We start from the raw sequence: 140,435 nt of genomic DNA, 5'->3' as shown, positions 1-140,435 counted from the left end.
TCCTAGACCCCTTCTGCAAGATGGCAGAAAGAACCTGCCTCACTGATGCTTCCTGTCTTTTTAGAGGCTTATACAAGCCCAGAAATGTTTCTACATCACTCTCTCCAGCTTCCATATGCAAAGTATTTCTAGGTAGAAAGTGGAAGGCCTGAGATAAGGAGCAAGGGCCCAGTAGAAATCACAGAAGCATGCCCTTGTAGCCTACTCTCCTTGGTTACCAGTGATGGCCCTTGAATTTCAGCTTGGCCACTTCCTGTTCAACCTCTCAGTGCCCCTGTTCTCTTAGTTGTTCCTGGGGCTACTGTTGATCTCTACCTACCAGTGTAGGTGTAGTGTAGGCTGTTGCATAGTCGAAAACTATCTAAACAGCCTGGCAAGAAGCCCTTGATGTACCTCGATGGTACGGGTGCCGTGCACTCTACATTGTGCTGCAGGAGCTTTCAAACGCAGGGTGGAAACATGTTCCAGAGCTCAGAGGTCTAACGTACAAAGCTTGGGGTGGGGGAGGGGGTGATATACAAATGTGTTGTGATCCTTGGGTCTCCTGCAAACATTCACAAAATACAGTGTGGGGCTGTTATCAAGCAGTCTGCCTCTGGGGAGAGCTGATCCTGCATGCAAACACATCCATGACCAATGAGGGGAGACCTTGGTTTAGTCACCCAGTACCATGGGTCCTAGCCTCACATTCTAGCAAGGACCATAGATAGGCCTTGTGTGGTAGAACCCAGAGTTCCCTAGCCCCTTGGCCTTTTATCTGATCTAGGATCTTACGGGAGACCTGGAACTCTAGGGGCTTTCCAGGCCTAGAGGCAGAGAAGGATACCTCCAGGCTATGGATACGGGGGTGAGGGGTTGGGGGAAAAGGGGTTGTTCATGTCCTGGGCTTGTAGCCGGGCTCTTAAAGTGTTTGTGTTTGAGCAGGGAAGACCTTGGGCCTGGAGCCAGAGAGCTGGGTACATCTCTGTCCTTGTGTCCTCTTGTGTAGAGTAGGGCGGCCACAGTGTTCACCTCACAGACCTGGCACACACCAAACATTCAGGAACTGGGTTTTCTCAGTGCTCCCTCCTGTCCCATCCATGAGCTAGCTCCCTGACCCTTGCTGTCTCTAGCCTGGGCAGGAGGAACACTGGAGGGCTATCAGGATGGAAGGGAAGGCTTGGGGATGGTGTCCAGACTGCCTGGAAGAAACCTACCTGCACTGCTGTCAGCTAACATCTGTGCACTCTGAGGCCGAGACGGTGGAGTGCCCATGGTGCCCATGTTCGGCTGTCTGTGCATGTGGGGCCGGGCATGCTGGGCCTGCTGCAGCTGCTGCAGCTGCTGCAGTTGTTGGAGCTGCTGGAGCTGCTGGAGTTGCTGCAGCTGCTGGAGCTTAGCCTTGCTGTGTTTTGCCATTCCTGGGGCTGAAAGGGCATAAGGAGAGTGAGCACCAGTGAGAGCTATAGGGGGACCCCTGGAGAAGAGGAGCCAGCTGAGGTGGGGTCCTCCACCTGCTGAGTCTGTGCCCCTTAGAAACTACATTCATCTACATGTCTACCTGCCTATCAGTCTGCCCGCCCACCCTCCCACCCACTCAGATTTACTGAGGACCAGAGCATGTCAGCCTTGTGTAGGGTCTGAGTGAGTTCTGGCTTGGACTTGTGTTTCAGGAAAGAGAAAGTAAGGAAGGCATAAGGCATGATGGGAAATTATCAGTCATCCATTTCTGGTGTGACCTGGAAGTGGGCCTTCAGGAGCCTGGTTGGTTGTTTGGAATTGGAATCAGATAACCACCCTTTGCTGAGTTTTGAGAAATCCATCGGGGCTTGGCTGTATTGTTACAGGGAACTGATAGGGAGATGAGGAAGTTCGGCTGTGAAGGTGTGAAGGCCAGCAAGAAAGGACGGGGCCACCACTGGGTGATTGGGCAAGGTCTGGTTGCTGCTCTCTACCAGAAAGCAGCCACCTGGCTTCAGGAGGAGAAAGAACATGCTTGGGGCCCAGTGGTCCAAGACATGCCCATACCAAGAGATAGACAACTGTCCTTTGTCACCCAAGCAAGAACCCAGAAGGAACTCAAGGCTGTCTGGATACTCACCATCTTTCCCTAGGATTCCGGGCAACCGTGTGTCCATCCGTCCCTTGTAGATGTGTCCATCAAGGCCCAAGATATCAACCTCATCGTGCTAGAGAGGGATATGCATGCCCATTATCTATCATTGCAACATCCTGAGTGTCCTCCAGGGAGGCCTGGACTGCAGACACTGTGAGCAAGCAGTGCTCAGAACCACCCTGCCTCCCCTCAGGCCCCCACCCCCACCCCATGCCTCACTCCCGGAAATGAGGCCTGAGGGCACATGCCTGTAATCCTGGCTCTTGGGAGACCGGCAGCAGGCTTCCCACTGACTTCAAGGCCAGTCTGGGAGGTATAGCTAGTACTAGTCCAGCCAGGACTGTAAATAGCAAGACTCACTCTCAAAACTGAAAGGCCCCTGCATGGAGTCTGATCTGAGTGCAGGGTGGAAGGAGGTGCCGTGGAGATCTGGGGCCTGTGGTGGAGGGTGATGGTGTAGTGCCTGGGAATCGGGTGGAAGGATGGCATGCTGCCCAGCAGAGAGACACACCTGTATATCCTAGCAACTCTGGGAGCCTGAGGCTGAAGGATCATGAGTTCAAGGCCTGCCTGAGCAACTTTGGGGAGGTAACTTGGCAGTAAAGAGGTTGCCTAGCAGCCCCTGGGACATCAAGAGAGAGGAGAAAGAGGGACCTCAAGGCAGAGGGCCAGCTGATGGGACTTTGGGTGGATTTCCAGAAGGGGCATGGCAGGGCTATCCTCGCCATGGCCCGTCAGACCTTCATGGCGATCTGGATCTCCTCCAGTGGAGACAGGTGCTGTGGGCGGTTTCGCCTGTAGGGGTAGGTGAGGGTGTGGCTGCCCCCACAGCGACGAGGTACAGTTGAGTAGGTGTAATCTGCTGTATCTGCTCCCCTGGGAAGTAGACAGACACAGGGAGTCATTGTGAGCCACCCAGGAATGTTACTGGGGACAGGTAGGCAAGCCTGAGGCTACACACAACACACACCGTGTGTGTGTGTGTGTGTGTGTGTGTGTGTGTGTGTGTGTGTGTGTACCACTTTCACACACACTCACACATACACTCTCACCCTCATTCCCAACCCCAGCCACCCCCGCCCCCCTGTAATGGACCCTGGGCAAGCAGAAGCCAAACTTGGTCGTCATCGGGGCCAGTGTGTTCCTGGACTCTGTCCTACCGTTTGTAGCATGGGTGGCTGAGGCACTGGGCGTTTAGCAGCTCTCGGATCATCTGGCTGCTGGCCTTCACAGAACCCCCGAAGTGGATCTGCACCTTTTCGATGTCCATCAGCATCTTGGAGTGCATGCTGCGCAGGCGCCCCACGCTCCTCTCCATCTGCGACAGATCCCCTCGAGGGAAACTGCTGCCCAGCTTCAGGCTGTGAGACCCAGACAGAAGGAAAGAGCTCAGCCCAGGACCAGACACGACCCCAGACGCTTTTCTCCTGGATCTTGTGTTGTTCACACTTGCTTTGGCTCCAGGCCCCTGTTGTACAGGAGCCGGGGTGAACTGAACTGGCCCTCGGGGGAATTGTTAGAGCCCCCTAGCCCTTGACTGAGGGCTGAGGGTCACCGGGTAACTCAGCACCTCTAAAAGACCCACCAGGGACCAGACTTGCTGGGGAAGGTTTTCCCTAACACAAAAGCCCCCTTCCCCAACAAAATAAATGCTTAAAATGTTTAAATGTTTAAACAAACAAAACAAAACAAATGCAAAACAAAAGCAACAACAACAACAAAAAAAAAAACCAAACACAAAACCTAAGAGGAAGTCAGTTTAGTATCCTTCATCCTGATCCTGGTCAGAGAGCTCTGGGTTACTCCCAGTGTGTACTCTGGGAGTCATCTCTGCCCCCTCCCCTCCCCTCCCCTCCCCTCCCCTCCCCTCCCCTCCCCTGCACCCCATCCCACTGTCCCATACTTTCTGCTCTGCTGTCGGATCTGTTCTAGTTCAAACACAGTGTAAGGCCGGACAGATCGGTGCCCTGGCATGCTCGGAATTATGGGGGTCATAGAGATGACTCTGGGCAGGGACAGAGAGAAGGGAAGGGGTGTGTGAGAGAGAAATCCCAGCCCTCAGCAATAGCAGCCACCCACTGCCATGCTCCTCGCTATTCAGTATGGGCCCCATAGGAAAGCCCAGGGACCAGGGACAGAAATGGACCCAGGACAAGAGGCGAGATGAGTAGATACGGGGAGATACACCCATGCTTCCATGCCTTCTCCCTGCCACCAGATGCTGTGGTTGAGGTGTGGCCACTCACTGTCCAGTCACAGTTGTCTCCAAGGGACGGTCACAGGACAAGCAGTGGAAATGAGCCAAAAGCTGCCTGTCAGGAATGGGACACAGCCAGTGAGATCCAGAGAGCTTGGCCCCCCTGCAGGACGGGTGGCAGATCCGGCCCTATTTCCTGGGAATCCACCTGGTGCTAACCATCCCTTGCAGGCACGCATTCTGGACCAGGAAGCCAGCTCGGTATCTTGTATGTGCCTCTGGTGTCCCCTGGTGGACATGTGTGGGATTTCCCTAGCCAGATTCCCAAGAATCATCTTGGAGGTCTCTCGGCCCCAGAAATCTAGTATTCTACCACAGTCTAACCCCAAGAGGCTTGCACCTCCTTTCTGACTTTCCCCACTATTATTTGAAGGATCTGGTCAAGTTATTCAGCTCTAAAATCAGGTGCAGTCCCTCCACCTGATTGACAGTTCTGGGAGGAATAGGCCATGCACTGCTCATCTGGGGCCGCCCAGCGTTCTCCACTGCCTTCAGGGCCTCACCTCCGCATGGCAGCTGCCTCATCTGCCTGGTAGAGTGGAGAGCGCTCTTTGAGCTGCTGCCGCAGTGATTTCCAGCGATCCTCCAGCATCTGCTTCAATGGGTCCAGCTCCAGGCGGTCCAGCTGGGGGATGGGCACTGGGTGAGCTCAAGGCAGGAGGTAGATGGGGGTGGGGAGTCTTATGCTTGAAGAGAGTGGCAATGCCCCAGTGGCAGGGCGAAGCATGGTCCAGCCCATCCTGCATCTTCTCCCACCCTCACCTTGCTGTCCATCTCTGCCAGGAGCTTGTCCAGAAGTTTCTGCCAGTCTTGCTCCTGTCCACTCATTTTGGCCACCAGCTCCTGCATCATGTGGTTGAGTTGCTCTGTGGTGGCATCAAACTGGATCCGGCTCACTTTGGATGCCAGAGCACTCTTGTCGGCTTTCTGCGTGAGAGAACAGCACGGGGTGGGAACGTTCCTCCAGCAGTCATGTCTCAGGCTGGCTTCACATCCCCCGCCCTCCCCACCCCAACTCCTCCCCCCATCCCCCCCCCCCCCCCCGCACTGACTAGGGAGGAGGCAGAGGCTCACCACGTCGATCTCCATCTCCAGGTGCTCTCTGTCGGCCTTTTCTTTCTCCAGCCTTTCTATCCCCTGATACAGCACCTGGAGGCCCACGGGACAGAGACAGTGAAGGGTCGGCAAGGCCGAGTGGCAGGGGTGGGCGGGGCGGAGGAGCCTCCTCTCCACCCCAGGTGCCCTGGGTTGCTCACTTCAATGTCTTTCTGCTTCTGCCGATGGTCCTCGATGAGATTGCTCGTAGTAATGTTGAGCTTCTCACAGTCGCCCTGGACTTGCAGGATGGCGCTCTGCACGTGGCCCAGCAGCTCCTCGTCCTACAGCGGTGACAGGGGAGCTTTTGGAGGCTGCTGGGGCAACCCAGAAAGCCGTCCCACAGTAGGCTGCCTTTGGAATTTAGAATGCAACCCAAGCCAGGTGTGGAGTGCCCGCCTGTAACCCACAAGCTCAGGAAGCTGAGATCGGAAGTCCCAGTAAAAATCTAGGCTACCACACAAGACCATAATAAATAAGACAAGGCCAGGAAGACGGCTCGTAAAGGTATTTGTTGCTAAGCCTGGTGACCTGACTTCAACCCCCAGGACGACCTTCATCATGGAAAGAAAGAGCTGACTCCTGCAAGCTGTCCTCTGACTCCTACAAGTGTGCCACGCAATGTGCATGTATGTACACGCACATGCACATTTGCACACACGCAAATAAACACGTATACGCTAAAAATCAAAACCATCACCCGACATGGACGCTCACTTCAAACCCCTTCTGGCTTTCTTCAGAGGCATCCATGACAACTGTGTCTCTTCTCTGGGTGTGGTCACCAATCCCCCCCCACATGTTGGTAGACTGGCATCAGTGGCCTTTGGAGTCATCAGAGAGGTGACATCAGAGAGGTGACTGAGGCTCACATGTCCTATGCTGTCCCATGATCCCCGAGAGGTGAGGTGTGGGCAACAATTTGAACCAAATCTAAATTCTTGCATCCAAGAACAAGATCTGGTGGTGACCCCCAGCCCGGCCCCAAGCCTTCCCTCCAGGGGATGTCTACAACGTGTTAGAAACACAGGCAACCAAGGGGCACTGTGTCTTGCAATTGTCCCTGCATCATGTAATAGGCACTGTGGCACCCTTGGGCAGCCAGTGCTGTCCCATCCGCTAAGCCCGCCCTTCCCATACACTCCGGTCTCTATGTTCAGCCACCTTGTGAGGGAGCCGGGCAGAGACTCACCTGGCTCTGCAGCTTGGCCTTCTTGGAGGGCCTGGAGGCCGCTAGGCCACTGACCATGTCCTGTAGCTGCTCGTAACGCTGTACCAGCAGGCTGACTTGGTGGCTCACATCCAGGCTGCAGGCTGGACAGGTGGCCTCAGGGTCAATCTGGCCAGGCACTAGGCCGGCTGTGGACTTGTGCGGGGTTATACTCATGGACAGCAGCGTGGAGGAGCTACTCAGCATGCTCTCAATGATGGTTCTGAGCTTGTCCAACTGCATCAGGACCGGCATGAAGGAGGGGTGGGGGGAGGCGGGTTAAGGTCATGTCTAACCAATGGTGTGGCATATTCTCCCTGTCCCCTGCTGTGAGATGGGCAGTCGCTGCCTCCTCAGAGTGTCACCGAGGGTGTTACACACACACACAGTTGATCTCTACCCAGCACACAGTTTTTCAAGTACCTTTGCTGCCAGCAGGCAGCATGAATGACAAAGCCCCTGTGGAGGGGGATGGAAGTTTTCTCCAGCCAATCCACTGGGCCAGTACTCACAGCTTCTGTAGCTAAATGGTACTCTCCCAGGGCTCTGATGATGCAAGGCTCTTGCAGCACGGGGTGTGAGCAGTGGGCTTGCATATCTGTCTCACCCAGGATGTAAACTCTAACAACAAAGGAATGTGAGAGGTGCAGACGAAGCTACAGGGATATCTCTGGGTCTGGAGGGGCCAAGTGCTTTCCAGGGAGAACTGTTCAGCCTGGCCCTCCTGTTTCCCTCTTCTTCTGATGGTCTTACTTGGTTACCACCCATGATTGTTGGTCCTGGGTGGCCAGCTGGATTCAAGAACAACCAAGACAGACCTAAGGATGCTGTCCGGCTTCCAAAAGGGTCATGCTCACGGCACACCATCCCCTTTCTAGTGGCCAGTGCTACCAGATACTCTTTCTAGAGCTTAGGGAAGGTGTTTGAGACTGCATGAGACCCACACAAGTTGCTAGAGGTCAGAAATAGAAAAGAGGTGTGTGCAGCTAGGAGAGATGTGGAGAAAAGGCACAGGTGAACAAAGTTAGCCTCAAGTAGTCAGGCAGAGGGAGTGGCCTGCCTCAGACAGCCCTACGCTGGGAGCTTGCTCTCCAGCCGCAGCCCAGTACTCAACACATTTCCCTTGTGTTCTGAGCTCACACGGTCAGCAGCTTACTAAGGGTGGATCCTGAGCTAAGGCCTGTGCAGGAGATGCCTGCTAGGGTTGAACGGGCATACTGTTCTCCAAGTTAAAACAATCCTCAGAAAAGCTAGGTGTCTCAGTAGAACCTTCAAGAATAAAAAGCAGGTCTCTGGGAAAATCAGGCCCAGGGGGACATTTCAGAAAGAACAGCCTAAGAAGGCATAAGTATGATGGGAGAAAGGCAGAAAGCCAAGAAGCCAGGAGCCAGAATGTGCAGGTGGTGCAGAAGGTGGGGCCTGCCAGAAAGGATGCAAAGGGTACTCAGAGCTTGGTATGGAGTGTTTACATGAGAGCCTGGATTCCATCCCAGCACTGCAGAAAGAAAAAACAAGCAAACAAACAAACATAAGATTGCAAAAGAGATGGGTGTGGGGCATGGGGTTTCTTTAAAAGTTCACTGTGGTCCTAGGAGGCCCTCAAAGGCTGCCAAGCTCAGATGTGCACTTTGGGCTGACAATTGTCCTGGCAGGTGACCTTTGTCTCTCTGAACCTCCTCCTGCCTGTAGAGGGATTTTAATCCAGCAACATGGTTGGATATCCAAAGATATGATCCAGCCATAATGCAGACATGCCCTGAATTACAGTGTGATTTGATCTGGCTGGAATACCCTTAGTATACACTTTTAATCTCTAACAATGAAGGTAAGGTTAGTTTGTAGAAGGAAGCAGCCATGTTTGAAAGTGAGGTCTAATTGAGGGGCAGACAAAGTGATGAATCAGAGAAAGATTTGACAGAATGAGTCAGAGATAGAATATGTCCAACTCATACGAAAACAGCACAGGAAAGGGAGGCTACTGAAGAGCAGAGAGAGAGACACAGAGAGAGGCAGAGGGAGAGACAAGTGTAAGGGGTAGGGCTGTTGCTAAGGTCTTGTTTCCCGATTGGTTCTTGATCTATCAATAAAGATGTCAGGGGCCAGTTGCTGGACAGAAAGAAAAAGGCAGGACTTCTGGGTCCCCAGAGGGAAGGTGAGGAGACACAGAGGAGAAAAGAGATTTTTCTACCATGTTTTGGAGAGACAAAAGGTGACCAGCCATGTGAAATCTCGGGCAGAGTGGCCATAGGCCGGTTCTCCAGGTGGAAGGTGAGGAGACACAGAGGAGAAAAGAGATTTTTCTACCATGTTTTGGAGAGACAAAAGGTGACCAGCCATGTGAAATCTCGGGCAGAGTGGCCATAGGCCGGTTCTCCAGGTGGAAGGTTAGGGTATTGGGAAGGGCACATTAGCCAAGGAAAGCTTAGAAAAGCCCAACAATTGAGACAATAAGGCAGGTTAAAATTGAACAACGTGTGTTTGTGTTTTTTATCTGAGGAGCTAATATTCTCTGGTCAAGGGCTGATAGTGTAGTCCATTCCCAGAGCTTAAAGCAGGGTAACAAAAACTACCCTCTACAGAGGTAGTATATGATATGTGGTGGGAGGTGTGTGTGTTTGTGTGTGTGTGTGTGTGTGTGTGTGTGTGTGAGTTTTACTAGCACAGTTTTACAGGGACAGCTAGACACAGGTGAAGACAGAATGAGCCAGAGAATAGGGAGCCAGAAGATTACAACAGATTGCCAAAGTTAGTATGAGGCCAGGTAGAGCAATTCAGTCAGGAGCAGAGAGAAGCTGGATTGAATCAGTCAGCTTGGAAGATTAGATTGTACAGAGGCTAGAAGCATCTAGGCCTAGGCCTAGGAATAGTTAGAACAGAGAAAGAACTGCTCTGGGCTCAGCCTATGCTGGGTATTTGCACATCTTGGGTAGGGCTCTTACCTTATTCCTTCATCTGAGGAGATAATACCAACATTTATACCTGCTCTTACAGGACAATTGGCTTAGAGTCATGAAGGAGCTTGGGTAAGGGGGAGGTTGAGAGTGTGACATGGTGAAAATACTGTCTGTCATGTAAGGCACTGGATTTGATCGCTCCAGCACCATGTGTTTCGGCACACAGAAAGCATATGATGGCCGATAGGCACAGGAGGTCTCAGCATCTCTAGTTACTGGGGAAATGCAAATCCAAGCCATAATACTACTTCCCACCCTGTCGCTTTCCAAAAGGAGAGAAGAGGGGCTGGAGAAATGGCCGAGCTGCCAAGAGCACTGGCTGCTGCTCTTACAGGGACTCAGGTTTGGCTCCCAGTGACCTTAACTCCAGCCCCAAAAGATCTGACACCTCCTTCTGAACTCCTGTACTCATTAGGTGCACAGGCCCACAACAAACACACACAACACACACACACACACACAAAGACACACAGCACACACATACAAAACAAACCACACACATGTACATACACAAACATACATGTGCATATACACTGCACACATACAACACACACACATGTACATATATAAACACACACAAATACACATATACATACACAAACACACACAGAACACACAGACAATACACATACATCCACATACAAAACATACACTTGTACATACAAACACACACAAATATATACATGCATACGCACATACATACACAAACATGCATACACACAACACACATGTACATACACAAACACAAAAATACACACATACATACATATACATAAACACGCACACCACACACACAGACACACACACACACACACACACACACACACACACACACACGGGCTCCGGTAATTAAGGACAAATGAATAAATCTTAAAAGAGAGAGGGGTTAAGTGTTGGTGAAGGAAAGAAGTGGAAACCAGCAACCGCCACCCCTTGCTGGCTGGGGTTTCATCTGGGAAAGTAGCCAGTGAGTTCATTCAATCACCACACCCTACAGAACCCTACTCCAAGATCCATGCCCAAGAGGAAAGGAGACGTACTCAAAGACACATGCACACGGATATTCACGGCAGCATGAGTCCTAGAAGCCGAAGAGGGGAGCAACCCAGCTGTCCACCTGATGGATGGAGATAGACCCTTCTATTGCCCACAGGATGGATTATTTTGAGTCACAATGAGAGTGGACGCCAGGGTTGGAAAGACAACTCAGTGGCTAAGAGCACTTACAGCTCCCCGAGGGGGAACCTGGGTTCAGCAGCCGCAGGATGGCTCACAGCCATTTATGACTCCAGTTCCAGGGGGACCCTTATGCCCTTTTATGGGACTCTGAGAGGACTCCATGCATGTGGTACACATAAAGTGAGGGCAAAAGACCGAAAACATACAATGAAATAAACGTATGAAATAAAAAACAAAGGGCTGAAGAGATGGCTCGGTGATTAAGAGCACATATTGCTTGCCCAGTGGATCTGAGCTTAGTCCCTGGCATCCACATCAGGGGGTCACTGGTAACTCCAGCTCCAGGAGCTCTGTGCCTGGGTACTCCCTGGGCAGCACACCCTCCCCTCACACATTCACACATTCACACATTACTAAAAAATAACTGTGGAACAAGGTTGACACCAAAGAGAAGCTAATGGGGAACAGGAAGGGTTCCTGGGGCCTCAGTCTCAGACAAAGAACCTCTGGCAACCCAGGAATACTGAGATCAGAAAAAGAGCGTCTTCTCCAGGGGAACCGTGCCAATACAAGTGGCCAGTCCTGAAAACATACATACAAGGAACACTACATGGAACGAGCAGGCTGCACTTTTATATTTACAAACACACACACACACACACACTCACATACACACACACACACGATGGAAGAAAAAGAGGTCACAATTTGAAAGAGAATAAGCTGGGGTGTATAGGAGGGCTTGAAGGGAAGAAAGGAAAGGAGGAAATGATGTAAAAAAAAACAAAATATGACTAAAAGGTGTTTTTGTTTGTTTTGCTCTTTTTTCGTTTTTGTTTGTTTGTTTGTTTGTTTGTTTGGAACATGGTTTCTCTGTGTAGCCCTGGCTGTCCTGGAACTCACTCTGTAGACCAGGCTGGCCTTGAACTCAGAGATCTGCCTGTCTCTGCCTCCCGAGTGCTGGAACTAAAGATGTGTTTTATAATGTATGAATTAAAGGAAATACACAACAGGAAGCAGGCAGTGGAGGAGCCTATGTCGCAGCTCCCTGCCCACCCCCCCACCCCCACATCATCGCCCTTGCCTTTGAACTTGCGACCTTGGACCCGGCTGAGCAGCAGCCAACCGCTCCGGCTATTTTGTAGTGCTTTGGGTGAGAAGTGCCCTCCGAGGACCATGCATTTGAACACTTGGTCTACAGTTGGTGTAGGCGGAAGTGGAATCTATGTAATCTGCAGCCTCCAGCTCGGACCAGACCTTCCTTGCCATGAAGCACTAATCTTCTCTAGGTTACTTTTGGTCATGGTAGTTTATCACAGCAACAGAAAAGTGACAAAGTGACTCCGCACACACACCCCATGGCTGGTCTCCAGGTTGGTGAGTGCTAGGCTGACAACCCTCTGCCCTGACCCTGGGAGGGAGGGGCCCTGGACCTTGGTCACAGACTGTTCACCTGATCCTGCAGGTAAAGAGAGGCCTCAGAGACAGAATTCTCCATGGAGGCCTTGCCTCGATCCTGGCTCTCTCTCAGTTCCATCAGCTCCTTCTCGATGTCAGACACCGTGACCCTGCAGTGTTCAAAGAACAGCTGGTTCCACCACTGCCCAGCACCTTTTGCTCAAAAAAAAAAAAAAAAAAAAAAAAAGAACATGAGGAGCCTCCGTCTAGGAATCCCAAATTTGGGGGGGTGGGGGTGGGTACTGTGGTGGGTTGTAGCCCAAGGAGGGACACTGGTGTTCCTCCCAGTCCTGGTACTGCCATTTTAGGAATGTTGGGGGTTTTCCACCAGATCTTGTAAAGACTAGGACAGCCTGAAGAGCCAGTACAATCCATACGGGAGACAGTGACCACTGCAGGACATGGGGAGGCAGAAGGCCGCCTCTACTGCCCGGACCGTAACCATGATGCCAGACAGGACCCCTGCTCTGGAGGAGGAGTGTCACCTGAGGATGCCCAGCTGCAAGCTCAGATGGCTAGGCTTCACTTCCTTCCCCGAAGAGGGGTCGATGTCCAGAAGCTTTTGTATCTTGTCCAGCTACAAGCACAGAGGAAGCCAAGCATCAGACAGGCCTGGGTGTTGGCTTCCCAAAGGGAGCTAGCTGTCTGGTTATTCAGCCCTCTTCTATGTCATGGATGAGGCAGTGGGTACCCAGCAGCCCCTTGCAATGGCCTCCATTGCTAGAGAGTCCCTAATAGGGCTCCAGACTGTTAACTGAGAACTGAGGAGGTTGACCCTCCCATACGCACTTTTGCCTTGTCCTGCCGAACTTCTCGGTTCAACGCCTTTAGGCTCTTCAGCTGCTCTGGCAGGTCCTGGGGCACAGTCTTTTTGACTATGGAATATGGAGGCTACTATCAGGGAGTGGGATTCCCATTGGGTTCCTCAACCTGTGTTTTACAGTCCCTCAATAATGAACTGAGCCCAGAGGTCAAGTCAATAGATTACTTGACCCTGTTTTCCCTGGTGACTGGACAAAGAGGTAGAAAAGGAGATGAGTGGTATCTGTCCACATGGTATTTGACTGCTGGGTATCTGCCTCTTGCTGCCTCTGGCATCTCTGCCTACAACTGAGCTGTGACTGAGCTTCATTCTGCAGTCCTACCCTCTCCCCCGACCCCATGCTATGCCCTCACCCTGTATGCTCTCACCCCTTCTACCCTGACAAAGGCCCAAAAGCCTGCTTCATGCCTCTCTCAAGTCTGCCCCAATCCTGTTGACTTGGTCTCACACTCTGCAATCTATACATCTGGCCTCCCCACAGGCTGCCGCCGCCTGTGGAGTCAGGTCTGGGTGGGAGTGTGCCCAAGGGAGAGAGCGTGAGTCTGCTTTCCATCTGCGGCAAAGGATACTCACCTATCATTGTAATCAGGTACTGGATTTTCTCGAAGTCAGTCTGGCCAGCCTGTTGATCGTCCAGCTCTTTCAACTGTTCTTTCAGTTCTAAATAAAGGGCAATGACCTCGCCTATCAGGCGAAATGTTTCCACCGCCATGGGGAAGCTCGGAGCCAGTTTCTCCAGTGACTCCTGCCGCTCTCGACGAGGAGTCTCGCTTACTGGTGAGAATTGCTGGATAACTTGTTCTGGGGCGGTTTGGTCAGCCAATCCAAGTTGGGTGACTGAGGCAGGTTTACTACTTAGATCCCAAGAGACCTGGGTATCTATTTCAACTTTCTGTACTTGTTCAGGATAATCCAACCCAGCCTGTTCTGGATCACATTGAACTTCGACTGTGGCTGTCTCGGGTTTTTGATCTGGGATCTGATGGACCACTTCGGGAAGTACATCTTGCCTGGCTTGGTCTTGTGTAGGGGGTAGCTCAGGAGGCTGATAAAACTGGGGTAACTGTGGTTGCTGAGATTCATCCTCTAGGGTTGGAAAGCGAAGGGCTATGCTCGGTGTTACGAAGTCTGGCTGAGTAGAAGTGGGTTGTCTGAAACCACGTGGAAGTGTACTAGATGGAAATTTACCGAGAGGAAACATACCAGGTTGAGTAAAACCAGGTGGATACGTACCAGGTGGGGCCAAGCTAGGCATGTATGCACCAGGCTGACCCAAACCCTGAGGGACTGTACCAGGCTCAGCCATCCCAGGCGGCATCATGTCAAACCCAGCTGTCCTAGGCTGTAGCAAACCAGTCTGATCAGCCTCAAGCTGCAACAAACCAGTCTGATCTGCCCCAAGCTGCAACAAACCAGTCTGATCTGCCCCAGGCTGCAGCAAACCAGTCTGATCTGCCTCGGGCTGCAGCAAACCAGTCTGATCTGCCTCAGGCTGCAGCAAATCAGTCTGATCTGCCCCAGGCTCCAGTAAGCCATGCTTTTCTTTCCTAGGCTTTGGTGAGCGATGCTGATCCAAGCTAGGCTGCAGTAATTCATGCTTTTCTTCCTCAGTCTGCAGAGACTCATGTTGATCCATGCCAGGCTGGACCAAACCAGATTCAACTGCACCTGGCTGCATCAGGCCATACTGAGTCACGATAGGCTGCTCCAGGCCACTCTGAATTGTACCAGGCTGCACCAGCCTCGGCTGAACAGTTTCAGTCTGCATTAAGCCACTCTGATCCATGATATGCTGTAGCAGGCCATGCTGAACTGTGACAGGCTGTACCATCCTAGTCTGAGCTAGCCCAGGCTGCAGCAGGCCATGCTGATCTGTGACAGGCTGCACTAGCCTAGGCTGCACTGCTCTGGGCTGCATGAAATTACGCTGAAGTTCAGAAGGTTCCACAAAACCATACTGGAACATCCTAGGTTGTACCAAGCCATGCTGGTCCATGCCAGGCTGAACAAAACCACTCTGGTCCACTATAGGCTGTGCCAAGCCAAACTTGCCTACACTAAGTGCTCCAGGTTGTGCCAAGCCAGGTTGTGCCAATCCCTGCCGAGCCTTGCCAGGTTGTGCCACACCCTGCTGGGCCATGCCAGGTTGTGCCAGTCCACGTTGGACTAAGCCACTCTCATCAGTACCAGGTTGTCCTAAATCATGACGACTTATTCCAGGTTGCATCCAACCAACTTGACCCACTCCAGGTTGCATCAAACTACGCTGACTGTCACTAGGTTGGAGTAAATCATGTGATACACTGGGCTGCACAAAACCATATTGATCAACTCTTGGCTGAACCAAACCATACTGACCTATACCAGGTTGGACCAAGCCAGGTAAATATGAACCAGGCTGCCCCCAACCACTAGGAAATGCACCAGGCTGGCCCAGGCCACGCTGACCCATACCTGGCTGCAACATACCAGGCTGAACTGCACCTGGTTGGCCCATGCCAGGCCGAACTGCACCTGGTTGGACCATGCCAGGCCGAACTGCACCTGGTTGGACCATGCCAGGCCGAACTGCACCTGGTTGGCCCATGCCAGGCCGAACTGCACCTGGTTGGCCCAGGCCAGGCCGAACTGCACCTGGTTGGCCCAGGCCAGGCCGAACTGCACCTGGTTGGCCCATGCCAGGCTGAACTGCACCTGGTTGGCCCATGCCAGGCCGAACTGCACCTGGTTGGCCCAGGCCAGGCCGAACTGCACCTGGTTGGCCCATGCCAGGCTGAACTGCACCTGGTTGGCCCATGCCAGGCTGAACTGCACCTGGTTGGCCCAGGCCAGGCCGAACTGCACCTGGTTGGACCATGCCAGGCTGAACTCCACCTGGTTGGACCATGCCAGGCTGAACTGCACCTGGTTGGCCCAGGCCAGGCCGAACTGCACCTGGTTGGACCATGCCAGGCTGAACTCCACCTGGTTGGACCATGCCAGGCTGAACTGCACCTGGTTGTGCCAGGCCAGGCTGATCTACACTAGGCTGCACTGAACTCCAGTCTGTACCAGGCTGTACCAGGCCACGCTGATCCATTCCAGGTTGAACCAAACCATCCTGACTTACACCAACCTGCATCAACCCAGGTGCATATGCACCTGGCTCTACCAGCCTGGGCTGAACTGCACCAGGTTGTCTCAGCTCCTGCTGACCCATTCTAAGTTGTCCTAAACCATGTTGATCTACACTAGGCTGTGCCCAACCGGGCTGATATGCTGCACCAGGCTGTACCCAGCCACGCTGATCTGTGCTTGGTTGAACCCAAACAGGCTGCCCTGTGTCCGGTTGTATTAGAACTTGCTGGCCTGCACCAAGTTGTGCCAAACTAGGTGGAAATGCACCAGGTTGAATCAACCTAGGCTGACCTGCACCAGGAGGCACCAAATGTTGGTCTGTGCCAGGCTGTTCCAAACCACCCCAATCTGTGCTAGGTTGTACCAAACCACGTTGATCAGCCCCTCGTTGTGGGACACTCCTCCGATCAACCCCTGGCTGTACTAAACCCTGCCTACCTGCCTCAGGCTGTACTAAATCTTGCTGACCTGCCCTAAACTGTGCCAGACCCTGCCGTTCTGCCTCAATGGGCACTGAACTACGTCTCTCTGCAGCAGCCTGCAATGAAGTCCGCCGTTCTGTCCCCACGGGCACTGAACTGCGCCTTTCTAAAGCAGCCCGTGCCACATCATGCTGCTCTACCCCAGGCTGTTCTGTACCAGGTTGTATGAATCGTGATGTTGAGCTGGACTGTCTAAAACCTTGTTGATCTGTACTAACTTGCATCAAGCCAAGTGACACCAAGCCACGTTGATCTGGAAGAGAAGGAGGGAATGCACGCTGATCTATGCCAGGCATTACCAATCCCTGCTGATCCACATGATGGGGAGTCAGTCCTTGCTGATCTGTGCCTAGTATCGGCAATCCATGCTGATCTATGCCAACTGGTATCAACCCTTGCTGAGCCATGGCCCACGGTCCCTGACCACTGTCACGCATAGCGGCCTGTTCCATACCATCTTGGTCCGTTCCAGGAAGCATTGTGCCTTGCTGATACGTGCTCAACGGAACTGTGCCAAGCTGGGCTGTACTCAGTTTTTCCAGTCCCCTGTCAGATCCTGATGGTGGCAGCACACCACTCTGAACTATATCAAGAGGTACCGCTCCCTGGTCGTACATTTCTGGGGGCATTACACCAAGCTGACCCGTAGTGAGAGGCATCACAGGGTATATTATTTCAGGCTGATCCATGCCAAGTGGTTCCAACCCGGGCATTCCACCACGTTGATCTCTGTCCTGTTGAGTCTGGCCAGGGAGTTGTTCATCTCTTCTTGCATATGTCTGGCGATCTGTCTCGGATATGACCTGGGATGGCTCACGGGCCATATCCCGAAATACAGTAGTAGATCTGCTCTGATCTCTGCTGGAGACCCTTTCAGGAGGTTGTCCTATACCACCAGTGGAATCCAGAGCCTGGTCAGCAGCCCTGGGAAACATTCCACTTGGAAGGCGGTCACTTGATGCAAATCTGTGCTTGCCAAATGTCACTATTGATGATTCTGAGCTCTGGGTAAAGAGAAAGAGGGGAAATTGGTTACGACCACTAAGAGGCTGAGTGGAAGGCTGTCTTGGGTACTTGACTGGAATGATTTAAGATCATTGCAGTAAAGAACCCCTGTGTGAGTGTGTGCACATGTGTTTGTTTGTGATTTTGTTATATTTGTGTGTGTCTATGTGTGTGAGAGACAGTGAGAGAGTGAGAGCAAGAGAGAGAGAAAAAGAGAGAGAGACAGAGAGAGAGAGACAGAGAGAGAGAGACAGAGAGACAGAGAGACAGAGAGATATGTTGGGGACAAACCTGAAACCTGGACCTTGCAAATGTTAGACAACTCCTCTACTAAGCCATATTCCCAGCCCTTGGTTTTACTTTTTATATTAAGGCAGGGGCTACATAAATTGTCTAGGCTAGTCTTGAACTCACTCTACAGCCTAGGCAAGCCTTCAACTTTTGATCTCTCTGCTTCAATAGTTTTTTTTTTTTTTTTTTTTTTTTGGTATTTGTTTTAAGACAGAGACTTGAATTCCCTATGCAGCTGACAATAACAAACTTCTGATCTTCCTGCCCCCACCTCTGGAGTGCTGAGATCACAATTACCCCACACACAGTTTATCTGTGCTAGGGGCTTGATCTCAGCGTTTTGTGCACACACAGCAAGTATCTTACCAGCTAAGCTAAGGCCTTAACCCCTGGATTCGCCTTTTATGACAACCCCCAAGATCAGCCTGAACTTATAACCTTCCATACGTACTATGTCCTTCCATATGGCTGCCCTCTGTCCCACTGCCTCGTACAAAGACCTCTGTGATGAAGTCTTTTCTGCAAGACCCAGGGGACTCTCCCTCAAGGTCCTTAACTTCATCAGACCTACAAAGTTCCTTTTGTCATTAAAAGGTAAGAATGGGGGGTGGGGTTAGCATAATGATGTAGATGTTCTTGGGGCTCTTGACTCATTACAGTGAGTATGGGCACATTGTATGAACTCCTAGAAAAATGGGCACAGCAGCTACAAAAGTTGTGGGGAAATAGAGTCCTAGGGGAGGTGGCACTGGCTTTACTGATGGGTGAACACAGCCAGGTTCTAGGAAAAATGTAACGTGACTAGGAATATATTCATTGAGGGATGCTTAGTTTGTAAAAACATGTCACCAAGCCTCATCTAAGTACAACCCATGGCACCCTTGTGACACACACACACACACAATGTAAGTGTAAGGAAGTATGTATTGTAATCCCAACCATAATAGTTGAAGGATTCCAGTGTCTCTCACAGTCTCAAAATACTTATCACATAGCTTTGCTCAAGATTGTGAAGCAGTTGATATGGGAATTAATTTTTCATAACCCCATAGCTCTTAGCAGTTTAGCTATCCCGTACAGCAGGAATGTCCTGCAGTCTGGGCAGGCTGACACCCTGCACACAGGCTCATCTTTGTCCTCCTCCAGTTTTGACTTCCAGGTTCTGTGGAGATTTGGAATTTGGATCTCTTAAGATTATGAGGGGCAGCCGGGTGGTGGTGGTGCACGCCTTTGATCCTAGCACTTGAGAGGCAGAGGCAGGCGGATTTCTGAGTTGGAGGCCAGCCTGGTCTACAGAGTGAGTTCCAGGACAGCCAGGACTATACAGAGAAACCCTGTCTCAAAAACAAAACCAAAAAAAAAAAAAGATTATGAGGGGCAAAATCATTTACTGGCTATTTCCCCTCTCTGTCTCTCTCTGTCTCTCTCTGTCTCTCTCTCTCTGTCGCTCTCTCTCTCTCTCTCTCTCTCTCTGTCTCTCTCTCTCTCTCTCTCTCTGCTGTGTGTGTGTGTTTGTGTGTGTGTGTCTGTGTGTGTGTGTGTTTGTGTGTGTGTGTCTGTGTGTGTGTGTCTGTGTATTTGTGTGTACACTTGTGGAGGCCGGAGGAAGTCATCATGGTGTGTCTTTCTCAGTCCTTCTCCTTGGTCTGTATGAGGCAGGCTTTCTAATAGAACTGTGAGCTCACAAGGTCAGCATGGATGGGTCAGCATGGATGGATGGCCAGAACACCCCAGCCAGCACACCCCCAAGATCCTCTTCCGTCTGCTTCTGAACCTGGGTTGCTGCATACACCTCTATGGCCAGCTTTATATGGATGCTGGGGACTAAACTCAGGTCTTTGCTGCTCTGCCTCCAAGCCTGCCCTGGATTTTTCTCCTTTTCTTCTTCTTCTTCCTGGCTCACAATAGGGATCTACAAAATAAGACTCTTGTCTTTTGCTTTAGCTTTATCTAGCCTGCCAGGCCACCAAAGCTTGGTGTATCTTGGGCATTTTTTTAAATTAAGATTTTATTATTTAGTTATTTTTGAGACAGGGTCTCACTATATAGTCATGGCTAGCCTCTGGAACTCTTGATATAGACCAGAGCAGTAACTACTGCCTACAAGGGTCATGTGAAAATTACCAGAGTTTGCCAAGGATGTAGAGACCATGTGTACCATCTCAAGATTGACAGATACACTAGCAGGGTCCTCTTGCTAGAGAGCTGTTTCCAGTTCTGGTTCCCCTGGTCCATAGGTGTTAAAGGATGAATACTTTTTAGGATAGACTATTAAAAAGGAAGTCTGGAAAGTTACAGAAGCAAAGGAAACCATCCCAGGGCATCATTTTTTACCCAGTGTGTTGGCAAAGATCAACAATGTAGGCGCTGGCTCGGGGTCTATGTGGGAGGAAACTGGAAGAAGAAATGATGTCTCTTCCTGCTTCTGTTTGGACCCTAAGCTGGGGCAGCACACAATAGTAACAGGTGGACAAAGCATAAAGTTGTCATTCCCAAACCCAGGAGTTTATCTGGGTCACTCACACCAATGTCATCTTGGAAAAATATTTAAAATATCCACAATACAGAATGTACAAAGTCAGTAGTAAAGGTTCCAAATACCAGAACGTGAGACAGTCATACATATGAGAGATGTTCTCTGGAATACCACCCAGTGCTGCTGCCCAGTGCCCGTTTGTTTGTTTACCCCTTTGGAGGCCCTCCAGCCATCACCAATCACTTGTTCTAGCTCTTCCCAGGTGACCATGGTGATTTCTTCACCACCCGGAACAAGATTCAACCTCCGACTTAATTGATCCTGTGAATAACAGAAACGATACAGACACACATGTATGTAAGCATGAATGCACATACACACCCTGCAGTGTGGGACCAACAGGACTGATTGGGTGCTACCAATAGCTGCAGCCTCAGGAAGACTCACTGGCTTTCAGCGACCAACCAGAGGTGCAGAACTGGCTATTGGGTCCTTTGTCTCACGTGGATTCTGGATACAGCCCTGAGCAAAGATGGCAAGGACTTGCTTACCCTTCTACCCAGAAGTGGTGGTACTTAGTGGCACAGTACATATACCCCCATCCCCAAAGGACACAGATATGCAGGGGCGGGAATTAGGACCAGGCCTAAGGAGAAGCCAGGCAGAAGAGAAGTCTTCTACCCCTCAGAACCCTTTCCCCACAGCTTCCTCACATTACCAGGTATTCTTCTCGGCTTTTAACTAGCTTCTCCAGTTCATTAAAACGTTGACAGAGTTCCTGGAAACAGAGTTTGGAAATGAACCATCACCTTAACACATGTGCGCGCGCGCACACACACACACACACACACACACACACATACATGTGCACATGCATGCACGCACACACACACACACGTGCACATACATGTGCATGTGCACACCCAACACATGCACACACGCACACACATGTACATGCACACACACATGCACATACACTGCCTTGGTCTAAAGGAGAAAAGGAAATGAGAAGCCTATGGGTCTTAGTGAAGGGATAGTTTCTGGTTCCTACTTTCTACCTAGTTTTACATGGCAAACAAAGCCAGATTCCTAGCTCTTTTCCTGGTCAACAGGAAGAGAGGATATTGTAATGATAGTAATCTGGTGTAGTGGGACCAGTCGGTGTTCATGTGGGGTGAGAATGCTGACCCTGGCTTCATTGCACACTACCCATTACCAAAAGCTTCCAGCTCTACAGCTCGAGACCCACCTTGTCTCTCTCCAAAAGCAAGTATTTCAGCAGCACCTGCTAGCCTGAGTCGTGGAAGGAGAGCCCTCAAGGGGCCCCAGCGAGTGCTCAGGACTTCAACTGTTCTTTACAGCTTGTGCTGACCTCTAGGATCTAAGATCGGATTCTAAACAGACCTTACAAACACAAAAGTTTGGAAAAGACCAGGCACGGTGTTGCACGCATGCTGATTACCACAGCCCTTGAGAGGTGGCTAGAAGGATCAAGAGGTCAAAGGTGAGCCTTGACTGCACAGTCAGTCAAGACAGCTAGACTACGAGGAGACCCTGTTTAAAAAAACCGAACAAATGAAACAACAGTAACAACAACAAACAGAAAACGAGGCCCACTTCCCAGAGCAAAAACCAGAGATGCAGGTTCCCTAGGCCTGTGTGAGGCTCAGACTGGGTTAAAAGTCAGAGATTTCCCCAGGGCTAGGCCTCCTTTGGCCTGTCTTGTATCCTTTTCTCTTTTGGTCCTCTCTCCATCCTTTTTTTTCTGATGGCCCCTCCTTCCTATAAGGCCACCTGTAACCGCTTGGCCTAATTTGTGTGAGAAGACCCCACCAGGGTGCTATCTGAAATGATTAGAAGACATGGTCTTGGAGGAAATGTGTCACTGAAGGTCAAGCCAGGCTCAGGGTCTCTCTCCTACTGCCTGCTGATCTGGTTGCCGAGCTCAGCTATTTCTCCTGCATCGTGTCTGCCTGTGTGCCGTCATACTCTTGACCAAGATAATGGACCAAACCTTTGAAACTGTAAGCCAGCCCCAATTTCTTTTATAAGAGTTGTCTTGGGAGCCGGGCGGTGGTGGTGCACGCCTTTAATCCCAGCACTTGGGAGGCAGAGGCAGGCGGATTTCTGAGTTCGAGGCCAGCCTGGTCTACTGAGTGAGTTCCAGGACAGCCAAAGGCTATACAGAGAAACCCTGTCTCAAAAAGACCAAAAAAAAAAAAAAAAAAAAAAAAAAAAAAAAAAAAAAAAAAGAGTTGTCTTGGTCATGGTATCTCCTCATAGCAATAGAACAGAAACTGCGTACTTTGCTTTGAGACAAGGTCTCCCTGTGGGGCACTGGTTAGCCAAGAACTGGCCATGTAGACCAGGTTGACCTCAAACTCACAGAGATCCTCCTGTCTCTGCCTCCCAAGTGTTAGGGTTAAAGGAACCACCACACCAGGATAGTCTCAATTTTTAAGGAAATTCACTTTAAGAATATTCTGCAATGTCGTCAGCTACCTTTTAAGTCAATTTAGGTTTTATAGGTATCTTGATAAGTTATTAATGGCTTCAGGAATCAGAGGATGGGCCTGGAGGGATGGCTCAGCAGGTAAGAGCCTGCTCTTGTGGAGGATCCTGGTAGGGTCTCCTGCACTCTAACGCCGGTTCTGGGGATCTGATGCCCCCTGCTGGAGTCTTCAGGCACTGCATGCATATGGGTGCTCAAACACACATACAAGCAAACATACACAAAACTAAACAAATCATTTTTTAAAAAATGAGGCAAGAGAGTAGAGACAAAGGATCAACCCACTTGTGAGGTGTGCTCCCTAGGGTGTCCTCACCTGCAGCTCAGGAGCCTGCTTCAGAATTTTCACATCTTCTATGAGGCCTTGGAGCACACTCGTGGACTGTAGGGTAGAGAAGGTAGGTGTGTGAAGCCAGACCTGGTACCCCTTGTGTTTTGGGTAGCTTAGGGCCTGAAGGGTAGCCCGGAGGAGCAGAGGCTTTGTAGGGTCAGTGTACCCACCTTGGTCGGGGTGAGAGTCTTTGAGGGTTTTAGTTGTATCATCTGGGTGGGAATCTCAACCATGGTCTCAGGTTGCTCCAGCATCTCCTCAGATTCATAGATCTTGGAGAACTTTGTTAGGGACATCTGCTTGCCCAGCAGAGCCATCTCCTCTTCTGACTTGGAGAACTCCTGGTCAGGGGTTACGGAGATATGCTGTATTTGTGTAACCATGCCCTGCATCTTGTTGTCCATAGTTTTAAGCTGTTTGGTGAGGTCCAGGACCTGGTTACCCAAGTCCTTCACCTGATTTTCCAACTCTTGCGGAGTCTGTGACAGCCTAGGCAGACTCCGGCGCTTCTCTTTGATGGTTGACACATGTGGGGCGCTGGAGGTGCCGTGGACCAGCTCGGCCGCGCGGCCAGTCTCAGGGGATGGGTAGTGGAAGTCGATAAGTACCTCTTGGAGGTTGAGGCTCTTGAGAATGGCCACTATCAATGTATGCAAGGCCGTAAAGTTCACCGCGCCCACCTCTGGAGTGCCAATTGCCAAGTCAGCCAGCTCCCGGAGGGAGACCCTGTTGGCCAACAGTGAGGGCGGCATCGTGTGCCCTGTTGGGAGGCGCAGAACCAGGGAAGAAGAGAGACGAGACCAAGCGCCTCCTCCCTCCCAGCAGGCTTATGGGGCCGGCAGGGGTCTCAGCAGGAAGCCTTGCTTGTGGGTTTGTGGCTTCCAAGCTGGAGCCCTGGGCTCCGCTCTCCTGGCTAGCCCGGCTCTCGGCCGGTGGACGTTTGGAACGAGGGCGCACGGTTTGCAGCAGGGTTGCTGAGGCGCGGGACTCCAGAGATTCTAAGAACATGCGCTTGGGCCAGCCCTTATTGGGACCAAAAAAACTACAGGAGAGGCTTTGACCACACCCCAAGGTGTCACCAGTTTTTCAGTAAAGCGCTTAATGAAAGGGATGATTAGGCCGGGCCAGAGCGTTTGCACTATGAACAGGTCAGTTGGGAGGAGAAGCTGCGGTGGCTTCTGTGGGTCCCCCCCCCCCAACCCCTCAACACAGAAAGCCAGCTCCACTAGTTCTTGTAGGCCACCAGAGACAAAATGATTCACGTCACGGCGACCTAAATTAAGGCAGGCAAGTCTAAAGGATGCGGTGTCTATGGCCAGTGGGGGTGGGTCCCCACTAGTGCCACTTAGAGGCAGTTTCCACATTATTTTGTTTACTCAAGAGGTGGGGAAGGGCCGGGCAGTGGTGGCGCACGCCTTTAATCCCAGCACTTAGGAGGCAGAGGCAGGCGGATTTCTGAGTTCGAGGCCAGCCTGGTCTACCGAGTGAGTTCCAGGACAGCCAGGACTACACAGAGAAACCCTGTCTGGAAAAACAAAACAAAACCAACCAAACAACCAAACAACAACAACAACAAAGAGGTGGGGAAGGCTTCCCTGACCCCATTTAGCTCAATTCAGGACTCTGGACTCTCAGCAGTGAGACATTTTTGAAGAAAACACTAAAAGTTGTCAAAGGGAACCTATCGTGGCTAATAGAGTTAAGAGTTGTAGTTTAGTCTGAATGGGCTCAGGGTTTTTGTTTTTAATTTACTTTATTTATATAAGAGTGTAGCTGTCTTTAGACACACCAGAAGAGGGCATCGGATCCCATTACAGATGGTTGTGAGCCACCATGTGGTTGCTGGGAATTGAACTCAGGACCTCTGGAAGAACAGTCAGTGCCCTTAACCACCGAGCCATCTCTCCAGCCCAATGGGCAGTTTTTAAAGGGACTTTCCAATACCTGGCAACAACAGGCCAAAAGGCCAGCGTCCTAATCCTCTGGGCATTTGCTCCTTGACCTTAGAACAGCAGTTCTCAATCTGTAGGTCGTGACCCCTTTGGGGTCACATATCAGATAGCTATCAGATATTTACACTGATTCATAACAGTAGTAAAATTAGTCATGAAGTAGCAACTAAGTAATTTTATGGTGATTGGGGGTCATCACCGGAGGGTCACAGCTAGAAAGGTTGAGAACCACTGTCTTAGAACCTAAAGCTGGGCTGCAGGTAAGCCTTGGGTTCAAACATTGGGCATCCATAGCCAGGCCAGTAAGCAGGCTTGCCTATTTTATTATTAACTTATTACTATTTTTTAAGAGGTTTCTCTGTGTAGCCCTGGCTGTCCTAGAATTCACTTTGTAGACCAGGCTGGTGGCATTGAATTCAGAGATCTACTTGGCTTTATCTTTGTTCGGTTTTGTCTTTTTTTTTTTAAATATTAGTGTTGTGTCTAAAATGTATGTGTATATGTGGACGCATGGGTGTGCACACAGAACCCAGAGGGCCCCGGATCCCCTAGAACTAGATGCAGATAACTACCATAGAGGTGCTGGGAACCAAACCCTGCCTTCCTGACAGTGGAGCCGCCTCCAGCTCCCTTCAAGTGTGGTCTTTACAGGATAGCAGTTTTTTTCTTTTTTTGGTTTTTCGAGACAGGGTTTCTCTGTGTAGCCCTGGCTGTCCTGGAGCTCACTCTGTAGACCAGGCTGGCCTTGAACTCAGAAATCCACCTGCCTCTGCCTCCCAAGTGCTGGGATTAAAGGCGTGCACCACCACTGCCAGGATTTTTTTCTTTTTAAAGATTTATTACACACACACACACACACACACACACACACACACACACACACACACACTGTAGCTGTCTTCAGACATACCAGAAGAGGGCATCGGATCCCATTACAGATGGTTGTGAGCCACCATGTGGTTGCTGAGAATTGAACTCAGGACCTCTGGAAGAGCAGTCAGTGCTCTTAACCCCTGAGCTATCTCTCTAGCCCTAAAATCCCTATTTTTGAAACCAGGGGGAAAAGGAAAATATTAGCTAAAAATGTCATTTTTAGAATTCAGAACCTCTATTTCATATCTAATTTTGTACCTGTGGATCAAACGTCAGTCTCATCTGTTGGAATCACTACCTTAAGACAGGGTCTCATAGGATCTGCAGTGTCAAACAGGCAAGGCTAAGTGTCTGTCAGCAGTTCCAGCCTGTCTGCCCTTCTGAGTGATAGAATTCCCAGTGTGTGCACCCATGCCAGTGATGCAATTCAGTTTGTTGTGCCTCTGTGCTAGGCACTTTACTGAGGTAACTCTCCAGGCAACAACTGCAGATGGACCTAGAAAGGACTAGTTATCTGTCTACCTTGACTAGTTAAGAACAGACTGATGCCCGGCGCACGCCTTTAATCCCAGCACTTGGGAGGACTACGCAGAGAAACCCTGTCTCAAAAAACAAAACAAAACAAAACAAACAAAAAAAAAAACCCACATCCAAGTCTCTTGAAATTGGGGGGAGATGGCGCAGAGGGTGAAGAGCACTTGCAATGCAAGCATGAGAAGCCTCAAAACCCATACTAAAGGCCAGGCGTGGCTACACATGCCTGAAACCCCAGCACTGGGGGCCCACAGGCCAGCCAGCCAGCCAGCCAGCCTAGCCAAAATGGCAAGCATTCGATTGGAGAACAAAGCAGACTGACAAGCACACCCCAACCCCTCATACTCTCCTTCTGTGTGAGAGGAGCTTCTCTTCAGCCCACTAGGTTACAGCTCTTTCTCTACCTCCAAGCTAATTATCTTAATGACCGAGTCCTTTGCTCAGTGTTCCCTATGTGGCCCATTAACAGAAGGCAACTTCTTTGTGAGCTTGAAAAGGCCAATGTGCACAAAGTCCTAATTGTGGGCTGGGAACTTTCCTCGTCATTAAGGGATAAGAGTGGAGGAAACTTCCCTGTAGTGAAATACAATTAATTATACAAAAACAAGACTCCTTCCTGTTTGGCAGAGCCCATCAGTAAGTCTACTTCCTTTCTGGAGATGGCCTTCCTCTCTCTGTCACCTGGCTTGAACTGGAGCAGGCTCAAAGGTCCAAGGAACTCTGCTATCTACAAGTCTGCAGTGCAGTCTCTTCAGCAACACCATGGCTCACAAGTCAGTTCCCCTCTTTAGGGGCTGGAGACAAGGCTCGGTGGTGGACCACTAGCCCAGCGTGCAGGAGGCCCTAGGTTCAATCTCTAGAACTGCCCAGAATCCCACAAACCACACATACAGATGTGCCCTCAGTGCTCAGGAAGGGAATGGAGGCCGTGGGAGACACATCTGTGGTCCACTGCAGCCGTGGATCCTGACCCCCGACTTGAACCCCCCGTTTCTTGCATAGTACTGTCAGGCTTTGTCGTGGTCTAGGAGGGAGCAAGGAGCCTAACAGTAGACTGAAGACACGAGTGAGACAAGAAACTTTTATTTGCAGCTTCCAAGTGACACAGTTCTGAGGGACAGGGTGCTACTCTCTCATCTGACTAGCTCAGTGAGGGCAGGCAGTTCAATGGCAGCAGGCACAGCAGTTTCTGAAAGAAAAGTGATTCTCTCTATAACAGACTTAGTTGACCTTGTCCAGGGAGAGGACACTGCATGCGTCAGTGCCAGGGCCACTCAGCTCCCTGACTAAGCTCAATGCCTCACCTGCCTTCCCAGAGCAGACACTAGTGAACAAACTGGCATGGGGACTGCTCAGGGACAGGAGGACTGTGTCATGTACCCAGTGGCAGTCGGGCTTCCTGCCTGTCTCACTGCATGATGTTAACCGTCTACAACTGGATGCCTGCTTCTTCAGCAGAACGTATTCCTAATCGGTACTGCATTCTGCCGATGGGGGAGGAAGGACTCGGCGGTGGCACACCTGCAGGCTGACACGCTGCTGTGTGTGTTGTCCTCTGCGGGTCGGGGCAGCTCCGAGCTAGTCATCCACCGTGATGTTCCGGAAAAGGTACGCCATGGACTCGCCATTGTGGATTCTTCGAATTGCCTCAGAAAGAATCAAGCTGATGTCCACAGTCTTTATCTTGGGACACTGTAGTTTCTGAAGCTCATGAGGGACAGTGTTTGTCACCACCACCTAATTACAAAGCAACAGAGAGGACACAGTCACTCAGGTGTGCCAGGCAGTGGCTGTGCAGAAAAGCATATCTAACATTTAATTTAATGCCCACGGCCCAAGTTCCAAAACAAAGCTTTTGCTCCAGAGGGGTTTCTGTAGTGGTGCTGGGGGCTGAACACTTCACACAGGCAAGGCGAGCGCACTACCACGGAGCAAATGCCAGTCTTGGTTTTCACTTTGAGGCAGGGTCTTGATATGTAACCTAGAATGGGGCTCAACTGTAACTTATCTCTCTATTGCTGGGATACAAGCATAAAATCACATCTGCTAAAGTACAGATTTCACAAGCTGAGCATCCACGCACGGCTCAGAACAGAAGTCCTGGGACTGCCGAGCCCCATTTAACACGTAACTATCGTCAGGGAAGAATTCAAGTACCAAATGTAACTCTACCATGGATATGAAGATCTGAAAGAAACCTCCACGTAAATCCCAATTCCTACACGTCCATCTGCCTAAGCAAGGCTCAAGCAAAACCAACATTCAGACAGGAGTGCGCCCTAGCCAGAGATCAGGTGCCTTAATACTGAGTCACCACAGCTGCAAAGCGGGCCTCGGGCTGACTGTCCTAAGCCCCTCAAGGAGACACACCTCATCAATGGGGGACTCCTCGATCAGACGGGGGGCTTCAGCAGACAGGATACCGTGCGTGGCCATAACATAGATCTTGTAAGCTCCCCTCTCTTTCAGGATCTCTGCGGCAGCAACGAAGCTCTCCACATCATCAATGATGTCATCCTGCAAGTAGGGGCAGGTTCGGCCACCCTCTCCCCAGGGACACATGTCCCTGTTCCCCTCCAACATGGTCAGCCTGTTAGAAACCATGGCCGGGAGCTGAGCACCCTGGGACTTGGAGCAATCGAGGCACTGTGTGGGGTAGTGTCGGCAGGAGCGGTGGGGCTCTCTAGTCCAGTGTGTCGCACACAGCAGCTGAAGCCCTCGGGATGGCCATCAGGGTAGCTTCCCTCCCTCACACTCCTCACACTCAAAGTAAGCATGCCACTTACTTTGTCCCAAGGGGAGCAGTGAGGGCGACCAGCAGCCCAGTGCAAAGCCAGGCTACACTGGGCCACCTGTCCCCACCCTGACAATGGGAGGACATAAGACAATGGGAAAGGCTTGTCTTATGGTTCTGAAATGTATGGATGATCAAGGGAGCTGGTCTGAGGGGATCCAGAGCCCCTAAGATGAAGACCATGGGAGGTCTTCCTGTGGGAGGTACCAGGCTTTTACATTTGTAGGCTATATGTTAATTTTGTCCATTTACATATTAAGTAAACCCCTCCCCCCTACTCTCTTAAAGGAGATTGAGTAAGGGGAGACAGGTGGATCCACCGAAATCCACCATCATGCTAAGACCCACACTGACTGAGCCAGCAGTGTCAGCTCTGCATGAACACGACATGCATGGCCATACCACTATAATTGCAATGCGTCCCCCGACGTCTCCGACAACTGTTATTGGTGGCTTCTCTTTGGCCATCATCACTGGGAAAACACATCACAAGACTGAGTTAGTTGGGTAACTGTGGCAAGCTACAGTATAGACTGAACAACCTCACACAGGTCCCTCCTAGACTGACTCTCTTAAGAGTCAGAGCTGGCTGGATCCAGCTGTTCACAGAAACACAAGGCAAGACAGAAAAGTCACTTTAAATTTTTTAGTAGCTACAGTAAGGAAGACTAGAAGGTAGGACTTGGAGGGAGGGAGAGGAGCTGCCCCTGAGGAGGACCTGCTTGCATTCCCAGAACCCACACTGAGGTTTACAAACACCTGTAACCCCAGCTGCGGGGGATTCTAGTCACTCTTCTGACCTCCAAGGGCACCAGGCACACATGTGGTGCACATACAGACGTATGACAAACATTCATGCACACAAAACTAAAAAATAAATAAGATCACACAAAAGGGCAAATTTGCTATTTTACTTTACGTAACATACTTAAAACTCTGCCACCTTGTCTATACCAGTCTGAGATGTATTGATGAGGCAGTCTATGCTCTATAACCAGTCTGAGATGTATTGATGAGGCAGTCTATGCTCTATAACCAGTCTGAGATGTATTGATGAGGCAGTCTATGCTCTATAACCAGTCCGAGATGTATTGATGAGGTAGTCTACGCTTGCATGGCAGCCATCACAATACGCAGTCACTCTCAACACCCACCTCTTCTCTCAGGTTGAGACTGGCCACATTTGAATGACTTCGATGGTCTGTGTCAGGGCCCGTCCAATCAAGGGTACTAGCCTCACTTTCTAATTTAAACACTGCAGCCTTAGTTTTAAATATTATCTGCTTTACATATTTCCCTGGAAATCAGGACTTGAAGATGTTACTACCAGATCACCATCTTCTCATTCACCCTAAAGTAGAGCGCTTCAGGACTGACCAAGCAGGAATCCACACTAAGGCAGCTGAGTGTAACTCAGGGACAGAGTGCTTGCCCAGCACGCTCAGTCTTGGGTTCCATTTCATGTACAACAAATCAACCGCAATGTGTCTATCATACTGGTAAATTGTCATGTGCCAACTGAACTCACTGAGAGGTGAGCTCTGGAAGCATGGTTGTCCCCCATCATACCATTTCAGATTCGAGAATGTTTGTATATACGTATGTATGTATGTATGTATGTATGTATGTATATATACATATATATATATTTTTTCTCCTAGGTCTAGGAATGAGCTACCCTGCTCAACTGTGTGACAGGGAGGAAGGAGACGCCTCCCCCTCCCCTCCCAAAGAAAACCCCAACAACAAAACCAGCTCAAGAACAGAGTGAGAACAGCTAGTGTGACCATCCGCAGAGGCCGCTTTTATCCATGGTATAAAACACATGCTGTGGGAAAGGGGGCGGGAAGCCACTATGGAGAGAAAGCTCAGTTTGAACTCTAGCTGACGCCTCAGCTTCGCTGTTTCTGCTGGACAATGTGAGCACCCACCTTAGTGATGTGAGCACCCACTGTGTGTTCTCTGTTCCTACTTGGATGCAACATCCATCCATCCGTCCGTTCATCCATCCGTCCATCTACCGCTATTTATTCTTTTACTTTGGCTTGCTTAACACATTCATGCACAACTGACAATGTGGCTATGAGAGATTGATCTCCAAGCAACAGCAAAGACCAACCAGGGCTGGGGACACAGCTCAGCTGGGAGCATGGCTGCCTAGCTTGCCTAAGACCTTTCCTTGGTTTGTTCCCCACCACCACATAAAACTGGGACATCAGCACCAACACCATCCTGATTCTAGTACTCGGGAGATGAGGCAGCAGATCAGAAGTGCAAAGTAATCTTCAGTTAGATAGCCAGTCCGAGGCCAGCCTCCCTCCAAACAACAAGCAATAGATACCCCCCCACACACACACACACACACAAAACACACACATACTTTCTGGTCCAACTTTAATATATATGTCTTTGTTTCACATTAGAATCAGGGTGATCTCTTGAATGTGGGCAGCCTGGCATGGTAACAGATGATAATCCTGGCACTCAAGAGGGGAAGGCAGGAGGACTGAAAATTTCAGGTCAGCCTGGGTACACATCAAGGCCTTGTCTCAACAGAACTCAGCTTCTAGTTTGCCCATGTGAAGTGGTGTTAACTTGTAGCTATGAGGGAGGACAAGTGTGCTTCAGTTCATAAGTCTGAGACCAGGTGGGCAGCACAGTAAGATGCCTCTTAAAAAGGGGTGTGGGGTTTGGGGGGTTGGAGAGAAGGAGCAATGGTGAAGAATGTTTGTTGCTCAATCATGAGTTTGGATCCAGCACCCACAGTGGATGGCTCACAAATGCCTATAACTTCAACTCCAAGGGATCTGTCACTGTTTTGGCCTCTGCAGGCACCTCTATACACACACACACACACACACACACACACACACACACACACACACTCAGTATCTCTTTCTCTCCACCCCCACTCCTCCCCACCCCTGAAAAAGAAAGCCAAGCATGGGTTGCATGCTAGTAATCCTGCCACTGGTTAGGGAAGCTGGAGCAGGAGAATCTCAAGCCCAGCTCAGACTGCAAAGCAAGACTGTCTCCAGCAGCAACAACAGAAAAGAGATGACCATCTGTCAGTAATAAGGACTTTCTAACCGAGTCAGGTGAGAATGATCCATAGAGGCTAAGTCTGAAGTAAGGTAGGTATTCACAGCACACTACTGATAAAAAGAAAAACAACCAAGAGAAAAAGGTTTTCCTCTTGCTCCACAGAACACTGGGGGGATAAGGCCTGTAGATTAGGGAACAGTCCTTGGGGGAGTCCTGAGTGAGAAACAACTGACTCATTTGCACACTCAGATACTTAGGAATAAAGAGGCTCAGACCCACAGCCCAGGCTCAGGTCCTACGAAGCACACAGCAGTGTTGGATCTGGAAACACTGTGGAGAGCAGGGCCCATCCAGACTTGTTACAGCCAAATTCAGTGTCCAACACCAAAAATATAAAACTATGAAATCCTCAAAAAGCAAAAAACCAAGGAAAGCTAAAAGCATATTACATACTCCTTTTATATAAAACCACGCAACACTAGAAATGGAAGTGAAGCCGTAGAGTTAGCACACAGAGAGAGAGAGAGTTTTTCTCCCCGCTAACCTCTGACCGTTTCTGGGGCAGATTTACTACCTTTTCTGTAACCACCTTATTAGGCCTCTCTGCTGTGTACAGCCTTGTCAGTGCCAGTGCATGTGGAAGGAAGCTATTTGCTCATCTGGAGTAAGGGCAGCAATTTAGTCAGAGACCAGGTCCAAAAGCTACCCCACTAAACCAAATGGTAAAGGTGCCCGATGGCTAAACCTAAAACCCACGGCACCTGCCAAAGAACCACCAAAGGCTTTGGGCTCCACACCATCCCATACAGCTGTGCACTGAAGCTACACGCTCACACTCACCAGCTGTCCTACTGTGCACGGAACTCTTCTTTTATGAATGGGGAGGCTGAGGCAACACTACTCAATTATTTAAAGATAGCTAAACAGCTCAAAGAGTCTATAATGTGCACCAAGGTGAATTCTTAGCCATTCACACCATTCAGAAGTAAAGGCAGAGAAAGTCTTACGGGGTAGCTCCAGGCCCGGGTGCACAGTGGCGTTCTTGACCATGGGGGGCGAGTGCCGACCGTCATCCATGTCCAGCTCTGTGCACTGAGCTTCTCCGTGGATCACAGCCAGCCCCAGGCGGAGTCTCTCAGCATAGGACTGAGCCCTGAGAAGAAGACAATGGTTGGCCTCGGTGACACTGACGGGAAGAATGCCCAGCCCAGGGCTCCACTCTAGTGACCACAAGACAAAACCGCATTCAGTCTTTGAGGGGGCACAAAGAACTATTTCTATAAACCAGGCCAGAAGATAAATGCCTCAAGGGATACTGTTGGATTCTGGATAATTTTGGGTTTCTCTCCCCAGTATTCCTTAAAGCTATTTCCAGAACTTTGTTCAAAACAATGTTTCAAAATCAGCGGCAGACTGGAGATATGGCTTAGTCAGTAGAGCCGTCATCTGGCGTGCCTGAGGTTGTGGGCCTGACTTCCAGCACTACATAAACAGGGCATAGTGACTCTCTTAATTGCAGCATTCCAGAGGTAGAGGCAGAAGGATTTCCAGGTCATCCTCAGCTATGAAGGGAGCCTGAAAACAGCCTGGGGTACACAAAGGGTGCACTGTCTGCAAAAAAAAACAAAAAACAAAAAACAAAAAACAAAACAAAACAAAACAAAAAAACCTAAATAATATCACTGCCTAAGTGTTCACAGTCACTGTTTCCCTGAAAACTTTAAGAATTCCAAACTGAGTGACACAGGGTGGGAGGCGCCCATGATGTCTAGGGCGCAGAGACGAAGCTGCTGAGTGGATCTGACAGACAGAAGAGGGATATGGAACCCAGAGCTCTCACTGGCCACATTACGACAGCCCCAGATTCCCAAGCTGATTCTGGCCGCAGCCGGATCAGGAACGCACGCCATATTTACCTCTTTGCAGCATCAGGAGATTTAGCTACAATGACTGCATTTCTGTAATTTGGAATCTAGATTTGGAGGAAAAATAAAAATACTGAAGCATTATTGAAAGTAAAAATAAAATAACCACCTAAATCTGGACACAGGTCTGAGACTTGTAGGAGTGTGCTGGCGTTCCTGAGGGCATGCCCTATTATCAGCTCATCTATGGAAAAGCTTGGCTACATCAGGATAACAGAAACGTCTCACGCTTCATCCTAGAACCACGAGCATAAAAGTGCTTAGAAGAAAATGTTCTTCACTTCTAACGTCTGAAACCGTGGCCCTCCATGTAACTAAAGGCTGAGCCTGTCTGGCCGTGGCGGGCACAGCCGCAGGGAAAGAGAGCTCGTGGGCAACTGCGCCTTTCGATACTGAGGTCTGATGCCAGGAAAACTAAATAGCATCTCTTTGAGGACATGGAGGTGGCCGCAGCTCCTCACTTCTTCCTGGATATACTGAAGCAGGAAAGGTGAGGCTCTAAGGTTGTCCACGGGAAAGCTGAAAAAGCCTTGTATTTCCTTTTGGTGAAGATCCATAGTGATAATGTGAGTTAGACCTGAAATTTTAAAACAAAAAATTACAAAGTTCTCCCCTACAAGTTAATGACCACAGTGGACGCAAACTAGGTGCTCGCCCCGCTCCCCTCAGAAGACTGAGGGTGGGCACTGCAAACTAGGAGCACAAACTCTGCTGTCAGGCCTCATAGCACAGCACGGAGTCCAGTGTCCAGGCTAATGCCAAGGAGCCAGGGATGAAGAACCATAGCTGACAGGGGCGTGCCTTTGGCACTGCCATCTGTGCAGTCAAGTGATGCCAGACAGAAGCCAAAGTCTGAACAAGGAGTAAATGTGATGTGGTAGTGGGGATAAAGCAGGAGGGCCTTCATCAAATACAAAATCAATCGCTAGAGAGTATGGCTACCTCCAAAAGGAACAGCAGCAAAGTAACAGAAGAAGAGGGACTCACAGCACAAGTGTAAGACACTGAGGCGTCCAGAGGAAAGATGGTGTGACAGCATCTCAGAGGAAAGGGACACTAGAAATACTGCAGGTATTCAAAGGTCACCAATCTGGCAGAGCAGAGAACCAGCATCTAACAGATGCCAGACAGGGGAAGCTCAGCCACTGTCTGATGCTAACTCACTGTCCATCTCACAGGTCACCACACACACCCTGCCCGCACACACACGCTGCCCGCAAGCACACGCTGCTCGCATGCATGCACACCCTGCTCTACACAGGACTAAAGCATGAACCGCTACACAGAAAAGCAGCACGAGCTGCAGAGGGAGAGTGAAGAAGCACTTCAGGGAAATTCTCATCAATTCATGCTCTGAACCATGCACCTAACTCAGGCAGACAGTTGGTCAGGCCTGACGTTCCAGGTCACAAGAACCACAAGCCTGTCACTAAAAATACAGATGACAAGATGACACAGAGAAACTCAACAAAAACAGATCAGAGAAGATGCTGAAGCAGGTCCTCTAGAGACAGAGTGACACCAAGAATGTCATTCCTCAGCACATACATACATACATACATCCCTTCTAAACAATGTAAAATGAAGCAAGATGTCTTTAGTGAACAGCAAGTAAACAAACAGCTCCCAAAGCAGACACTGAGGGGGAACCTGACCTGCGCTGGGGAGAGACTACATCTCACACAGGGACCCAGGGCCTCTGTTCACACTCACCAGCTTTTGCCAGCATGGATGCCAAGAGCTTGCACACAATGGAGCCCCTCTTCCTCATCTTGCTTTGCTTGCTGTAGGGGAAGTAGGGGATGACGCCGATGATATTCCTGGCACAGGCAGTCTTCAGTGCATACGCCATGATCAACAGCTCCATCACAGCCGTGTTCACGTCTCTAAAACAGTAAACATTTGTATCCTGGAGTGAAACCTACTGACTAACAACACTAACAACCAGTAAAGACCTTGCTTCAGCCACTTGGCAGGGAAAGTACAGCCGCTCCTCTTTTGGCTGGGCCAGCTACAGTTTCCAGATGTGGTCACTCAAACCCAGAGCAGTGACCCCTCACTTTGATCTTTGTCCCATCAGTAACTTGACACTTGCTGGCACGCAGCCAGGGGTGCAGATGCAGGCCAGAGCTGTCATTAACAGACAGTAGTTTGTCCTCCTGGGGAGAAGGTGGAAGGGAATGGGAGATCTTGTAACATCTCACAGCCCACCACCCCCATCCCTTCTTTGCCTGAAACATTCCTGACAGACAAGAGAAGGTAGCATGACCTGAAGGCTATCTCAGGAAGGCGGTCCCTGTGGGACAGATGAGTCTCTGTAGAGGTCATGGGGTGGATCTTTCCAGAAGACCTCGGGCTCTTGCCCCCACCTCTGGCAGATGCCCTTCATTCTCACATATCCTCTCCTCTGGGGGCACTAGGCTTTCCAGATGCAGTTCTAGGGCACACAAGTGGGAGTGAGGTCACCCACTTAAAGAAAAAGTGCAAACCACCATAACCCAGCATGACCAAATGAGGCCATTTAGTTTGCAAAGTAGTCAGCCCATTCTCCATTTCTTCCTCTCTGCCTCTGAGACAGGGGTCTTTCTACATCGCCCAGCAGAGCTGGAGCCCACTGCGGACCAGGCTGGCTGCCTGCCTCTCTTGAAGGCATTTTATCTGGGATTGAGCAGCTGCACGGACTTCCTCTTACAGTTTTACTCAACATAAAACGCACGAAACCCCCAACCTCCAAGTACTCTATCTAATATCTATACTAGAAATAAGACAGTCACAAAGTCAAGATACTAGTGAAAGCAAAGCAGTTTTTAACACACAGTTCTGTATCTGAGCAAGGCATGGTATGTACACTTTAATTCCAGCATTGGGAGGTGAGGCAAGTGATCTCTGTGAGTTCAAGGCCAGTCTGGTCTACATGAAGAGTCCTTGGACAACCAAGGATATGTGTTGAAACCCTGTTTCCAAAAAGAAAACTCCCAAAACAAACAAGCAAACAAGCAAATAAATAAATAAATAGAATAAAAAGAAGAAAACCTCCAATTCTTTGGCTTTGCATATATCTTTTTAATTTTTTTAATTAATCATTTAGTTTGTTTATGTTTCAAATGATATCCCCCTTCCCGGTTTCCCCTCCACAACCCCCCCATCCCACTCCCCCCCACCCCCCGCCTGTACGAGGGTGCTCCTCCGCCCACTTACCCACTCAAGAAAATATTCTTAGAGGTGGGTACAGAAAGGGGCACAGGGGCTGGAGAGATGGCTCAGCGGTTAAGAGAACTGACTGCTCTTCCAGAGGTCCTGAGTTCAATTCCCAGCACTCATATGACAGCTTACAACTGTCTATAACTTCAGTTCCATAGTTCAACTTTGTTACACATACAGGCAAAACACCAATTTATATAAAACATAAATAAATAAATTATAAAAAAAGAAAAGGACACAGACAGAAAAAACACAAAGATGGCTAACGTTCTGACTTAGCATAAGACAGTGTTGGGTCTTTTTTTTTTTTTTTTTTTTTTAAATCCCCAATAAAGAGATAGTCCTGTCTCTTTCCCATAGCCTGGGACTTTCTCCCTCACTAGATCTCCCATCAGCTTTTCAGGATGCAAAGTCTTATCAAATGAATACTTGGGACTGGAAATTGCCCAGCCTCCCAGCTTTGACCCTGGACTCAGTCACCTAGCTGACTACCTGTAACTTCCTGCGTTCCAAGACAAGCAGGTACCAACTAACAACCAAGAAAGAAGTGTAACTCCGGTGTCTCCCATCAGCTTTCAAGCACACCTCACATTGACAATGCGACCCTGTAACAACAATCTATTTCTTACATCTGTGATAACCACTATAGGACTCTTGATTTAAAAACATCTCTCTGGAAGCCAGTGTGGTGGCACATGTCTTTAATCCCAGCACTCTCTGGGATTAAATCCCGAGGCAGGCACATCTCTGTAAGTTCTAGGCCATCCTGGTCTACCCTGTCTCAAAAAAAAAAAAACAAAAAAACAAAAAACAAAAAACAAAAAACAAAACAAAACAAAACAAACACCATCTCTCTGTCCTAGCAGAAAGCTCAAGTGCAGTTTTCAACATACAAATCTCCAGAAGATCCAATGCCCTGTGTGGTCTGAGGGCACTTGTACACACACAATAATAAATCTGTCTCTCAGAGGGCAGGGATGACGGACTTGAGGGCTTATCTTACAACAACTGCAGTGCTCCCACTGGACCCTAGGTGAGTCCCTTCCTTGACAGTTACTTCTTTTCTCTGAGGTAAGCTGGAGCATTTGTCTTCTATTTCCACAGTGACAATGGCTGAGGTTGGCATACGTTGGCACACACTTGGGAATGCCCCATCTCAGGAGCAAGCCAGAACACACTGGGGTCACTCTTGCCATAGACACTTCTGCCAAGCAGCGGACATACATCAAGTAGCATGTCCCTCATGCAAAACCATACCTATACACTTGTGTTCTAAGTGCTATGCCACTCCCAATAGATGGCCACACTGGTGTACCCTGTGAGCCTGAATGTTAAGCTGGATGCACACACAGCACCTCAAGGACAGAAAGCAGGTAAGTGACATGAAGTCTAAGCCCAAACTCCACAGCAAATGTCACACACAACTTTAACCCTGTCAGCCTTGGGGTAAAACAAGCATTAATTAATTAAATTCCACTTGCCAACTTTGTGGTCTCACACCAGATCTCAACACCAAGAACACAAGTAGAGCTGGAGTTAATTTTGTAGATTTCAGAAGAGCAGCTATTCGTGTGTTATACACAACTGCCTGATGCCATGGGTTCTGCAGAGTCCGCTAAGTGAAATAACAAGCAACTTCTGAGAGATCCCGAGTTCAGGAATTACTGATTTCCTACATAAAGATTTTTACGTTCCAGTTTTTCCTCTTCCCAGTAATTTATACCAAAGAATTCAACACCCACAGTCAAGCATGGAGAGGCACACTTTTAATCCTAGCTCTTAGGAGGCAGAGGCAGGTCAATTTCTTTGAGTTTGAGAGCAGTCTAGTCTACATAGGGAGACCCAGGTTGCCAGGGCTATGGAGACCCTGTCTCAAAGACTAAACAAAAAGAATTCAGCCTCCTCTGGCCCTTAGCCTTTATTGGTCAGGAGAATGGAGCCTTTGTTATGCAGATGTATCCTCTGCAGAGGAAGCAGACAAACTGAACTCAGGCAGCTATTTTGTGGCTAGCTGGGTTTAGAGGACTTGGTGGGCAGCCTCTGCTTTGTTAAGAACGTGCCAAATTCCCCTTGCTCGCTCTTGTAGTCACTGTTTAAGTAGGACCAGCCTTGGAATCCGGCACAGTATACATATTAGTTGCTTGTTCCTGCACAGCACTGGGTCCCAGTGATGGCGTGGGACTCACTCCACTCCTATTCCAACTGACTATCTACAGCAATGACCCTCTGTGAATTCCACTTAGTTTTTTAAAATCTTTGTCTTGTGTGCGCATGTGTATGTATACACATATAGAGATCCCTTATGCAGGTGCCTACGACAGACTGCTGTCAGGCTTGATAGCTTTTCTCACTGAGCCATCCTGTCCTCTACATGGTATTTCTTAAAAAGATCATCTATTATTCATTTACTTTATGTATAAGAGTGTTTGGCTTGCATGTATGTATGTGCACCACAAGTGTGCCTGGTGACCATGGAGGTCAGAAGAGGGTGTCACATCCCCTAGAACTGAGTTATAGAGGGAAGTGGGTGGGGACCTAGCTCATGTCCTCTGCAGGAACAAGTCCTTTTACATGAGCTCTCTCCAGCCCCATGTATGCAGGCAGGGCAGGCCTCAGACTCGCTGTCCCCTTCCCTCCACATGCTAAGTGTTGGGATTACCGTGCCCAGCCCTTGACTGCAGGACACGCACATATGACAACACCTGTATACTCCACCTCCCACTTCTGTCAATTTAAAAGCCATAGAAAATGGGGCCGTGTGGGAAAAGTCTAAGAGTTCAGTCCCCAGGACCGTGTGACAGAGAAGGAAGCCCCAAGTCCAGAAGTTATTTTCCAACCTCACACATGTACTACGGTGGATGTGTGCAAATTTTAAAATGCACTTTAAGACATGGGGGTAGGGAAGATGCAGGTAATACCCGAAAGGGTTGGGTTTGTCTTGGCACTGCATAACAAAAACCAGAAAAAGAACTTAAGTCCCCAAACAAACTAAAGAAAGGGAAGACACATGTCTGTACCCATGCTCTTCAAGAACAAAGGGGTCCCTTCCAAGGGTAAGAGCAGTATACACAATTCTCATGACCTCTGGTTGTGGTGGGACATCCCTACACCTATTACCCAAAGTTGAGGCAGGAAGATGGAGAGCTTAAGGCTATCCTGGGCTACATTCAGAGACTCTGTGCTTAAAAAAAACAAAACCTGACTTGGGGTGGTGGTGGCACACGCCTTTGGAGCACTGGGAGGCAGATGCAGGTGGATCTCTGAGTTCAAGGCTAGCCTGGTCTACAGAGTGAGTTCCAGGACAGCCCAGACTACATAGAGAGACTTTGTCTTAAAAAATAGTCTCAACCCTCCCAGTCATGAAAACAAGACACTGACTTCCTTTCTAACAGACATGCTTGAATGGTCTCTAACCAGCAGGGAGGCTGCTCCTGGGCCACCCACAGTCTGTCCTACCTAAATCAACAGTCTCCAATCTTAGCTCCTCCCCTCAAGCCTCAGAGACAGATTCTGATAATCAATAGACATAACAAAGGTACCCAGGGGAGCTGCTCCAGGAGGCACAATCCTCACCCCCAAAGCGGGCAGAGGGTCTTTTCCTGGTGAAGGAAAACTAAAGCAAAGCAGAGGCTCAAACTCCTGCTTTGACTGAAGCCCAAGGCTTAGTCAGCACCACCAAGATTTCCCAGATTTGCCTTTCTAGGACACGGACCCTCCTGCCATCACAAAATCAGTCAGGGCAGCTAAGGGACTGCCACCTGGTCTTGTCTTTGGATTTAGTTAGACCTCTGTATTTTGAGGAGGATTAATCAAAAAGCTGGTACCCCTGGGACTAAAATGCCAGAGACTCTGTCCTTCTCCACTCTCAGACAAGGGTGACTGCCAAGGAACCAGGGTTTTCTGAAAATTGCTCTTATCTCTCAAGGAACTCTAGCATTGAGAGAAAAGAGATGGTAATGCTTTTTGCCAAAGGATAAACTGCAGAGGCCCCAGAGCAGCCATGTAGACCACCAAGGAAATAAAAGCCTCTCTAACCTCATGCTGTTTGAACAAGGGCCGAGTGAACGAACAAGATGCATGAACTTCTGAGGGAAGACATTTCTGGGGAGAGAAGTGTAAGAAAAGTAACAGCCGGGCGGTGGTGGCGCACGCCTTTAATCCCAGCAGAGGCAGAGGCAGAGGCAGGTGGATTTCTGAGTTCGAGGCCAGCCTGGTCTACAGAGTGAGTTCCAGGACAGCCAGAGCTATACAGAGAAACCCTGTCTCGAAAAAACAAAAAACAAAACAAAAAACAAAAAAACAAAGAAAAGTAAGAAATGAAGAACACACTTCTGGGTGGGCTATCACTAATTCTGTAAGGTTCAAAGTCAACTGTCAGGTGGGACAGGCAAAGGGGAGTTAGAACAGCAGACAATATTAGGTACATATACAAAATGCACACGGCAAGAGGCTTCCTTTAAAATGCACGGAACAGCATCAAAACCCAGGAATCAGAAAATCACAAGGCTGCACACAGAAAGGGACTCATCACATGCATCTGCACCATCCAGTGAGCCGGCTAAGGGCTTCCCACGCTTTAGGTGCCTGTCCAGTGCTAGAGGAGAAAACAAAAAGGCCTGCATAGGTCCTTTCTCATGGATTCCCAGCAAGCCCCTCGGATCCTCTCATATTCTGGACGGGACTAGGGACAGTGCAAGACCTTGTCCACAGGGTAAGTGTTCCACCACTGAGCCTTCTTTCTCACTCAAAAAAAAAAAAAAAAAGTTATTTTTATTTATATGCATTGGTGTTTTGCCTGCATCTGTGTGAAGGTGTTAGATCTCAGAGTTACAGAGAGTTGTGTGTAAGGGGAGGCTCTGATACTAACATCCCGGTCCCCAGTTGGTTCTTGATTTGTCAGTAAAGAAGGTTGGGGCGGGGGAGCAATTGCTGTGGAAGGTACAGGCAGGGGAGGAAAAAGGAGCCGCAGAGGAGGAGAGGGGGCTTTTCTGCCATGCTTGGGAGAAAGAAGAACTCAACAATCATGTAAGGCCTGGAGGGAGCGGGAGCTAGGGCCTGTGTCCTCCACTACACTAGGGTGGCCAAGGATGTTTGGCAGGGGCTAGGTGGGACTAGCCACTAAGTTTAAGGTAGGAGGAGAGACAGAGATAATAAATTGGCTAAGGGCATGCTTCTCCAGATGGGAGATTATCTGTGCCCAGCAATTGTGCCAAGAAGGCAAATTGTAAAATAGCAAGCTGTGTGTGTCTTCATCTTGGATTCAAGGGTGTCGGGAGTGGGCTGGCAGCTCGGCCAATCCCAGGCAAGGGCGGGTAAACGAAAGGGAAGCTGGGAGGGGCCAGAGCACAGTCTGATCCCAGGCAAAGGTGACAAGGATTTTAAAACTAAATACCACCAGGTGGTGGTGGCGGCGGCGGCGGTGCCGCACGCCTTTAATCCCAGCACTTGGGAGGCAGAGGCAGGCGGATTTCTGAGTTCGAGGCCAGCCTGGTCTACAGAGTGAGTTCCAGGACAGCCAAGGGCTACACAGAGAAACCCTGCCTCAAAAAAAACCAAAAAAAAAAAAAAACCCTAAATACTACAGTTCTGTGAGGAAACTTACAGTTCTTTGGAAAGTTAGTTATGCCAAATGATGGTTTGCTGGGGCACACAGGTGAAAGGATGAAAGACTGTTTTCCTGAAGCAGACACAGGTGAGAGGATGTTTGGATGAAGCAGACATGTGAAAGGACACATGATGAAGGAGTATCAATATGACTCCACAGACAGCGGGAGACCCTTGGTTTGCTCTGCCTCTCTATTCTTCGTTAAAGACACACATGTACTGGTGTGCCTTACACAGCACTGTTGAGTTCAACTTGTGATAAGCCTGCCATTGAGAGAAACTCACCCAAGAACTGCTCGTGAGGTTCCTGCAGCAGTTTGCAGCTTCTGCAGTCTCACCTCAGGCCAGCTGGTGAGCCTGGCGGTTTCTTTAGGGAACTACAGCTGCCAGGTGTTTGCTTGCTAGGACTGGACTGTAGCTGCTAAGTTGTATTTGGTGTTTGCTACAGGACTGAACTGCTGTCAAAGAAGACTGAGCTCGCTCCTAAAGAACTACTTGCTAAGCAGGTCCACTTCCCCATATCCTAATAACTTTTCTCTTCCACTGCCTCTGCTGGGTAGTGGGCTAGAGAAGTTGAAACTTTATTAAAAGTAGGTTGCAAAAACTTATCCCTACATTTGTGAGCTGCCATGTGGGTGCTGGGAATTGAATCTGGGTCCTCCTGGGAGAAGCAGTCAGTGCTCTTAACCGCTGAGCCATCTTTCCAACCTTCTCTCTTACTTTCACAGTGCATGTCAAAACCACTGAACAGGGCCAGTGAGCTGGCTCAGTGAATACAGACATTTGCTGCAAGTTCTGATAACTGACAGATCCACTCCTAAGACTCAGGTAAAACCAGCAGTAGAGAACTAACCTCTCTAGGTTGTTCTCTCCTCTCATGTGCATGACACATGAAAATCCACCTCCAATAAATAAATAAATGTAAAAGAAAAAACAAGGGCTTTTTTGTTTGTTTTCAAGACTAAAGTCTCACTATGTAGCCTTGGCTGGCCTGGAACTTGCTATGTAGTCTAGGCTGGCCTCAAATTCTCAAGAGTGTTAGGATTAACACTGTGTGTCATCATGCCTGGCATCTCTTGATTACCTGAGGCAAGTCTCAGTATTCTGCCCAGTCTGGCCTCCATCTGGGTCTGTACCCTAAGCAGACCTTGAACAAAGAGATCAGCCCTGGATTACCCGTCACGTGAAAAGACAGCCACTCACATCAGGAAATTTCCCAGAGGAAAATGAACACCTGGAATGGGGCCAAGTCTTACCTGGGTATTGTCTGTATAATGAAAATATCTTGGCCACGAACAGACTCTTTGATTTCAACTCTTGTTTCTAAAGAGGAAAAAAAAAAGTGCTACATTTTAAGAAAACAGTTCACGATACAGTAAACACACAACAGCTGGGATAAAACGGGGTCCAAACAGTCTCAGCTGGTGTAATGTAACTAAAACACCGATACACAGAGTCAGGCTGGGGTAAAAGACAAAACCAACAGAAGTGTCAAAAATTTCCAAAAGCTCTGTCAGCAAAATGAAGACATTTACAGACGGGGAGACAGGGTCTGTGGCAAAGAAAACTTGTGAGGCAAGGTCCTGCTATGTAAGCCTGGCTGACCTGTTTCTCCCCATGTAACCCAGGATGGGTTCACACTCAGGCGATCTTCCTGCCTCAGCCTTCCAAGTGCCGAGATCTCAGGCATGTCCCACCACACTAGGCTCTTCAATGTCTTTTTGCAACAAATAAAAGGAGCAGATGCCCGCGGTCCAAGGCTTTTCTAGATTATGACGTGGTATTAGCAGGACAGGCAGGCACTTCTTTTTTTTTTTTTTTTTTGGTTTTTCGAGACAGGGTTTCTCTGTGTAACCCTGGCTATCCTGGAACTCACTCTGTAGACCAGGCTGGCCTCGAACTCAGAAATCCGCCTGCCTCTGCCTCCCAAGTGCTGGGATCAAAGGCGTGTGCCACCACTGCCCGGCGCAGGCAGGCACTTCAAGTCTTCAGGCTATAATTAATTTTCCACACAACCTGGAGGGAAGCCAAACTGGGCCACTGACCCAGTATGACAACCTATACATTTAGATTTAAAAACACACACACACAGAGAACAATTTGAAGGGGATTTGCATGTGTGTGTGCACGCATGTGTGTTGCACATGTGAGTGTACACAGGAAGACGTGCCAGTGTGGGTGTGTATCTCAGTTTCACCTCATGCTCTGACACAGGTTCTTTCTCTCAGCTCATACTCCTTGGTGTTGGCGGGTGAGCCTCAGGGAGGCCGTGTATCTGCCCCTCCATCACTGAGGTTACAGATACAGTAGTCACTGTGACTTCTCTCTGTTTGGGTTCACCAAACAGAACCCAAGAGAAGAAAAAAACAAGCGTTCTACAGACCTCTCTTCTACTTGTTATCATAGGGTGTGTGTGTGTGTGTGTCCACAGGAAAAACAAGACAGAATCTAAAGAAAGGGAAGGACAAAGGAAGCATTCCTCTAATGCTTGAAGAAAACATTTCTGTGTTAAATTTGAGCGAGCACAGGCGCACACACGCGCGCACACACACACACACACACAAAACCTCGCATCTCAGCCCTCCAGTTATATGCAGAGTAGCAGAAACAATGAGACCCTGCTTAAATAAAACAGAGCCGACCCCCAAAGGTCCTCTGGGCTCCACATGTGCATGAACACAATGTACACCCATGCACAAGTAAAACAACAAAACTAGAGTTCTGTCTGCTTGTAAAAGTATGGCAGCTTTGGAGGCACAATGGTGCCACATGGCTCTAAGGCAGGACAAGTTCTAACTTCTAGTGGTGTCTAAGGAAACAAAGCAAAAGCATGCCTACCGTGGTAGCACACACCTTTAATCCCAGCACAGGGGAGGTGGAAGGCAGTCAGATCTCTGGGTTCAAGGCCAGCCTAGTCTACAGAGTTCCAGTAAAGCCAGGCCTACATAGGGTAAGCATGTCTCAATAAACCAAAACAGGCAAGCCATCAAGCTGGCACAATAATACACATGCCCACAATCCCAGGACAAGAGGCTAAAGGGGCTGGTTCAGCAAGATGGCACAGAGGGTGGCCTGACCTGAGCTGAGTTTGACCCCTTAAAGCCCAAAGGGTAGGAGAGAACCAGCTCCCATGTGGTATCAGATGCAGAAGCAGGTTTGAGGCCTGGATGGATTATACAGTGAATGCCTATCTTAAACAAACAAACAAACAAACAAACAAGTTAATAGAATAAGGAAATGGAGCCAGAAGTGGTGGAGCATGCTTGTAATCACAGCACCCAGACAACAAGGCCGGAGGATTCCGAGCTCAAGCCAGCCTAGGCTACATGAGACACTGCCGCAGCCACAGCAGCAACAATAACAACAAATCCTAAATTTAAAAAAATCAACTTTTAACTTACCTCCATTGGTCTCCTGATATACAACAGATTTCCCCAATTCAGCACCAAGGCGCCTATTACACAAACAAACAAACAAAAAAAGATGGTAAGAGCATACAACTAATTATCCCAGCATTCTGGAAGCTGAGGTAGGAGGACTGCTCTAAGGTGAAGGCCAGTCTGGGCTACATAGCAAGCAAGCCAGGACTACACAGCAAGACCAAACTTTAAAGGCATGGTGGTGCGGCACTGCGGTGGTGCATGCCCCCAGCACTCTGGAGGCGAGGCAGGAGGATCTCAGGGAGACTCTCCAGGTCTACAAAGCTTACTGAAAAATTAGCATAACAAGAAGGCAAAACCACTAATTCTCAAAGTGTCTTCCTCAACTAGAGCTCTCTCAAGGCAAGATCAGGTGTGATAAGTCTGGCCCAATATAGATAAGCTCAACTTTCAGGTTTAAAAGGACCGTTGGCCTAGACAAGAAAGACAAATAATCAGGGGTTAGAAATAGAAACCAGGGCTGGAGAGACAGCTCAGAGGTTAAGAGCACTAGCTGGTCTTCCAAAGGTCCAGAGTTCAATTTCCAGCACCCACTCGGTGGCTCACAACCATCTGCAATGGGTTCTGGTGCCCTCTTCTGGCCTTCAGGCATACATGCAGACAGAAAGTTGTATACATATAAATATTTAAAAAAAAAAAAAAAAAAAAAAAAAAAAAAAGGAAACCAGACAGCAGAGCTGTTTCACTAAACTTTTCTAAACCCACCTCAAAGTCCAACTTATAATAACAGAGGTGGCGCTAAGAACTTCTGAAATATGAAAATGACTTCAAATGCTCAGAGTCATGTATGCAGGAGTCCTGGTGCACACCTGGCCTGCTGGCATCAGAAAAGGCTAAGGCCAGAAAATCACACCATTTAGGGTCTGACCAGGGTCATAAGATCTTATCTCAGATAACCAAAGCTAATGATGGGTGTGGTGGCTCAGGACAGTGTTCCCGCGGCGGAGGGAGGCAGATCTCTAAGAGTTCACACCCAGTCCGCTTAGTAGTTCCAGGCCAGCAGGGGCTACAGTAAAGCCCTGTCTCATAAAAGAGAGGGTAAATGTTGCATTTTGTTATATATCACTAAAAAGCTTATTTTATAAAGGGCCCTTAAGGCTCTTTATATCAGGGATCTAGTTTTCTCCAAAGGAGAAAAGGGGCCTTTTAGTAGTCGGGTATTATCAGCGGGGCACCGGGAGGCCGTGCTGTGTTCTGCAGGATTCATCGCCATTATCTGCACCAAGTTCAGGCTCACACTCCCATCCCTGTCCCACAGAACTACCCACATTTTACAAGTAAGGTTAAAAAAAAAAAAAAAAATCACGTCCCTCACCCAGCGTCAGAGAGTCGGCAAAAACAGACAAGCCTGGGAAGACATCTCAGGGCCCCACGGTCCCCTGAAGTCAGTGGCTAACACATATACACGCACACACCCCTAAGCAAAATCTTTTTTTGGACAACTGATCCCACATACTTGTAATCATGGCTCTCCCCCGCCCACCCCGAAGTACTTCTGAGTTCCCCTCTCCCTGACCGTCCCACTCCTTCGGTCTGAGGATAGACCACATCGCCTGGGTCTAAGGACGGCTGGAAATGGCGATGGTCAGATACAGGGCAAGCGCAGGAAACCTCTCAAGGGTTAAGAGGACACCGCGGCCCTGGGACAGGGTTGGGGAGTCGGCCAGAAGCTTCTGCTCCCAGGTGCAAAGGTGGAGGTGGAGGTGGAGGTGGCAGGGCCACCCCGGGGACCACCCCGCTTACTCAGTGATGCGCTTGGCCAGCTCCGTGCAGGCGGCCGTGGAGTTGGCCGAGAACACTCGGTAGCCGGTGCGGGCGGCGTTCATGGCCGGCGAGGCGGCGGGCCGGGCCCGCGGGACGCGCAGCGCGGAGCACGCGGACAGCGGGGGCAGCAGCAGCAGCTTCCTGGGCATCCTCCGGCCCGAGGCGCGGCTACGGCGGTCCGCGCGGGGCCGAACGCGGGCGCAGCTGTGACGCCGACGGCGGCGACCCACGGGGTCGCAGAGGGACGAGCCGCGACACCGACGCGCCGCCCCCGCCTCCGCCCCCGGCTCGCAAGCAGCACTGCGGCCGCAGCAGCTGAGACGCCTCGGGACCCCGCACCAGGCCACGCCCCTCCGCGACACCGAGTCGTGCGGCTAGAGCGTCCGCCCCGGTCGCCATCTCGGAAAAGGGCAGGGAGGTGGGCATCCCCTCGAGAGCCTGTTCCAACAGGTGTGCCGCTGACTCGCGTGCTCGCCTGATTTTGAGTCTCCCAGGACATGCATTTTAAGTTCATTATTCTGGGAGGTGCAACCACGCTTAGTAGTGCTTCTAGACGTTTTTCAAATTTACTGCCAGAAGCTAAGATGTCCGCCCAGGAACCAGAGACGATCTAGCCTGGGGCCTCTATGATGAACACGCCTCCAGCGCTCCCTCTACGCTTGCGCAGGCTGAAATTTATTTGAAAAGGGAGAGCCAGTGCCTTTCGCTTGTTGCTGGCAGTTAAACTAAAATGCCCCGGAGCCTAGACATGAAGGCCTTCCCTAGCCGTTATCCTTGTGTCTGCACGTGAGGCAAGGTTGCGTTCCCGCCAGCTTTTGTTCTCAGTTCTCCATCACAGCGGCGCTCTCGCTCCCATCCATCCACCCCAACCCCAGCCAGCCGCTCTGGCCTCAGTATACCTTGTGAAAAATACAGATAGCGCGTGTTTTCATTTACCTTTGTGTAAATAGGCCTGGCAGAAATGAAGCCGATTTAAAGAGACATTTGAGTCAATCTCAAGACTGTTCGAAAAACGGACCCCAAAGAAATAAGGATTCCCCCACCCCAGGGACGTCATGCTGGGAGAAGGAAAAGGCTCCGGCCTGACGGGGAACCTGTCTCCCAGAAACAGCTTTCACCCAGCTCCAACCACTTGTCAGACCTTCAGGCTGAGGCTGAGGCTGAAGCCCACACAAGGGAGGCTCAGTGGTGGGCAGGCGGCTTAGGTGAGCAAATCCGAGCCTTCTGTTTAAATTTTAATCTCACTTCTGGACCCAGAGGTCAGACGTGGGGTTCTCTGGATTCTGTTGTTCCTCTTAGCGATGTGGCCTCGTTGAATAAATCTCCCTTTTTTGCTTTCCGTTTTTTTTTTTTTTTTTTTTTTTTTTTTTTTTTTTTTTTTTTTGTTTTTTTTTTGTTTTTTTTTTTTTTTTTTGGTTTTTTTTTTTTTTTTTTTTTTTTGGTTTTTTGGTTTTTTTCGAGACAGGGTTTCTCTGTGTAGCCCTGGCTGTCCTGGAACTCACTCAGTAGACCAGGCTGGCCTCGAACTCAGAAATCTGCCTGCCTCTGCCTCCCAAGTGCTGGGATTAAAGGTGTGCGCCACCACCGCCCGGCAACTCCCCCCAGCCCCCCAGACTCAGCGAGAGAGTCTCTATCTCACACGGGAGATAGAGACAGCGGGATTCGAACGGCTGCCCTCTGGCGGGCGGACGCTTAAGGCGTGTGCCACCGTTGGCTTGCTGTTGCTTTCCGTTTTCAATTCGGCTTTTAATTTCTTTAAATGCCTGTTGAGTGTTTAGTCGGCCTGTGTCTGTGCACCATGCATATGCAGTGCCCACAAAGGCCAGAAAAGGGTGTCAGATTCTCTGGAACTGTAATTTGGAGTCAGTCGTGAGCTGCTGCTGGGTGCTGGGAACCGAGCTTGGGTCATGTGGGTGGGGGGAGCAGCCAGTGCTCTTAAAGCCTGAGTCATCCCTCCAGTGCCCAAGTTGGCAATTTTAATCGACATATTGAGGAAGGTGGTCAGACCTGACTTGGGCACAGATTGTGACCGTCAAAGTTTATTACACTTGTTATCATGTCTCCTTCCAAATCAAGAATGTAGGCCCTAATCAGGGACCTCCAGTGGAGAAGGACGGATAAACTCTCTGGCCTCACCTCATAACCTGTTTCCTGTTATTCAAGGGCCACACACCAGGTACCACAGCACCAGGGCGAAGCTCCAATGTCTTGCAAGGATCACCAATTGCTGGTACATAACACATTCATGACCCTGGCAACCTGAATCTGGACCGTGACCCTGGTCAACTAGTCCTCGAATGTCTGCTCAATAAACTATCCCTGCCTGACTGAGATCAGTGTTTTGTGAGGCATTTCCTGACCTCCAACATGTTTGATCTCATGCTGTGATACATACCTGAGGAAAATAAAAGGAGAAATTATGTATTTAAGTTTCTGGTGGCGCTGGGCGCTGGGCGGTGGTGGCGCACGCCTTTCCCCTGTGTCCTGATAACCTGTCTTTTCTACCACCTCAGGTGGGTGGTGAGCTAGAAGGGAGGCTAAAGCATTTAAGAGCCCTTATTAAAAGTAGGTTTTGACAAACAATCTGAACAACAAGGGCTCCTGCCAATCTGTTCACCCACTCACAAGTCTCTGACTAGGCCTAGCAAGAGCTCCTTTTAGAGCCATCCAGAGTAATCACCCCTTGTCTCAGATCTCCAGCACTTACTGACTGGAACATCCCATACTGACTGGAGTATCTCATACTGATTGGAGCATCCCATACTGACTGGAGCATCCCATACTGACTGGAGCATCCCATACTGATGGGAGTATCCCATGGGGACTCAAATCTGTGCTGCTGACTGTGACACTTAAGCAGGTGTGAACCTTGCATTCCAGTCTCCACACATCAACCAGCATAAACTCTGCATATTCTGAACTCATTAGACCCCACCCTTTAGGTCCCCCCCATAACTATGGCTCTCCATTGCTTTTGGAATAAAAATTAACTTCCCTACGGAAAAGGCAAACCATTTGCCCTTACTCTCATGGCAAAATCTATATTCTGTGACCTCAAGGGGTGTGGGTCTCGCCGGGCAGTGGTGGCACACACCTTTAATCCCAGCACTGGGGAGGCAGAGGCAGGCGGATTTCTGAGTTTGAGGCCAGCCTGGTCTACAGAGTGAGTTCCAGGACGGCCAGGGCTATACAGAGAAACCCTGTCTCAAAAAAAAAAAAAAAAACAAAACAAAAACAAAAAACAAAAAACAAAAAAAAACCCAACAACAACAACAAAAAAAGGGGTGTGGGTCTCTCTACTAACGTGTAAGTAATTAGTTCTGTAGGTGACACCCACTCTGTGTCTTTTTTTCTTCTTCTTTGAGGAGGTGGGGGGGGGAGTCAAGAGTGGCCTATGTAACTGGGGATGGTCTTGAACTCTGATCCTCCTGCCTCCACATCCCACGTGCAGTGATTACAGGCCTGCATCACCACACCCAGGTTATGCTAGGCTGAGGATTGACTCCAGGGCTTGGTATGTACCAAGCACATACTCTACCAACAGGAGCCAAGTCCCCTATCTCCCCGCCCACTCTCCTCTTACCTTGTTGTAATAAAGTAATTTGGAAACCGGAGTCTTATCAGAGAAGGGCAAGGAGAGACTGCAGCAGGCAGGCTGTAGTGCAGGAGAGGGTTTCAGAGCATGTCCATGACATTTCTTTTCTTTGCTTGGGGAGCAAGGAAGTAGGTGCCCAAGAATCCAGTGAGTAGATGCCTCATCATCTCGCTCCTGACTGAAAAGTATTCCTGCCATCCTCCTTTTCCCTTACACAAGAGAAAGGGGAGACATGATCCAGATGACACTCGACATCCCATTAACAAAACTCCATCTAAGTCCTAGCTGTCCTGGAACTCTGTAGACCAGGCTGGCCTCAAACTCAGAAATCCACCTGCCTCTGCTTCCCAAGTGCTTGGATTAAAGGCGTGCGCCACCACTGCCTGACACAACTCCATCTTGATGCCAGTGGTGACGTACTCCTTTAGTCCTACCAGAGGCAGGAGGATCTCTGTGTTGGAGACCAGCCTGCTCTACAGAACAAGTTCCAGGAAAGCCAGAGGTACACACAGGAACACTGTCTTGAGAAACTAAACCAAATAAACAGAAACCAAAACACAAAACTCCATCCCAGGGTCAGCCTAGATCCAAAGGAAGAAATGCGGTTTCTTTCTTTTTTTTTTGGTTTTTTGAGACAGGGTTTCTCTGTATAGCCTTGGCTGTCCTGGAACTCACTCAGTAGACCAGGCTGGCCTCGAACTCAGAAATCCACCTGCCTCTGCCTCCCCAGTGCTGGGATTAAAGGTGTGTGCCACCACCACTCGGTGGCAGAAATGAGGTTTCTATGGTAGCTGCTCAGTTCCCCAGAAAAGAGAGCAGCTGGTCACCCTGGGATGCCCCCTACTGGTCACTAAGCTGCTCAGCACCAGGATAGGCCTTTCAAGGGCCCTAGAAGCCTCTGGCTGACTGGTGATTGTTGTCTCTGACTGGGCTCGTCCTCAAGTTCAGGGTTGAAGCCTGACCCCTAGACTACAGCTTTAGGGAGTGGTTGGGAATAGATGAAGTGGAGTCCCAACAAGGGGGCGTCACTGAAAAGAGGAAAAGACACCAGAGTGCCCTATTTCTTCCCAATGTGGGGACATAGTAAATAGACAGTTGCCTGCCACTGAGAAAGAGAGACCCCTTCACCAGAACCAACCATGCTGGTTCCCCATGGGACTTCGAGCTTCAACAACTAGGTAAGATGGCCATGTATGGGTGGTATACATCTTTAATCCCGGCACTCAGGAGCCATAGGCAGACAGATCTCTATGAGTTCGAGGCTACCCTGGACAACACAGTGAGACCTCCCCTCCCTCCCAAAAAAGTGGAGGTCAGAGGAAAACTTACAGGAGTCAATTCTTTTCCTCTACCACGTGAGTCCAGCTCGGGTAGTCCAGAGTGGCAGAGAGTGGTTTTAGCAGCTCTGTCATCCAGCTCTTTGATAGCTGTGCCATGTGGTCCCCTCCCCCTCCCCCCACACCACCCACTCACATGGCACCATGACAAGGTCTTCCCTGGGAAGAGAAGTAACTGAACAGCTTGTGTCTTAATCTCCAGATAGGCTCTCAGGCCGGGGGAACAGCTGCTCAATTCAGCCATTGAAGAACTTAGCTGCATCCCCGAATGCCCCAAGAGAACAGGATTGGCTACATAAATAAATAATGATCAACTTAGACCCTGGGACACTTGGCAGCCATCAGCATTTCCTTTTAAAAGCATCATGGGAGACTGGAAGACTTGAGTGTAGTGTAATGCTGCAGAACCAGAGGGCGAAATGACCTTATTTAGAAGGAAGCTGAGTCTTACTTTCCTGCATGTCGCCTCAAGACAGAGAGGGCACACAGGGACACGTTCTGGGGAACTGGGAGTCTCTTAAGAGGTTTTTAATATTGAATCAAGGCCTATCTTCACAAAGATGAGAAGCTGGAATGTCCCTGAGTGCCCAGCTCCAGTGAGGGGACTCTTTCCTCACTGTGAGGAAGATGCAGACTGGCAAGTGGGTGGTATAGCCTGGGGCCTCTCAAAAAGATGGAGGACCAGAAGCTGTACCTGGGGCTCAGGAAATGGGGAAGCCATGGACTCTTTTTGGTTGTGAGCCTAGTGTTCATGGCTGAGCCATCTCTCCAGCCCACCGTGGGACTCTTTTAAGAACAAATCCTGGCTTGTGGGGACTTGAAGTCAGATTTCATCTTCATTTATGGGAGTCATTGTCTGGCCTGAGCTGCCACATTAGCACCTGCACCCCACACCCCAGACTGAGAAAGCATGCTAGGGACCTTGGTGTGTGTGTTTTGTGTGTGTGTGTGGTGTGTGTGTGTGTGTGTGTGTGTGTGAGAGAGAGAGAGAGAGAGAGAGAGAGAGAGAGAGAGCGGACAACTTTCTTTTTAAAAACTGTTTTATACTTTTTAATGTATGTAGATGTTTTGCACACATGTGCACCATGTACCTGATGCCTGAAGAATCCAGGATGCCAGATGCCCCAGGAATTGAACCTTATTCCTTTGTTAAGAGCCAGTGCTCTTCACCTCTGAGCCCTCTTAGTTCTCAGGGGAGCACCTTTACTCAGTGAGCCATGACTTAGACCAGAAGGTCCAGTTTAATTGTGGGCGGCACCATTCCCTAAGCAGGGGATCCTGGACTGTAAAAAGTGAAGAGTGAGCTGGGCTTGCATTCATCTGTTGCCAGCCCCTTATATACTGCAGATGCAATATAAAGCTGTAGTCACAATTTTGGAATTTTGGGTTCGTTTTAAAACACAGAAATATAAGAATATGTTTTTGTTCCAATCCCAGGTGTGGGATGTGGGGCTGCTTCAGACTGTCCACAGTGGCTGACTCGGGTTTGCCTCATGCTCCAGCAGAGGCGTGATTTTTGTCAGTGGCAGACAGTTTCTGTGATTGTACAACATTAGGAATTCTGGGGACTCTTCAGACGGTATATAAATGCTAGGGCCCTGACAGATGGGGTGGGTTGGTGGTCGGTTGCTGTTGATCGGACGTTTTTATTAAGTGTTGAGCTCAAAGTAAAAATAATAAGAAGAAAAACAGCAAAGATTAAACTTGTGCTGAGGAACTCAATACCCCTAATCAGCAGGAAGTAGTCTCACGACAGTGCTGTCCCCTCCCCCCTCTGTCCTTTCTCTTCTATCTAGTGTTAGGGGTGGAGGGGGTGGAAGCAAAAAGAACCCACAAAGTCGCCAAAGTCTGGCCACACAAAGCCACCTCAGGCTTCTACTTCTGACTTCCTCTGCAATGAAGGGACAGCCTTGAATGCTGAGCTGAAATAAAAACTGTGGCAAAGCAGGAGGTGAGGGAACTAAGACGGGGGCTGTGCTTATCTCCGCCAGAATTAGTCTGTTCAGTTTCTGGGCCTAAAAAAAAATTGTTAGTGCTGGGCAGTGGTGGCACACACCTTTAAACTTTTTTTTTTTTTTTTTTTTTTTTTTTTTTTTTTTTTTTTTTTTTTGCACACACCTTTAATTCCAGCACTGAAGTGGCAGAGGCAGGCAGACCTCTGAGTTCAAGGACAGTCAGGGCTACACAGAGACACCCTGTCTCGAAAAAAATAGATAAATAAAAATTGTTCATGTATGTCTGTGTGCCTTGTGTAGGCCTGGTGCCTACTGAGGCCAAAGTAGGGCATCAGATCCCCTGGAGCTAGAGTTACAGATGGGTGTAAGCCACCATGTGGCAGCTGAACACAGGTCTTTCTTAAGCACTGAGCCATCTCTCCCGCCCATTCAGGATTTCTATTTTCTCTTCTGACCACGTGCTCACTGCCCTCCTCCCATTGGCTGACTCTCCTATTTCTTCCCTTATCTTGTGAGCAGTTTGGTTTGCCACGCAGTACAGCCATCCAGTTATATATGCAATAGTCCTGATCCTAACATCTAAGCTGCTGGGAGGAGTAGGGATGGTGGACCCTGAAGCAAATGACTGTTCCCTGGCCCAGCAGTGAGGCTGTGCTGAGAGCAGATCCCAATTCTAATTTCTTTAGTTGCTGGGGCAGGTATGTGAGTCTCCCCCACCCTACCCCACTCCCCCCCCCCCCATGTGTGTGTGTGTGTGTGTGTAGCAGGGTCTCATATAGCTTACGTTGGCCTCAAACGCACTCTGTGACAGAGGATGACTTTAAACTCCTGATTCTCCTCCTCCTTCCCCTTCTTTCCCCAAGTACTTCAATCACAAGTGCCCACCACCACACCTGACCCATCCACCACCACACCTGCTTCATCTACAGCAACCTGGGCCAACCACTAGAACACCTGGCCCCTCCACAGTACACTTGGCCCAGTTCCAATTTCGTCTTTCAAAAATTTGCCATCAGCATTTCTTTGAAATTGTCTACAGACCCAAAGGCAAACTACTCTCTGGTGAACAGCTGTACCCGACCCCCCTAGAATATGGCTGCCCACTGTTACACTCGGCTACTCAAATTACCAATGCCCTAGCTGGGGTCCTTCTGGATAGGAATTGCAAGTAGCCTAGACAAAGCTCTTCCTTTGTGGCCATTCCCAGACCTTTGAATGCCTATGGTCTAGAGAGGCTGGGCTAGCAAGCTCTGAGGCTAGCGCCCCACGCCCCTCAGCTGGGCACCATGTTCCAGATGTTTGAAGCCAGAGTCTTTTAGCGGCTCTGAGTGTAGTCTGGAGGCTCACACAGGCAATTCTCCTGCCTTCACCTTTCCCACAGCAATGGGAGTACAGGTGCATGTGTGGCCACATCCAGCATTTTACATGGATACTAGGAACTGGAAATCAGGTCTGGAGCACTGAGTGCAGCATCCAGCTTACACTCTTACCTACCCACCCATCTCCCCAGCCTTGTCTCTCGCCTCTGATGCTTTTGCTGCCTGTCATTTCCGCTTAGGCCGTTCTCCGGCCACCCGCTATCCTTCACCCACTATTGCTACTTTGGCTACCGCTGGCATTCCTCCTCCCACCTTTGTGTTACCAATTCAGCCCGTGTCGGTAAAGACACGAGAAGTGGGTAAGGAAAGACAGGTATGGTGGCTTAGGCCTGTAACCCCAGTACTTGGAAGGCCGTGGCAGCAGGAATGCTGTGAGTTTGAGGTCAGCCTGGGCTAAATAACTTTTGCCTAATGCTCCTCTTCCTTCACCATCACTAAAATAAATAAATGATATTTTAAAATGTTGGAACACTAGGGGGCGGTATAGGACGAATCTCAGCCTGGCTCAGGAAATGAATCCACCATCTGCTTGTGTAGCTAGGCGTTTTTAGAAAGTATAACTGTAGCATTTGCAATACAGTCCCCCAAGCAAGTAAAGGGTGTGCCTGCAGGGACAAAGGACTTACGTGGGGGCTTTTGCGGGAAGTGCTGAGTCGGCAGAATAGAGATGACTGTAGAGATTTCACTAAGGCTCCTGACTGCAAAAGGGTCGCCCAGGCTTAGAACCAGCAGTGGCTGCAGTGTCTTCTCCAGACAGTGCTTCAGCTGCAAGCAGCTGTGGTTTCAAGGCAGCTTCCTCCAGACATCTGTGGAACATTAATGACAACTGGGGTTGGCATCAGGACAGTCTGGTTGGCACCCAAAAGGGGACACCTTGGCTGCAGTACTCTGAGCAAGGTGTTTTGTCCAAATGTGTGTCTCTTTCATGCTTGCAGTACCCCCAGAATTCAAAAGAGGGTGTCTTATCCCCAGGGTTGGAGTTACAGATGGTGGGGAGCTGCTGCGGGGTCCTGGGAACCGAACCCAGGTCCTCTGAAAAAGCAGTGAGCGCTCTTAGCAGCCTCAGTTTCACTTCCTGGATAAATGACTACAGCATTTTGCCAGGGTGTCTGCTTCTGGGGGAGTGCAGTCGGGAAGGGGGCTTTGCCTTGTGGGTTTTGCTGAGTTAGCATTCCTATCATAATATATTCTCTCTCTCTTTCCCTTACAGCTTTGTGGATGTGAAGTAATGGGCTATACCTTTAACTTCCTTTTAAGTTTATTTCAAGTCAGTGTAGTGACTCATTGGTTGCTAACTGTATCTGCTATCAACAAAAACCAAGTGGCAGGGCACACCTGTGAGGGATTAGGACCTACTTCTTCAGAATTCCAGCACAGGCTAAAGACTGGTAGCTCTCTAGGGCTTGGGCACCAGGGTGGTACTGGAGAGACATCAGTCATGTGGACCGAACAACTTCAGCTCCCGGGCCTTTCTTTAGGAGACAGCAGATTACATGACGTAACGTGGTTGGACCTCACCTAGTTCAAAATGCAGCTCCCGGGGGAACAGAGTCAAGTGTGGGAGCCTCCTCCTGAAATTCTTTTTCTGTCTTATTTGACCTTCAATACAGGGTTTGTCTGGAACCTTCAGAAAGACATTTCTGTCTGTTTTGAAACAACAACAAAAAAATTTTTTTGAGATTTTAATTGTCTAGTTAAATTTTTTGTACGTTTGGTTTTGGTTTTTTGAGACTAGAGTTCTCTGTGTAACGATATAGCTGTCCTAGAACTTGTTTTGTAGACCAGCTGGCCTCAAACTCATAGAAATCTGCCTCTCTGCCTCTGGAGTACTGGGGTTTAAAGGTGTGCACCACCACTACCAGGGCTGTTTTTATTTTTAATGATTTATTATTTTTATTTTATGAGCATTGGTGTTTTGTCTGCGTGTGTGCCTGTGTGAGGGCGTCGACTCCTCTGGAGCACAGTTACAGACAGTTGTGAGCTCCCATACAAATGCGGGGAATTGGACCTGGGTCCTCTGGAAGAGCAACCAGCTCTCTTAACCTCTAAGCCATCTCTCTAGCTCCTGTTTGGTTTTAAATTCTCTTTACAGGACCAGGCTGAGGGCTGGCAAGTGGTTCAGTCAGCAAAGTACTTGCTGTACAAACATGAAGACCTGAGTTGGATCTCCAGAGCCCACATGTGGTACCCAGTGATTGTAATGCCAGCACTGGAGGAGCAGAGGTCAGGGGACGCCTGGGGCTCAGTAGCCAGCCTGTCTAACCTACTCAGCAAGTTCAAAGGCAATGGGAGACCCTGTCTCAGAACACAAAATGGGCTAGAGACATGGCTCAGTGCTTAAGAGCACTGGCTGCCCTTCCAGAGGATCTAAGATTAATTCCCAGAACCTACATGGTGGTTCATAACCATCTGTAACTCTAGTCCTAGGGGATATGGCACCCTGCTTCTGGCCTCTGTAGACACCAGGCATGGATGTGGTCCACAGACATTCACTCAGGGATCCCTCCACACAGACACACACACAAGAAAACAGAACCAAGTGATTGATACCTGAGCAATGGCACCCATGGTTGAACTTGGTATACACACACATACACCTGCACCCAACACGTGCACCCATGTAAACATGCACCCACACGTGCATACACAGCATAACAAGTAAATAATTAATTATAAAAAATACTCGGGCTGTTCCTTGGGGCTCCAGACTTGCTGGCTTTCTCCCACAGCTCTGCCTACCACAAGGTGACATTTTCTACAGACAGACTTTTTGCAGTTTTAAGAGAAAAAAAAATGGTCCTGTTGTGAACTAGGCAGCAGCTTGATTATGAGAAGCCATTTTCCTCTGTTTTAACAGCTGGAAGATGAAGGATGGATGCATTCCAAGTGGCCTGAGGTCCCAGCCACGACCTCATAGAGCCAGCAAAGAAGGGTGTGTTTGGGCCTCATCCTGCCACCAAGGTGAACTGTTGAGAGGACAAGGTAAGTCTGTAACAAATGAGAGCCTTTCAGGCTACGCTCTCACTGCAGTGCTGGGCTGGAGCCCAGGGGCCTCACGCATGCACTCCGTCCAAGCTTCTCAGTGGCGCTGTCTCACCAGTCCAAAGCATTCAAGACTTTTTGCCTCACTCCAACTTGAACTTCAGAAAAACAGGATGCCTTCCCCCTTTTCATCCTCTGGACAGGTTTCTGAAAGCTGAGGTCTGATGATCTTTATTTCTAAAAATAACACTAACTTGGATCTCTAAGCTGATTTTCTCTATAGGATCCCAAAAACCCTGCCGAGGAAGAGGGCTGAACGCCGGGCAGCGGAGCCAAGCACGCTAGGGGTGACCCTCCCAGCTCAGCACGGACAGTGGTAGGGAGCAGATGCTGCGGCGGCCACTGGAAGAGCTGAGATGGAATTGAAAGTCCAGTGTCCTTGAGTGGACAGAGCCCTCTTGTGCGTGTGAGGTTTTGATGGCTCTTAGTGGGCTTTGCGGGCGTTCCAATGGGCTCCAAGTACCGATGCACCCTTGAAGACTGGTTTAATAGAAACCTTCTAGTGCCTTCTCTGTACATGGGGTTTCCATGACATATGGCTACATATGTGACAGCACCGGTTAGATAAAAGACAGAGCACGCAATGGAGGGAGGAGAGTCCAGGCCCGCCAAGGCCTGGATACAGGATATAGGCAAAGATATAGGAGATTAGCCATGATAAACCCCAAACCAAACAATACAGGAAGTCACAAGGCTTTTTGTGCAAGTGTGCCAAATGGGTCAGGTTCAAGGAGATACAGGCGGATGGCAATTAAAACCTGCGAACAACACAAATGTCAATGATCTCTTTGAGCCATCTGTCAGTGGTGGCGGGAACACAAACCCTGATAGCCAGCATTAGCCTGAGGAGGTCCCTTCCCCTGAAGACAATTCATTCATCCAGTGATGCTTGGTCCTTGACTATGCTATAGAAAATAATTTTAATACAAGCTACAGTAAGCTTATTATTAATAATAAATTATTAATAATTTAAATTCTTACAGTCCTATAGGGGAAGGACAGTGGTCCTCAGACACAAGTGACTTCTCCAGTCTTTACAATGGCTGTATTTGGCCATTTGTCACATCCCTCAGAGGATGTACGGGTTTAAAAATTAAGCAGAGTCAGGGGACAGAGGCAGATGGATCTCTGTGAGTTCAAGGTCAGCCTGGTCTACAGAGTATGACACTGTCTTAAGAAACAAAAAAGAGAGAAAGAACTATAGATGGCCAGGTGGTGGCTCATAACTTTAATCCCAGTACTTGGAAGCAGAGGCAGGGGGATCCCTATGAGTTCAAGATCAACTTCTTTTACAGAGCTAGTTCCAGGGTAGCTAGGGCTACACAGAGAAACCCTGTCTCAAAAATAAATAAATAAATACCCAATTAATTAATTAAAAATAAAGATTAAGTGAAGTTTAAAATGGAAGCTTAAAAGTTTAATGAAAGTACACCTGTTAGTTTTTTCTTTGTGTGTGCATGTGTGTGTGTCTCTCTCTTTTGTTTTGTGACTGGCAGAGGAAATGAACCCATTTCAAGACTCTAGACTGCATCGCAAGTGAGGACCCTGGAATTTTGTGCCTTCTGGATGAAATATGGGCAGTCCAGGGAAGGACAGTGTCCTTCACATGGGACATCTGGCCTGACCCGAGGGAGCTGGTGTTCCCATGCATCTGGAACGAGGCCTCCTTCATGAGGATTTGCCTGTTTCTTTTTCTCTTGAAACCAGGTGAGGGGTTTGAAGAGTTGGGGACACAGGGGAGTCATTGTGTGGAATATGAGGGAAGAGGGAAGGCCTTGTGTTCCAGTTGGCTGTCGTCTTGGTCAAATACTCTCTGATCCTTCCTGGGGCTAAAGCAAGTCTGCAAAGTGCCCAGAGATAACACAGTGAGTGCCAAGCCAAGGGACTCAAGAGCCCCGGACAGTCCAGCCCCTTAGGGGACAGATGCTGTGGCCATAGACCCCAGGGTTGGGGTCTAGTACTGAATAGAAGTACAGCATCTGGGATTGGAGGTTGGAGTCCTTCTCAGAGCAACACAGAATTAGGAAGACTAGGGCTGTCTCTTAGGAGGACTGTGAAGACCACTCTTGCTCCCACAAGTCTATAGAGTAGCGTCTTAAGCAGGACACTGGGAAGAGTCTGGAGACAGTTTTGGTTGTCACACTGGGTGACAGTTCCCAGAGTGTCTAGTTGTAAAGGCCAAGGACATTGCTGAATCCAGGAGTCAGGCTCTTACCACAAAACATGGGCCATCCCAGGAAGGAGCGAATCAGCAGAGAGGCCTTCCCCCATCCACGTGGGAACAGCAACATGCCGACCACCAACCAAGCACCACCAACCAAGCACCGTGGGAAACCACATGTTTTCTGTTTCTCTTCTTCCTGCCTCAACCCCATAGAAGGGGAGTAAGGAATGGGGCCGAGGAAGGGAAATGAGCAAGCTGCAGGAGTTTCCCTGCTCTGGTTCTCTCTGGGTCTGGCAATGCCTGTGATCTTTGAAACAGGCCTATCTCTTAAAGTGTTGACTCAGACTGAGGTGGCATCCAAGGAGCCCTGGGCCTGCTGGGTTTGAGCAAGCACAGCTGGTGGGAGTTACTGGGAAGACAGACAGACAGACAGAGAGAGAGAGAGAGAGAGAGAGAGAGAGAGAGAGAGAACTATTTTCTCCATGTACACTACAAGACTGACTCTCTCTCTCTCTCTCTCTCTCTTGTGTGTGGGGGAGGGTGAGTAGGTGGGTGTGGGTGTGTGTAGCAGAGAATCAGGCACAAAACCAGAGCTCCAAAAGTGCCATTATTAATATTGAGAGGGGAGTGAGGCCTAGGAGAGACCCTTGGTCACTACAGTACTTGTCAGGAAAGTGTGAGAACCTGACTTGATTCTCCTAAAACTCATGTTTGAGAGCAGAGGTAGAGAGGAGAGACACTGCGGGGTTGGGGGTGGGGAAAGACAGAGCTGTGTTTGTAATCCCAGTGCTGGGGAGGCAGAGGGGAAGATCCTGGAGTGTACCCACCTCAGCCAAAACTGCATGCTCTAGTTTCAGTGATAGACTCTGATTCAAAACTAAGATGGAGAACAACTGAGGAAGGCGACCAATGTCTCTCTCGAGTTTATGCGTGTGTCACACACACACACACAGTGAGTAAGGGAAGTAAGCATGCTGGGAGTTTTAATTTGCTTCCTGTTCTATGCCCAGAAGCAACATGGGGAGGAGAGGTTTTATTTGACTTATACTTGCACATTACAGCCCATCACTGGAAGGATATCAGAGCTGGCACCCAGAGGGAACCATAGGGGTTCCTTACTGCCTGCTGACTTAACTGTAAGTCTGCTGACTGGCTTGCTGTCAGGCTCACGTTCAGCTACCTTTCTTACACCGAGGACAAGCAGGGGCAATACCCACAATGGGCCAGGACTCCCACAGAAGAGTTTACAGGCCAATCTGATGGCGACAAGATTACAGGCCAATCTGATGGCGATGTTCTCTCAACCGAAGTTCCTTCTTCCATGATGACCACAGCTTGAATCGAGTTGATAGGAAAACTAACCAGCTGCACAGTAAGACCTGTCTCAAACAAAACAAACAGCTAAATGGAAAAATCAGGCACCTCCAGTGGGGAGATAAATATTGCCCTGTGAGGTAGATCACAGCTGTAGCAACAAGACCAAGAGGGCTAACTACTGATCATCACAGCAGCATCTGATCGTGGGCACACTGGAAGGAATATATTTATAACCCACAAACCAATCCCCATAGTTCCCCCAGTTGTTTGGACAGTCTACAAAGATGGCCACCATCAATCCCTTCTTTCCCTGCCTCCCATTCAGCTTCTCACAGGTAGGAGAACCTATTGTTCTGTAACCCCTAGAATCCAGGCCAATGACCTTAGTCCCTTTTTTTTTGTTTTGTTTTGTTTTTTGTTTTTGTTTTTTCGAGACAGGGTTTCTCTGTGTAGTCCTGGCTGCTGTTCTGGAACTCACTCTGTAAACCAGGCTGGCCTCGAACTCAGAAATCCACCTGCCTCTGCCTCCCAAGTGCTGGGATTAAAGGTGTGTGCCACCACTGCCCGGCGTGACCTTAGTCCCTTGACTGGCCAATGCGAGGTAGCAGAAGTGATGCTCTGGGACATGAGGCAGAAGTACAAGTCACGTCACTTCCGACTGGGTCTCTCAGCATTCTGTCCCAGAACCCAGCATCACAAGGAAGGACCGCACTGCCTGAACCCCCCAGCTAACAATCAGAATCTGCTATGAAAATGTCAGGAGCTATATGAGATGTTCAGTCCTAGTGACAGGGCAATCACAGGACACCCCCAATTAAAAGCACCGAGCTGTGCCCTGCTAACTCAGAGCCTACAGAGAGATGAGCAATCATTGCTTTAGTCCACCACACTTAAGGGCAGTTTCTTACAGATGATCAGAACACTCCCCTGGGGAGCCAAATACCTTCAGAAACATGTGCTACATTCTGGTGTGGACAGTCACCCTTGCAGTGACCACCTAGTGTTCCTTCTGGAACACCATGTGTAAAAAAAGCAACCTAGGGAGAAGGGTTTGTTTCAGCTTACTGTCGTACTGATAGTCTGTCTCCAAGGGAAGTCAGTGTAGGAACTCAAGGCAGGAACCCGGTACGGGGCTTACTGGCCTGCTCCCCAGCGTGGGTTTGGTCTTCCTGTCCAGCCCAGGTCCACCTTTCTCCAGATGGTATGCCCACAGCAGGCCAGACCCTCCTAAGTCAGTCAGCAATCAAGAAAATGCCGCATGGGCCAATCTGATGGAGGTGATGGCTCAGATGAAAGCCCCTCATCCCAAGTGTGTCAACCTGACAGCCAAGAACAGCTGTTACAGGTCTCCACCGTGAACTATTGTGGGTGATACATGTAGGTCGAGTCAAACACCATTACAGATTCAAGTTGTTTTGTCTTTTGACTTTTTTTTTTTTTCAAGACAGGGTTTCTCTGTGTAGCCCTGGCTATCCTGGAACTTGCTCTGTAGACCAGGTTGGCTTTGAATTCTGAGATCCACCTGCCTCTGCCTCCAGAGAGTTAGGATTAAAGGTGTATGCTACTCCTGGCTCTGGTTCAAGTTCTAATGCACACACAGTGCCAACTCTCATCAGCTCACGGGTAAGAGCACCCTGTGAGTCCTCCACTTCCCACCTGCCCATCGCTTCTTCCTTCCCACCCTCTCTTCCTGTGTTTCTCTCTGCTATCAAAGTAACCACCATGGAAATACAGCCATGTTCTTAAAGGTCTGACAGAGGGCCGGTGGCGTAGCTCAGGCAGTCGGGTGCTTGCCTAGCTTGCTTGTGACTCCAGAACTCATGATCTGGGGGCAGGAGGATCAGAACAGAAAATTCAAGGTCATTCTCAGGTACACAATGAGTTTAAGGACAGCCTGAGCTACATAAGACCCTGGAAAAGTGTTTCACAAGATGAGGACCAGCCTTTGAGTATCCAGAACTCAAGCAAAAAGCCAGATGCGAGGTACACACCTGTAATCCCAGTGATGGCGAAATGGGAGGTGGAGACAGGCGAACCCTTGGAAGCTTGCAGCTATCTTGGGTACATAAGATTCCAGGCCAGTGAGTCTGTCTCAAATAAAAAATAATCTACACACACCTGCACCCACATGTGGGCACATGAAGAAATCTGACCCTATCACAAACACAAGGAGAAACAAAACAGACTGGCATCTGAGCCAGCCAGTGGAGTCAAGGCCTCACGGTGGAAGGTAGTTTCATTTCACACACAAGGGCAAGCTGGATCCCCTAGTAATTAAATACCAATTAGACATTAAGAAAAGGCCTGTTCCAAATCATATCACTGTTCAACAGGGAAATACAGGTAATTTAGCTTTATTAATTGCTGAAAGCTTTTGGGGCCGACACCATTTAGCAGGAAGAAGTGAATGTTAAGAATTACAGAACCAGGTCGGCGCTGCCCCTCTCCCTGGTGTGTGAGTGGCACCTCCCTATTTTCTTGGAGCAGGGCTGGTACGCACACCCTTTGTTTGGAGCGTGGGTGGCAGCCAGCTTTGTTGCCATGCTGTCCTCTCGTGCTGGTGTCTGGGAAGAAGTGGGAGGGATTGCAATAACATGTCATTTCTGTCCTGTACCTGTTTCATTCCCAGGGCTGGTTATAGTTACAGTAGACTTCGGAGGGTACCACTCACCGGTTAGGGAACGCCTGTGTCCTGTGTTTTCTCTGCTTGCTCCTCAAACAAGCTTGGAGTCTGCTTTGGTGCTGCACTGGTGGGTCTCTGTTCACGCTGGAATCTAACATTGAAACAATACTCTTGAGACTGAGGGACCACCGAAAGAAAATGGCTTTTCATGCTGTTAAAAATGCTAGCCAGAGCCAGGTGGAGCTAGAGCCCAGTAGAGGTGGCGCACACCTTTAATCCCAGAACCTGTAAGGCAGAGGCAGGTGGATCTCTCCGTTTAAAGCAAGCCTAGTTTACAGAGCAAATTCCAGGACAGCCAGGGCTACACAGAGAAACCCTGTCTTGAAAAAAGATAAATAAATTAAAAAAAAAATAAATGCTAGCCAAGGCTAGACGGACGGCTCAGTGGTTAAAAACATCGGCTGTTCGTCCAGAGGACTGGGGTTCAATTCCCAGAACTGACATGGTGGCTCACAGCCACCATTAATTCCAGAGGATCTGGCCCTCTCTGGACTCCATAAGCAGTAGGCATGAATGTGGTACATAGACAGACACTCGGGCAAAACACCCATATACATAAGATAAAATAGAAAGTTAAAAAAAAATGAACAGAGATGTAATTTTTTAAAAGTTAGCCAGGGTCCAGCAAGATGGCTTAGTGGTGCTTGCTGCCAAGCCTTGCAACCTGAGTTCAATCCTCAGGTCCCACATAGTTGGAGAAGAGAACTAACTCTCTGAAATTGTCCTCTGACCTTCACAAGCAAGGGAAACACACACACACACACACACACACACACACAGAGAGAGAGAGAGAGACAGAGTGGCTAGTTAAAAATACTAGCCCCGGTAAAACCATCAGACCTCACCCAGTTCCTTCAACCTCCAGCACCAGGCCTAGCAGGAAGTTGGGACACTGCTGCCTGCTGGCCCGAGAGCTAAGGGCACTTTAATAAGAACCAGTGAATGGAAAGCCTACTTGTCTCCTTGCGTTTGCGCTGGCAATGACGAGGGGATTAGGACTGGTGAAGGGCAGGAGAGACCACCCCCCCCCCTCAGGTGAAGATGGATTAGCTCGTGTGATCGGAGGATCACAGCCGCACCAGCAGTGACGCCCCGCCCCGAGGCTGGCAGTGGGCTCGGGACATACGTGACCGGTGGTCCTACTGTCTCACTCATCCTCCCATCCCTCTCAATTAAATTTAGGACAGCTCTGTTTTTGTTTGCTTGTCTCTTGTCCTAGTAACCTTTGGGAGAAAAACAAAAACAAAAACAAAAACAAAACAAAACAAAACAAAAAAAAAAAAACTGGATCCGTTAAGTCGCGATTTCCGAAGGCGGAACCCAGCACAGGCGGTTCCAACGCGGGGCCTCGTGCAGGGCCCTCAGCGGCCATCTGGGTGGACGGAGCCTGCCACCTCCTCTCTGGGGAGCAGCTTCCCGGACAGGTGGCACAGGCCAAACACTCCTGCGGCCTTCGTATGTGGATGACTGAACCTTTGAGAAAGACCTCCTCAAATAAAGAAGCCCTGACACCCACACACCTTCTTCCCCCCCCCCATTATCAGCAGCAGGCATAGAAGGACAAAATACTAAGACAGAAGCAGCCAGCACTGGACAGTCTAGGCATCTGCTCTGACGTCGAGCTACAGCTCAGACCAAAACTAGGTGTACAGTTTTCACATATTTTTTAGGGTTTATTTTATTATTTTAAATTACGTGTGTGTGTGTGTGTGTGTGTGTGTGTGTGTGTGTTCTATGGAAACCAGAAGAAGACGTTGGATCACTTAGAGTTGGTGGTATAGGGAGTTGTAAGCTGTCTGATGTGGGCCAGCCTAAGCTAACAGTACACAGAGAAACCCTATCTCAAATAAATAAATAAATAAATAAATAACTTTTTCTCCTTAAGTGTATGGCTACCTGTGGGCTAGTCTTGTCTAACAGTACACAGAGAAAAATCTGTCTCAAATAAATAAATAAATAAATAAATAAATAAATAAATGTAACTAAAATGTTCTCCTTCCATGTATGTGGCTACCTGTAGGGACAGTGAAGAAAGCCGAGAGCACTGGGAGTTTCTGGAAACTGTTCTTCTATTACTATTAATAGAGTTTATTCATAAATCCCTAAAGCTAAAGGTTGACATAGGAGCCGGTGATGTGATCCCGTGAATGAGCTCGCCACACAAGCTTGGCAACCCGAGCTGTTACCTGAACCCAAATACAGGGGAAAAGACACCAACTCCAGCGAGTGGTCCACCACTTCCTCCTGGTTTGGTGCAGGCACGGCCTCTGCCCTCCACACCACGGTCGATCCCTGATGATGATACAGTAGTCATTTACCTCAATTGTATTTTTACTCACATATTCTGGGTATGTGTGGGCGTGTGTAGACTATAGCACAGGTATGGAGAGGACAACCTCTGGGAGCTGCCCTCTCCTGCCCTGTGGGTCCTAGGGATTGGGTTCAGGTTATCAAGTAAGGATGAAGGGAGTTGCCTTTACCCAGAGAACCCTCTCACTGGTCCATTGTTGGGAGCCGACTCCTAACAGAAAGCGGCTATCATCCTTGCAGCCATCTCGAGCCGAATACCCTGACATGAGACTTGGTTTTCAACAGCCCACAACAGCTGAGCACACGCTGATAAACATCTTGTTTTTCCCACATAGCTTGTTTTGCTGTTTAGTGGCCCCAGCTGCAAGGCATGTGGTAAAGAGTCTTCAGCTGTGTCTCCCTGCTTGTCCACGACTGCAGGGCACGTGGTGAAGTGTATATATACCCAGGATTTTCCTTTTAGTAAACGAGAGTTGGTCACACGCGCTGGCTTGTCTCCCTTCATTCTTCACATCTCTTCCTTCATCCTCTCTCTCTTGCCAGACCCTGACCCTCGGACTGGAGCAGCAGCTCAGGTGGGACACAGGGGCCCCCAAGCCAGGCAGTGTGGGCCTCAACAGTCCATATAGATACATTTAAAGTTTATCATCATCATCATCCTCTTTATTCGTATGGGTGTTTTGACTGCATATATGTATGTATCTGGTACCTTCAGAAGCAGAGTAGGATGTAGGATTACTGAGAACTGGAGTTACAGATGGTTGTGTGCCAACATGCAGGTGCTGGGAATCAAACCCTGATCCTCTGGAAGAGCAGCCAGTGCTCTTAACTGCTGAGCCATCTCTCCAGCCCTGATAGTATATTTTTAAGAAATAAAAATAAGCCCGGACATTGGTGGCCTTTAGTCCTGATCTCTATAAATTCAACCTCAGTCCTGTCTACAGAGCAAGTTCCAGGACAACAAAGACTACACACACACACACCTGTCTCAAAAAAAAAGGGGGGGGGGGGAGAAGGAGGAGAGGAAGAGGAAGAGGATCCAGGCAGTGGTGGTGCACGCCTTTAATCCCAGCACTTTGGGAGGCAGAGGCAGGTGGATTTCTGAGTTCTAGGCCAGCCTGGTCTACAGAGTGAGTTCCAGGACAGCCAGGGCTACACAGAGAAACCCTGTCTCGAAAAACCAAAAGAAAAAGAAAAGATTTAAAAAAAAAAAAAAAAAAATTGGGCTTTTAAAGAAGAAGTGCGTGGCACTAGTAATACAGATAGTTCTTGACTTAAAAAATGCCACCCACCTCTTGTGTGCTTCTTGACACTCTTGACCAGGATAACTGAGGTTGTAGCTGGTGCTAGCCCTCAGATCTGATGCTTAGCGTCATCAAAAAGCCAAAGATGCTAAGCTGTGAAAAACGCAGCTCTGAAGCGGTGGCTGCCTGCTTGGTGGTGGCCTTACTGGCTGCTATCCGGTAAAGACCACACTTGAAGGGAGCTGGAGGCGGCTCAGCTGTCAGGAAGGCAGGGTTTGGTTCCCAGCACCTGGATCCAGGGCCCTCTGGGTTCTGTGTGCACACTCATGCGTCCACATATACACACATGTTTCAGACACAACACTAATATTAAAAAAAAAAAAAAAAAAAAAAAAAAGAACAAAGATAAACCAAGTAGATCTCTGAGTTCAATGTCACCAGCCTGGTTTACACAGAGAAACCCTGTCTCGAAAAACCAAAAAAAAAGAAAAAAAAAAAAAAAAGAAAAAAAGGAAAAAGAAGAGCCAGATGTGGAGCCTCATGCCCTAATCCGGTATTTGAGAGATAGAGATATAAAGCTAGCCTGGGCTACAGTGTAAAATTTTGTTTCTGATTCAGAAGCCCTTGGTGTTTCCAGGGGGCCATGCCTGCATCCACAGAGGCCAGGGGCATGCCTTGACAGGTGCTAACTTGACAGTATGTAGATTGAGTGACAAGAATTAGGGAAGAGATTCTGGGTCTGGTCCCAGGAGACTCTTATACTTATCTAAGGCCTCTCAGGCTGAGTACCTGGTCAAGCCTTCAGCCTGTAGTCTGACAGCATAGGTTTGGTATTTAACTCAGCACATGCCCAGAAGGGGCCTCAGCACCCTGTCGGTACTCTGTACCTTGTCAACCTAACAAAGAAAGAGAAACCAAACCTAAGTAAGTAAACTCAGCGAGTTTACGACTGAGGGCTGGGGACGTTTACCTGGCATATATGAAACCTTGTGTTCCAGCTCCAATACTGCACAAACCAAGCACTGTAAGCCCTGGAACATGGACACAGGAGAACCAGAAGTTCAAGGTCATTTTCAGCCACATAGCAAGTTTGAGGCCAGCCTGGGCTACAGGACACTACCTTGTAGACAAAGTAAAGGCCCTCCAAACAATGCCTGCTACAGGGCTGGCTGCATGCTCCCATGGCTGATGTGAACCGTCCTGCTAAGTGCTGCAGGAAGCAAAGCGCTGGCCCCCGAGTCATTGGTAAGAGGAAAACCAGCTGGAGAAGCTAAGGGACTTGGAGTCCCCACCCCAATCAGAGCTGCGGCATGTGCAAATGTGTGTGGTTACTTAATCCCCATACACTGCCCTTAGGTCAAATCGCTGATACCAGCAGCTGACATGGTTCTGAGATCTACCATCGATGTGGCATGTTAGGCAACAATTACCACACAGCCATTCTCCAGCCCAGTTCTGTGGTGAAGGCTAAAGGTGCCTTGGGATTTTTTTTTTTTTTTTTTTTTTTTTTTTTTTTTTTTTTTGAGTCAGGACTACATTGTGGAGCTCTGGCTGGCTTAAGAACTTATCATATAGCCCTGGATAGCCTCAAACTCACTCATTTCGTGTTGAGGCCCACATTCTGCCTCAACACTTTGCCTCAACACTTTTGGGGCTAAGTGCTCTGGTCAAGAGAGAGTGTGGCTCTTGGGGCAAGAGACTCGAAGAATGGAGACAAGACAGGGTGTGATTCAGTCTCTTCTATTTTCTCAAGCCTCCCTTATTGAAGGGAATTCTGAGGTATTTATATACACAAGCAGGAGAACACAGGTGAAAACATTTTACCACGTGCACCATACAGCTGAGGTCACTAAACAGCAAAACAAGCTATGTGGGATAAACAATATATTTATCAGAGTGTGCTTCAGCTGTTATAGGCTTTTGACAACCAAGTCTTTCATCAGGGTATATGGTTCCAGATGGCTGCAAAGTTGATCTAGCCGCTTTCTACTAAAGTTGGCTCCCAACAATTTCGGAACATCGTGTGTGTGTGTGTGTGTGTGTGTGTGTGTGTGTGTGTGTGTGTGTGTGTGTGTGTGTGTGTTTCGAGACAGGGTTTCTCTGTGTAGCCCTGGCTGTCCTGGAACTCACTCTGTAGACCAGGCTGGCCTCGAACTCAGAAACCTGCCTGCCTCTGCCTCCCAAGTGCTGGGATTAAAGGCGTGCGCCACCACTGCCCGGCAGAACATCTTTTTTGTTTGTTTGTTTTTCTCAAGTGGGACATGACAGTGAATGTTTGTAGTTCTGGCTCTTAGGAGGCTGAGGGAAGATCTCTAGACCAGCCTAGGCATGATTCTGTCATAAAAGCAAGTTAAGGGGCTGGGAATTTTAGCACAGTGGTAGTCTGCTGGGGCTGGTTGGGGATGGGGGGAGGGTAAGCATGGCAAAAATAAAACAGAAAAAGAAATCTTTTCCTCAAGTAGGTGTAACCCCCACACCCATTTATTATTATTATATATGTGTGTATGTGCACAGATGTACGTGTCCACAGAGGCCGAGGGAGAACATCGGGTGTCCTGCTTTGTCATTTGCCAGGGTACTCCCTTGAAACAGGATTTCTAACTGAACCTGACACGCTCCGTCTTGACTAGGCTGGCAAGCAAGCTCCTGGATCTGCCCTCTGCACAGCGGAGGAGTTACAGGAACACACAGCTACACTTGGGTTCTATGTGGGCATGGGGGTTCAAACCCAGACCTGCCCTTACTCTCTGGGCCATTTTCTCAGCCCGATAGGCATTGTTATGGTGGACTGCCGGGGGCATGCGTTACACATTCCTAAAAGTGAGACCAGACACCCTTCAACATCCTGAGGTTCACTTCACTGTGGCTCCTGGCTCTGCTTCATCTTTTCCCTCTGCAGGTTTTGAAGGAGACAGATTTCCTGGTGAAGGCTCAGCATGTCCTTCCCCTCAAAAAATAACTCTGACACCTGCCAAGAGCCCAAAGGAGGCAGAGCCGACTGTGCTCACCCGTGCTCGTCCACGCTCTTCCGCGCTGATCTGCGGTAGTCAGGAAGTGTCCCTCTGTCATCTCTGTCATTCTCTCCTTTCCTCCATCCCTCTTTTGGTTATTTAAGACTGTGTTTTTCTGTGTAAGCCTGGATGTGCCCACCTCTGCCTCTCAAGTGCTAAACACGTGAGCCACAATGCCCAGTTTTGAGCCTAATTCTTAATCTGAGATACCATGACATTTGAAACTCAACCTGAGGTGTTTATTTGCAAATGTCAGGTTCTGATGTGGGGATTTTTTCTACCCATGCTAAGTCAGGAAGACTGGTTTGTCTTTTTAAGTGTGCACTGGGACCATCTGGCCCTCTGGGACTTCAGCCTGAGAAGCCCAGGCAGGGGGAGGCATCAGGTGGGAAAATGTCCCTCCTGAGTGCCCACATCTCTACAGGGAACTTGGATTCCAGATGTTTTCCTTTCTCTGGGGGCTCTGCTGCACCAGCCAAAAGGAAACAAATGGGTGAGGTCAGTCCTCTTATACTGTTTGAAGAACCTTGCTGAAGAGCTTTAAGGAAAAAACAAAAAGAAAATAAACCGGATAACACATACCTTTAATTCCAGCACTTAGGAGACAGAGGCAGGTGGGTCTCTGAGTTCAAGGCTAGCTTGATCTACAGAGCAAGTTCCAGGACAATCAGGGCTACACTGAGAAATCCTGTCTTGAAAAATAGAGACAGAGAGACACAGAGAGAGACAGAGTGAGAGAGAATAAAAGGTATGGTATACACTGCCTGTCTCAGTCTCTTTTCCTGTTGCTGTGATAAAACCCTTTGCCAAAAGCAACTGAAGGAGGACTGGGTTTTCAGCTCACAGTCCAAGGTTACAGTCCATCATCCAGAGAGAAGTTGCAGTGGCCAGAGCTCCAGAGAGCTAGCTCACACAGTGCACACACAGAGAAGGGGCAGAGAGCAAAGGATGAACATATGTGTCTCAGCTCCCTACAGCGACTTATACTGTCCAGGACACACCCAGGGACTGGCTCTACCCACAGTGGACAGGTCTTCCCACTGTAAGTAAGGCTATTCTGATAATCCTCACAGGCACACTCAGAGGCTCATCTCTCTGGTAATTCCAGATTTTGTCAAGTTGACAATTAACACCTACCGCTAAGCTCCTCTGCTTTTCAGATCACCCTCTACTTTTTTTTTTTTTTTTTTGTATATTTAAAATGTACATATTTTATACTCAGGGGTAGAGTGTTTACCTGGTGCTCACTCAGCTCTGAGATCAACCCCAAGCATGGAAAAAAAAACCTTGTATTTTTATTCTAAAGATATGTTACTAACCAATCAATCTACTTTGAAATAAGAGACAGCAAAAATCAAAGTCCCAGCCGGGCACAATGTCACATGTCTTTAGTCTTAGCACTCTGAAGACACAGCCAGGCAGATTTCTGTGAGTTTGAGGTCAGTCTGGTTTACAAAGTGAGTTCTGTCAAGCCAAGGCTACTTAGTGAGACCCTTTCTAAATAAATAATAATAAATAATAAAATAAATACATGAATAAGTAAATATTCCGGTTGGTTGTGGTAGTACACTCTTGACCCTAGAACTTGGGAGTTAGAGGCAGGAAGGTAAGGAATTTGAAATTATCCTTGTCTGAGCAGTGAGTTTGAGGCCAGGCTGGGCTACATTGTACCTTGCCTCAAAACAAAGGGCTAGATAGGTGACTCTGAGCCTAAAGTGCTTGCTTTGCAAACAGGAGCACCCCAGTTTGGAAACCAGAGAGGCTGGGTGTGGCGGCATGCCCTTAACCCCAGGGCCAGGCTGCTTCTGAGCAGTCCACAGCCTGCCCGTTTAACCAAAACAGTGAACTCTAGGATCCGGGTGAACCCTGTCTCAAAAAATAAGGTGTCATTGCCTGACCCATTGCCTCATGATCACATCTAGCCATAGACATCCCATGCTTATCACACACACTATAAAACAAGGGCCAGCCATGGGGTCACATGCTTGTGATCTTAGCAGAAAGAGGTAAAGGAAGACGTTCAGGAATTCAAGGTCATTCTTGGCTACTTGTGATCTTGTCTTAAAAAAAAAAAGTAAAAAGTAATAATGTTTTTAAAGGGGGGCAGGGAAACAAAAAGAAAGAAAGAAGACAAAAGAAAGAAGAACAAAGAAAGAAAAGAAGAGAAGAGAAAAAGCAGGAAGAAGGCCGAGCTCCTCAGCACCTAGACAGGGGCTCCCTTGGTGGCCAAACTTGGTTCTGAACCGGGGGAGGAAGCAGCTGGCATCATCTGACAGCTCCTTGAAGGAGAAATGACATCTCAACTCACTCTCAGATGCCAGTCACGTGGCTGCAGTCAGGACTTCAGGGCATTGAGCAGAGGGAACGAGGAACACACCACTTCTGGAAACTGGCTCCCTGACTCCTCCGCCCAGCGTCATGCTCTGCTGCATGAAGCCTCCTCATCCAGCCTACGTGGGATGAAGCCCTTGTCCAGAGTCCCAGCTGTCCAGTGCACCCCTTGTAATCATTACTTAAATTGCTAGACTCCTGTCTGCAAAGAATTCAAGGCTTTGACCTTCAGGAACCGAGCCTCCAGGGAAGGGGAAGTTCTATTTTTGGGATGTGGATAATGAGGGAGAGGAGCAGGCAAGCCTCGCTCCTGGCTTTGTGGTGTCTTTTCCAGTTTGGTGAATCAGGACATCTGACTCCCTTTCCTTCTATTGCCCCAGCCCTCAGTAATTTGGCTACAACTGTGGCAGCCCGATAGGTGATAGGTCCGCATTTACACCAAAGAGATGTACACCCTAAGGGTAGCATTCCCAAAATCTCTTGTGCTTGTCGAGGGACACCATCAGGTAGGTGGACAGAGCCCCAGATCATTAGCACGAAGTCACTGTTTGGCTGGAGGCCAGGGCCAACCCACTGTCTGTTTGCTTTGGGGAACACCCAAAGACACACATTTTGAGAACTGTGAAAGTAGAAAACACTTCAAAACCAAAAGTACGGGGAAAACCATGCACACACCCACGCCCTCAGTGTCCAAGCGCTCCATTGTTTTCTGGGACGCAGAGGGAGCCCTGCTTTCCTGCTCCCTGGTTGCAAAGGTGCTGGTCCTGCTTCTTTCATCCCTCCTCTTTTTAGGACCTGCCCAATCAGTTGGTTTGACCTAGCTTCTCTTCCTCAGGAGGTAAAATCATCAGACTAGGATTCCTGAGCAAACCAGGAAACATCCATCCTGCTAGTATCCAGGATGTGGGGCTGGGCAAAGGCTAGGCCACAGCCCACTTCAGGCCCAAATGGAAGATGACGTCAGAAGGAGCCTAAGGAATGTTTCCACTGAGTGACTCTTTCCAATGTCTGTGGCTAACAGTATAACCATACTGTTACAGACAGGTTAGCCTGGTCCAGTGTTGTTACAGAAGAATAGAAACAACTGGGCTTCCAGGTCACATGACAGGAGATGGCAAAGCCACAGAGTTCCATTGGTGTCTGGGGAGGCGGGGTGTGGGGAGAGGATACTGCCCATGGGTGAGTCCTTTCTGCAAAGCAGTATCGGGAAATTGTGCCAGGCTAAGCATGGATAGGCTGGGCTGCTTCCAGTCCCTTCCTCAGGCAAAGAGCTGGGGTTTTGCAAGCCTATCAGTACCACGTTTAGCAACGAAGCTACTTTCTTCCTCTTAGGTAATTTTCAGAAATGGAAACCAATTTTTCTCTGGGTGCTGGATGAGCCAAAGACACACAGACTGTAGGCTCACACCTTAGTCCCAGAAAGCCCGATTCTAGCCCCACTCAATATAAATGTTTATTTCGTGGAAAAGCAAGGCCCTGGTGTGTTTGTCTGGGTAAAACCAGAGAAGGGAGAAGTTGGGAAAGAAGTTTCCAGAGCCAAGTGAGGACAGACTGACATTATTTCCCTCTGTGGTTAGCAAAACAACGGCCTCACCTCAGTCTCTGGCACCAATGAATGAACACATTACATTATGTGCAGAAGGGACCTTGCAGATGTGATTAGGAATCTGGAGGTGGACAGGGCATGGTGCCACACACCTTTAACCCCAGCACTTGGGAAGTAGAAGCAAGAGTATCTTTGTGAGTGAGTTCAAGGCCAGCCTGCTATACACAGCAAGTTCTAGGACAGCCAGAGATACATAGTGTGACCCTGTCTCAAAAACTAAAACAACAACAGAAGAGGCGGTAGTTGAGTTGGTGGAGTCCCTTATGTAGCATGAAAGAAGCCCTGGCTTCTATCCCCAGTATCCTACAGAGTGTGATGTCACCGGCCTGTGTACTTGAGAAGAATGGATGGATATAGGAGAATCAAGAACTTAGGGACATCCTTGAGACCAGTTTAGGATAGAAGAGTAAGAGAAGGAAGAGGAGGAGGAAGAAGAAGATAAAGAGGAGGAAGAAGAGAAGGGTAAAGGAGAGGAAAAAGAAGAGGAGAAGGAGGGGGAGAAGGAGGAAGATGAAGAGGAAGAAGAGAAGGAAGAAGAGGAAGAGGAGGAGGAAAAGAAATAGGAGGAAGAAGAGTAGGAGGAAGAGGAGAGGGAGGAAGAGAAGGAAAAAGAGAGGAAGGAGGAGGAAGAAGAGTCTAGAGATGGAAATTTACTTAGGGGCACCTGGTTGGGGCCAATGATTCCAGGAACCTTTCAAGAGGAAGAAGGAAGGGGGGAGGGGAGCCATGACTATTGAAATCAAACCTGAAGATGCATTGATTGGTGGCTTTGGACATAAAGGGTCCTCAGACCAAGGAATGCTGGAGATTTCTAAAAACTAAAAGGCCAAGTGGCACAGACCCTAGTCCACTTGGGGCTTTGGCTTCCAGAACTGTGAGGATGAATTTGTGTGAAGTCTGATCAGAAGTGAAGACACATAATGAAACACCCCAAACACACTCAGCTTTGCTTCTCCAGGCACTGGGCACAAACCCATCTGCTCAGGTCGATGGATGAAGATGCCATAAACCAAGGTCAAAGCCATGATCTGAAGGTCAAGTAACCAAAATAGGGAGGGAGCCTGGCTGTCCACAGATACAAGGGAGAGACTGCACCTGGGCAATGCTTGCTTTCCAGAAACGCCCTTTCTCCTGATCTCGCAGGAACTGCTCATACTGGTCCCCTTGTTCAAGATGCCCAACATTGCATTCTTCCACTGAAGGTATAAGATACCACTCCATAATGCTCCTAAGAGCCTATTGATTCTTCCTCTCAACGCTTCAAGCTTGAGAAACATCTCTATACAAGGAGAAGAACACATCCAAGTCTAACCAACACACTGTGGGCAGGGGCTGTAGCTCAGAGGTATTTACAGGGCCAGAATTTAAGCTCCAGTACCACACAGAGACATTTTATCACATAAAATATTATTCGGGTGTTGGGCTCAGTGGGTTCAATGCTTGTTGTGTAAGTGTGAAGTCCTGAATTCAATCCCCAGCATCCATGTTAAAATCAGGCATGAGGGCCTGAAGCTCCAGCCCTGGGGTGGGGGTGAGGAAGGAAAGGCAGCTCCCAGAGGCATGCTGGTCCACCATCTAGCTAAAATAGCAAGCTCTAGGTTCAAAGAGAGATGTCTCCAAAAATAAGTAAGGCAGGAGACAGTGGCAGTGTGTATCTTTAACTCTAGTTAAAGGCAGAGGCAGGTAAATCTCTATGAGTTCAAGGCCAGCCAGAGCTACACAGTAAGATTCTGCCTCAAAACAAAGCAAATGGAGATCGAAGGTACCAGAGCTGACTCTGGCCTTCACATCTGATGGACAGGTGAGCACTCCTAACCGCAAAAACCCTGTTCATGTGCATAAATCTATAAGCGAATGCCACACAGCAGAGATGCCACCAGGTAGAAAGAAGAGGCTACCATGATCACAAAGAGATCAAGGAACACTGAAGACTATAGGCCAATCAGCAGAAGTCAGGAGAGTCCTCAGGGCTCCCCTCTCCCAAACCTCAGAAAACACCAGGAAACTAATGCATGATGTCAGGTAAGTGACTGGAATCAGCAAAGCAGCATCCCCTGTGTGTGTTCATATTCGGAGTGTCCTGGAATCCTAATGATCCTGAGTTGTAGTCAGGGTCAACAAGGCCTGATGGTAAGGGTGTAGTGCAAGGCCTGAAGGTACAGATACAGTAGTGAAAGCATTGCACAGATACAGTAGTGAAAGCATTGCACGTGGGAGACGGAGTCTAAAGGCCCAGTGGGACTTGGGCCCCAGCCTTGATAAAGTGGGCCCAGGAGAACAAGGAAAGTACCTAAGAGGTTGTCTTAGTGTTCTACGGCTGGGAAGAGATGCCTTGATCACAGCAGCTCTTACAAAGAGAAGCGTTTCATTGGGGCTGGCTTACCATTTCAGGGGTTTGGTTCATTTATCATCATGGCGGGAAGCATGGTAGCATGCAGGCAGACGGGGCTGCAGAAAGAGTCAAAAGTTCTACATCTGGATTCTCAGGCAGCAGGGAGGGGGGAGAGAGAGAGAGGGAGAGAGAGAGAGAGGGAGGGAGGGAGGGAGGGAGAGGGAGAGAGGGAGAGGGAAGGAGGGAGAGGGAGGGAGGGAGAAAGAGGGAGAGGACTGGCTTGGGATTTTGAAACCCTAAAGCCCTGGGCTGGAGGGATGACTCAGTGGTTAGGAGCACTGGCGCTCTTCCAGAGGTCCTGAGTTCAATTCCCTGCAACCACATGGTGGCTCATAACCATCTGTAATGGGATCTGCTGTCCTTTTCTGGTGTGTCTGAAGAGAACCACAATGTACTCACATACATAAAATAAATAAATCTTTAAAAAAGAAAGAAGAAAGAAACCCCAAAGCCCACACTCCCAGTCAAACACTTCCTTCAACAAGGCCACACCTCCTAATATCTCTCTAAGTATTCAAATATATGAGCCTATGGGGGGGGGGGGAATCACTCTTATTCAAACCATGACAGAGATAGAGCCAGGGTTGTTGCCACACAGATATAGTAGTGACAGCATTGCACAGAAGAGAAAACCCAGAGCCTATACTCCAACAGGCAGCCAGGGATCCTGTGTAGCCTGTCTGTGACTTCACGTCTCTCTATGTGGCATGTGGCACCTGAGGCCAGTGCCTGGTATCAAGGAGTGGCATCTCTGAGCTCTCAGCATGGCAAGCCACATTCTGGACAGTCTGGGAACATGATGCTCTCTCTCTCTCTCTCTCTCTCTCTCTCTCTCTCTCTCTCTCTCTCTCTCTCTCTCTCTGTTGGGGATTGGCTTTGATGCTTTGATTTAATCTGGAATCTGCGTCTCCAAACGTTAAAGGTCCTTGTCCCCCAATTGGTTTTGATCAATAAAGACGCCAGTGGCCAATGGCTGGGAGACATTGTGAGACCTTTAGATTTGCGTGGGATAGGAACTGGGAAACAGGAGACAGAGAATCGCCATAACTCGGGGGCGAAGGATGGGACATAGGAGCTGCAGCAGAGAAAGCCAACCAGCTATGTGAGATTTGGGTGGGTGGCCACTGTCCACTTCCTCAATTGGGCCTGGGGTAGCAGGGGAAGGTTTAGAAGTACCCAGCCTTTGAGCTAGCCACGGCATTTAAAAAATAAGCTAGTGTGCGTGTGTGTGAGTGTGTGTGTGTGTATGTGTGTGTGTGTGTGTATGTGTGTGTGTATGTATGTATGTATGGGTGTGTGTGTTTGTATGTGTGTGTGTGTTTGTGTGTGTGTGAGTGTGTGTGTGTGTATGTGTGTGTATGTATGTATGTATGGGTGTGTGTGTGTATGTGTGTTTGAGTGTGTATGTGTGTATGTGTGTGAGTGTGTGTGTGTATGTGTATGTGTGTATGGGTGTGTGTGTATGTGTGTATGGGTGTGTGTATGTGTGTATGGGTGTGTGTGTATATGTGTGTATGGGTGTGTGTGTGGGTGTGTGGGTGTGTATGTGTGTGTGTGTGTGGGTGTGTGTGTGAATGTGTGTGTATGTGTTTATGTGGGTGTGTGGGTGTGTGTTTATGTGTATGTGTGTGTGTGTATGTGTGTGTGTGTGGGTGTGTGGGTGTGTGTATGTATGTGTGTGTGTGTGAGTGTGTGTGTGTGTATGTGTGTGTGTGTATGTATGTATGGGTGTGTGTGTATGTGTGTTTGAGTGTGTGTGTATGTGTATGTGTGTGAGTGTGTGTGTATGTGTGTGTGTATGTGTGTGTATGTGTGTGTGTGTGTGTGGGTGTGTGTATGTGTGTATGTATGTGGGTGTGTGGGTGTGTATGTGGGTGTGTGTATATGTGTGTATGGGTGTGTGTGTGTTTGGAGGGGTGTGTGTGTGGTGTATGTGTGTATGGGTGTGTGTGGGTGTATGTGGGTGTATGTGGATATGTGTATGTGTGTGTGTGTATGTGTATGTGTGGAGGGGTGGGCGTGGGTGTGGCTAGAGGCAGGCGACAGGGAACACAAAGCTGTATAGCTAAACTCACCACTACTCTCCCCGCCCCCTCCCTCTCTCTGAGTCAGGGTTTCTCTGTGTAACACTGGCTGTCCTGGAACTTGCTCTGTTGACCGAGCTTTGCCTCTGCCTCCGGAGTACTGGGACTAAAAGCATGCGCCACCTCTGCCCGGCTTGGAACATGAGTCTTAACAATTTGTATACATGAACATTTCCTTTCTCTTGAAACTTCCCAGACTGTGACATACTGTAAAACAAAGAATTTGGTTTCTGCACTTGGGGAGTTGAACTTCCCAGGGAAGCTGGGCATAGTGCTACATGTCTGAGCTCCCAGCACTCAAGAGACAAGAGGACTACATTGAATTCGAGGCTGGACCTGGGGTCGATTCCCAGCACCTCCATATGGAGGCTCACACCATATGTAACTTCTGTTTTAGGAGATCCGGTACCTGCTTCTGACATCCAGAGGCATCAAGAACACACATGGTGCACATGTATACCAGGCAGGCATCTCAAATGTTTTTAAAATGACAAAACAAAACAACTTTCAAGGGCTGGGACCGAGGCTCCATGGGCATTGCGGTGGCCTTGAATGCTGGGACCGAGGCTCCGTGGGCATTGCAGTGGCGTTGAATGCAGGGACCGAGGCTCCGTGGGCATTGCAGTGGCCTTGAATGCATGAAGCCCTCGGTTTGATTCACAGTACTATGCAAACTTGACGCAGTAGTGTAAGCCTGCGATTCCAATTCTAGAAAGGTAGAGGCAGAAAGATCAGGAAATCAAGACCATCCTCATTCATGTAGCAAGTTCAGGGTGAGCCTAGGATACACAAAGTCCTGTTTCAAAAGACTAAATCCTCGCCGGCAGTGGTGGCGCACGCCTTTAATCCCAGCACTTGGGAGGCAGAGGCAGGTGGATTTCTGAGTTTGAGGCCAGCCTGGTCTACAGAGTGAGTTCCAGGACAGCCAGGGCTACACAGAGAAACCCTGTCTCGAAAAAAAACAAAAACAAAAAGGCCAAGTTCTTCTTCTTCTTTTTTAAAAAAGTATTTACTTATTTTATGTATATGAATTCTCTGCTCAGGGTGATGATACAGTCCCATAAGTCTCAGCTACACTGTAGCTGTCTTCAGACACACCAGAAGAGAACATCAAATCCCATTACAGATGGTTGTGAGCCACCATATGGCTGTTGGGAATTGAACTCAGGACCTCTGGGAGAGCAGGGAAGTGCTCTTAACCACTGAGCCATCTCTCCAGCAAGATCAGATCCTTAAAAAAAAAAAAAAAAAAAAAATCACCCAGGGAAGGTAGCTTCAGGCATAGTGGATAAGGCTCCAGGAATTCTTGCCTAATGAAAACAACTGGGACCAGTGACAGCTTTGCTGGTGACAGTACATGCCACCAAGTTCGACACCCTGAGTTCAAACCCTGAGACCTCATGGTGGACATAGAGGAGAGGACAGACCCTAGAAGACAGTCCTCTGACACTGTGGCACACAGGCACACACATACACAGACACATACAGACACACACACAGACATACACAAACATACATACACACAGAGACACACACACAGACACATACAGACACACACACAGACATACACAAACATACATACACACAGAGACACACACACAGACACATACAGACACACACACAGACATACACAAACACACACACATACAGACATACACACAGACACATACAGATACACACACAGACACACACATACACCAAATCCAATGTAAACATCTGACCAGTTGGCAGCCTTAAATTCCTGGGTGCAGAGGCCTGGTCTAGTGATTAACTTCTTGTCTCCTCTCTAGCATGAGGTGAAGGGAAGGGGCTTGTGGTGAGCACTTAGGTGTTTTTCTCTGGGAAAGCTGCCCAGAGGAGCCTATGAAGGAAAACAATTCCTTTCACCTGTGAGACAGGTATGGCCTGGGAACAGAAGCTGAGCTGATTGATAAGTAAGTCAGAATTCCAGACTGGCCCAAGGCCAAGGCCAGATGAGCCTTGCTGGACACAGGCTGGGGTGTGTGTGTGTGTGTGTGTGTGTGTGTGTGTGTGTGTGTGCACTTGTGCACATGGGGAGTGCTTGGAGCTAGCTACTGTTTCTTTCTTCTGGAGATTCTCAGGCTCCTGGGTTCCTGAGGTGACCGTTTTGGTGAGCAGTACACAGGCTAGCTAACAGAGTCCGCTCTGGTGGTACTTGGCCTCACAGACTGGGGGAAGGGCTTGGGGTTTGTTATAAGCTTTGCTGGGAATTGGTTTGACAGCTCCCATAAGGCCCCTCACCTCCCAATTCTTCAAGAGACACAAAAGAAAACCAACATCTTGTTCTCTTCCATCCCCGCTCCAGGGCCAGCGGTGCGGTGCTGGTTGGCGGTTTCTGGAGATCGGATAAAGTTCTTTAGGAAGGGAAAGGGTCTAGAAAGTTTGCCCGGGATGGGGGAGGTGAACAAGAACGAGAGAGGCAGAGACCAGAGAGGTGAGGAGGCCAGAGGATGAAGCCGCAGTGGACACAGAGGAGCCATTGTGCCGACTGGAACCAGGGCCAGACTGGAATCCCCCCCACCCCCCGCCCCCGGGTCTCTTCCGAGCAGAAAGGGAGCCGGGCCCTGAGGCCCAAGTATAAAATGTCCTGCAGGCTGCTTCTGCTCTCTCTCACGGACTGAGTTTCCAGTCAACCTTGCTTCACGCTTGCCTGCAGAGTGTGAGAAGTTCCAGCCCCAGGCCTCAAAGAAAAGCGAGACCCTGATCCAGGTCGGCATTTTGAGCGTGAATTTACACACAGCCTGATCTTTCCTTCCCCGTGCCTCAGTTTCTCCTATTTAGTTGCTAATGACTTGCTTTTCGGGCTTGATAGACACTCTTTTCCAAACTGCAGGCGAGCAGAAGAGGGTGTTTCTTACAGTCTGGGCAGCCAGCCCCCCTCCAAGCTCAAAATCTCGGGGAGAATAGCCTCCTCCCTGAGTCGGATCTGGAGCCTAGGTCTGTGGGAAGGGGAGGGACAGGGTAGACAAGGGAGCGAGCGGCAGAGAGCCTGGCTCCCCCGCGGAGCCCCCTCCTCCCACCGCGGCTCGTGGTCCCCGCAGCGCGTGACCGCGGCACTGCGGCTGCAGAGCTGCTCTCCTTGTCCGCGCTGGATTCCTGGGGTGTGAGGTGGGAAGCCAGGGATGGGGGTAGGTGCAGGACCAGATCTCGGTGGCCACGCGTCGCGGCACTGGGGAGTGGGTGATGATGCCTTTGCCCCCTCTAACTCTTCATTTTTTTTTTTTGGTTGGTTGGTTGTTTCCGGGAGTTTCTCCACCCGTGAGCGTGTCGCTGAGTCACCTTCTCGGAAGGCACTCGGGGCGTTTATGATCCGGTCAGGCTGTCCCGCGGCGGTACAGAGCCAAGGCATGTATTGCACTGACGCGTGCGGAACCGCAGGTCCAGCCTGCGCTGCTGGCCCTCCCGGGGACCCCTAAAATAGTGAGAAACTCGGTCGGGGACTCCAGGGTCCTCTGGGAGAGAAGCCACCTTCAAGGAGTGACCTAGTTCATTGCAGCGCTTTCTTATCTGGGTCTGCTTTCCTCCCGGACTCGTCTCTTCTGGACTTTAAGAAGCGATGCAAAGAGAGAGGTGGGTGGGGTCGCGCGGGGGCCGGCGTGGGAGCGCTAGTTCTCTGTAACTGGAGCTAAACCAACGCAGCTTCCTTGGGAGTTTGGTGTCTGTTTTGGTGCTACCTGGGTAGGTCACCAAGTCGGATTTGGGGGCTTCTTTTTCCCAGTCTCCGCTAATAATCTTCCAGGAATTTGACTCCGGTTAGTCACGGACACCCCCAGGTCATTTGCCATGAAATATATCACTTACACAACCTTGAGTCTTGTTTATCTCCACCGAAGCGCATACACCCCGGCGCGTGTGCATTTTCATCCCGAGTTCGCCCGAAGGGGTGGGGAGCGGTGGGACCACGCCCCCATGCATGCCTCTCCAATCCGGATGAGAGCCCCCATTGCCCGGTCCACACTGCTGGGTTCCTCCAGTTGGTGAGGATCGTGGATCCGGATCATCCGCTGCAGGCAGCATCCCAGGCCTCCATAGCGTTCGCTGGGGGGGAAGGACTCCACCTTTGGAGGTTGCTGGCAAGGCTCCCACCTTCGTCCCCAAACCGGTTCAGCTTTCTCCCGAAAGGCGTGCCAGACTGCTTCGGGTTCCGCGGCTGAGTGATCCAGCGGCTGCATCTGGACACTAAAAGTAAAGGCACCACGGAGGAGCAGGGAGGAAGAGAAGCTCGCGGGTGGCGGGTGACCCGACCTGGCCCAGAGCCAGGACAGCAGGAAGGGTCTGGGTGTGGAATTCTGATCAAGGGTTAGGCGACGCCAAAAAGGCTCAGCCTCCCTACTGTGAGCAGCGGTTTGGAGGTACAGCCCAGGGTCCGCAGCAAGTGCAGAACTACGCGTGCCCGAAGCCCACTCGAATGCTGGGCGCTGGCATCCGGGCTACGCCCCCACTTTCGCGCTCCGCCGATGCGCTGCTTCAGGTCGGGCTCGGAACCCCACGCCCTGCCGACTTCCTGAGCTGTTCCTCCAGCACGGGGGTGCACAATCCTGTCCGGGGATCCAGCCCTTCATCCGTGCGTGGCCGAGCCCTGGGTGGCAGCGACTGTATTCCGAACGGCACAGTGAGATCCCGAGCGGGTGGGGGACCAGGGCGGCGCGCAACTCTGGTTCCACCCCGAGAGCACAAGGAACGCGGGGCGTGGCCAGGCCGGCCCAGAGGCTCAGCGCCCTCCCCGCGCCGCCGCGAAGTTGAGCAAAAAGTTTGAGGCTGGAGGGGAGCGATCCTCTGGAGTCGGTGTCAGCCCAGTGCTTCACTTGTCCCTCTGTCGCGGGGCTGAGACCGAGAGGAGCTGCGTTCCGCCACTGGCCGCTAGAGGGACAGACTGGGTAGGGACCCCTGTTTCCCCGCGCGCGACCTCCCGTAGTTGGCGGTGCCTTCGTGGGTCGGTGAGGGAGACTCAGGGGGCACACTCGCGCCCCGGCAGGGCAGACAGCAGCTATGGGTTCACCCAGCACCGGCAGGCTTTTGCGGGACTTGGGCACTGTTCTCGCGAGCGCGGTGTGCACCCCCCCCCACTCCCCAACCTCTTGGAGACTCGAAGACTCGGCGACTTCGGAGTTCAGGCGGGGGACCAGGCGACTGGGCAGGTTGCGACGGGGTTCTTCGTCCCAGAATATGCGCCTCGCAATTCCAGTTCTGGGAATTTTATGCAATTGGACTCTCCACCAACCCCAAAGGGTGAAGAGCCGACCCGAGAAAGAGCCACGGGTCACTGACTCATGCGTCGGGCCCTAATACGGTGTTCCCTGGAACGGGACGTTCGTGGGGTGGGAAGCTCAGTCAGATAGATCCCCGACCCACGGGGCTCTGGTGATTTAGTCGCATGCAGCACCCTACGAGAGGTCCAGGGCCTCTGGTTGGGCACTCTGTCCCACGTGCATGAAGCCCAGACATCGAACCCCACCACTCTCTCCTCCTGTCCCTCAGATCTGGCCGCCTCGGGGAATGACGAGGGCGCTCTCACAGCCCAGGGAGGTGGAGAGGGCGAGCCCCACGGCCAGTCGCCAGACACCCTCCTGGGCAACACCGATAAGGAGCTGAACGCAGGAGCTGCGGTTACCGCTAGCAGCGCGGGGGCAGCACCGGTGGCCCTTTGTCAGCGGGAGCCCCGGGACCTGGCTATGGAACCAGGTTTGTGGGGTACCTGACTGGGAAAGGGTAAAGGGACCCCTTCCCCCAAGAAATGATGGACAGTAGAAAGAAGTCTAGGGTCACTCGAAAGAACCATTTTGTCCCGCGAGGAGGGCCAAGGAAAGAGGTATTGCGGTGTCCCACTCCCAGACAACCTGTGGAAGGCCGCTTCCTCTAGCAGGGCTGTGTTGGTCACTTACCCAAGAACTGGGATCCTCCACCCATGTTCCCGCAGCTCTCTTCGGCCCTCTAGCGGCTGCTTGTGGACATTGCCATTCTGGTTTTGTTTTAAGGTTTAATTTTATGTGTTTGAGTGTTTTGACAGCATACATGTGTGTATATGCACCACGTGTGTGTTTGGCACTCTTGAAGGCCAGAAGAGGGGCGTGGGGATCCCCTGAAACTGGAATTTGGGACCACTGTGAACCACCTTTCGGATGCTGGAACTGAACCTGGGTCTACTGAGCTCTCTCTCCAGCCCCATCTGGTTTTGTTGTGTTTTGTTTGTAGCACACTGCCCCCGGGGACTGCTGCCACGGCCGTGCAGAGTGCTGGTCCTGCTGAACCCCCGGGGTGGCAAGGGCAAGGCTCTGCAGCTCTTCCAGAGCCGTGTGCAGCCCCTTCTGGAGGAGGCTGAGATATCCTTTAAACTGATGCTCACGGGTAAGTACTGACCCCAGAGGGTGAAGGGAGCATTTCCTGCCAGCAAGCCAGCTCTGAGAACATCAACTCTTCCTCCAGAACGGCAGAACCATGCCAGGGAGCTGGTGTGTGCAGAGGAGCTGGGTTGCTGGGATGCCCTGGTGGTCATGTCCGGTGATGGTCTGATGCATGAGGTAAGGGCTGAGCTAGGGGTTGGCCCAGAGGGCTTGGGATGGTTTTCCCAGGACTGAGACACTCTGCTTTAACAGGTGGTGAATGGGCTAATGGAACGGCCTGACTGGGAGACTGCCATCCAGAAACCCCTGTGTAGCCTCCCTGGAGGCTCTGGCAATGCGCTGGCAGCTTCCTTGAACTACTATGCTGGGTGAGAGCTGAGCGTCAGAGTGGGCGCCGTTTTCTAAGTTCCTGGGGGAAGCTCCTCTTTCTTCTGGAGGCTTGTCCTCAGTTTACTGGCCCTAGGGACAGTCTGCTGTCACTGGTTCTAGTAGCTCCTTAGGGACCACTGTTGCTCTGCTAGCTCCCACTCCCCAAAAGGAGCACAAAGTGGATGCATGGGGGCTCCTGTCCCATCTGAGCTTTAACCTTGCAGGTACGAGCAGGTGACTGATGAAGCTCTCCTAATCAACTGCACGCTGCTGTTATGCCGCCGGCACCTGTCACCCATGAATCTGCTGTCCCTGCGTACCGCCTCTGGCCTGCAGCTCTATTCTGTACTCAGTCTGTCCTGGGGTTTCGTTGCTGACGTGGACCTGGAGAGCGAGAAGTACAGGCGCTTGGGGGAGATCCGTTTTACCGTGGGAACCTTCTTTCGACTAGCAAGCCTGCGCATTTACCAAGGTCAACTGGCCTACCTTCCTGTGGGCAATACTGCCTCTAAGATGCCTGCGTCTACACTGGCGCCCAAGGGCCCTGTCGACACATACCTTGTTCCTCTGGAGGAGCCAGTGCCTTCTCATTGGACTGTGGTACCAGAACAGGACTTCATTCTGGTGTTGGTGCTGCTACACACCCATCTGAGCACCGAGATGTTTGCAGCACCCATGGGCCGCTGTGAGGCTGGTGTCATGCATCTGTTCTATGTGCGAGCGGGAGTGTCAAGGGCCATGCTGCTGCGTCTCTTCCTGGCCATGCAGAAGGGCAAGCATATGGAATTTGACTGTCCCTACTTGGTTCATGTGCCAGTGGTTGCCTTCCGCCTGGAGCCCAAGAACCAGAGGGGAGTGTTTTCTGTGGATGGAGAGTTGATGGCATGTGATGCTGTGCAGGGCCAAGTGCACCCAAACTACCTTTGGATGGTCTGTGGCAGCAGAGATACCCCGTCTGGCTGGGACTCCCAGCGGAGGCCACCTCCAGAAGAACCATTATGACTCTGTGCCTTTGTCTGCTATGCCTACTCTGAGATGGGACCCTCCCCTGCAACCATCTCCTGGTATGGGAGGTTATTTCTAAAGCTCAAATGGAGGTGGTGGGGACCCCTGTAGAGAAAGCTGGAAGGTGGAACTATGTCTTGAAAAGAAAGGCTCTACCCTCTAGTTAGAACGAGACCCCGGGGTAGAGTCCCATTGGCTGGGCCAGTTGCATACAGAAGGCGCTCCTTTTATTGCTCTTGGGGCCCTTCCCTGAGAACCAAATTCAAATAAATAGACTTTTCCAACCTGTTGATCCTATCCTGGGGATTGGGAAGAGAATGGGGTCTTAACACCAGCAAGGGCTATGGAACTGTGGTATCAGGGATTGAATGCAGGGTCCCTGGTAGCTAGCTAAACACATTTAGTTATATCCCGTGGGACAGTCATGTTGGTGTTGGGCACTTCAACTTAAGGACTGATCATCAGTCCACTTCAGCTGCAGAGGCCCTCAGCCTGGCCAGCAACCCTACCTCACACATGGAAAGACTCAGGCTCTGTGCTCCACCTCTGACCTCAAATACAGGGCAGTCGGAGTGGACAGAGCTGGGAATTGTTCCTGAGTTAGAAGCCTCAAGGGGAATGCTGTGGACTACGGACCTCAGATCAACTGTGCCTCCTTACTAGGTGCTGTCAATGGCTGGGTTCCTCACAGAAGCTGGAACTTCCCCCAGGGCCATTTACACACAATCCTGCCCTAATTTCCAGTGGTTTTGTGAAGTGCTAGAGCACATTATATGGTGGGTGTTCATGTAGCTACAGGGAAGCCATCATCCACCTGGAGAGGCTGGATGGATGTTCTAGTGTGGTTCCATCCCCTGTGCTCCTGCCTGAGGGGGAGCTTTGGTGGACCTGCACTTTGTTACGCGGGGAAGACTTGCTTAGGCAGGACTTGTTCTAGGCAGGAATGAAAAGGAAGCCATGGGGACAGGGCAGATGGCAACCCCCTAACCTGGGCAACCATTCCAGAACACTGACATCTGACCTTTGCTAGATGCTGTGGTTATTAGTTCCCCGAGAATCCTGAAGGAGCTGAATAGCCAGTTGTAGGCTACTGGCCTCCACTACCCAGCATTGAGAGGTGACTGCTGTCTGGATATTCAATGCCCACCCCAATAGACTCCATGGTGAGAGACGAAGGCATCAGGCCATGGAGGCCAGGACCCACTGCCATAGTCTCCCTTGGGGAAGTGGTATGGGAGGGTGGGTCCTGGCACACAGAAGGCAACGGCAGCCTGAATGAATGGCAGAGGCAGGTTTAATGGTGCCATCTTGTTTTGTCAATGAGCCAACCCCCACCCCCCAAAAAATGCAAGTTAAAAAAAAGTTTAATCACACAGCACTTTATACAGGTATTGTAAGCAGTAGGCATTCACATCCCCACGTGAACAGTGGCCTGGGCAGCACAGCCCCACCAGGCCCCATGTCCTCAAGGTACTGGTTCCTGGTGAGAGTTCCAGTTTCCGCCTGTCTTCCCAAGGCTCTGCTGCCCCTGGTGGTCCTGGCAGCACAGGTGTGGAGCCCACTTAAGGCTGACAAGACGCTTCATGCTTTGGCTTTTTGTGTGTGTGTGTTTTATATTTTGTCTTTTTTCTTCTAGTAAGTTATTAGTATCTTTGCTTTTGAGATTTATTTTTTTCAACCTTAAATATTACATACACCAGAAATGACAGCTGTAATGTGCTCACCGGCATCCTCTCTACCTGGAGCTTCACATTATCAAAAGCTTAGAAACTTGTAAACCTCTGGGCCTGTGGGGGTGGGGTAGACCTCCTGCTGCCGTCCAGCCTCCTCCCTCAGACTGCCCTTGCAGAGAGTCTATAAGCTAAGGCTGACTGGAGGCTGAGCCACTGGATGGGAGAGGCCCTTGTTGCTGGCCTGGTTTGTGCAGATGCTCCTGTCACCTCAGTGGGGATAAAATGAGGCTGAATGGAGCAGATGACAGAACAGCCCACCCACACAGGCGGGTCTGGGCAGGACTGCTACTGTCACTGCCATCTTGGACTGGAAGAGCAAGGCACCTATAGCCATTTCTTTCCAAGCAGCACAATGCCCTCAACTGTTTATGTGAGGGCTACAACCTTTCCTGGTGTCACTCTGAACCTCAGCTTAGTCCTAACCTCTCTTAGAGAGTAAGTTCAATAGGCAGGCCTAAGGGCTATAACGCACTGGTGACCAGAGCCAGCCACAGCAGCCACAGCTCCAGGAGATGGAGGGGAGGGAAAAAGGACCTGGTGTGGCAGCAGGAGGGTTGGGACGTGGGGAGGCTACTGTCAAGCTGGAGAGGAGAGGGACTGGGAGCATTGCAGGAGCAGCCACACTTCATGCAAGGCACGTCCACCCTCCTGCCACCAGCAGGTTCCTCAACACCCCACCTCTGACCTGAGAAGGGACAGCTAGGGAACAAGTGCCAGGACATTCTGCCTGGGCCACAGGAACCTGAGTTCCAGGGCCTCAGGTGCCTGCCTCTGAAACACAACTGAGGGAGAGGACGCAGCATCTTGGGACACTTCTTGCACTTCATCATCAAACTTGCCGCAGGGAGAAGAGGGCAGCAGAGGCTCCAACTGGGGACAGGACGGGGCAGGAAGAGGGGCAAGATCTCAGGAAGGAGGGAGCAGGCAGCGGCTGGCCTCTCCCATGACACTCCCTTTCAAGCGAGGGTAGCTACTTGTCCTCTGTGCTCTCCGGCATGCCCGCCTCCAGCAGGGCAGCACGGAACTGTGTCAGGACCCCCCGGATGCTCTTGATGAAACCCTTGGAGAGCGGGAAGAGGGGGAAGCCGATGTCAGGGTAACCGCTCTTCTCAGGCAGGAAGCTGCGGTAGCTCTTCCTCCTCCTCTTTGGTCTAACGCTGGGAGGTGCTGATGCGTCAGGGGCTGTCTCAGTCTGCTCTGCGTGCTCTCTGCTCGCTGAGGCGGGGCCCTGGGCACCACCCTCTGAGTCTGAGCCCTGGGATGCCTCCCCAGGGGCCATCCCGACATCCTCAGGCTCTTCACGGCCGGAGTCTGAGAGTTCAGCTGCAGCCTGGGGCTCCAGAGAGCTGCTGTCTTTAGGAAGCCCATTGGGCATTGCCTGGGCCCTCTCCAGCATGGCGTGGGTTTCCAGCCAGGACTCAATTCGGTTCACCAGCCGCCAGCCAGCCACACTGAAGTGCTGCCGGATCTCCTGCTCGAAGACCTCAGGAGGTCGTCGCACCAACTGGGTCATGGACTGCACCACACGGATCAGCGCCATCTCGTTGTAGCAGCGACTGTTCTCATACCCTTCCTGCAAGCCCCGGTCACTGTCAAAGCCAGCTTCGTTGTAGTATGGTTCATTCACCAGGATCAGACCTGCCAGAGAGTCCCTTAGTAAGCGGAGTAAGCCCACGAGGGCAGGCTTGCCCACGACCCTCAAGAGAACAGACTGTCAGTGTGCCTGAGCCCATACCTTGGATGGAGATAAGCACCTGGAGAAGACTAGATTTGCTTGTCCACCTCTCTGTCCCCTGAAACACAAACAGAACCTTTAGGTCTGTCCCACATGGACACCAGCTCTACTGGGCAATGGGGCCCACACTCACCTTTCCAATCCAGGTACCCAGGAGACTGACACACACTTTCCCATTGTCATACAGGTTGGGGTTCAGGCGGCCACTGCACTGGGAGAGGTAGCAAAAGTGGGGGGGCACCGCAGGGTAGATGTTGGGAAGCTGGATGTCAAATAGGTAGAGGCCATCTTCATAGGGAGTCCGAGTGGGGCCCTTGATCAGTGCCGAGAAGAGGTCCTGGAAGGAATCACAGGAGGAGGCTGGCGTGTGGAGTCTGCTCTCACTTCCTCCCAGAGCACTGCGCAGATCCGAGGAAGGAGGGCAGCACTCCAGAGCTAGAGCCAAGGAGACAACTAAGCCAAACAGCACTTGCTTTGGGGTGGCGTTGGGGGTGGGGGTAGTGCCACACTGGAGGGATGGCACTGGAACTGAGGGTCTGAGATCGAAGGCAAAGACTGGCAGAGGTCAATGGAACTATGACATCGAGGAAACAAGCTGTGTGTGTGTGTCTCTGTGTGTGCACTCTTGCCAGGGTACCAGAGTAGAGCAGATAGAAAGAAGGACCCTTGCATGGGGTCTGAGGCGCCCTGGAAGATGCCTTGAGGACTTTGGAAGTCTGCTTTGTTTTGTTTCTCTTATTCCCTCAGCTGAGCTGTGCCAGGCAGGAGACTTCCTAGAAGAATTTTCACCAAACCCAAGTGAAACAGATGTCCCCCCCCTCCCCTCGAGACAGGGTTTCTCTGTGTAGCCCTGGCTGTCCTGGAACTCACTCTGTAGACCAGGCTGGCCTCGAACTCAGAAATCCGCCTGCCTCTGCCTCCCAAGTGCTGGGATTAAAGGTGTACGCCACCACCGCCAGGCGAAACAGATGTCCTTAAGCAAGGCTGGTGTGATAACTTGCACCTGTAATCCCAGCACTTGCGATGCTGAGTCAGCAGGACCACTTTGAGTTCCTGGCAAGGATTTACAAGGGCAGCTGTGTGTAATGACAAACTGCACAAAGGACCATACACTGTGGTAACACCACGAGGGCAGTGCTGATTCAGAAAAGGTCCTCTGGAAGGAGACACTGAGGGTAAGCAAAGGCCTTGGGTTTGTGGGGATGGAGAAGTGATAGCAAAGTCAGCAGAACTCCTACCAGGTCCAAGTTTTCAGAACTACATGGATACACCACTTCTTTTAAAAGGACGGACCACCTGGCTCCCAGAAGGGTGGCCATGTGGCTGGCTCTATTCTGATTCCTCAGGTGACTGAGCCACCATGTCTGGACACATGGCAAGGTAGTGTTGCTACACCTTAGTGCCCCATGGGCATCTGTACCTGCCTCCCTAAGTTCCCAGCAGCCCACTTGCCATTCTGTCCTCAAAAGTCTTGACCATGATGCCATCGGGCAGCGAGGTGGCCAGCAGAGCCATCTCCTTCCTTACGGTGCTGAAGAACTTCTTGGCTTCTGGAGGCTGGAACTCAATCTTCTTGAAAGAATGGTTTGCTGCAGGGGAGAGAACAGTCAGGCCTGGATGGAGTGGAGCCCGGGGCCTCCCACTACTACTCCCCAGGACCAAGGTGTGATGGCAGAGACAGGAGCGCTGAGGGATGGGCAACAACAGCCATTCATGGTGACTGGTGACTCACAGGGTGCGAACTCCAGCACAGAGAACACCTCGCCCTTGGCGCTGGTGAAGGTGACGCCAGGTCTGCCACCACACTGTTGGCAGAGCACAGGTGTCTCACTGGGCCACTCGGCTTTCACTGGTGACTGCGCCTCAGGTTTATCCTCCTTGCGTTCTGTGTCGGGCACTGCCTCCATCTTCTCCTCCTCGGCGATGGCCACGTTGTCCAGGGTCTTCTTGAGGTTCTCCTGTAGCTTCTTGATATCGTCCAAAAACTTCTTCTCTCGGGTTGGCTTCTCGGGCTCCACAGTGGGGGAGGTGGGCGAGCCTGTGAGCAGCTGCTCCACAGTCATGTTCTTGAGGCTCTCCAGGATCTTGATGGCCTCCTTCAGCTCCCGGAAGCTCTTGGGAGGCCCATCCTTGCCAGCTTTCTCCATCAGCCCCGCCACGGGGGCAGCCATGGCCACGGCGCCCTGGATGGCAGCCGTGGCCGCCTCTTCACTGATCACCACCCCTTTGTCCTCCTCGGGGGCAGCTGGCTGCTCCGTAGGCAGGATGGCAGCCAGCTCTTCTATCTTGGGGTGCTCATCATCCACAAGCCCATTGTCGGTCTCCCAGCTGTCACTGTCGTCCTCCCACTCATCTGAAGAGGCCCCACTGGTGCTGCCGTCCACGGAATCGTAGTCTGATTCCTCGATCTCGGACTCGATGTTGTATAAGTGCTAGGGGCAAGAGGAGGAAATCCAGACAGAACTCATCTACTGAGGAACTTAGAGGTCCCCTCTTTCCTATCTACAGCTCACTGAGGCCTGGGTGTCCCCTTCCCCGCTTCCCTGTTCTCAACTTTTTATCTGAAATCCTGTCTCTGCTGCAAGATCCCCAGTTATCTGCAAGGGGCCCTTTGCCCAACTTGCACCCCAAGCAGTACACAAAAGTTACCCTGCACCACCTCCTCTCAGGCTCTGGGCAGCAGGAGTGAGGGAGGGGCACAGGGGAAGCTCAGCAAATCAGCCTGCTGCCAGGACTTAGGCCAGGTACTGGGGTGCTCGGAAGGTCTGTGTGGGTGGCAGCACGGGTGAGTAGGTGACCTTACTAGCAGGCAAAGTAGGGACACTGGAGTTAGTCACACTGCCCTGCTTTCCCCTAGAATGGTTGGCCATTTGGCTCATCCCCTTGTGTGCACCAGGGAAGCAGAGTTGGATGGTGGGGTCAGCTCAAGTATGGCAGAGGGAAGGAGACCAGCTAGAGATGGCTAGGACCAGGGCCAGCTTTTTCCTTCTCTTCCTTATTTGTCAACAACTGTCCTGGAAACAGATGAAGGCAATAACCGGCATTCCCCAGAAACACTATGTGGAGATTTAGAGGTTTGGGAACCTCACACACCTGTGAGATTTAGAAAGCCCCTGTCTCTGTCCTTGGGGCTTAGGGTGGAGAGTTACAGAGCACCTTCAGGGACAGCCACCAGCCTAGGAGGCTGGGATTCTAAGTGGCCAGTGGTCTGGGTCTTGGCATCCTCACCTGTGGCAGGATGATGGTTTTTGAGTTGTCAGCCCACACCACTTCCACTTTGCTGCTGACGTCGACTCGGGCCACCTGGCCCACTGAGGGCTGAAGGACAGAGGGGATGGGGTCAGATGGGTGTGGGGGAAGCTGTGAGCCCTGAAGGATGTAAGACTAGTGGGTTCCGCCCAGCCACCTCTAATCCCCTGGACTTGGAGCAAACACTAAATGTCTTCTCCCAAGTCTGCAGCAATTCTCTCCCCACAGGCAGTGTTCTGGCCTCCCTGGCTTGGCCCTCTTCCCAGTGTGGGTACCCTGCCACCAGAGTTTGTTTCTGCCCCTTCTGTCTAGACTCTCTTGACCTTTCCCAACATCCTCAGCTTTGCCTCCAGAGCTAGCTCAAGCTCCCACTCTAGGCTTGCCTGGGCTTTGCTGCAGTTGACTATGTGGTGCTCACAGCTACAATGGAGTGTAACCCCCTAGGAAACCTAAGTGCCAGGGTCCACGAAGCCTGCAGCCTTCAAGTGTGCGGGCTCCCTGTCTCTAATGTAGGCCACGGCAGCCATCCTGGGAGGCAGAATTGTAAGACTTTCATGTCTCAGCTCTTGGAGGGACCTGGTGGCAGTGTGAGGGACTGCAGCCACTACCCAGACGGAAGCTGCAGTCCCGAGCAGAGCAGCAAGCACACCTACCTCATCCTCCTTGGGCAGAGCTCCATCCTCGGTGTTGCCAATGCGGATGACAATGTCCGTCGTGCGGAAGCGAAAGTCAGGGTGGTCAGCGATGTCATAGACACTCACATCCTCCTCTTCTCCAATGAGCTGCGGCAAAGCCGGCGGAATGAGCCAGGGTTTCACTCCTTTTGCCAGAGCCCACCCAAAGGAAGCAGAGTGGCATGCTCACCTCCACATCGTCCCCACTTGGTCGCAGCTTGAACCACTTCACCATGCAGGTACGACCAACATGGTCCCCAGATTGTACCACACCATAGACAGCAGGGTCCGGGCAGCTCTGGACTAGGGAAATCAGAAGGGACATGACTAGCTGAAGAGCTCTGGGGTGCCTGCCTGCAAACCTCTGCTGGCCTGTTAAAAGACCTTCAAAAAGTACTCCTGGACCCCAAGTGCCATCCCCACCTGGAGACCAGCACTACCTCGCTTGTCCACCACGAAGTCTCCAGGGCAGAACTCATTGTTGTCCAAGTGGTGCACAGGGAAGAGGTCATTGGAGCGGATGTTGCACTCCACAGAGCCATCTTGCCACATCACATCAGCTGAGGTCATTGTGGTCACCACCTCCACAGCCACCCTGTGAAGTGTGGCCAGGTCACAAAACATGCTTCTTGTAGATAGAGGAGGTGACCCTCTAGCCCTTCCAGGCCTACCTGAGTCTCACACGGGCAGGGTTGAGTGCCTAGTGTGTAAAGCCCACCTGTGTCACGGCCCAAATGTGACACAATCTCAGGCTAGGACCCATAAGGGAGCACTGAAGCAAATGTGGGCCCAGAAAGCCTGGTTAGGGAGGGTTAGCTGCTATCCCACCACTGCACTTCTTCCATCTACCCAGGCCAACCCCAGCCACCATCATCTGGGGATGGGAGCACCACAAGCTCTTACAGAGCACACCGAGCCTGGGCTACTGAGTCTCCATGTGCTGAGGAACACACTGAGAACTCACCTGTCTCCAGGCTTGAAGTCACGGGTGATCTTATTCTTCTTCCTCTTGTGTTTTCGCTTCAAGTTTTTGATGGACAAGGGAATGCTCTTTTTACGACCAGTGCCACTGCCGCTCTGGGAGGAGGTAGTAGAGCTGGCAGAGGAGGTCACTGAGCTGGTGTCATCTGTGTCGTCAGCGGCCTCATCATCCGCATCCTGCTCTGCTGAGTGTAGCCCGTCATCTCCACCCTCCTTCAAGAGGAAGGGGGGCAGTGGCTCGCCTGTCTCCTGAAGCTCCTCTGACCCCTCGTCCTGCATCTCCACTGGACTGGCTGATCCATCAGGCTGTTCCTCAGGACTAGCAGACCCTATTTCACTCCCGGCTCTGGCTTCCCCTTTCTTGTCTGGGTCCTCCATGGAATGGTCCCTAGGACACTGGGTATCTGGGGCGCAGGACATGATTCTCACAACCTGTTTCTTCAATAGGCGCTTCACCTACAAGAGCAGAACAAAGGGGAGGGAGTTACATAGACTGAGGCAGACAGGGGCCTCCCTGGCCCCAGGCACTTCTGTCTTGGGGAGCAGAGCTATACACACCTAAGTGGCCAGCAAGGGTCCTCAGGGCTCTTCCCTAAGGCCTAAAGCCCAGACCCACCTTGCTGGCTGTGGAAATGGCTCACAGCCAGTTCTTTGAGTGCCCACACCCGCCCACCTCAAGGACATACCTTCTTGGCCATAGAGCCCTCCCCCTGGGCGCAGTTTTTTTCTGGACATTCCCAGGCAATCTTGGCCGGCTCTACCTTGGCTGGGAAGACATACAGACAGCGTTCCCCAAGCTGCCGCTGAGCATGGTCAAAGCATCCGAGACGCTTCACCCTGAAGAGAAAAACCGGGAGTTTGGCAGCACTTCTGAGAGCTCAGTGGGGTGCTTGGTCCTCCCGAGCATTTATGGCCAGACCAAGACATGCCGAGGACGAGTGCTGGGTCTGGGGTGGGGGCACGCTCACCTGCCTAGGTTTTCCTGAGTGATGACAGAAGGTGGGGGGCTAACGCTGTCCGTGCCCCCAGGGCAGAAACTCTTGGTAATCCACGTGACTTTCAATTCTACAACCTGCACCTGAGGACAGTGGATGAGATACTGCCTTCAAAAAGCTGCCCAAGCTGCCCAGAGCTGCCCAAAGCCCACCTCAATGCAAATCAATCAATTATTAGGGTTAGGGATGGCTGGATGGATGGCCAGAAGTAGACTTTGAAGGTCTGCAGCACCACACACAGATATACTATAGCCACCCACCCATTAGGAAGGAGTCAGGGTCTCTTCAGTCTGCCCAAGCAGGGCAAGTGGAGGGATCAAAGCCAGTCAGCCACCCCATGACTAAAGCCTAGGCTATTCTAATGCTCAAATCTCATTCAGGTCACCAGGGTTTGGGCACTGGGGAGCAGCCTGGAGGGCAGCAGTTTAGCCCTGGGACCTGGAGCTTACAACTCTGCCCTCATCCCACCGGTTATGTCCTTACCTCCTCCACCACCACACGGAACTTGCTCTTGGTGCTGAGTACAGGCCTGACCCCTGAGAGCCACTGGACACTGGAGAAGATCTTGGCGGGGCCAATAAGTACTTGGCCTGGGTAGAAGCCATAGGAGTCATCAAAGAAGAGACCCTGCAGGGTTTGAGGGCGGAGGAAAGCGCACATGAGTTGGCTCTATTACCTTGTGTACCTGACGCTGTAAAGGATATCTTGTTGCTAGGAGACTGGCCATTTAAGAATTCTTAGCTGTTAGAACTGTTTGATGCTATGACGTCAATGTTGGTTGCCTCTTAGATTTCTGGGAACAGGACACTTTAAAAAAGCCAGGTGAGGCAGAGAAAAAGGAATGAGGGGCTTGCAGAGTGAGAGGAAAGGGCAGTTGGTACAAAAGACTTGTTAGGAGACAGATGAGCCAGGAACAGATAGGATACAACAGTTGTTATAATTTGGAGCTACTGATATTGGGAAAACTGGGAGAAGGGAGTGTTAAGCAGACTGTTGGGAACAGAGGGAGGAACGCTTGGGAGAAACCTTTGAAGGGGCCGGGAGGAGGGCTGGCAGGGAGTTAAGGAACTGGTTACTGTTTCTAAAAGCCACCTTACAGCAGACAGCCTTGACTAGTCACATGACACGGCCTCCAGAATGGCTAGAGCACAGTCTGCAGAGAATATACTTTCCAAGCCTGGGGCAAACTAGGTGCCAGGAATCATTAAAATGCAGCTGCAGACTGTTCTAGGTCCTAACAGGTCTCAGGCCATGCAGTGCTGGTGGTCAGGAGTCACACACTCAGGAGCAAAGCTCCAGAGAGCATTGGCACACACCCGTGTAATCACACACCCCTAGTACAAACTACCTCCATGTGTTACTGTGCGGGCACACACAGTAACTCTAGGCACGCAAAGGGTGAGCGGCAAGGCCACAGCATGGTGGCACAACGGCAGTCCTAGCACTCAGGAGCTTAGAGTCTGTGTTGGAAGCTGGCCCAAGCTACAGAAAGACTCTCTCAAAACCAAAACAAGTGGCTGGAGTGTCTAAGAGCGCTGGCTGCTCTTGCAGAGGACCTACCCACACGGCGGCTCTCCATCTCCTCTCACTCCAGCACAGGGGCCTGACCTCCACATGTTCCCACAAACACACGGTGCACATTCTCCTTTTCTCTGATTTGCTCATAAAATAAATGTCACACCCTACCCACAGTCAGCCATCCAAGTGTGAGGTAACAACTGCAAGGCTAATGCTCCTGGACAAGCCCCGGGTGGCTCTGGAGCCCTCTCCCCCTTGCCTCAGCCTTGCCTAGCCTTGGCCAGTCCTCAGGCCTCAGCAGCCGAGGAGCAGGCAGGGCTCACTCCCCTCTGGCAGAGCATATGTACCGAGTCGCTGACGTGAGGGCAGACATCATAGAGTTTGGCACCATCTTCTGTGTTCATGGAGCACCTGAAACAGTAGACAGAGGCTTGGTCTCCACCAGGGCACAGTGAGCACCAAACACCAGGGATCAGAGGCACCAAGACTAAAACATGCCCTAAAACACACCGTTCCTTTTTCACCTAGAGCTCAGCCTCTGCCACAGGACAGGAGCTCCAGTTGACAAAGTGCCTGCCATTATTAACACATGCAGAGCAGAGCACTGGCCTCACAGAAACCTAAGTGAAACATGCTACTGAGCTCAGGAGCCTAAAACCTGAGCTGTAGCAGGAGAGACACAAGAATTACCACCGGGATACAGGTGCTGAATGCCAGGGTCATCCAATACTGTCCTGGACCACACCTGACCTCACGGGGCTGGAAAATCTCTCTTGCACCCATTTTGGAGCGGGCAACTGTCCCTAAGCTGACACCTACCTGGCACCATTAGACAACTTGAGGATGATCTGGTTCTTCAAGTCATAGACTTTTCCCAGCCAGCAGTCATAGGCAATATAGTCTCCATACATGAAGGGCTGGAGATCGAGGACACAGAGCAGTGAGCAGGGGCAGACACCACAGAGCCTGGGCTCTTCCTTACCCCGCTACAGTATAAAAGACTCTAAACAATTCATCTGCACTGCATCCCAGTCCCTTTCCACTGCGCAGGCAGCGGCAGCGGCAGCGGCAGCGGCAGCGGCAGCTGTGGGCTGTCTGGTGGCAGGAGTGTCCCATAGCAGCAGAGGACAGCACCAGGAGGTGGGCATGGGTGGGAGGCTGTGTACAGCTAAAGACCACGAGTAAAGGTCAATCTGCCAGGAGCGCTGAGCGCAGTGTTGTCACTGTTGAAAGAGTTCAGTAAATAGAGGCCATCCCAAAGGAGCTTCCTCGTTTGGGACAACTGGAGCAAAATTCGATGAGAGTACTGAAGTATAAGCAGTCGAATAAAACAGAGCTCTCGAGTACACCTCATATAAAAATGAATAAGCAAAGAAACAGGGCAGTAGGCACAGCTCTTCCAGAGGAGAATGCCAACCAATAGAAATAAGGGAACAGTGACTTAAGGAAGACACCACATGCGACTGTCAGAGCCGTGGCCTGTTTAAGTGGCAATGTTCCCAAAACTAAGGCTTGCAGATGACAGTCTGACACGGAAGCTAGTGCTATGTGGAATATAATTACTTACTGGGGGTAAAGGATGCTCTGACAGTGGAGAGACATGGCCTGAGTGCAGAGTGAGCAACCCCAGCAGCAGAGGAGCTACTGAACATAAAAAAAAAGCCCAGACACAGCTGCAGAGCACAGAGGCAGGCTGGGAGTGAGTGTGTCCATGAGCCGACATCAAGCATGAGCTTTTCCAGAGTCACCGCTCGGGATGTGGTAGGGCATCCCAGATGGAGAAAAAAAAAAAAAAAAAAAAAAAAAAAAAAAGAACTGACAGGTAAATGCCAGGTGTGTACCTGGATAGGCTCAGGGCCCAGAGGGAAATGACAGCCCAGCAGTCTGAGGCTCAGGCAGTATGGTGTCACCTTTCACTCCCCCGTCTACTGGCTGCATCCAAACTTTGGAAAGCAGGGGTGCAGGGGCTGTATGTGTAGTTTGATTTCAGATGGTTCAGGAAATGCAGATGACCAGGGTCAGTGGTGAGATCAGCTGCACACACTGGAGAGTGGGCACACAGACTTAGCACTTCTGAGTACGTTTAAAGTCCTTTACAAGAGAAATTATTAAAAAGAAATCTGTTTTGCTGTTACTTTTATGTGTGTGAGTACTTTGCTGCAAGTGTGTATGAGGGCCATGTGTGTGCCTGGTGTTCTCAGAGGTCAAAGGACAGATCTTCTGGATCTCTGTCTTTAGCAAGAACAAGTACTCCTGCCTGTTGGACCATCTCTCCAGCCTTCTTCTTGTTTTAAAAGTTAAGTGTTGAATAGAGACGGGGCGTTGGCTCGGCAGTTCAGAGCACTGTCTGCTCTTGCTGAGGACCTGAGTTCCATTCTCAGCACCAACATGGTGGCTCACAGCTCTCTGTTACTTCAGTTCCAGGGAATCCAATTCCCTCTTCTGGGATCAGACATGCAAGTGGTACATAGACTATATACATGCAAAACACCCACACACAACAAACAAATGTTTGTATCTGTGGTAGGTGAGAAACAAGTAAAGCAACCATGATCTTGCCGTGATCTGTGCTGATGCCACAGCAGAGCACTCTGACCTCCTGTCTAGTAGCTCACAGGCAAGGGCGACACCGAGGCTGCCAGGAGCAGGCTGGCCACAGTGAGCAAGCACTGAGCCATCTGACCCATTAAGACTCCACTTGGCAGGAGCAGCACAGAAAGCCTACAGCCAAGACAAGAGGCCACTCACTCACCCAGATGTGCTGGAGGTCCTTGCTGTTGACAGGGTAGATGATGCAGTTGGTGCCAATCAGCTTGACAGCACAGTCAATGTTGACATCTATCACCGTGCCACACTGACTGTCCTAGGGAGGGAGGAGAGAGGTATCCCACAAGGTTGCCATAGGAGACCCCACCCAGACAGTCCCTATGCCCTCCACTCCCCAAGCAAGCAGCTCTCTTCCAAACAAGAGTGGGAGCACACAGGCTAAAGAGCCGGGGCGGGATGGGGATGAGGGACTCACAGTTGAGCGCATGTGTCGGACCACATCCCGGGGCACCACAGAGCGGTCCTCTAGTTTCAGCTGTAAAGAAAATATCAATGAGAGGCCTGGAAACCGCAGATCTGAGGCAGAATGCATTCCACCCAGGTACATCCCACCAAAGGCAGACGAAGGATCTTTTTATCTGCATCCCTCTCGCCCCACACAAACTGGAGATACTCTTGTGGACTGGAAAGCATAGCTATACCACACAAGGGCTCACTCTAGTAGAGGGTTTAGCTCATCCTACAAAAGCAAACATCTTGACGAGCTAAATCCTTCTCAAAGTGTCTACCCTCTGACCTTGCTTAGCTCATCAGTGCTCAGGAGTGGTTGAAGGACCGGCATGACACTGGGCAGTAGCCAGTCACCCTGAAGCCAACTGTCACTGGAGATACCACCCTTCTAATCTGAGTTATCCTGCCTGCCCAGCTGCAGCCTGCTCCTTATCTGTGGCATTGCAGAGCCTGTCCTGACCCAAGTGAACCCCCAGAACTGCCACCTACTGCTGCTGGGCAGCCTCTATGACCTGGGCAGAGCTGCTTCTCTGCCAGGCTGGTTTGTCTTCTCTGGTCTTGTGTCTCCAAATCTGGACTGTTCTGCCATTCTTGACCAACCTGTAAGTGGTTGCTGCATCTCCCCTGTTCAGACTGGCAAGCACACATCAGGGAGAGCTAACCCTCAGCAAAGGCCTCTCTGCTCTCAATTGTGAAAGGTGACTGCCAGAGGAGAAAGACAAACGCTCAAAAGGAAGTACAAGGTCACTGTCCTTTGGGAAGGGCAACTAAAACAAGCTCTAGAGGCAGGCAGTGACTTAAAGGAAAGCAATGAAGCACACCACCAAGCAGGATGCATGAATAGCCACAGGACCCAGGACCTGTTCCAGATGACAACATTGTGATTGGTGTCAGCCTGCTGTTTCCATGTACACATGGTACCTCAGCAGCCAATACTAGGACCCGTGACAGGATTGAAGTCACAAAGAAAGCACTGGCACGCATACACAGCTACTACGATCATCCATGGTAGCCCGACTCCCCATCTTCAGGGACACAGGCTGAGGTCCTGAAAGGCTGGCTTCAAGGCACTGAAGGGAGTGTGGAGAGGCCAGTGCCCTTTTCTAACTGTAAAGATAGGCACTTTGTGCCTGCCCACCCTCAGCTTCACCTCAACTGCCTTCTTAGCTTAGACGACAAAACACCACCAATTAGGGGCCTAAGTCATCACAGAAAACAGAAGCTGCATATGGGAGGGAAATTCAAGGAGTAGAGAGGTCCTGAGGAGAGCCTTGAGCTGAGCATGTAGATCATGCCCCTGTTGGCCTTTGTCAGGTCCAGGCACTGCCGGGGCAGAAGGGAGGACCCACATGTACAGGCCTTGATCCAAACCACCTCATACAAGACATGTAAAGTGGAGGCCTAACTCTATGGATGAAACAGGAGACACTGTGGTATCCGGAAGGCTCCTACAGAAGTGCCCCTTATACACACACCGTCTTTAGGAGTGTATATCCGGAAGGCTCCTACAGAAGTGCCCCTTATACACACACCGTCTTTAGGAGTGTGTATCCGGAAGGCTCCTACAGAAGTGCCCCTTATATACACCGTCTTTATGGAGCTCTTCTAATCTTGCCAAGGCAAGAAGCTCCAACTCCCCAGAGCCCTGCTGGTACTGGGAGCAGCAGGGAGGAAGTGACAGGGGTAGGGTTACTGTGTGCCACTCTCCTGGCCTCGCCAGTCTTGAAGGGGGGCAAGCAAGGCTCTCATCATCCTCTGTGGAAGACTTTCCTTTTCACTCCCTTGTCTTTTTCCAAGACTTTCAAATATGCCTGTGTAGCTTGGGTGGCCCGACACTGCACAGCTCTACCCCAGTGACCTCTTTTTTTCTTTCTAGCCCCAGCATGGGCTGTCTGCTTCTCAAGTCCTCAATGTCCCATTCTGTTAGGACCTGCTGTGGCTCTGGGGAGCTTCCCCTGCTCTGCTCACTCTAGGTCCCAGGCTGGTTTCTGAACATTGCATCTGTTACCCTTGGAGTGCCCACAACTCCATGAAGTACATGCTACCATCATCCTGTCAACACTTTTATAGGTAAGCAAGTAGACACAGAGAAAGCTACATGTTCAAGGTCACACAACTCACAGAATCGACACAGCCTGGACCTGAATTTGGCACCCTGACTCCTGTCCTTTCTTTCCATCACACAGACACTTATCCTTCCCAAAAGATTCAGAGACAGAACCAGGTAAAACACACTTACAGTGGGTCCACACATTTTCAAACAGAGCTTTGCTGTTTTAAAAAGCATCTGGAAGGCAGCTGTGCTGGGGTTTGACTGCAGGCCTCACAGACTCCCCTAAGGCCTCATCCCTGGGTTACAGGCCATGTGCTTGCTCTCTAATTTCCCTTCCATCTCGAAAGGTCAAGTACTTAAGTTATAGGTGCCAGACTTCACCAGGAAGTGAGCACCAGAAAGCACAGCACCCGCCTAAAAGGAGAGTCCAGGGGCTGGAGAGATGGCTCAGCGGTTAAGAGCACTGACTGCTCTTCCAGAGGTCCCGAGTTCAATTCCCAGCAACCACACAGTGGCTTACAACCATCTGTAATGCCCTCTTCTGGTGTGTCTGAAGACAGGTACAGTATACTCATATACATAAAATAAATAAATAAATCTTAAAAAAGAAAGAAAGGAAGGAAGAAAGAAAGAGAGGAAATCTCAAGTCCCTTTAGAGTAGCCCGAGCACTGCCACCACAGCACCACAGAGCTGAGAACGCACGCAGACTGTAACTGTCCAGACGGCCTCTGAAATGCCAGCAATGCCTTCTTGCTGGGCACCAGCCGCTTCCTGTCAAAATGGGCAAGTTCATGAAACCGTGGAGAGTGATGTTTGTCCTAGCTCGACATCTACTCCAGATGCAAAGAACACTGATGATGGCACCTCTTTAACGTGACCCCCGAAAAGTGACAGCTACCATGGGCAAGAAGACTGCCAAGATCAGGTTCTTTGTGAACGTTTCTGACTGTAATCACCTCATGCCTACAAGTGCTCTGTGGATATGCTCTCGGATAAACTCTGTCAACAAGGATGCCTTTAGAAACTCAGCTCTGACATGCAAGGCTGGGAGGCCAAGGGCAGTTTGAGGACCAATACAAGACAGGGAAGAACAAACGGTTTTTCCACAAGCTTCGCTTTTAGGTATATTTTGTCATCATTTTGTTACCATAATTAAAAAAAAAAAAAAAAAAAAAAAAAAAGACAAGAAAAGAAAAGGGGTGGGGACGCTCAGCAGTTTACCAGCGAGTGTCTAGCATTTCCTGGAAAGCATCAGGGAACGGAAGTTCTGGAACAGCAGAAAAGAAACCGTGACACCAAATGCTAGGTTCTGCCTCGGGGAGTCAGCGTCAGTGTTTTCTGGACTCCCCCCCTCCACAGCATGGCCCTGAGTTGTTTTTAGAGGAGGCAACAGTGACTGCCCCTTGCCCTGTTCCATGTCATTACATGACCCCTCTTCTTGCCCACCCCACCCCCATTTAAGACAGGGTCTTATTGTGTAGCTCTGGCTGGCCTGAAACTCACTGTTTAGACTAGGCTGGCCTCAAATTCAGAGGTCTGAATTTGGCCTGAATTTGGCCTGCCTCTGCCTCTTGAGTGCTGCAATTAAAGCTATGTGCCACATCACATGCTTACTCTTTCTTTTCTTTCTTTCTCTCTAAGATTTTAGTGTTTATGTATATCTGTGTTTCTGTGCACACATGTGTGCAGTGTGCACACATAGAGGCCAAAAGAGTGTGTTCAATCACTTGAAATTGGAGTTAGAAGCAGTTGTGAACTCCCTGACATGGGTGCTGGGAACCAAATTCAGGTCCCCTGGAAGGGTAGCCATCACTCTTAACAGTCCAGCCACTGCCTCCAGCATACTTTTTTTTTAAAAAATTAAAAATAAAAATTATTAGGGCTCCCCAGCACTCACATGGCAGCTCACAACCATTGGTAACTCCAGTCTCAAGGGACCCAATATCATCTTTGACTTCCTGGGCTACTCATTACATATACTGGTGCATACATATACATGCAGGCAAAATAACCACACACATAAAACAATAATAAATAAAATGGAGATGATATGAGGATACCGGATACTGGCCTCTGGCATCCACACACAACTGTACAGAGATGAGGGAAGGACAGAAGGAAGGGTTGTAGTCCCAGGAGAAGGTGCTGCTGTAGAGTGAGCAGGGCTTGTTATCAGTGGTTTGGGCTTTCAGAGGATTATCTGCTAATGAGGCCACTCCTCTGCCTGCCTCCCTGGCCTGCTCTCATTCTAGGGTTCATTCACTAAACTGACCTTGGTCAATCAGGTGCACTAAACATTTCCTGTATAAAAACTTCCAAGACCTTGGCTGAAAACACAAGGGAGCTCAAGACAGTTGCAGATAACAGGCTCCTCACCCAAGGTGAAGCTGCCATAAGGACAGAGAAGAGTTATTTAAACATTTTATTTTTAATTCTGTGCATCTAAGTGCATCTCTGTGTGGGCATGTGCACATAAGTGTGCACGTGTCCAGAGTCCCTGGAGCTATAGTTACAGGCAACTGTAAGCCACCTGATATCAACACTGGGAACAAAACTTGGGTCCTCCTCTGCGAGAGCCATGTCTCCCACAGGAAAGGCTTTAAAGGGCCTAAGCATGTGTGTCTGGAGAACAGGAGCCACCAGCCATGCTGCTGCCACTTACCTCTTCAAAACCAGTAAAGGCCAAAACAGGAGGTGTGGCCAGGCTTCAATCTCAGAGCAAGAACTCTGAGATTTTCCACGGGCAGTGGTGTATCCAGGAGCAGGTCTTTTATTTACTTGGGAGGGAGCAGGGGCACCCAAGCGCCAGGCAGGCCTCACACCTGCTGAAGCTTCACAATCAAGTTCAAAGAGAAACTGCCTGCCAGGCCCTCACTGCAGCCCTGGATGAGGCCTGAGTAGAGAAACAGGAACAGTTTGCAGTAGATCCTGTTTTAGACTTGTGTTCAGGAAGTGGGGTGCTCCTCTGCCCCCCAACTGACTGAGCTAGGCCACACAGGGACTGAAGCTATTCACCTGGCCAAGGCTCCAGTCACTCCCTGAAGGGAACACTGTGCCAGGCTAGCATGGAAGATTTAGTCCCAATTTGTTTGCTACTTCCCAAAGAGATAAGAAAGCCACCCACCTGCCTGCTCTCCACAGCCTGAGCTTGGTCTGAGTCCCAGACACACAGCTGAAAAGAGAAACACGGACTAGGACTAGCATGTTCCCTCCCCAGCATTCTGTTCTCAAAAATTGAAACAAGACAGCGGTCAGCCTCGGGTGGAGGAGGCCTTGTTCAGCCTACTGTAGGTCCTGGCAAAGGTCCTGCCTGTAGTTCTGCTGGCCCTGAAGGGCCTCCTGCTGTTTTGTGTCTGCAGCCGCACTTCACAGCACACTGCCCTGCCTACAAGGGCTTGTTCAGCCTAGCTCTCATCTAAGTGGCCTGAGAAACTCCTCATGCCAGACTGAAGGGTCCACTCCTCTGTGGAAAGCTGAAACAGATATCCTGTAGCAGTAGACTCTCCATGGCAGTGGTTTTCAAACCCTGGGTCATGACCTGATAGTGGGTTAGGGCCAGCATTGGAAGAGAGTATCTGTGTGTATTCCATATACACAGGAAGGGTAGATGCTATTTGAAGCCTTTTCAGTTGTATGTAATGAACACATGCATGTCCTGTGTCACAAAATAAACTGTTTACTGTGGGTCACTGTCAAAAAGTTTGGGAAGCTTGAGAATCCTCATTCCACTCAAGTCTCTGCTTACCAACCATGACCAGCCCAGCAGAAAGAGATTTCCCCTCACCAGTTTCCAAACACCCACAACTACAGCATCTATTTGTTCACACTTAGACACTTTTCTGTGAAAACTTATAGTTCTGGCCTCCCTTGAAATGCCCCCACATTACCTAGAACAACTACTGAAGGGGTGACAGAAAAATAGAGCTTCCTGTTTGCTGAAGCCAGGCCCCTCTTTCAGTGTCTTCCCAACTCCACTCTAGAATGGGCACGTGACTGGTCAGGGATTCTAGCCTGTGCCAGAGTAAGGGCTTTTGTGGGGCAGTTAAGCACCATGTGGCTCAGCTGGTGGGAACTTGGCTCTCAGCACCATGAAGTGAGAATGGAAGACTTGACTAGCAACACACACTTGGCCAGAGGGCCTCAAGTGCTTGGGAGAGGGGATGGGGAAAGAAAAAAAATGCTGACCAAGTGTGGTGATGTACTCCTTTAATCCTAGCACTTGGGATAGGAGCAGGAGGACTTCTGTGAGGTTGAGGCCAGCCTGGCTTACAACAGTTCAAGTTTCAGGGCAGCTGAGACATCATAGTGAGATCCTACCTCAAAAACAGACAGACAGACAGACAGACAGACACACACACACTACATACATTCATTCATAGAGATAGTTTTAAAATTATTATTATCATTATTCTTATTATTGGCATCTTTGACTAAAACATGACAGACACACAATCCAGGAACCATCCCACAGAAGTTCTTTAGAGGCACAGGATGGAGTCCACCAAGTCAGGCAATAGATTCAGTATGATACAAGAAGATAAATATAAGAGGTGGCAATCAGGTGCATTTGAGCCCCCACAAAAGGAAGGAAAAACACAGAGAGAAAGGTAAAATGTTTGAAATGATGAGCATGGGGACTTGGTGGCAGAGCTGGAAGTGAAGAACATGCTATCAGGAGAAACAGGGCTCTCTTCTGAAGAAGCAACAATGAAAGCTTAGAAAGCATCCAGACATGGCGGTGTGCAGCTGTCATCTCAGCACTCAGGAGTTGGGGACATGAGTTGGGGTCTAGAATATGCTGCTACATAGAGACACTGTGTCAAAACAGAAAAGAAAAAGAGGGGGAAAGATTAAGGAAATAGCCGAGACTGCATCCCTTTGCAGCTATGTTCCCTAGGAGGAGAGGGAACTAGAGGGCCAGGCTGAGGCAGTGAGCAGAGCTGGTTCCAGCCAGCCCTGTATGAAAGAACCCACCTACTGGGGCCCACAACAGCATCACTGGCTTTACAAACACCATACTTGCTATTTCCAGGCCAATGAGAAGAAAGCACTAGGGCATGCTGGCATCCCAAGGTTAACAACTGGTGAGCAGACACCAGAGCTAACCAAAATAGCTTCTGAGGGGTGACATCAGTGCTTAGGTGAATCATTAAGTCCAAAGACTTCAGATACCCCCATCTTTGAACCTCCATTTCTTCTAGAACATGGCAGCAATAAGTACCCCAGGACAGAGAGCAGAAAGAGCAAAAGCACCAACTGAGAAGTACTCAGAATACCTGGGAGCGAGATCTGTCTATTTCTCAGGTAGAGAGACAAAACCACAAGGAGGCAAAGTATACAGGGAAAAGTGGGACTCTAGGTATGAGGGAGCACACAAGAACTGGGTTTTGCTGAGGACACAGCACTGCCACTCCAAGTGGGTACCAAGGCACATCCTAGAAACCAGAAGTCTCCCTGTGGACAGGACAGCTCTGGGCTGGATGCACTCTTCCAGGTGCAAGCCCAGAGCTTATGTTCCACAGTCTTCGTGCCACCTGCCTGGCATCTCTTCTTGCCATAGGCCATGCTTCTGCCTTACCACATGAGTGGTCTGTTTGAGGAATACATCCCTACAGAACCCCCAAAGCAAGTCAGCATGGCCCTCAGGGCCTAGAGCACCAAGGCAGGCTTTTGAGGAGCTAATAGCTCAGCTGGAGAAGCCAAACGCTCGTGAAAGCACAAAGGCTGGAATGAGATGCAGAAATAACACAGTTGTATCATGACTTCAGTGCATTATTAAATTGGAAGAATTTTAAGTCTATCAGGGAGAGTCATGAGTAATCGCCACAATGAATTGTGGAGTATTAATAACCTTCTAGCTTATGTGGTCCACATTCTCTACCCAACCCCTTTTATGTGCTTGGATGTTCCCACCCAAGGGATGGCTTATGGCTAGAGGTTGAGTCTCAACATATCAGAATGCATGGAGAGGGCCAAGTGTGTCTGTCTTCAGAGGTTACTGCTAAGATCCCCTCAACAGTATTACAAAAAACTCTTGGCTACAGGAAGAAACAGCAACACTCAAGCCCCAAGACAGGAAAAAGGTGCTATCTCAGGCATAGCAGAAGTAGCTGAAGGGAAGAGGACAAGTTGGGCTTTGCAGCTGGGCACCTCAAGGGGAGGTCTGGTCCCACTAAGGGACAGGAGATGGAGGGCTGGGCTGAATGACAATGAAGTGAGACTCACAGCCAGGTCCAGCTCAGGGACAAGATAGCAGGCTGTGGCATTCTGTAGGAAAAGGTAGAACACAGGCAAGAGTACCAAGACCAGAACCAAGGAGTTCCCTGGGAGTGCACACCTTTTAGAAGATTCTCTGATCTCATGAGCTCACCATAAACCTGACAGCGGATATGGGTCCCGAGAGCACCAGCTGGGTTTCAAGATGCTGCATTTTACATTAAGCAACCACAAGGTGGCGCATGGCAGACCACATGCTGTTGAGCTGCTTTTGAAGAGCAACTAACTGATGGAAACAAACAAGGGACCCCTTAAAATGAGAAAGGAGTCTGGTAATGAATTCTGATTGATTGGCATCAGCGAGGTCATAGTGCAGTGAAAACTGGAGGTGGCCAGAAGAGCTCTCAGGACCTTGCGGGGAGGGGCTGTTTTGGGCGGCTGCTGATCGGAATCGCAGTGAGTGCTTTAAAGATTGTTCTGGCACAGGAGATGGCTGGTTCAGTGGTTAAGACCACTGGCTGCTCTTCCAGAGAACCAGGGTTCAGTTCCCAGCAACCATACGGTAACTGACAGCAGTCTGTAATTCCAGCCCCACTGGATCCAACACCTTCTAGCCTCTACCAGACATACACATGGTGCAAGCCACCATGTGTACACCATATGTATATGTGTACACCATAGTATAGTGGTACATGCCTTTAATCCCAGCATTTGAGAGGCAGAGCCAGAGTTTGAGGGCATCCTGGTCTACATATAGAAAGTTTCTAGCCAACTAAGGCTACACAGTGAAACCCTGTTTCAAAAAACAAAACAAAACAAAACAACAACAACAAAAAAAAAAACAAAACAAAAAGAAAACAGAAACAAGAAAAAAAATTTCTAATTAAACTAGAATTCTCATTTGTCACTTCAAACCTACTGAATGAATATGTGGATGAAGACAGCAATGTTCACGTAGTCCCTTAACCCCCACTCCCCAGGGCCTGGAAACTGAACCCAGAGCATCATGGGTGCCACACTCCACCGCTGACATACAAATTTATTCCTTTTTTTTCTTCAGGCCTCACTACATAGCCCAGAGACACCTGACCTTGATTCATGATCCTCCTGCCTCAGGCTCCTGAGTGCTGTGATCACAGGAGTGTGCTATCACACTCCACTGGGACATGTTTTTAATAGACTGGCCTGCAGATCAAGGTGTTAAAACATGGTGGCTTAAAATAATTAACACCATCCACTACTCAGAATTTCCTGACAACCCTTTCTGTGGTTTAGCCTGGGGACAGACACACTGGCACCAAGTCCTCAAAGGATATGGCCTCAGCTTTGAGAGACTGCTCAGGAGGGCCAGTACTAGGGGGATGGGAAGTGCTGAGAATGACAGATACAGAGGCAAGAACTGGGCCCAGCCAGCTGTTGCCATGGAAGCAAAGATCAGATTCTGCCAGTGCGCAGAAGACACTGGCTACTCTTAAGACTTCCAGGTGGAAGGGCTACCTGCACAAGAGCACAATTTTAGAGGTAGACTCCTGGTCACGAGTAAGCTGTGGCCCTGTCTCAATCACTGGGACAGCCCTTGGTGCTGTCTTGCAGGTGTGCCTCCTGCTTTGTCCCCCAACTGTATAATGTGATCATTTGGTAGTGTCAAGCCACCACCCTTCCCAAAAGGCTGAAGTAAGGAGCTTCACCCAGGCAGGACAGTGACTTGCTGTGGCCATGCTCTCCAAAGCTGCGAAATGACAGCTAATCAATAGCCACTCCCACCAGCCTGCCTTGCTAGGCAGGCTCGCCTGAGAAGTCACTCAGCAGTGCTATTTTTAAAACTGCAAATATGGTAAGAAAAAGCAGTACAAACAATCTATGCAGGCCTCCATCGAGGCTGTGGGGGCGGAGACAGGCTCCTTCCCACTGAGTCTGAGGTGCTCACCCTCCTATGGCACTCAGTTCCTGAGGGTTCGTCCTTTTCTTTTGGATCACTCCTGGTGGCCAAAGAAGACTACACTAGGACTTTCCAGTGACATGCAGCTGAGCAAGCTCACACACAGGCAGGGAGAGTACTCATGACCTACCAGAATGACTGTGAAACAGCACTGCCCGTCCACACCCCTGTGGCCTGCTGGGACTTTTTCCACAGGGAAGCAAAAGCTTGGGAAAGGCATGGAAAGCCACGGATGAGATGGAAGATGCCAGGGATGCGAGCAGCTGGGAAAGTGCCAACAGTCTGTAAAGTCTGGCACACACCAGTGCTGTCCTCCTGCTCATGGTCAGGCTGGCCTTGCTGAGCTGGCAGAGGTACCTGAGCACTCATTCTCCTGGGCTCTCAACATTCACCTCTAACCTTGTGTCTTTTCTCCTTCCAGCTCCCCAGACTACTGGAATTTGGTCAGAACAGGAAAAGTACCTTTTAAACCAATGTTTCTCAACCTGTGAGACAGGGTCACATATCAGATATTCTACATTTCAGATATTTACATTATGATTCTTAACTAGCAAAATTCAGTCATGTAGCAGCAGTGAAATAATTTTATAGTGGGGGGTCACCACTAACTAGTACATTGCCACACTAAAAGGGTACTAAAAGGGTAGCAGCTTTCTCAAGGAAGGTTGAGAAACACTGGTCAGACAACTAAGTTGTGTGCACAAGTGTGCAGCAATCTGTGGTGATGGGCAAGGCTGGGAAAGCTGTAGAGACTGGTCACTACCCACCTGAAAGCAGGCAGGCAGGGAGTCCCCATGGATGGGTGCTGTGGACTTTCTCCAGCAGGTCTTTTTCCCTAGCAGAAAATGGGAAACGTCACACCCGAACCCAACAAAGAACACTATAAAAAGAAGAGTGGCCAGCACTCCAGACTTAGGCTGACCCACAGTACCACACTCCTCATCCTCACTGACGCTACCAGTACCCAGGTTTGAGTGCCAGCCTTCTACTCACAGGCTAGAGTCAGCCTCACTGGGGAGGCAGACAGTACAACTGGCATGTAGGGGCTCAAACCCTGGAAGGAAGGTATAGTCTTTTCACGAATGCTTTGGCAGTCCCCTCACCTACCTGGGCTGGCTCTATTTCCCTTATTCCTGGGCCCCGAGGGGCTGGGATGGGGGTGGGGGAAATGGGATGGGATGTGTGCATACAACAGGCCTGGAAATTAAAGATGACCAGAAGAAGCACCAGACTGTGTCTGGAATGGCCCTGTATGCATCTCAAGGGTCCCTTAAACCTGTCTCTTAAGGGAGAGTGGCCCAGCTATACTAAGCCAGGATGCCTGCTATACTAAGCCAGGAGGTGCTGCAAACACAGGGATTCCATCTTTTGCTCTCCCAAGTATCCACCCCTTTCCAAGTAAGGCAGATTATGCCCAATTTAAACCAAGGTACAGGGATGGGGTGTGAGCAGGAGGCATCTAACATTAACACAGTAGTGTCCAAGCTCACCTTTCCTCCCCAAAGGGCTGGGCAGAAACACGGCTACCCAATACGGAAGTCTCAGCTCCTGCTGGCTGGCTTCCTCTACGTTCACTATGCTGCTCACTTGCTCCAGGGTATATTGTCCATTCATTTATTCAGTCAAACACTATGGGGTGTCTATGGGTTCCACAGACCTTGTCCCAGATGCCAATGAAACATGGAGAGACTAGCTTGGGCAAGCACAGGGTGAGAAACATGCACTCCACACGTCCAACATGGCCACACTGATCTCTTGCACAGATGTCACTTCTCTGACAGCTCTGTCAAGAAGCACTCTGACGTCCCTGACCCTTGCTTTCCTTTTCTCCACAGCAGTTTATGGCCTCTGATTCCCTGCGTCTCCGGATGCGTATGGGTCCAAGTGTGAACCCCATGTGGGTAGGCAGTGTCCTCACGGCATCCCCAACACAGGAAGATGTACCTAAGGGGCTGCTGCAGACACAGTGCAGGGGAAGCCCAGGACAGAGGACATGTGTCAAGAGTGGTAAGCAGTGCCCAGTGAGGTGGAGAGATCCAGTGTCACACTCAATCCACAGGGTGGTGTGAGCAAAAGCCTCACTTGTGGGGCTAGAGAACCTGGAAAAGAGGGACAGGTTCATGTTCCTTGGAGGACTAGGACCAAAAAAAGAGGGGAAAGGTCGAGGCAGGTGAGGAAATGCATAGGCCAGAGAGGTGGCTTGTTGGTTAAGGCTAAGAGAAAGCACTACTCTTGCAAAGGCAAGAGTTAGATCTCAAGACCCACATTGGGTGGTTCACAACTGCATTTAATTCCAGCTTCAGGAGACCCAATGCCCTCTTCAGGACTCTGTGGGCACCTGCATGCACAAACATGTACACAGACACAGAACTAGAAATAAGATCAATTTTTTTAGGTGGTTAGACAGAAAAGTGCAGAGGGAAGCTGGGATGGACGAGCCATAGCTCTCGGAGGCAGTCTAGAACAGTGTCTACACAGAACCTGGGCACAGGAGGAAACTATGTCCATGGGCCTCAGTCAGGAACTTCCCTCAGGGAAGCTGGGTTTCCAGTGGGCTGTTAGGATTCCCACGGCCAGAGCAGTGCTTGCTGCTGTCACCCAAGGAGGCCATGGAGGCTTTACACCAGAACCTTAAAGGTGGACAAGCTTTCAGGTCCCCAAAAGCCCCCTGCAGCAGTCCCTTTTTGCTATAGGGGTTCCCCTCAAGCAAGCCAGCACTGGTCAGGGAAGGTGGTCCCTAATGGCTAGCTGTTGGTAACCCACACTTACTGTATCAACTGGTTCTCAAGTTAAGTCCCTGTGTTCAATTGTTAATTGTTGTGCTAGAGAAGCCAGGCTGGCAGGATTATAAATGTTCTCTCGCTTCCTCACTTGCCCTAAAAGAAAGCAAGCTGCTGTGGGAGAGGTGACATCATCCTCAATGCCAAAAGGCAAAGCAGAGATGGACAGGTACTGTGCTGCGCTGACTGGTTCAACTTGGCTTTCTGCATAATAAAGAGTTGGCACTGAGGTGGAGGTGAGCAGGGCAGGGAGGCGGAGCAGAGTAAGAGCCAGGTGGAGACAGTGGCAGGGAAGTCGGGTTGAGTCGGATGGGCTAGCTGAGGGAAGTCGGGTTAAGTCGGATGGGCTAGCTGAGGGACCACCCCAGCAGCCCTACAGGATACAAATGTTTTCGTGTATGTCATTATTAAGCCCCAAGTGGGACCCGCCAAGAGCCCAGCAACAGCTGGCCACAGCAGGCACACGAACCTATGCACAATTCTGGCCAATACCCTGGCCCCACTGTTTGTGTGCGGTAGGAGCCATATCCCCATTGCTGTGAGACAATGTGTAAAGGTGCTTAACTGGGCTCACAGTTTCAGGGGATTAGACTCCATGATGGGAAGTAAAGGCATGTCTGCAGGAACAACTGAGAGCTCACCTCCTGATCCATCCGCAGAAGGCAGGGAGAGCATACTGGGAATGAGGTGAGGCCTTTGACTCACCTCCAGTGACATCTCGTCCACCAAGGCCACACCTCCAAATTCTTCCCCAACATCCCACCACCTGGAGTCCAAGTATCCACACACAGCTTATAGTGGCCATTCTCATTCAGATTACCACACCTCCAGTCCCACCGTTTGGTCACCTACCCATTGGACTACATGACAGTATGAGCAGAGTACATGGTATGGACCCTGTAGATGGAATTGTGCTTGGACCCTTAAAACAGTGATTTGAATCTGATGGTTGAAACCAAGTATCAATGCAGGGTTCCCAATTCAGAAAGAGACCTTTAAATTCTGAGTTGGCCATGATTCCTAACTCTGCAGGTACAGTGTCACACTTGCAAAGGCGAGAGATTCACCACTGTTTTAGGAGGCCTGTTTAGTCTCCAGAAGGGCCTGTTTATCTGTCTATCCACTGCCAGCACAACAATACCCCATTCTAGTGGACAGGTAAGCCAGCTGAACACTCTAGCTGGGTGAGGGCTGAACACTCATGGGGCTGGACAGACAGGAGATTTAAAGGGGGACAGGAAAGCCAGCACTTAGGAAAATGGGAAACTATCTTGTTAATATTTTTAACTTCACAACATTGATTTAATTTGTGGGGGGGAGAGAGGGTGATGTGTGCCCATGTGTGAGTATGCCCCAAGTGTGAGCATGCCCCATGTGTGAGCATGCATGCGTGTATGTGTGTACATGTATGGAGGCCGTAGGTTAACCTTGAGTGTTTATTCATTCCTCAGAAGCTGTCCACCTTGGTTTTTGAAAGGGTCTCACTAAGACCACAGGTTCTCCTACGGGCAGGGCAAGGCAGGCTAGCCAGCAAGTCCCAAGGATCTTCTTGTCTCCAAGACTGGTATGTGGGTTCTAGAACTCACCACCACACCTGGCTTCTTCACATGGGACTGAACTGGGATAAGTAGTTTTCTGTCACCTCATTCCTGCTTCTTGTTTAAGACAGGGTCTTGCTATGCAGCCCAGGCTGAAAGGGATCACAGGCATGCAACCCAGCTGTACTCACTCACTATACTTTCAAACTACAGCCTAGAGATGACAAATGACGAAGAACAGTAGTTCTCAGCTCGGGTGAGCTGTTGGTGGCAGGGGACTGCCTCAGCTTCTCACATCCTGTTCTAGAATGCTAAGATCAGAGTCTCTAGGGGTAACCCAAGTGTTGGGTTTTGTTTTTTGTTTGTTTTGAAATAGGGTTTCTCTGTGTAGCCCTGGCTGTCTTGAAACTCACCCTGCAGACAAGGCTGGCCTAGAACTCAGAGGTCTACCTGCCTCTGCCTTCCAAACTGTTGGTATTAAAGGCGTGCGCTAGTACAATTTTCTTACTTACATATTTTTATTTTATGCCTATCGGTGTTTTGCCTGCATAGATGGTCTGTGTGCCACATGCATGTCTGGTGCCCACAGAGGCCAGAAGAGGGTGACAGACCCCTTCAACTTAAATGGGTGCTGGGACTTGAGTCCAGGTCCTCTGGAAGAGCAGCTAGTGCTCTAACTGATGAGCCATCTTCCCAGCCCCCAAAACATGGCTTTAATTGATATCTATCTATCTATCTATCTATCTATCTATCTATCTATCTATCTCAGTCTATATGTATGTTTCATGTGTGCAGGTGAGACTTTCTTGCAGGCATAGAGAGTCAACACTTTACATACTTATAAGATTCCTAAATGCTTAACTAAAACAATCCTTACCAAAGTCACCCAACATAAATAGCAGCACATGTGCCCTAAGCACAGCTGCCCCTGCGTGCACTGCTGTGATGGATGAGCAGTGAGGCACTAGCAACCAAGACCCACTGGGGAAACTCAGGACCTCCCACCCAAAGCACAAGGCGGGTCCTCCTTTCCCATGACTGTCAAGTGCCAAATGACCCAGGAGCACTGCACTTCTCAAAGGGCCGTGGTCCTGCCAAGCAACAGACAGTTCATGCTACTGCTTTGAGGGCCATACTCCAAACTTCCAGAGGCTATAAACCAGGCCTTTGCCTTTGACAAACCAACACTGGGCATGGCACACTGCAGTTGAAGTGACAGTACCCTGGAAAGGGCACACACCATATAGAAAGACCCAGGGAAGGTGTGCAGCTCAAGATTTAGAACTAGAGCTCTGTTGCTAGGAAGATTTGAGATTTAATGCTTTCAGTTGCTAAGGGTCAACAGTATTTATAAATAGGAACTGGGCTTAACTACCAAAATGATATAAGATACCGGCACACAAGTGGCGTGACTTGAAGGACAGACAGTCTCAACTCAAGGCCTCGAAAGCAGGCCAGCAAATAATCCAATTCAAAAACAGACAAACAAGGGAGCTGAGAGAAGGCTGAGTGTTTAAGATCACAGGCCCATCTTGCAGAGAACTTGGGTTCAGTTCCCAGCACACCCAATATGTCTCAACCATCTGTAACCACAGTTCCTGGGATCCAACACCTTATTGTGGTTTCCCTGGGTACCAGCATACATATGATACAAGACATGCATACAGGCAACACTTTACACAAAATGATCTTTTAAAAAAGCCACCTCCAAAACACACACACACACACACACACACACACACTAGAATTCCAGCATTGGAGAGGCAGGCAGTTTTTTAAGTTTGAGGCCAGCCTGGTCTACAAAGTGACCAGGACAGCAAGGGCTACACAGAGAAATCCTGTCTCAAAAAGCAACAACAAAACAAAGCAAAAGCAATCTACTTAAATACTCGTGTTCAGCAAAACCAGTCACACAAACAAGGATCAGGACCCACCTGGGATTAAGGAAATGCAGATGTATCTATCTCAGTGTGGGTGTGCAGCTCAAGCCTGCCAAGTGGAGTCTGAAGCTCAGAACCCAAGTAAAAGTAGAGAGAAAAGGCCAGCTGGACAATTCCAACAGGGGCAAATGCCAAGGGAGGGGCTGGAAAAATGTCAGGGTATTGACAGAAATACACTGTCCCTCAAGCTAACTGCCCCCTCCCCATTCTAATTCTAATAGCCCTGACTCATCAACCCCATCTGTGGCACCAGAGGCTACTGATAAAACAACACCCCAAGAGGGATCCCAGGACTCCCTAAACAGCAGAGCCAGCCTGTTTCCTGAGGCAACACTGAACTGGACCGGCTTAGCAGACTGGCAGGCACATTTCAGAGAAGGAAGTGACATCCTGAACCGCTCTAAGGGACAGGATGGGAACCAAGGACGGGCCGAGCCAGACCCAGCCATGCAGGTTCAAAGCAGTGACCTGCAGACTGTACAGCTCTATGTCACACAGAAAGCTTTACGCATAAAGACAAGAGACACTCAGTGACATGGGCTGAGACCCCCCCAGCTACTTGGGAGACCAAGGTAGGAGGTTCATTTGTATGTAGGATAAATTCTTTATGGTCAAGACCACACGGACCAAGACAAGGAAACTCTGTGAGGCAAGGGCTGGCTGGTCCGAGTGTTTTAGCCCAGCATGGTCTACATAGTAAGACCCAGGACAGCCAGGGCTACAGAGAGACCCTACCTCAAAACAAGCAACTAAAAACTGGCTGTGGTAGAACACAACTGCAGTTGCATTCCTTATGAAGCTGAGAAAGGAGGACTATGATGAGTTCAAGACCTGCCCAGCTACATAGGGAAACCCTTAAAAAAGAGACAGAACCCCAAAACTCCAGCAGGAGCCTGGGGCTGGGAATGTGGCTTGGTGGGTAGAGTACTTGCCTAGCAAGCCAGAGCTCCAGGTTTGATTATCACAACTACATAAACCAGGGATGATGGCACATGACAATCTTGGCACTCAGGATGGAGGAAGCAGGATCTGAAGAGTTCAAGTGTTATAAAAAACAAGAACAGAAAAATAACCCAGACATATACACCAGAATATCTGGACACAGAGCCCATCTCTGGTGAATGGAAACAGAAACATGAACATGCTCTTCTGGCCTTTTTGGAATAATGTGCCATTTGCATGTATCTGTTAAGACATGGGAACATAGGCTGGAGAGATGGCTCAGTGGTTTAGAGCACTGACTGCTTTTCCAGAGGTCTTGAGTTCAATTGGTGGCTCGCAACCATCTGTAATGGGATCTGATGCCCTCTTCTATTGTGTCTGAAAACAGCTACAGTGTACTCATCACATATATATTAAAAAAGACACGTAAACATAAGCCAGCCTTAAGTCTCGAGATCAACAATGTACTCTGCAGATTTCAAAAGCCTAAAGGTGAGATTTTGATAGTTTCTATCAGGAAGGAATATCAAAGGGGTTTCAAGTGTAGTTCAGTGGATGCACACCTGCCTAGCACTCAAAGGCTCTGAGACTCATCTCCCGCTCAGCCAGAAATAGTTTTAAGGAGCAAACCAGCAGTAGTCTCCCGCTGTACCTTCAATCATACTAAGTGGGCTTCCAACCACAAGTGGGAGAAGCAAGCAGAGGAAACTGTCCTATAATGTCAGGTGCTCTGCTCAGCACCTCAAAGGTTATCCAATTCTCAGGGAGCAGAAATCTGTCATTTCTAGTTGTCATGGCAATCACAGCTCTGTGCATGCTCCTCCTGGCTCACTTCACCCCCTGGTCTATTTGTATGCACAGGGCCGTATCACCCATAACTCAGGGTGCCACAGACCAACCAGTCTGTTGAGTAACAGGGTAGCCCAGCCCAGGGTGCAGGAGACAGCTAACCAGCTGTGGCCCAAGCTCTCTAGGTCCTGCTAATGAGCTAGGCGGCAGGCACGTCACCCCAAATCCTCACCACCCTGCTAGGCGGCAGGCACTATCTACTGAGATGACAGGAAACATGAGCCAAAGGCCTTTAAACGGACTCAGTGATTCCATGTTGAAATTTATCCTAAGCAAATTAAGGCATAAAGCTGTGAAGAGTAATATGCAAGTGTACTGAAGCAGTTCCCATTCCTTAAACTGTGAGAGCACCTAAGCAGGTCCAGGAGGACGCAGACTAGACAGTTAGACCTTCTCTAAGGGCACTGCATGCACTCAGCAGAAGCCCTGTAAAGCTGCTTTTCTAGGGCCTGCATGGGCGGCTCAGTCAGTAGCGTGCTTGCCAGAAGAGCATGAGAAGCAGAGTTCACACTCCACAGCTCACTGGCCAACCAATCTAGTTCAAATACAAGCAGCATTAGGTCAAACCCACCACAGAGACCTGTCTCACAGCATACAGGAGAGAATCATCAGGAAGACAGGAGATAGATAACCTTTGATTCTACATGTGCATGCTTGTTGTGCACGCGTGCGCGTGCGCGCGCACACACACACACACACACACACGAACAAACCAACACTTCTCTTTTGAGGCAGAAAGGCTTTCTGACACACAGAGCCCTCCACCCATGAACCTCTATCTCAGGATCACTATGGGAAAAGAAGGACCCAAGGGGGCTCCTAAAAAGCAGGATCACTTCATTTTCTAACCTGTGCCAAGTGCTCGGTCTACATGGCTGACAAACACTGCGCACACTGCATCCACTACAGCAAGTTTCCTGTGCACTGCAACCGCCCTTCAGAAGGGAATCTGATTATGAATGCCACCGAACAGTACTGTAAGAAACAAGCAGGAAGTACACAGGGACACTTCAACACATGCAGGAGGAAGGAATCCGGCAAGAGGTCAGGGAATGACCCTGACAGGAGGCAGAGGGCGACAGTCCAGATGCTGAGCGTATCTGCAATGTCATCCAGAAGGTGTCAACGGCCCTAAAGCAAAGCTGTCGTGTCAGTGCATTCTAGAACACTCATCAACAGTGAGAAGGCTAAGTGACTTTCAAGTCTCCATGGTTAGACAGAATGCACAGGGCACTGCACATCTGAGCCTCCTCAGCACGTGCCAACAGTCCTGTGGAACCTGGCCCTTTTGTACAGCTCATTAGGTGGTAAGGAATGAGAGATCAGAGAGCTACGGTACAGTGATTTTTTTTTTCTCAACAGAAATATATAAATACTTGTAAAAGATTAAAATAAACATCTACTGAAATATAAAAAGCAGTTAACCTCAGTGGTTACATTACAGGAAACATGTAAGCCTATTTTCTTTTTTAAAGATTCTTGGACTTTTTTTTTTTTTTTTTTACAGATTGCACATCCCTGTTCTAAAACTTTGAAATGTTATAAAATCTGAAACATGAACACAACCCTCAAAAAGGTTTGGATTCAAGGAGTAGAGAGATGGCTCAGCAGTTTAAAAGCACTGGCCGCTCTTTCCGAGTTTATCCCCAGTCTCACGTGGTGGCTCACACCCTGTGTAACTCCATCGGGGGATCTATCTGTGGGTGCCAGGTACACAGACATACACACAAGAATACACAAACAAGAGAATACATACATATATAAAATCATGCTGCCATTGTGGCACACACCCTTAGTCCCAGTACTTGGGAAGCAGAGGCAGGCATATTATATTCCTTTGAGTTTCAAGCCAGCCAGAAGGTTACATACATTGTCTCAAAAAAAAAAAAAAAAAAAAAAAAGGTGTGGGAGAAGTGATTAAGAAAAACACCTAGTATTACCCTCTAGCCTCCCCATGCACGTGGCACACCCAAGCTTCCATCCACATACACATATATACATATACACACCTACACATGCAAACACAAGCACACAAAAAGAACACAGAACCTCCCTACACTGGGGTCTTCTGTGCTTGCCGCTCTGCATTTCTAGAGGAATGTGCACACCAGAGCTGGGCCCCTTGTTCAGATTCTCATAGCAGGAAACCATATGTTTATAGTGAACATTTGTTTGTTTGTTGTTTGTTTTTAGATTTATTATTTATGTGAGGGGATACTCACAAAGACCAGAAGATGGAATCAGATACCTAGATAGCTGGAGTCACAAGCTAAAGTCTACTTTAATAAAAGGTTTTGTGGGTTTGATGGAGGCCAAGTACCAGGCAGGATGAGAAGGCTGGGTTGGAGGGTGGTGGCTGAGGGATGTTGGGAATGCACACCATGCTGTGTTTGCTCCAAAATGGCATCTCATCTCTGCTGTGATCCTCTGAACCATGGCCTAACTATGACCACTGTTCATACACCACTGTGACCACTCCCAACACACCAACCTCTCCTGTGCGCCATGCAGGGAAGGCCTGTTACTACCCAAAGCCTTCCTTTCATGCCTTGGCTTTCCTCTGGCAACGCTTCCTGTCTTCCTCTCCACCCACACCTCTCACCCTCATTCAAGCTTCACTGCTGTCTTAGGTACTAACTGCAGAGTCAGGCAGGCCTAAGGTTAAACAAAGCATCAGTGAAGTTAACCTGGGAGAGCCTTTCCAGTCTATGCAGTCTCTTCCTGGGTCCTAGGAGTTGCTGGTTCCCAGTCGGAGTCACTCAACACTCCATGCATGTGATGTCATGCCTATGAGATGCCGAGACAGCTCATCTGCACTGCGCAAGTTTCCTAACTAACTGCACACTCTTCAGCTGGCTACTAATCCGAGCAAGCCACTGCTGGGTCAGCTATTACCCTCTGCAGTGGCTCTTCACTAGCTCCTGAGTCTGCCACCCAAAGTCCTGCCTATATGCCACAGAGCAAGCATGCTGCGAAGTCTTCTAAAGAACAGCTGACTGAGTAGCCTGGGGACACTGCCCAGATTTAACCTGAGTTCTTCCAGGTTAGCCTCATGACCTGTCCTCGCCTGTAAAATAACACTACCTACTTCACTAGGCTCAGCCAAGAAGGCTTCAGAGAGATGGAGAACTGGAGAGGCGGCTCTGTGGTTAAGAGCACTTGCCTGCTTTGATTCCCACACAGACTTACAACACACATGGTACACAGACATACATGCAACCAAAACACTCATACACATAAAATAGTCAAAAATGGTTTTGAGTGAAGGTGTAGAAGACACTACCAGCTGTGCCAAGAGCAGAACAGGTCACAGGGAATAGCGATTGTCACCACCTGTCTCTTAACAACACTCGCCTTCCCTATCACTTCTAGCTCAGTTCTCAAAACACAGTGCCAGGCCTGAGACTTCACCAGAGAAACCCCCTAAGCCTCTCCAGGTGTGCTTAGCTTTTATAAAGTAGGTTTTACTCTGACTCCAGCTGCAGAGAAAAGGTGATTCCCCTTTTCCTTCTCATCAACACACAGATCTACATGTAATGATGTCATTGCTCTTATAGCTGGTGGAATGTGCATCTGATATGCTTGTGTTTTAAATTTTACTTTAATGTAATTGATGCCAAAGCATTAAGAGATGCAACCCATATAAATAAAACCCCACTGAGGTTCACGATAGCCTTTTTTTAGGTTAGAAGAGTTCTTACCCCCCACCCTCACCCCCAAGGTCTCTCTTTGTGTAGCCCTGGCTACCCTGGAACTCATATAGACCAAGCTAGCCTCAAACTCAGAGATCCACCTGCCTCTGCCCCCTGAGTGCTGGGATGACAGCACCTGGCTGGCTAAAAGAATTCTGATGCCCAAGTTTTGTTTTGTTTTGTGAGACAGGGTTTGTCTGTAAAGCCTAAGCTGGCCTCAAACTCTCCATCCTACTGCCTCAGCCTCCCAAATGCTTGGGGTTACAGGCATGCACCATCATACTCACCCTCAGTTTGGAACAGCTAAGGTGAACCATTTCTCTAGCACACTACCCGGCACCTCTGCTCCAACTGCCCTTCCACTGCCACTGCTGTTCCATGCTCTTCTCTTCCAAGGGCTAAAGTCCTCTCCACGACGGACAGTTCTTCCTACCCCAAGCTCCTGCACCACTGACTGAAATACACCCTCCACGTAGGCTCAGCTTTTGCGGTCGTATGTGCAGGTAAGCACTCTCTCCCTTAGCAAACTCCCCTGAGCCAGTGGTATGTAGTTATGTAGTGTCTCATACAGACTTTGTCTCAACAGGCAAGAAGCAAGCAAGCAGGCAAGAAGCAAGCAAGCAGGCAAGGAAACAAAAACTTTTATTGGGACTCAGCCTGATCATTCATTTGGTATTCACTTGATTATCATCCCTAAGTGTTTATGTGCAGAACTGAGTGAGGACCATAGAGGAAGACAGTGAAGCCCACAAATCTAAAACATTTATTTTCAGCCCCTTCCAGAAAGCTTGCTGCTCCCCAGTCTAGAGGTTGGGGAGTGTCTTCTCCCTGAAGCACCTGGCCTAAAGTAAGAGGTGTTAACTAATTTCATCAACTTTGTACGTAGCAGCACAAACAGGCCTGGTTTCAACTCTGGACTCTGCCTTGGGCTGGATATCTGGCCTTGGGCAAGTTATAAACACTCTCTGGGTTTCACTCTCCATCTCTAAAATGGGGCACTAGCTACTCTGGGGGAGTACGATGGCATGTAGAAAACATGTGCTCCCTAGCAGCCGCCCAATGAGCCAAGCTGCATCTACAAGCAAGTCCGCTACAGTAACTATTATTTCTTCTTAGGAGTGTTCACACTCAGAAACCCCATCTGCACCCTAAGGGAGCAAGCACCCTGTACTAATGACCAGCAGCAGCAGCAGCAGCAAAGGGAAGAAAAGGAGGTGGTTGGTAGTCATCACCGCTACCTAGTCAACAGTCACTCTTTGGCAGCCACATTTTCACATTTCTCTCACACACACACACACACACACACACACACACACACACACACACACACGGAAAAGAAATACTCCAAGTCGGCTGCATACTAAAACTTGCGGAGAGGAATTAAAAGGTGAACCTTTGAAGGCCCCACGTGCCACCGGTGTGAGTCAGAGAAAGTCCTGGCTAACAGAAGCATCACTGGAGTTTTTTAGACCTACAGACTCTACATGCTAGCGACTGAGGATCTGCACTGAGGAAAGGCCTCCGTGTGGGCAGGTACGTCTGTCTAGAGCTAGCCTCCCTCCCTTCCTCCACCACTGACAAGTGTGGTAGTTATGTCCATTTTTAATATGTTTTAAAATTTCTCAAGTTGCAGGTCTGCCATAATCACTGCAAGTGCAGGCTACACCAAGAGTGTCCATGCGGGCAGCACAGGCTACACCAAGAGTGTCCATGCAGGCAGACCATATAACTAGAGCTGTCAACAAATGAGCCACACTGATCACCAAGGGGGAAATACACACTGTGACTCTGCCAAGAGCTTTTAGAACTTAAAGCTACTACAGGGACAATAACCCCAGGTGTGTTCAGTGTCATCCTGAGCAGTACTGCTGAGAGGCCTAGAAGGTAACTCAGACCAACAGGTGACGTTTCCCTGGGTGTAGCATCCTCAGTTCTCACCCAGCCTCTCTGGGAAGCCCTGGAGCCAAGAATGTGAGCTCTGTCCTAGCTCCCCACATTGTACTTTGTTGACAGCCTTGTGATGGAAGCTGCCAGAATAGTAAACTGCAATCTGCTGTCTTATGACTCATCTGCTCTTAGTATTAGGATACTCGTGTGGGCTGCTCCCGGAGTCATTCTTGATAGTGCTTTCAAAGGAACCCAGCTTGGGCAATAAATTGACATGGTCAATCTGCCAAGCAAGAGTGGAGAAGGGCTGGCATGAGGAGCAGGTAAGGAAGGGGCCCACAGCTCCAGCACCATGAAACATCTGAGGATGGAGGGTATCTGCAAACACAGCGCAGTAACAGAGTGTTTAGTTTGTGCAAGGCCCTGGGTCAATTCGCAGCACCACTAAAGAGAGAAAGAAAGTAAGATGATTAACATTGAAGACTCCTTCATGAGTGAGTTGAAGGAATAAATGCTGGTCATCATGTTTCCCAGGAATCTGCATACACAGCTCTTTTGCTACCCTTGTTGCATAAGAATGCCAGTGAGCCACAGGGCATTGGAGGCACTTGTGAACTGGGGAAAAGCAGTCAGACTGGATGAAGACAACTGGGAAAAGGCTGGTCTCTGGGTGTAAGTCATCACCTGTGAGACAGGATACCTAGGAAATGTCACTCTAGACCAGGGAAAAAAAGAACAAGCCAAGGCTGTCGGGAGGAACTGAGCAGAGCAGCCAGGCCTGGTGCTACAAGTCTGTAGTACCAACTACTCCAGAAACAGTGGGCAAGCATAGGGGTGGATCCCACAGTGAGCTCAAGGCCAGCCTGGGGTAAGACTGTCTCCGAATCAAAAGGAAAGAGGATGTGTGTGAGATCATTCACCTACCTACCATGTATGAGGTCATGGTTCAATCCCAAGTAAATAAGGAAGGGGAGAAAAGAAAAGGCTAGCACAGGAAATGGGCGGCTCAACAAGACACTGATGGCAAAGGGTAAAGGTCCGAGGGGAACCTCATAATCGTGCCCAAGTTCTGATTGTCAGAAGCTGCGAGCTTTAGCACTGAGAGCACAGTGCCATTGTGTCTGCACCTAACTTAGCAGTGGCTCCCAAGAACTCACTTGCATATACAACTTGAAGCTGTCTGGGATGGGCCTGCATATACACAGATGAAGCCAAATGACCCAGTGACCAAGGCTGCTGACTCACAGTGGCTGGCAGTTAGTTGTCAGTGGTCTAGTTCTTCAGGTTTTCTGGATGTCTGCAATGTTTTCATATTAAAAAGCTGGGGGCATGTTTTTAATCTCACAGACTTGGGGAGGGGAGGGGAGGGGAGGAGAGGACAGTCAGCACAAGACTTCACACCACAAAGTCTGACATGCTAGATGGCTTGATAGGATGTCCAATAGGCAACTAGGAAGGTGATGCAGACCTGGCACTCACCCAGATGCAGGTACCAGATGCACTCAGAACTCAGGGAGGGAGAGAAAAGAAGAGACAGGAGTAGAGAGGAGGGAAGGAGAGGTTGAGCGAGGCTTCTGGGGTAGAAAATGAAAAGCAAAAAGAAAAAAAAAGTAAGTCAGATATAATGGGAACCCAAGTCCTTTAAGAAAAAGTCTCCAAGGGCATGGCTGGTCAGGCTGCTGAGATAGCTGAAGGTATAAAGGCGCTTGCTGCCAAGTCTGACAACCTTAGATTCCTGGAACCCATAAGGTAGAAGAGAACTCTCACAAGTTGTCCTCTGACCTCCAGATGCGTTTCATGGCACACATGTGCCCACACACAAATAAACACAAAATGTCAAAAATAAAAGAGCTGAGTTGACTGCATGAAATAGCATCAAAGGCCCAATGACTAAGACAGTCAGCAAATGTAGTGACCAGGAATCCCCTAGTCACTTAATGACCTCTGGGGAGCCATCATATGCAGTGTGACAGGCCAGATGGAAGGCCAAAGGTGAGGGGTCATGAGGAAATGGGAAGCAGACAGCCAATTTCACCAGCACAGGACTGGGATGCCCCTGAGGCCAGGAGAGATGTCATCAACCTTCAGGGCCCTCCAAGTCCCTTGAGACATTAAGCAGACAAATACAGGATGCTTCTCGCACCACATACGCCAAGGCTGACGCTCTAGAAGGCACACAGTTGTATGCCTATAAACTTCCCAGCTGGCCTTCAGGGGCCAGCAAACGCACTGGGTGAGAAGGCCATCAAGGCTGCTTCAGCAATCCTGCACATCCCAGCCAAGGCTCTCACAAAGGCTCAGAGATGAGGCAGGCAGAAAGACTGCCAGAGCCCAGGCTCTAGCTGCAGTATGCAAATGAAGGACGCTTTCTCTGAGGGAGCCTGCAGGAAATCTCTGTCGGTGCTAGCTGCTGTCTTCAGCTGTCTTTCTGGGCTGGTTGGGTAGGGTTGACTGGCTCTCCCCCAACCTCCCAGCATGACTCAGTATCTTAATTTTTTTTTTTTAAACCTTTAAATTGCCTTAGTCAGACTGTTCCCCAGATGTGGCTATGTTATCAGCTTGAGCCAAAAATGACACAGCAAGTGTCTCAGTCCCTTGACCCGGCCGCAGAATAGCAAATGCTGCTGCTGCAGTCTTTCAAAACAGGCAAACAAACTGACTGCCCAGTCATATACATAACCAACAAGACCCAACCCCTAAAGGGTAGCCATTCCACGTTAGTGCTCACTGGGTCCTTGTAAGGGGAGGAGCGTTTGCCCATTAAATCATGAAATCTTGCTTTGAATTATCCCCTCCTGGAAGAACACCACACGCTTAAGTCTAGGACCGTGAGCAACCTAGACACAAGTGACTAAGGCTTCATTCAACACGGTCACCCTGAGTTGAAGGGCAAATAACCTTGGAACAGATAAATTCAGACACCCATTAATGTGATTCAATTTTACTCTGATCTACAAAAAAAAAAGAAAAAAGAAAAAAAAAAACCTTCCAGTAAGCATCTGGCTCTTCCCTGTATAACCACACATCAGGTGGATGCTAATAGAGCCTGGGGCAGGCTGAGATTTCAGGTCCTGAGAGGTTCTGAAGGGCACTACTGCTCTGCAAGAGAAGGTTCCCGGGCTGCTGCAGCACTGAAGTCTCCACCACTGGCCCCTCCCCTTCCTGCTCCCCCAGACCCCCATGCCATTAGACAAAACCTGAGGAAGGAGCTTGTCAAAAGTACTAAACTCCTACTAAGTAAGGACAGCGACGACAGTGACCTAAGCTGGACGGCTCTTAAACCTTCCTTCCCACAGGCTAGTTCCTCACTTTAGACTATCAGGCCCAATTAGCAGTCCCAAGAAACAGGCCAGTCACAGAGCAGGGTCTCAAAGCTCCTAACAGGAGCTTAGATCATGTTGTCCTGGGAGAAACCCACAGCAATTGTCCTGACTCCCACTCTGAGGGGACCATCAGAGGCAGCTGACACGGTCATGTGTCCATAGTCATTCACATTACACACGATAACTGTACTTTTTAAAAATGTGGGCCCCAAACAGGTTCCAGGGTATTCCATGAGGCCCAATGTTGTGTAAAATAAAAGAGAAAGTTCTTGATCAAACAAAAATGAGAAAGGAAAAAGCAAGGACATCAATGAAGGGCAGGCATGAGACACCTTGAATGTCCTGAAGCAGAAAACAGACCACAGGACAGAGGGAAGAAAGGAACTGAGGCAGAACTCAGTCTTTCCACGGAATCTTTTTAGGCCCTGATTCATGAGTCAGCATTCTCAACGGGGGGGGGGGGGGGGGGGGGGGGGGGAACCAGTCAGGCTGGAGTCCCACTTTGATGGTTTTCAGGGGATACTGAAGCCCTCGCTTCTGGAGGTGGAAGATGGCACATGGTCAGTTGCAGGGAATCAAAGGTTCCCCAGAAACACAATGTGCTTTGATGGTTCTGAGAATGACTGAGGAGTTAGGAAAGAGCCGTGTACTCAGAACAGCATATGGACTGCCCTCTACCCACTTCACTCGGGGCCACCCCCTACCCCGCTAAGGCTTTTCTTTTCTTTTTTTGGTTTTTTGAGACATGGTTTCTCTGTGTAGCCCTAGCTGTCCTGGAACTCACTCTGTAGAACAGGCTGGTCTCGAACTCAGAAATCCACCTGCCTCTGCCTCCCAAGTGCTGGGATTAAAGGCGTGCGTGCGACACCATTGCCCAGCTGCTAAGGCTTTTCATATTCAGTAAGTGGATGGCTGTGCCCACTGTTTGTGGTCCCTCTATGTGTAACAGAGATGGATGAATCCTGGACCTTTATAGTCTCAGGTAGAACAAATGAGGTTCCTCCACTTAGAAAGTGTGTTGTTAGACAAGTCTCTTGGCCTGGCTATTCCTCACTTTTCTCCTCTGAACCACAAGGTCGGTAACAATATCTCTATCAGACAGTTGCCATGAGCACCAAGTATAGCACCAAGTGCCTGGGGCACAACAAACAGGATCACAGTTTGAGCTGTGCTCCTAGGCCAAATCAACATCCTCATCCTTGGGATTCATCTATTGCCTCTCTTTGGGAACTTCAAAAGAGATCTTCCAGTAAAGCACACCTTTAATCATAGCATTTGGAGAGGCAGAGGCCAGTCTGGTCTACATGCTTACACAACCCTGAGTTTCAGGGTAGCCAGTGCTACATAGTGAGACTATCTCAAAAACTACTATTGCTGGTGCTGCAGACTTGGGGAACCACACACAGTCAGTTGTGTCCCTAGAGATTTCTTCTGCCTGCACCTGGAGGTGCTACATTAATTAGGGATTACTAATGTCTTACAAAGTCAAAGTCATGAGGTTTCATGAGCACTGCTGGAAAAGGCTCCCAAGTTATACCTGTCACCACGACTCCCACCCCATGACACAGGAGTTAGGAATTCCCATGTCACCCAAACAAGCTTTCCAAGGTGTCTCTTTGCTGTGGCACCACCATGTGACAGAAAAGCGATATTCTGAGCATCAGGACTAAGAGTCCATCCCAGGCACAAGAAGGACTGCACTGCTGACCACTCCACCAGTACAGGCTCATTCTAGGGGCTAGAGACACATATCTAATCTGCCAGTGAAGCGAGCTGAGGCAATGACTTAGCCAAGGTCAACTAGAGCAAGTGCCAGCCAAGGGAGCACCCAAGGGTTTTGACTTCCAATTGCAATACAAACACACATCTCTCATCTGGTAAAAGTGCCCTTGAGTAAGAATTACCACACAGAGACACAATAGTGGCCTCAAGGCCAAGGAGTTAGGAGAAAAATCAAGGGACAAAATAAAATCACAAGACAGCTGTTAAGAGTCTCAAAGCTGTGATTCTATCTGAATAGAATGCAATTTAGAACCACTTAGTCCTGCATCTTCTTACTTTAACCTTATATAACTCCTTCCTGCTACATCACTAAGAACAATTCCTTTTAATGGGCCCCTGCACCTGGACAAGTGAGACAAACTTCTTGAGCTATGATGCTACACCTAAATAGCTTTCCCCATGGAAATGCTGGCCTGAGTAGGAACCAAAAATAAACTGCAAAGCCAATTCCGGAGGGACCTGTCATCAGGGAGCTTCACACACCCCACACTAGCCCCACAAAAACAGTGTAATCGCAGGCAGCTTGAGTTTAGAGACACAGAGTGTTGAGGTAACTTAAAAGACAGCACAGAGGTGGGAAAGCAACGGTGGGGTGTGGTGGCCCACACCTGCCTGCAAAAGAATCAGAAGTACAGAGCTGTCCTCTCCTACAGTAAGGTGAATGTGAGGGCAGTATGGGTGACATGAGACCCTTTAAAGGAAGGAGGGAAGAAAGAGAGAGAAACAAGCCAAAACAAGTACCTCCAGAAAGAATCTTGAGCTTGAACTGACTGACAGCAGTCTGGCTCTTTGCTCCATCCCAGCATGATAGGTGGAAATGAAGAAGACCTCCCTGTCTAGCTCCCAGGGCAGCTAAGGGACTGTTGCTGTTAGCTCTATTTCAGAACAGTACTCAAAGGGTGAGCCAGCAGTGCTGGGAAAAGGGCAAGCTTCCACAGAGAACACTCAGCCAGGTGAGAAGCTCTGAGCCAAGGAATGGGTCACAAGAGTGAAGTCAGAATGCTGGAAGAGAGAGCCTGGAGGAGCTTCTGGCTGTTAAGTTTTTTTGCTGGGTTGGGGGAAAGGTTTTTCTGTTTTGATTTGTTGTTGTTTTAAAACTGGGTCTATATAGCTCTGGCTGTCCTGGAACTCACTACGTAGACCAAGCTGGCCCTACGCTCGCAGAGATGGAGAAGGATGCTAGGACTGAAAGTGTGTGCCACCAAGCCTAACTGGTTTTTTTTTTTGTTTGTTTGATTGATTGATTGGTTTTTTTTGGTTTTTCGAGACAGGGTTTCTCCGTGTAGCCTTGGCTGTCTTGGAACTCACTCCGTAGACCAGGCTGGCCTCGAACTCAGAAATCCACCTGCCTCTGCCTCCCAAGTGCTGGGATCAAAGGCCACCGCCGCCAGGCAAACCTAACTGTTCTTTAGGTTCTAAAGAAGCTTAATCTTGGCTGCTGGGAGCTTTGGGAACAGCCACAAATTTCATGCTTTGTGGAAGAAATGATGTTATTTCTGCTGAGTGTTTATAGTTAGGGGACAAGAAGGAAACAGGGCTTGCTGCCCATCCTTTCATCTTTCTTTATCAGTATGTTTGCTAAAAACTTAATTTGGAGACAGGTATTAGGGCTAGAGAGATATGCCAGCAGTTAAGAGTGCTTGCTGTTCTTCCCGAGGATCAAAGTTCAGTTCCCAGCACCCATGCCCTCTTCTGGCTTCTGCACTCAAATTTACTTGCATTCCCATACCCCTGCACAGACATATTTATATATACTCACACACATAATTAAAAACAAAAACAAAGCCGGGCGGTGGTAGCGCACGCCTTTAATCCCACAGCACTTGGGAGTCAGAGGCAGGCGGATTTCTGAGTTCGAGGCCAGCCTGGTCTACAGAGTGAGTTCCAGTTCCAGGACAGCCAGGGTTACACAGAGAAACCCTGTCTCGAAAAACGAGAAAGAAAAAAGAAAAAAGAAGAAAAACAACAACAACAACAACAAAAAACCATGTCTGCTCTACCGCCTGCCTCTGCCTCTGCCTCCCAAGTGCTGGGATTAAAGGTGTGCGCTGCCCGGCTCTACCAGAGGTCTTGAGTTCAATTCCCAGCATGGTGGCTCACAACCATTTATCCTGAGATCTGATGCCCTCTTCTGGCATGCAGGTGTACAGATATAGCACTCATATACATAAATAAAATAACTAGTTTTTTAAAAAGAAAGTATTAAGCCAGTATTCATATTCAACTGAACACGTAAACTACAAAAACACTCCAGAATGCAGGAATGTTCCATCAAACAGACACAGTTAAAATTATTCCAATAACTATCAACTTTTTTCTTTTAATACAAAATCTCTCTGTGCAGCCTGGGTATCCTGGAACTGACTGTGCAGGCCTTGCTCGTGTTAAAGAGATCAGCTTGCTAGGATGAAAGGCATGCACTGCTGCTGTCACCTAAAAAACCCAAAAAACAAAAAACAAGCTGGCTGTGTTGTACACTCAGGAGGCAGAGGCAGAGGCAGGTAGTGCTCTGTGAATTACTGGATGAACTACAAGCTATAAAAGTAAAAATTTTTTTTTTTGAGTTAATTCCTTCCCAAGTTGTTTTTGGTCATGGTGTTTTATCACAGCTATAGAAACAAACTATGCCTTTAGTCCCAGCACTTGGGGAGCACAGGCAGGCAGATCTAGCAGATCAAGTTCCAGGACAGCCAGAGCTACATAGACAACCTTGTCTCAAAAAACCCAAATAAACAAAAAACAAACAAATAAACAAGTTCCTAAAAACTGTCATTGTAGCAGATGTGGTGGTGCATGTCCTCAATCCCAACACTCCGGAAGCACAGTCAGGCAGATCTTCGACCAGGCTGATATACATAGTGAGTTCCAGGATAGAGAACTTTCACCTACAAACTGCCAGTAATAGAGTCCTTCGATCACATAACCAGATTCCTAATGAGCAGGACCCAGACACTTTGGTGTAGCACACTGTCATCCTGAGGTAAGAATGAATGGGGTGAAGGAGGGGAGGACAAGCTCCCTAAACATAGTGTTGCAAGGTCCCAGGACCCACCTCTGTCCCGTGTCCACAGCTCGTGGTGACAGATATCTATCTGCCACATGTAAATGAACAACCTCCCCAAAACATGTACTCTCTTAGTCCTTCGCAACAGCCCGGGTCTTATAGCCTGCATTGGATACTCTCAGCCCACCCCTCTTTGGAATCCCTTTGCTGGAAGCTACAAGGATTGTAATAGTAGAAGAAGCACTACCAGAGACAAGATGGGCTCCAATATAATCCAACCAAGTTTCAAGAGGGAATCTTTAAAACCTACCCAAACAGAGGCCTTTTCAAGTTGTTTTCTTCGTAACTCCAAAATGGGCTTTTCAGGCCAAATTTTGGTTAAATTTATTACATGTTGTTGAGAGAGGCAGAGGTAGACTGATAGCCGTAAGCAAAGTTAACCACCAGTGTCACCAATGTCAAGATGAACAGGAACAATGGACAAAAGAAAATGGCAGTGCCCAGTGGGAGAGCTAGGCTCAGCTCCCTCAGCCAGGTCGGGAGTCAAACCTCTGGAGTACCTGGCTGACAATATATTTCCTGAACCTTACAGAAAACCACTGGTCCCACAATTAGACACAGAATGCAAGCAATAATGCTTTTTCCCAGACACAACACTGATGTTTTTTTAATAAGCATTCTGTTGCAAAATTTTCCAGACACTTTTAAAAATGAACTCAGTTTTCATAAGAATCAGAAGCTGTTGCCTGATTTACATGTTTCTGAGGAGAAGCTGAGACTATGTGTGTGTATCTTGTGTGGATGTGGGTACACACTGCTTACTGAGAGAGAGAGATACTGTATCAGCCATCACTCCTGCACAAGACTGGATCACAGCCTCCACTGGGAGTCAGGCTTCTTCCTACCTGGTCCCCTGCCATCCTCCCTCCGCAGTGTCTCCCTTCTTAGTATGGCATGAAGCCATGAGCCTCTGCCATCTTTTTTATTCAGTGTGAGAAAACCTTTTTTACTTGTTTGTTTTCTTTTTGAGACAGGGTCTTATTATGTAACTTTGGCTGTCCACTATGTAGACAAGGCTGGTCTCAAACTCAAGAGATCCTCCTGTCTCAGCTTCCCTAGTGCTGAGATTAAAGGCGTGAGTCACCACACCACCTTATATTAACTTCTGAAGAGCCTCCTGCGATGGGTTTAGTGCTGTGGCTCCTTTAATTCTCCACGCTGTCTAGGCCGAGGTGAGGATATCTTAATTTCCAGGCTAATTTGGACAACTTGGCAAGATTTACTCTCAAAATAAAGTAAAATGGTTTAGGATGAAGCTCTGTCAAAGTATTGGTCTAGCACCAAGTCCCTGGGTTCAACCTTCAGCACTGCAAAAAATAATGAATTAACAGCCTTCCCCCAAATCAGACCACTCACTTTCCAGGGACCTAAAAGGAGGCAGGCCTGATTCATGCTTAGAAATGTTTCCTCATGGGGAGGGGCAGGAGCTGCAGAGCTGTGAGGTAAAGATATGTGAGAGACAGATACAAAACACACGCTCAGGAAAACAAGCCTGCAAGCCAATCTTGGTTTATGTTTATGATGTCAGTCCTCTCTCGTAAAACCTTCACCAGCCTCTTCCCCAAACAGTGGGAGAATGTGGTATTTGCTTAACAGCCCCAGGTTTTAAATATATATATTTAATATATTTATACACACACACACAAAGACGAGACAGCTTTCCCCATTGGTCCCTCTCTTCTATCCACGATTTCATAGGACACCCCACCCCAAGAAGTCCTTAGACACCCAGTGGCAGCTGCCACCATCTCCGTCAGCACTATTAATACCATGGCCCTGAACTGTTCATCCTTTTCCTCACAAAGTTCTCCGCAGCAATTCAAAGGATGCAAGCGGAGTTAAAACAAAAAAAGACGTCGGGCCGCTGCCCCACCATGCATTCCGTCCGCATCTGCTCAACTTCTTGGGTTTTCACCTCTATCTTTGTTTTGGAATACCCACAGCCAAGCCCTCCCCGGCACGGCCTTCCCTTCGGGAAGCACAATGCAGCATGGACCTCCTTTAGCGGTGGGGGGTTGTCAGCAAAAACGCCGCACTAGTGTAACACTGAACGCGCCTTAGCGCCCTAGGAGGTCCCCACGGGCATCCGTGCGCGTCCATCACCCCGAGGCCAACACCACGGCCGAGCATCGCTCGCAAGGCCCCTCCCCTCGCCCCGAGCCGGCAGCCCTGTCGGCGTGCGCGCCCAGGCCGGTGTGATGACGGTGCACTGGGCGCTGAGGCGGCATCCTCCCCGAGCCCTGCCGACCGCCCGGGCCCGCCTCACCTTGGTCTCCTTCACATGCTGCTTGACGCCCTCCGGGTACCACTGGACGCGCACGTAGCCGCGCCGCAGCGGGCTGGCCCGGCCCTCCTCGTGGCCCGCGCCCCCGGCCTCGGAGCAGCCCGAGCTGCCGCGGCCGTCCTCCTCGCCCTCCGAGTCCGAGTCCTCACCGTGGATGAGGCGTACCAGTCCGAAGTGCACCGAGCCGCGGTAACGGCCCGACACCAGGTCGTGAGAGAACAGCAGGCGCTGCGAGCCCGCTTCGGGGCCGGAGTCGGAGGACGGCCCTGAGGCCGAGTCCGTGGCGGGCGCGGGCGGCGGGGCGGCGGCGGGGGCTGCGGCCGGGGTCGGGGCGGCGGCGGCCTGGGCCTGGGCGGGAGCGGGTGCGGGCGCTGCGGGATCCGCCATAACTGCTCTGCGCGAGTCTCGGGCGGCGACGGCAGCGACAGCGGCGGCAGTAGCGGTGGCGGCAGCCTAAGGCGCGGGGAGGCGGGGCCGGCGGCGCGGGGGCGGGGCCGAGCGCGCTGACGTAAGCCTGCGTGCCGCTGTCGTTAGGGCGCCGGGATGCTGTTGCTAGGAGCCGCCGCCCGGTCGCTAGGGGACGCTGAAGATGCTTGGGGCGGGGGCGGAAGGGCTGCCGCGGGGCGTGGCAGGGCTGCAGGAACGAAGAGGCAGAATCAGTGACCGGAAGAAGGGTAGTGGTCTACCGGAGTTGAGGGGCGGAGACTGCACGCTAGGCCGACTATAATTTCTTTTCTTTTCTTTTTTTTTTTTTTTGGTTTTTCGAGACAGGGTTTCTCTGTATAGCCCTGGCTGTCCTGGAACTCACTCTGTAGACCAGGCTGGCCTCGAACTCAGAAATCCACCTGCCTCTGCCTCCCAAGTGCTGGGATTAAAGGCGTGCGCCACCACCGCCCGGCCTATAATTTCTTTAAAAAATTATGCCCAGGTCTGATGCGGTGGCCACGCCTTTAACCCCAGCGCTCGGGAGGCAGAGGCAAGCCGATTCCTGTTTTAGGCCAGCCTAGTCTCAAAGCAAGTTCAGGTTACATAGAGAAACCCTCTCTTGAAAAAAAAAAACAAGACAAATTAAAAAAAAAAAAAAGTACGGTTTAGTGGTGGCATATGCCTTTAATCCCAACACTTGGAAGGCAGAGGCAGGAGGATCTCTGTGAATGGTGGCACACACGCCTGTAATCCCAGCAGCTGGGAGGTACAGGCAGGAGGATCAGAAATTCAAGGTCATCTTCAGCTGCACAAGAAGTTTGAGGCAAGCCTGATCGATAGAAATTCCTAAAAACAAAAACAAACACTGCTAAGAGACAAGTTCTCATTTCCTCACCTACAAAAAGCAGGTGGATGCCCTGGACCAAATACTTAAGTACAAAGTGAGTTTTAGGACAGGCAGGGCTACAAAGAGAAACCAAAATAAATAAATAAAATTAATTTAAATTGGCATTTATTATGATTGTATACATATGTATATGGTGTGTGTGTGTGTGTGTGTGTGTGTGTGTGTGTGTGTGGCACAAATGTGCTAAAAGTATAGTACAACTTAGTGAAGTTGGTGTTCCCTTTCCACCTTTATATAGCCTCTGTGGAATGAACTTGGGCCATTAGGCTTGAGTGGCAAGTGCTTTTCTACTGAGCCAACTTTTTTTTTTCACTTTTCTATAATAATATATTTTGGTTTTTGAGGCAGGGTCTTACTATATAACCCTGACTGGCCTGAACTCTCAGAGATCCAACTATCTATGCACTATGTAAATCAGGCTGGTCTCAAACCCAGAGATCTGCCGGCTTCTGCCTCCCAAGTGAGTACTGGGATTAAAGATGTGTGCCCTCGTCCCTAGTCAGTCAAGTTTAGCAAGCCCCCCAGTCAAGTTGTAGCCCTGCAGAGTGACAGCATCCTATCCTCTAGGTGCCCACATGGACCCACACTCATATACACAAATATAATCACAATAAATTTTTTAAAAGTCGTCGTCAGCTGGGTGTGTTGGTGCATGCCTTGAACGTGTACCTAGAGGATAGTCTAGTTGGGCATATAAAACAAATACTCATTAAATACCTGAAAAAGCAACTCTGAGGCAGCTTGTAAACAAGGCTGTAATAGACAGGTATAGAGTATGTAGAGTCCCAAGCAGAACTCAGAAGGTCATGACCCCTTTAGGAATTGCTCTAGAGGATATGATGAGAGCCCAGAGGCCAATGAGAAAGAGCAGCAAGTCAGAAGCACCAGTGGTTTGCCTCCAAAGCCCGTCTGGTGAATCCAGATCTCAGTGAGGCCTTCTGTACACAGCAAGAGGGGGAGTTGGGAGTGATTAAAAGTGAGAACCAGGAGGATCTATGTCAGTTCAAGGCCAGCCTGGGCTTCATACTAAGTTCCAGGATAGCTGAGCCTACATAGTAAGACCCTGCCTTCAAAACAAAACAACAATAGAAAAGTAGGAGCTGTGATTCTAAACCTTGGCTGTTTATTGGTTGCAATGGTTTGTATGCGCTCAGCCCAGGGAGAGGCAACATTAGGAGGTGTGGCCTCGTTGGAGTAGGTGTGGCCTTGTTAGAGAAAGTGTGTCACTGTAGGCATGGGCTTTAATACCCTCATCCTACCTGTCTGGAAGCCAGTCTTCTGTCTGCCTTTGGATGAAGATGTAGAACTCTCAGCTCCTCCAGCCCCACATCTGCCTGGACACTGTCATGTTCCTGCCTTGATGATAATGGACTGAACCTCTAAACCTGTAAGCCAGCCCCAATTACATGTTGTCCTTCATAAGAGTTGCCTTGGTTGTGGTGTCTGTTCACAGCAGGAAAACCCTAACTAATACAAGGATCATAGCTCAGGCTAGTCCCTAACTAATACAAGGATCATAGCTCAGGCTAGTCCCTTCCTGCACCATCATGAGGACCATAGCCCAGGTTGATCCCCCTTTTGCATTACCAGATTTGCTTTTCCTGGAGGGTTAGCATGAGGGGCCGTAAAACCCAAACTAAGACACTGATGATCTATGAAGAAAAGCAACTGAGTTTCTCTATTCCTAAAACAAATATTTTGGGGAGTGAAGAAGCCACAGTGCACGTCTGGAAGTCGAAGGACAGCTTGCAGGGACTGTTCTCTCCTTCCATCAGTGATCAGCGGGGTTCCGGGATCAAACTAGGATCATCCAGGTTGAGCACTTACCCTCTGAGCCTTCTTGACAACACTTTTCTCAATTAAAAATTTTATTAAATTTGTTCTTTATTTGATGTGCGTGTGTGTGTGCCTGTACACACACACACACACACACACACACACACACACGAGAGAGAGAGAGAGAGAGAGAGAGAGAGAGAGAGAGAGAGAGAGAGAGATAGATATTGAGATTGGGGGGCAGGTACATACCACAACATTCCTGTAGGAGTCAGAGGACACTTTGAAAGAGTGAGCCAGTTTAGGTTAACTTCTTCTCACCTCAATTTTCTTGCATGCAAGATAGCAATGCCTGCATCATTGCAGTGCTGAGATTAAATGATGTAGAACAGGGCCTGGCATATAGCTGTCTCAGTAACATTTAATCACTACTGTAATACTGAAAGCCCCCTGCCTAGACTAAACTACAGACTGGCAGAACTGTTACTCGG

The 140,435-nt window shown here is 49.7% G+C and overlaps 4 protein-coding genes and 3 long non-coding RNA genes across 13 annotated transcripts in view; 2 read left to right on the top strand and 5 right to left on the bottom strand.

Moving 5' to 3' along the window:
* Positions 1-24,249, bottom strand: part of Qrich2 (glutamine rich 2) — a 24,672-nt gene extending 423 nt beyond the window's left edge. Inside the window, exons 1-19 of the mRNA XM_034507043.2 lie at positions 23,456-24,249; positions 23,271-23,336; positions 21,161-21,220; positions 20,653-20,763; positions 13,645-17,674; positions 13,038-13,123; positions 12,734-12,825; positions 12,244-12,358; positions 6,640-6,894; positions 5,609-5,731; positions 5,427-5,501; positions 5,115-5,279; positions 4,856-4,977; positions 4,342-4,407; positions 3,999-4,100; positions 3,256-3,456; positions 2,836-2,971; positions 2,081-2,168; positions 1,197-1,406 (exon numbers count right to left, since the gene is read on the bottom strand). Of these exons, the coding sequence (XP_034362934.2) occupies positions 1,197-1,406; positions 2,081-2,168; positions 2,836-2,971; positions 3,256-3,456; positions 3,999-4,100; positions 4,342-4,407; positions 4,856-4,977; positions 5,115-5,279; positions 5,427-5,501; positions 5,609-5,731; positions 6,640-6,894; positions 12,244-12,358; positions 12,734-12,825; positions 13,038-13,123; positions 13,645-17,674; positions 20,653-20,763; positions 21,161-21,220; positions 23,271-23,336; positions 23,456-24,037 (6,685 nt within the window). The 5' untranslated portion in view covers positions 24,038-24,249. The remainder of the gene's footprint in view (positions 1-1,196; positions 1,407-2,080; positions 2,169-2,835; positions 2,972-3,255; positions 3,457-3,998; positions 4,101-4,341; positions 4,408-4,855; positions 4,978-5,114; positions 5,280-5,426; positions 5,502-5,608; positions 5,732-6,639; positions 6,895-12,243; positions 12,359-12,733; positions 12,826-13,037; positions 13,124-13,644; positions 17,675-20,652; positions 20,764-21,160; positions 21,221-23,270; positions 23,337-23,455) is intronic.
* Positions 24,250-27,711: 3,462 nt separating this feature from the next.
* Prpsap1 (phosphoribosyl pyrophosphate synthetase associated protein 1) lies at positions 27,712-48,709 on the bottom strand. The gene is made up of 10 exons (XM_034506353.2): positions 48,397-48,709; positions 46,615-46,667; positions 44,470-44,536; positions 36,122-36,294; positions 34,870-34,985; positions 34,400-34,455; positions 33,491-33,636; positions 29,841-29,911; positions 29,015-29,161; positions 27,712-28,381 (listed from the first exon to the last, which is right to left on the bottom strand). The coding sequence occupies exons 1-10, from the start codon at positions 48,564-48,566 to the stop codon at positions 28,223-28,225; spliced, it is 1,158 nt and encodes a 385-aa protein (XP_034362244.1). The 5' UTR covers positions 48,567-48,709; the 3' UTR covers positions 27,712-28,222.
* A 77-nt stretch (positions 48,710-48,786) lies between these two features.
* On the top strand, positions 48,787-50,846 carry LOC143442605 (uncharacterized). Its single transcript, XR_013110902.1, has 2 exons — positions 48,787-49,622; positions 50,581-50,846. It is a non-coding gene; the product is annotated as an uncharacterized LOC143442605 (long non-coding RNA).
* Positions 50,847-65,545: 14,699 nt separating this feature from the next.
* On the bottom strand, positions 65,546-67,158 carry LOC143442604 (uncharacterized). The gene is made up of 3 exons (XR_013110901.1): positions 66,845-67,158; positions 65,878-65,980; positions 65,546-65,770 (listed from the first exon to the last, which is right to left on the bottom strand). It is a non-coding gene; the product is annotated as an uncharacterized LOC143442604 (long non-coding RNA).
* A 14,166-nt stretch (positions 67,159-81,324) lies between these two features.
* Positions 81,325-83,468, bottom strand: LOC143442603 (uncharacterized). The gene is made up of 2 exons (XR_013110900.1): positions 83,130-83,468; positions 81,325-82,098 (listed from the first exon to the last, which is right to left on the bottom strand). It is a non-coding gene; the product is annotated as an uncharacterized LOC143442603 (long non-coding RNA).
* Positions 83,469-83,508: 40 nt separating this feature from the next.
* Sphk1 (sphingosine kinase 1) lies at positions 83,509-88,887 on the top strand. 6 transcript variants are annotated; one of them, XM_076935431.1, is made up of 7 exons: positions 83,510-83,597; positions 83,722-84,233; positions 86,367-86,570; positions 87,081-87,233; positions 87,312-87,406; positions 87,482-87,597; positions 87,823-88,887. In XM_076935431.1, exons 2-7 carry the CDS (start codon positions 84,011-84,013, stop codon positions 88,598-88,600), a joined length of 1,569 nt encoding a protein of 522 aa, XP_076791546.1. In that variant the 5' UTR covers positions 83,510-83,597; positions 83,722-84,010; the 3' UTR covers positions 88,601-88,887. The 6 variants fall into 6 exon arrangements, with proteins under 6 accessions (XP_034363247.1, XP_076791546.1, XP_076791547.1 ...); XM_076935432.1 differs by having other exon boundaries at positions 83,512-83,597; positions 84,136-84,233; XM_034507356.2 differs by lacking the exon at positions 83,722-84,233 and having other exon boundaries at positions 83,509-83,597.
* Positions 88,888-89,879: 992 nt separating this feature from the next.
* Positions 89,880-137,334, bottom strand: Ube2o (ubiquitin conjugating enzyme E2 O). 2 transcript variants are annotated; one of them, XM_034505869.2, is made up of 18 exons: positions 136,818-137,334; positions 102,511-102,570; positions 102,241-102,351; positions 100,308-100,405; positions 99,836-99,899; positions 98,454-98,597; positions 97,944-98,053; positions 97,662-97,812; positions 96,959-97,431; positions 96,435-96,589; positions 96,185-96,297; positions 95,974-96,102; positions 95,300-95,389; positions 93,804-94,503; positions 93,524-93,660; positions 92,205-92,408; positions 92,072-92,129; positions 89,880-91,974 (listed from the first exon to the last, which is right to left on the bottom strand). In XM_034505869.2, the coding sequence occupies exons 1-18, from the start codon at positions 137,220-137,222 to the stop codon at positions 91,307-91,309; spliced, it is 3,870 nt and encodes a 1,289-aa protein (XP_034361760.1). In that variant the 5' UTR covers positions 137,223-137,334; the 3' UTR covers positions 89,880-91,306. The 2 variants fall into 2 exon arrangements, with proteins under 2 accessions (XP_034361760.1, XP_076791540.1); XM_076935425.1 differs by having other exon boundaries at positions 97,737-97,812.
* Between the last annotated feature and the right edge of the window lie 3,101 nt (positions 137,335-140,435).

Source organism: Arvicanthis niloticus, chromosome 6 (genome assembly GCF_011762505.2).
Source record: "Arvicanthis niloticus isolate mArvNil1 chromosome 6, mArvNil1.pat.X, whole genome shotgun sequence".
Classification (NCBI taxonomy): domain Eukaryota; kingdom Metazoa; phylum Chordata; class Mammalia; order Rodentia; family Muridae; genus Arvicanthis; species Arvicanthis niloticus.
This window is presented reverse-complemented; position numbering and strand designations above follow the sequence as displayed.

Excerpts from the sequence above, each read along its gene's own strand:
- Sphk1 (XM_076935431.1), top strand. The coding sequence starts at position 84,011 with ATGGGGGTAGGTGCAGGACCAGATCTCGGTGGCCACGCGTCGCGGCAC. Across the intron at positions 84,234-86,366 it reads CGCGGCGGTACAGAGCCAAG|ATCTGGCCGCCTCGGGGAAT; the intron begins GCATGTATTGCA and ends CCTGTCCCTCAG. Across the intron at positions 87,598-87,822 it reads TCCTTGAACTACTATGCTGG|GTACGAGCAGGTGACTGATG; the intron begins GTGAGAGCTGAG and ends TTAACCTTGCAG.
- Prpsap1 (XM_034506353.2), bottom strand. The coding sequence starts at position 48,566 with ATGCCCAGGAAGCTGCTGCTGCTGCCCCCGCTGTCCGCGTGCTCCGCG. Across the intron at positions 36,295-44,469 it reads ATTATACAGACAATACCCAG|AGACGTGAACACGGCTGTGA; the intron begins GTAAGACTTGGC and ends TTACTGTTTTAG. Across the intron at positions 33,637-34,399 it reads TCTCCTGATGCTGCAAAGAG|GGCTCAGTCCTATGCTGAGA; the intron begins GTAAATATGGCG and ends TCTTCTTCTCAG.
- Ube2o (XM_034505869.2), bottom strand. The coding sequence starts at position 137,222 with ATGGCGGATCCCGCAGCGCCCGCACCCGCTCCCGCCCAGGCCCAGGCC. Across the intron at positions 102,571-136,817 it reads AGCATGTGAAGGAGACCAAG|CTGAAACTAGAGGACCGCTC; the intron begins GTGAGGCGGGCC and ends TTTTCTTTACAG. Across the intron at positions 98,598-99,835 it reads GCCCTCACGTCAGCGACTCG|GGTCTCTTCTTTGATGACTC; the intron begins GTACATATGCTC and ends CAAACCCTGCAG.